The sequence below is a fragment of the Neovison vison genome, chromosome 5 (genome assembly GCF_020171115.1).
Source record: "Neovison vison isolate M4711 chromosome 5, ASM_NN_V1, whole genome shotgun sequence".
NCBI classification, from domain to species: domain Eukaryota; kingdom Metazoa; phylum Chordata; class Mammalia; order Carnivora; family Mustelidae; genus Neogale; species Neogale vison.
The window spans coordinates 6,501,742-6,642,356 of NC_058095.1; the positions used below are offsets into that span (position 1 = coordinate 6,501,742).

At 49.0% G+C, this 140,615-nt stretch overlaps 7 protein-coding genes and 1 pseudogene across 15 annotated transcripts in view; 5 read left to right on the forward strand and 3 right to left on the reverse strand.

Moving 5' to 3' along the window:
• The first annotated feature begins 10,844 nt into the window (after positions 1-10,844).
• On the forward strand, positions 10,845-70,539 carry LOC122906017 (CMRF-35-like molecule 4). 5 transcript variants are annotated; one of them, XM_044247493.1, is made up of 5 exons: positions 10,845-11,294; positions 11,794-12,129; positions 68,918-68,996; positions 69,565-69,618; positions 70,133-70,539. In XM_044247493.1, the coding sequence occupies exons 1-5, from the start codon at positions 10,985-10,987 to the stop codon at positions 70,215-70,217; spliced, it is 864 nt and encodes a 287-aa protein (XP_044103428.1). In that variant the 5' UTR covers positions 10,845-10,984; the 3' UTR covers positions 70,218-70,539. The 5 variants fall into 5 exon arrangements, with proteins under 5 accessions (XP_044103428.1, XP_044103426.1, XP_044103427.1 ...); XM_044247495.1 differs by lacking the exons at positions 10,845-11,294; positions 11,794-12,129 and adding exons at positions 66,133-66,529; positions 67,049-67,384; XM_044247491.1 differs by lacking the exons at positions 68,918-68,996; positions 69,565-69,618; positions 70,133-70,539 and adding exons at positions 16,616-16,973; positions 18,021-18,354.
• Positions 22,743-28,572, forward strand: LOC122906020 (CMRF35-like molecule 6). The gene is made up of 4 exons (XM_044247499.1): positions 22,743-23,193; positions 23,697-24,038; positions 26,161-26,236; positions 28,011-28,572. The coding sequence occupies exons 1-4, from the start codon at positions 23,133-23,135 to the stop codon at positions 28,093-28,095; spliced, it is 564 nt and encodes a 187-aa protein (XP_044103434.1). The 5' UTR covers positions 22,743-23,132; the 3' UTR covers positions 28,096-28,572.
• On the reverse strand, positions 27,478-27,599 carry LOC122907941 (annotated as a pseudogene).
• LOC122906018 (CMRF35-like molecule 6) lies at positions 41,551-47,723 on the forward strand. The gene is made up of 5 exons (XM_044247496.1): positions 41,551-41,722; positions 42,221-42,556; positions 44,205-44,328; positions 44,825-44,878; positions 47,154-47,723. The coding sequence occupies exons 1-5, from the start codon at positions 41,662-41,664 to the stop codon at positions 47,410-47,412; spliced, it is 834 nt and encodes a 277-aa protein (XP_044103431.1). The 5' UTR covers positions 41,551-41,661; the 3' UTR covers positions 47,413-47,723.
• On the forward strand, positions 55,056-59,535 carry LOC122906019 (protein CD300H-like). The gene is made up of 5 exons (XM_044247498.1): positions 55,056-55,253; positions 55,776-56,111; positions 57,763-57,886; positions 58,383-58,436; positions 58,964-59,535. The coding sequence occupies exons 1-5, from the start codon at positions 55,193-55,195 to the stop codon at positions 59,160-59,162; spliced, it is 774 nt and encodes a 257-aa protein (XP_044103433.1). The 5' UTR covers positions 55,056-55,192; the 3' UTR covers positions 59,163-59,535.
• A 3,460-nt stretch (positions 70,540-73,999) lies between the features above and the next one.
• LOC122907545 (CMRF35-like molecule 7) lies at positions 74,000-83,527 on the forward strand. The gene is made up of 4 exons (XM_044250350.1): positions 74,000-74,126; positions 80,303-80,632; positions 82,188-82,275; positions 83,158-83,527. Exons 1-4 carry the CDS (start codon positions 74,087-74,089, stop codon positions 83,300-83,302), a joined length of 603 nt encoding a protein of 200 aa, XP_044106285.1. The 5' UTR covers positions 74,000-74,086; the 3' UTR covers positions 83,303-83,527.
• A 26,248-nt stretch (positions 83,528-109,775) lies between these two features.
• On the reverse strand, positions 109,776-121,471 carry LOC122907546 (CMRF35-like molecule 8). 3 transcript variants are annotated; one of them, XM_044250354.1, is made up of 9 exons: positions 121,430-121,471; positions 121,126-121,332; positions 118,537-118,872; positions 117,633-117,741; positions 115,310-115,404; positions 112,083-112,120; positions 111,554-111,652; positions 110,630-110,793; positions 109,776-110,399 (listed from the first exon to the last, which is right to left on the reverse strand). In XM_044250354.1, exons 2-8 carry the CDS (start codon positions 121,184-121,186, stop codon positions 110,659-110,661), a joined length of 873 nt encoding a protein of 290 aa, XP_044106289.1. In that variant the 5' UTR covers positions 121,187-121,332; positions 121,430-121,471; the 3' UTR covers positions 109,776-110,399; positions 110,630-110,658. The 3 variants fall into 3 exon arrangements, with proteins under 3 accessions (XP_044106289.1, XP_044106288.1, XP_044106287.1); XM_044250353.1 differs by having other exon boundaries at positions 110,630-110,790; positions 117,633-117,798; XM_044250352.1 differs by having other exon boundaries at positions 117,633-117,798.
• A 16,435-nt stretch (positions 121,472-137,906) lies between these two features.
• Positions 137,907-140,615, reverse strand: part of GPRC5C (G protein-coupled receptor class C group 5 member C) — a 17,515-nt gene continuing 14,806 nt past the window's right edge. For all 3 annotated transcript variants that reach the window (XM_044247501.1, XM_044247500.1, XM_044247502.1), the window contains exon 5: positions 137,907-139,815. In XM_044247501.1, coding sequence (XP_044103436.1) covers positions 139,783-139,815 — 33 coding nt within the window. In that variant the 3' untranslated portion in view covers positions 137,907-139,782. The remainder of the gene's footprint in view (positions 139,816-140,615) is intronic.

The window sequence follows — 140,615 nt, forward strand, 5'->3', positions numbered from 1 at the left end:
GAGTATTTATCCATATATCGAAGTCTGGCCCAAATGTGGTTATTAGGTATCCAGAGTCTTGAATCAGAGACATCAGGGGGCAGAAAGGAGGGACCCGGGCCTTCCCCTTGAGGTGACAGCTCAGTGTCTGTCCCCGTGTCCTTCCCTCCCAGGTCCCTGCTTAGCAGGGTCCACTTCTTGCTCCTGGTCATCCTGAAGGTGTCCCTGCTCCTAACCATGCTCACTGATGGCCTTGGTATGTCCTCTCTCCTTGTGGGGACCCCGACCAAGAGAAGCTTCAGCCCTTCGTGCCTTTGGATATGCTGCCCAGACACACAGCCCTTCAGAGGAGAGAAGAGAAGATTCACCACATCTGATTTACCCATTTTTCTGTTGATGGCTTAGGGTTGCTGCCCGCTGGGGCTATTCCACAGCCAGTGCTGCCATGAACTTTCTTGTACAGGTCACCTAGTGTATATGTGACATGATTTCACTAGGGTACATACTTAGGGATGGAATTTATGGGGTTTAGGTTTGTGCACACTCAACCACACTAGATAATGCCAAGTGATTTTCCAAACCCAAAACTCATGGCCCCACTTAGCTCCCATCAGCTATGACTGAGGGCTCCTATTGCCCTGCCTCTCTGTGTGACTTCCTAGAATATCAGACATTTTAATTGTTAACTTTTGCCAGTTTGAAATAGTTCTTTTTTGCACCATCTACAGGGTGGCCAGGCAGTGCAGCCCATGGTCAAAAGTAGCTAAGTGTGAGCAGGAAAGAGGCCAGTGCAGGTTTTGAAGTCGATGAGAACAGACAACATGCACACAGGCTCAGGGTGTGCAGAGTTTCCTTATAGTCGAAGGAGAGAGAGAGGGATCAGGTGGTACATCCCTCCCCCATGGCGGGTGCATCCCCTCAGTGGCCAGTGTGGGCCGTGTGGCTGCATGCATTCCACTTGTCCTGTGGTAGAATCCTGGCGTTAACGAGGTACACCTAATGACGTACCCTGGCTCATGCATTTAAGCAGAACAGAGGAGCCCTCACGGAGCCTGGAAAGTATTCCCACAACAGACAATAAGCTCAGCACAGTCCTTGTGGGTTGTTTATCTCTCTGCGAGGAAGTGTTCTGGCCCCAGACATATTCCATGTGGCCAAGCGGGAATCAAGGAGGAGGCTGCCTTTCCCAATCTTCCAGTGTTTTAATTTGAGTTTCTCTGGCTGCCTCATGGTGAGTACCTTTTCACTTCTATTGCATTCCCTCTTCTGTTCAAGTCTTACCCATCTTTCCTGGGTTTCTCTTTTCCTTACTGAAGCATAGGAGTCCTACTCTGGTTGGTGAAATTTTATCAATGATGCCTTTCAAATATGTGCTTCCATAATTGGTGGCTTTTTCTTTTCTGCAAGGTAGAGGTGTGGAGAAATGAATCTGATGTGATATATTAGAATATAAACCACAGGGGGAAGGAGACTCCATCAGCCAGCCCCAGGAAGTGATAGAGTAGCAGAGCACAAAATTAGAGATTTTAGAAGTCTGCTCCAGTGAGGGAAATCCATGCTTTGTCGGTGCTCAAGTGGTGAAGAAGAATAGAATCCTAACTGGGACAATGTGGTCTCAGGATCCCCAGGATCACAGAAGACAAGAAGTGCCTCAGTGTCACCTAGTTCCCAGGCATCAGTGGGGAAGCTGGCTGCAATCAGCAAGCCTAGGCATTGGCTCTCAGTTTGTGGTTGTCATAAACCACAAACCGCAGCACGGTTAGGGGACTGCTCTCCAAGCAGGGGCCCAGCAAGTGGCAGAACCAGTGAGATCCCCCACCCTTTCCACCCCCACAGAGTCTGCAGGATTTGGAGTTTCAAAACTGGGCTGTGTGCCTGAGATACAAATGCTCAGTCACAGGCTGTTTGAGCACAGAAGGCAGAAACAGGCCAGGGAGACAGGAGTGACTGACTGTGTTTCCCTAGGAGGCACTGAGTAGTGGGGCCCCTAGTTCTCGGCTGGAGGACTGGAGATTGGGAGCAGGCATTTTCATTCTCAGTCTCTAATGCCCTCCAGAATGCCTTCAGGGAACAAAAGCCACACAGAGCAATCTGAAGCAGATTAATTATCATGCCCCCCTGGCAAGGATAGTGCAATTCCCCCCGGGGCAAAGACACCTGAAAATCAATGTAGCAGGCCCCCTCCCCGGAAGATCAGCAAACATTAGCGAAGACCGAGTTTACCAATCACAGAGAACTGCAAAACTCCAGAGCTTGGAAAATAATACACGTAATTCATGGGTTTTTCCCCCATGAGTCTTTAGTCTTTTAATTTTAATGTTTTTCCTCTTTCCTTTTTCAATGAATTTTCAATGAATTTCTTATAGTATCAATTCTTTTTTTAAAAAATATTTTAAAATTTTTATTTTTACAGTTATATTCTATCCTTTCATTGTATGTAATTTTATTTGTGTGTGTGTATATATATATAGATGTATATATATACACATATGTATATATATGTATGTATATGTATATATATACATGTACATATGTATATATACACACACACACACAAAAATAAAATTAAATACAATGAAAGGATAGAATGTAACTATAAAAATAAAAATTTAAAACATTAAAAATATATATACATGTATATATACATATATATACACACAAATAAAATGAAATACAAATTAAAAATTAAAAAATACAAAATATGAAAATACCAAAAAAACAAATTAAAAATTAAAAACTTCTATATATGTATACATATATGTGCATGTATATATGTATATACATACATGCACATATGTGTACACGTGAATAAATGTATATATACACACATGTATCTATGTATACATGTATGTATGTATATATACTTGTGTGTGTGTGTGTGTATATATATATATATATAGAGAGAGAGAGAGAGAGAGAGAAGTTTTTTCTTTCTTTACAACTTTGGGATATAGCTTCTTCTAACTAACAGACCAAAATACCCCCAGAATCTAGTGTATGGCTCTGTTCTCGTCACTTGTCTGAGGATATCATTTCTCTTTTCTGTTGTTAAAGTCTTTTTAAATTTTCATCTTTACAGTTACATTCTATCCTTTCAATATATTTAATTTTATTTTTGTATACATATATAAGCTTTTCTTTCTTTACAATTTTTGAGATGTAATTTCTTCTAACAAACCAAACAAAATACACTCAGGATATCATATATTGCTCTGTTCTGTTCACCTGTATATTTATATGCATTCTTTTTTCTTTTTTTTTTTTGTCTTTTAATTTTCTTTTTTTTTACATTAAAATGTTTTATTTTTAAATAAAATACATTTCAAAAACAAACACTGAAATGATCATCTAACCATGTTAAAACAGCTATTATTTTCTAAAATCCAAAAGCGTTCTCATTTGTATTTTTTTTCCAAAGAAAAATTTTTTCTTTTTTTTTTTTAATAAATTAATTTATTTATTTTCAGAAAAACAGTATTCATTATTTTTTCACCACACCCAGTGCTCCATGCAATCCATGCCCTCCATGATACCTACCACCCGGTACCCCAACCTCCCACCCCCTCGCCACTTCAAACTCCTCAGATTGTTTTTCAGAGTCCATAGTCTCTCATGGTTCACCTCCCCTTCCAATTCATTTTCACAGTGACATTTTATCGTTTCAGTGTATTTAATTTTATTTTTGTACATATATAAGTTATTCTTTCTTTGAAATCTAGGGATCAAGTTTTCTAACAAACAGACCAGCATACATACACACAGGACCCAGTGCATTTCTCTGTCCTGTTCACTTTTCTGATGAACATTTCTCTCTCTTTATTTTTAATTTTATTTTTATTTATTTATTTAGATTTTTGGTTTAGGTCTCTTCTGATTTTCTTAGTGTATATTTCTCTGGTGTCATTGTTGTCATTTTAGTGTTCTGTTCTCTTATTCTTCTTCTCTGGACAGAATGATAAGATGAAAAACTCATCTCAAAAGAGAGAATAAAGGGCAGTACTGACTGCTGGGGACATAATCAGTATGGATATAAGTAAAATGTCAGAACTAGAGTTCAGAATAATGATTATAAAAACAGTAGTTGGGCTTGAGAAAAGCATAGGAGACACTAGAGAATCCCTTTGTGGGGACATAAAAGAACTAAAATCTAATCAAGTTGAAATAAAAAAGCTATCAATGACATGCAATAAAAAATGGAGGCTCTAACTGCTAGGATAAATGAGACAAAAGAGAGAATCAGTGATATTGAAGACAAAATGGTGGAGAATAAAGAAACTGAGAAAAACAAACAAACACTGAATCACAAGGGGAGAACTCAAGAGATAAATGATACCATAATACAAAACAATATTAGAATAATTAAGATCCCAGAAGTAGAAGAAAGAGAGAGAGGACAGCGGAAGGAATATTGGAGCAAATTATAGCAGAAAACCTTCCTAATATGGGGAGGGAAACAGGGATTCAAGTCCAGGAGTTACAGAGAACACCCCTCAAAATCAATAAAATAGGTCACCCCAACATACAACAGTGAAACTTGCAAATCTCAGAGACAAAGGAAAACCCTGAAAGCGGCTCAGCACAAGAGGTCTGTAAACAACAAGGTAGAAACATTAGACTGACAGCAGAACTATCCACAAGACCTGGCAGGCTAGAGAGCACTGGCATGATATATTCAGGGTGCTAAATGAAAAAAATAGGCAGCCAAGAATATTTTATCCAGCGAGGATGTCATTCAAAATAGAAGGAGAGAACAAAAGCTTCCAAGACGAACAGAAACTAAAAGAATCTGTGATCACTAAACCAGGCCAGCAAGACATATTAAAAGGGGTCTGTTAAGCAAGGAGAGCTCCCAAAAGTAACATAGATCAAAAAGGAATAGAAACAATATACAGAAACAGGGACTTTACAGGTAATACAACGTCACTAAATTACTATCTTTTAATAGTTACTCTGAATATAAATGGGCTAAATGACCTGATCAAAAGACACAAGGTGTCTGAATGGATAGAAAAGCAAGACCCACTGATATGCTGTCTGCAAGAGACTCATTTGAGACCCAAATCCACCTCCAGATTTAAAGTGAGGGGGTGAAAAAAAAATTATCATGCTAATGGACATCAAAAGAAAGCTGGAGTGGCAATCCTAATATCAGACAAATTAGAGTTTAACCCAAAGACTGAAATAAGAGATGAGGAAGGACACAGTATCATAATTTAAAGGGCCTATCCAACAAGATCTAACAACTGTAAATATTTATGCCCCGAACATGGGAGCAGACAATTATACTAGCCTATTGATAACAAAATCAAAGAAACACATTGATAATATTATAATAATTATAGGGAACTTCAACACCCCTCATTGCAATGGACAGATCATGAAAGCAGAAAATCAACAAGGGAATACGGGCTTTGAATAATATACTGGACCAGAATGACTTCACAGATATATTCAGAGCATTCCACCCTAAAGCAAAAGAAAAACATTCTCCTTGAATGCACATGGAATGTTCTCCAGAATAGATCACATACTGGGCCACAAGTCAGGTCTGAACAGGTACCAAAAGATTGGGATCATTCTCTGCATATTTTCAGACCACAATGCTTTGAAACTGAAACTCAAACACAGCAGGAGATTTGGAAAAAACTAAAATGTATGGAGGCTAAAGAGCATCCTAGTAAGGAATGAATGTGTCAACCAGGAAATTAAAGAAGAATTTTGGGGTACCTGGGTGGCTCAGTGGGTTAAAGACTCTGCCTTTGGCTCAGGTCATGATCCCAGGGTCCTGGGATTGAGCCCCACATCAGGCTCTCCGCTTGGTGGGGAGCCTGCTTCCTCCTCTCTCTTTGCCTGCTTCTCTGCCTACTTGTGATCTCTGTCAAATAAATAAATAAATAAATAAATAAATAATCTTAAAGAAGAATTTTAAAAATTCATGGAAACAAAGGAAAATGAAAACACAAGTGTTCAAAACCTCTGGGATGTAGTAAAGGTGGTCCTAAGCTGGAATTATGTAGCAATACAAGCCTTTCTCAAGAAACAAGAAAGGTCTCAAATACACAACCTAACTTTACACCTAAAGAAGCTGGAGAAAGAACAGCAAATAAAGACTAAACCCAGCAGAAGAGAAATAATTAAGGTTAGAAAGAAATTAATAAATTGAATCCAAAAGAATAGTAGAACAGACCAATGAAACTAGGAGCTGGTTCTTGGAAAGAATAAGTTTGGTAACCCCTGGCCAGACTTATCAAAAAAGAAAACAGAAAGGACCCAAATAAATAAAATCATGAATGAAAGAGGAGAGATCACAACCAACTCTGAAGAAATACAATTTTAAGAACATATTATGAGCAACTCTATGCCAGCAAATTAGGCAATCTGGAAAAAATGGATGCATTCCTAGAGACACATAAACTACCAAAACTGAAACAGGAAGAAATAGAAAACCTGAACAGACCCATAACCAGCAAGGAAATGGAAGCAGTAATAAAAAGTCTCCCAACATGGGCACCTGGGTGGCTCAGTGGGTTACAGCCTCTGCCTTTGGCTCGGGTCGTGATCCCAGGGTCCTGGGATTGAGCCCCACATCAGGCTCTCTGCTCAGTGGGGAGCCTGCTTCCTCCTCTCTCTGTCTGCCTCTCTGCCTACTTGTGATCTCTTTCTGTCATATAAATAAATAAAACCTTAAAGAAAAATCTCCCAACAAGCAGAAGTCCAAGACTGGATGGTTTCCCAGGGGAATTCTACCCAACACTTAAAGAAGAATAAATACCTATTCTTCTGAAGCTGTTTCAAAAAAATAGAAATGGAAAGAAAACTTCCAAACTCTTCTTTGAGGCCAGCATTACTTTGATTCCAAAACCAGACAAAGACCCCATCACAGAGTAAAATTACAGACCTATATCCCTGGTGAACATGGATGACAAAATTCTCACCAAGATAGTAGCCAATAAGATCCAACAGTAAAGGATTCACCATGACCAAGATGGATTTACTCCTGGTTTGCAAGCGTGGTTCAACATCCACACATCAATCAATGTGATACACTACATAAATAAAAGACAAGAACCACATGATCATCTCAATAGATGCAGAAAAACATTTGACAAAATACAGCATCCTTCCTTGATTAAAACTCTTCACAGTGTAGGGATAGAGAAAACATATCTCAGTATAATAAAACCATACACAAAAAGCCCCAGCGAATATCATTATCAATGGGGAAAACCTGAGATCTTTCCCCTTAAGGTCAGGATGTCCACTATCATGGCTGCTATTCAACAGAGTACTAGAAGGCCTAGCCTCAGTCTTCAGACAACAAAAAGAAATAAAAAGCATCTGAATCAACAAGGAAGAAGTTAAACTCTCACTCTTCCCAAATGACATGATACTATGTGGAAAACCCAAAAGACTCCCCCTCCCAAATTTCTAGAACTCATACAGGAATTTAACAGTGTGGCAGGATATAAAATTAATGCACAGAAATCAGTTGCATTTCTATACACTAATAATGAGACAGAAGAAAGAGAAGTTAAAGAGTCTATCCCATTTACAATTGCACCAAAAACCATGATACTTAGGAACACACCTAACCAAAGAGGCGAAGGATCAGTACTCAGAGAACTATAGAACAATCATAAAAGAAATTGAGGAAGACACAAAGAAATGGAAAAAAGTTCCATGTTTGTGGCTTGGAAGAACAAATATTGTCAAAATGTCTATGTTACCTAGAGGAATCTATACATTCAATGCCATCCCTATCAAAATACCATCAAGTTTTTTTCACAGAGCTGGAACAAATAATCCCAAAATTCGTACTGAACCAGAAAAGATCCCAGATAGCCAAAGGAATGTTGAAAAAGAAAACCAAAGCTGGCAGCACCACAGTTCCAGACTTTAGGCTCTATTACAAAGCTGTCGTCATAAAGACAGCCTGGTATCTGCACAAAAAACAGACACACAAATCCATGGAACAGAATAGAGAACCCAGAAATGGACCCGCAGCTCCATGGTCAACTATCTTTGACAGGGCAGGAAAGAATAGCCAATGGAAAAAAGACAGTCTCTTCAACAAATAGGTGTTGGGAAAATTGGACAGCCTCATACAGAAGAATGAAACTGGACCATTTCCTTACACCACACACAAAAATAGACTCAAAATGGATGAAAGACCTCAATGTGAGACAGGGACCCATCAAAATCCTTGAGGAGAACACAGGCAGCAACCTCTTCAACCTTGGCCCTAGTGACTTCTTGCTATACACATCTCCAAAGGCAAAAAAATGAACTATTGGGACATCATCAAGATAAAAAGCTTTTGAACAGCAAAGGAAACAGTTGACAAGACCAAAAGATTTCTGACAGAATGGGAGAAGACATTTGCAAATGTCTTATGAGATAAAAGGCTAATAAACAAAATCTTTAAAGAACTTACCAAACTCAACACCCAAAGAGCAAATCAACCAGTCAAGAAATAGGCAGAAGACATGAACAGATATTTCTCCAAGAAGACATCTAAATGGCCAACAGACACAGGAAAAAATGCTCCACATCACGTGGCATCAGGGAAATACAATCAAAACCACGATGAGATCACCTTACACCAGTCAGAATGGCTAAAATTAGCAAGTCAGGAAATGACAGATGTTGATGAGGATGTGGAGGAAGGATAACACTTGTACACCATTGGTGAGAATCCAAGCTGGGAAGTAGTATGGTGGTTTCTAAAAAGTTGAAATAGAGCTACCCTATGACCCAGCAATTGCACTACTAGGTATCTACCCCAAAGATACAAATGTAGTGATCTGAAGGGACACCTGCAACGCAGTGTTTGTAGTACCAACGTCCACAATAGCCAAACTGTGGAAGAAGCCCAGATCAATCAACAGACAAATAGGTAAAGAAGATGTGGTACATTACCCAGCCATTAAAAAAAAAATCTTGTCATTTGCAACAATGGGGATGGAACTAGAGGGTATTATGCTACGTGAATTTAGTCAATCAGAGAGTGACAACTATCATATGATCTCACGACAGGTGGATTTAAGAAACAAAACAGAGGGGGTGCCTGGGTAGCTCAGTGGGTTCTGCTTTTGGCTCAGGTCATTATCTCAGGGTCCTGGGATTGAGCCATCAGGGCTCTCTGATCAGTGGGGAGCCTGCTTCCCCCTCTCTCTCTGCCTGCCTCGCTGACTACTTGTGATCTCTCTCTTTCTCTCTCTGTCAAATAAATAAGTAAAATCTTTAAAGAAAAACAGAGGATCATAGGGGAAGAGTGGGAAAAAAAAACCAAATCAAGATGAAAATGCCAGTTATGTCTCATAAACATAGACACAAAAATCCTCCACAAAATATTATCCAATATAATCCAGCAAGGAATTATACATCATGATGGAGTGAGGTTAATTCCAGGTGTGCAAGGTTGGCTCAACATGGAAAAATCAATCGTTGCAACCCCCAATACCAAACTGAAGAAGAAAAATCATAGGATCATATCAAATGACACTGAAAAAGCATAGGTCAAACTCCAACGCCCACTCATGATAAAAAAGAGAAACTCATAAAAAGCAGCATAGAAGGAATTTCAACTTGATGAAGATCATCTAAAAATGAAATACAGCTAACATACATAACAATGAAGAATTAAATGCTTTCCCTCTAAGGTCCTGAGCAAGGTAGAGATGCCCACTCTCACTACTGTTATTCACCTCAGCACTGAAAAGTATGGCCCTTACACTAGGCCAGAAAAAGAAATACAGGCGTGGATAAAGGAAAAGAAGAATAAAGCTATCCCTGTTTGCAGATGGCACAATTCTTTATGTAGAAAATCTCAAGCAATCTACAAAACCTCATAGAACTAAGAGGTGAGTTCATCATGGGATACAAGATGAACACACAAAAATCATCTTCCAGTCCAGTGCAGCCTTCCAATGAGTAGAGTCTGGTAAATATCTTGACCACAACTTTGTGAGAGAGACACTCTGAGTCACAACCACCTAGATAAGCCACTCTCAGATTTGTGACTCTCAGCAAGTGTGAGATAATATTAATTGTTTTCAGCCACGAAGTTCTGGGGGAATTTGTTATACCACCATAGATATTACATCTTGTTGGACCACAATTTTCTAGGGCCATGTCTGCAGCCAATGCAGTGTTTAGTCATTCACTCAGTTTGAGTTAGTCTGCAGCCAATGCAGTGTTTAGTCATTCACTCAGTTTGAGTTAGGACAGACCCACCTCCCCACCTCCTGTCAAGGACCATCCCTCATCTCTGCACCTTGAAGAGGCTCCTGGTGACCATGTGAGCCCAAAAGGGACACCAGCAGCCAGTGCTTTGGCAGACCACCCTCTTGTGACACAATGGCTCCTCTTGCCACTGGATAGAGAGGAGAAGCCCAGTCTCAACTTCACATGTCCCCAACGTCCCATCAGCTCCTTCAATCTCTGGACCTTCTTGTCTGTTGTCAGTCCTCTGCCCTTCGAGTCACAGTAGAATGGCCATTCCAAAGAAGAAAGAGTCAAAGTGAGGTACACATGGGGTTGATGATGGCTGTTCCATGTCCTTCTCTTGAGAACAGGGAAACACACTGGAGGGAAGCAAGCCTGGGGGATTAATATCCTGGTCATGAACCCAGAGCCACACGGAACTTGTGAAATATCTGAGGTCACAGTTCCAACTTGTGTGGCCAGAGGAGAGCAGGGGTCCCATGGAGGCTGTGGGTGCTTTGAACTGTAGGCCGGGGGTGGGGGCCCTAACAGCACTGTGGTCACCACTAATGCCTGAGAGAATGGGCTGCTGGGGGCTCCACCCCGGACATGGTCCATTCTGACCATGAGGAAGTGATATGTCACAGGGTTGAGGAAGTCCCACTGAGGAAGAAGTGCTCTAGTGTTGCTCCATTGTGTGGGGCAGTGTGGTCACTGAGAGGAGCAGATGTTGGCTGTGGAAGGGGACGGCAATCCCAATCTAGATCTGGACCAGTAGCCGTCCTGTCATCTGGATTTAATGGATTTGGGGACCAGGTCCAGGACTCTGCCTCAGCCCTTGCTGCTGCTCTTCCTGAACTTCCTGCACCCCAACCTCCTTGAGTCAACGTGGAAGAAGATTGTGAGACCAAACACAGGCAGGATGAGGAAGCAAAGAGGTCTCAGAAAGCAGAAGTGGGCCCTGGAGACTGGACCCTCCGTGAGAAGGCTTGAAATTATCTCCCCTCAGGAGCCCGGCATTGCTGTGGGTGACGTCTGTGTTGCAGACATGACCCCAGGGAATGGGAGGCTGTGGCTGCCTGCAGCACTGCTCCTTCTGCAGGTCCCAGGTGAGCGGGGCTGAGCTGGGCAGGGAAGTCTGCCCTGAGTGGGGGGGAGGGAGGCAGGGGGATGGGAGTACAGGGAGACCAAAGGGGAGGGAGAGAGGACATGAGAAGAAGGACTGAGAGCAGAGGATTCTCGGATCAGTCGGCACTGCCTCAGCAGTGACCAGGAGGATTCAGTGCCTAAAGCAGGTGAGTCGTGTCCATTACAGTGGACAGAGCATCCCCGAGTGGAGGGGCTCCTGTGACTTCCATTATTGTAGTGTCACAGAAACAAGGTCTTAGTGCATCACACACACACACACACACACACACACACCAGGAACATACTCTCCTTGTGCCACTTTGGGAGGAGGGAGCTACATCCCTTCCCTCTGGTTTCAGGAAAAGCCAGTCCTGCCAAGGTCTCCTCCAGACCCTTCATGGACACCAGGATCACCATGACCCCAGATCCCCTTGACCCAGGCCCATCTGGTGAGGGGTCACACGTGGCTGTGTTTTCCAGGTTGTTGGTCTCTGCATGGCCCCACCTCCGTGACGGGCACCGTCGGGGGATCCCTGAGCGTGCAGTGTCAGTACGAGGAGAAATTCAAAGAGAATGTCAAGTACTGGTGCAAGACCCCATGTATGGAGGATATTATGAAGACTGAAGAGGCAGACAAAGAAGTGAGGAGTGGCCGTGTGTCCATCAGGGACCATCCTGCAAACCTCACCTTCACAGTGACCTTGGAGAACCTCACAGAAGGTGATGGAGGAACATATCGGTGTGGGATTGATACGTCATGGCTCCCAGAATATTTGCTCGACCTCACCTTCCGAGTTGTGTTGTCTGTGACCCCAGGTGAGCTGTGCACACCCCTCCCCCGACACCAGCACTAGGGCTGCCTGAGACTGGGGCTGATCACCCCGACCCTGTCAGGAAAGTGGTGGGACTTGGGATAGAAGAGCGGGGTGAGGATGGGCTGGGTGACGCAGGGCACGGCAGATGTGTGTGTATGTGTCCGTGTCCGTGTCCGTGTGTTTGTGTGTGTGTGTGTGTGTGTATGTGTTGTGTCTGTTTACACGTCTGTATGTGTGTCTCTGTATATGTCCATGTGTGTGTAAGTGTGTGTGCGGGCATTGTGTTGTCTGTACACTCACACAAGCACACGCACACCTCTAGCTGACCTGACACACACTCACAACTAAAGCTCTCCCAGCATGGGCAGTGGGAATGGCCCACTGGTTGGCTGGCTGCCTTCCTGTCCTGACAAGGGTCCTGACCATGCTGAAGGTGTCCTGAGCCTCTTCCTGGACCTCTCTCTGCCCTCCCCTTAGGGCACTGGCTTCTCTCCCTTACTGGCTGCCCAGGACCCTGGGGCTCTAACAGGACATCACTGTGTCCTGGATGGTTCCTGAGCACCAGCCTCACAGCTATGATCCTGGGGGTCTGCAGCAGCCTTGACAGGGGCCCAATAATGAAAATCAGTAACACTAATTGCCCATTGACAACCTGCCCAGGAACACAGCCCATCTGACATGGGCACAGGGACAGAAGGAAAGTGGAGGGTCCTCCCTGAGGACGTGGCTCACTGCCTGTCACTGTCCCCCACAGGTCCCAGCTCAGCAGCATCTACTTCCAGATCCTGGTCTTCCTGGAGCTGCTCCTGGTCCTGAGCATGCTCAGTGCTGTCCTCTGAGGGAACAGGCCTCAGAGGGGATCTGAGGTGGGGAGGTGGCATCAGCCCAATAACTAAAACCATTAACACCAATTGCCCATTCACGATCCATCCAGGAACACAGCCCATCTGATGGACGGGAATGGCCTTCTGACCAACACATCCAGCCACCGTCCTTATCTCATTCCAAATACTCTGTAAACTTTTTTGTAAGTTTTCCTGCAAAATATCATGGACACAAAGAATGTTCTCAATAAATGCATACTCCTTAAAGCCCAAATACTTTTCAACCCTTGGGTGCCCACCTCACAGCTTAAGTAATAAACATCATTTAATATTGTTTCAGGCTGCCCTCCGAGGAAACCAACTGTGAATTTTACATTCATGTTCTCCTTGTTTTCTTCATATATATGGTTTGCCGTATATTTGCAATTTATTTACTCTAGATCAGTTCATAAAAGGTGCCAAGGATAAAAAAAACACTTTCATTTCCAACATCCTCCCTCTTTTTATAATACTTCTTTCCCAAGTTATCACTTTTTTTTTTTAATAATACAATGATCACTTAATGCGTAAGCCTCCTTGTGAATGGCGGTTATGTATTCCAGGTGCTGATAGTGTCCCTGGGCCTCTGAGAGACCTGGGCTGGCCTCAGGGGCCCTGAACTAGGAGCTGCTCGAAGGCCAAAGTGTTGGGCACTTGTATGCAGTCCTACTCTGAATTCCCATCAACAATGGTGTGTTCTGAGAGTTCCCATAAGCATAGTTTCTTTCTTGTGTTTAAACACTGGAAGGAAAATATTTTATTATAAATGGGAGAAAAAATTAAGACAACCTACCAGTGTGCTCTGATCCTGCAAGCCTAAGTGTAGGAATTAGAATACAAAGTAAATCCGAAGTCAGAGCCAAGGTTCAGAACCCAAGCAGGAAAGAATCTTTATTACCTTAATCCCATTTTCCCCACCTCTACCTGTATTAATCAAGGTGCACCAAAAACCCTTAAAAATATCACTCCCAAAACAGGACGCTAAAACTCAGAACGTAAAGAAACGTGGCATTGATAAAGTTGACTGGACAGACAAACGCATCATAGAATTTTAACCTTTGACTGACTTTTAAATAATAATGCTTTAGGGGGCCCCCTGGGTGGCTCAGTCAGTTGAATGTCTGCCTTCAGCTCAGGTCAGGATCCTGGGGTCCTGGCATAGACCCCCACATCAGGATCCCTGCTAAGTGGGGATTCTGCTTCTCTCTCTCATTCTACCTCTGTCCCTCCCTCTGCTCATGCTCTCTTCTCTCTCTGTCTCTCAAATTAACAACAACAACAACAACAACAATAATAATACTTTAGGGAGGTGATAAAATTAAAAAATAAATTAAAAAAATAAAGCACCTTTAAAACACCACGTTTTGGTGACTGGGATAGGCGATATAAATTTATTATAAATTTGAGTATCTAAGAAGGAATTTGTTACACTTACAAAGATAAATCTGAGTTGGCCTACAGCCAACAGGCGTGTCCTGCGGAGTGACACTGGGCTTCCTGGGCATGAAAAGACACAGCCCCACTGCCCTTTAGGAATAGGATCAGCAAGATGAAGAAAAAAAAATTAAACTCTCAACTAGGTCATACTGAATAGGACTATTTTGGGTTCTTTCTGTTTTGTTTTGTTTTTTAAAGAATTTATTTATTTATTTGACAGAGAGAGAGAGAGAGAGAGATCACAAGTAGGCAGAGAGGCAGGCAGATAGATAGGAGGAAGCAGGTTCCCTGCTGAGCAGAGAGCCCCATGCGGGCCTTGATCCCAGGACCCTGGGATCATGACCTGTGCCGAAGGCAGAGGCTTAATCCACTGAGCCACCCAGGCGCCCCATCAGTTGTTTTTTTAACATTTAATTTTATTCTTTCACTGTTCCAAGATTCATTGTTTATGCACCACACCCAGTGCTCCTTGCAATCCGTGCCCTCCATAATACCCACCACCAGGCCCACCCACCCATCTCCCTACCTCCCTTCCCTCCAAAACCCTCAGTTTGTTTCTCCGAGGCCACAGGATCTCATGGTTCGTCTCCTGCTCCAATTTCCACCAATTCACTTTCCTTCTCCTAATGTCCTCCATGTTATTCCTTATGGTCTCACGAGTAAGTGAAACTATGTGATAATTGACTGTCTCTGCTTGACTTACTTCATTCCGCATAATCTCCTCCAGTCCCGTCCATGTTGAATAGGATCCTTTTGGTTTATCGCCCTGGCATCGGGACTGTGAAGAGTTCAGGGAAGAAGTCTCATTCTTGAAGGCAGCCTCCAGCAACGCAAGCTTCTCTTGTCCTACTTTTTATCTCAATGATATCGAGGAGACTTTCTGTAACTAAGGAGAGTTATGATTCAATTGGTCTGGAAGCCTGAGTCTGAAAATGCACAGGAGCTGGCTGCCCTGTAGGAAGACTGACAGCAGACAGAGGGAAAACACACGAGCCCGGGTTCTAGACTGTGACCTTACAGGAACAGAGATGCTGTGGACAAGCTGCCACAGCCCAGCAGGGGGGTAAGTAGAGACCTCAAGCTAAGCCAGACTCCTGCTTCTCAAGGAGATGAACCTCTCTGTCTAGCCAATTATTTGCCCTTACACTTATAAGCACAGAACCCGAGGTCTCTAACTTTATAATTATTTTTTAAGATTATAAAGGCAGCACCTTTACAAGTTGTAGGAAACATCAGGGGCTTGATGGTTACAGAGCAAACTGGTCCCTTGGGATCTTAGAAAGAACCTGGGGCAAGAGAGGAGCAAACAGCCCCTGAGAGGCAGCTGAGACACAGGGCAGAGCGCACCATGACCCATGACCCTTCAGGACTGAGCTGGTGGGAGAGAGATGCCAGGAAAGAAGAGCTGCAAAATACAGCATGCTCGCCAGGACAGAGGACATGCCAAGGACAGGAGCCCACAGTCCATCCTCTTGCCTGGGAATTTCTACCCCAGGTTCTCTTGGATGAACCCTCTTCTTCTAAAGCGTTGGCTCTCAGCAGGGATGACTTACTCCCAGGGGACATGAGGCAATGCCAGTTGACAATTTTGGCTCTTGCCACTGGGGGAAGGGGGCTACTGGTATTTAGTGTGGAGGGGCCAAGGGTTTTGTTGAATGTCCTATAGTGCACTTGGGAGCTGGGAGTTTCTTTCCCAGGCCCTGGTGGGCAGGAAGCCTGCTGTGAGGGTAGAGGAGTGGAGTGTGGGTGAGGGGGACCCCGTGCTGGCTCAGGGTCATGTCTGGGTGTAACAGGGCGTCCCTGATAACGTTTTCTCATCCAGCCCTGAGGAAGCAGCCTCACATCTTCAAGGCTGGGACTTAAGCAACTGAAAGAGGAGGCAAAGTGGGAAGCTTGCTCTGAAGGGTCCACTCACCCCCACCAGGCACCCCTATAGCCTGAGCCCCCATTGGCAGCAATTGCACAGAGAACTTTGAGTGTTGCTGTCCCCAACCCCACCTAGCCACAAACCTGTGTCTGGAGGACCTCAGGCTAAGAGCCCATGCTCTTAGCATGGTTCTTAGAAAGGGTCCTAACCCTTCCCTCCTCCAGTCTCAGGGTGACGTCTGGGCTTCCAGGGGACCCGACCCCACAATGCACCTCCAGCCCAGGTCTCCAGGTGAAGAAAATACTGATGGTGTCTTTCAGGTTCTTTGTCTCTGAGTGGCCCCAGCACTGTGATGGGCACCGTGGGGGGATCCCTGAGCGTGCAGTGTCAGTACGAGGAGAAGTACAAGACATATACCAAATACTGGTGCCGACAACCATGCTTGCCACCTTGGAACCAGACTGTGGCCACCAGAAGGTCTGAGGAAAAGATGAGGAGTGGCCGCGTGTCCATTGTGGACCATGCTGAAGACCTCACCTTCACAGTGACCTTGGAGAACCTCACTGCAGATGATGCAGGAAAATACAGGTGTGGGATCGCAACGATACTGCAAGAAGAAGGACTCCATGGTTTCCTGCCTGACCTTTTCTTCCAGGTTCATGTGTTTGTTTCCCCCAGGTAAGACCCTGCTTTTCTCTGTTGCCACAGAGGAAGGGATCTAGCTACTCCCTGCAGAGCATCTGAGGAACTCAGGAGTGCAGAACCAGGCCTGGTGTTTGTGCCTCAGAGACTGGGGACCAAGTGGGTTGTGTGGGTGTGAGTGTGAGAGAAATGTGAGTGGTGGGAGTGTGCAGGAGTGTGAAAGAATGTGTGTGTGCTTGTGTGCATGAGAGAGTATGTGTGCAAGCCCCTGAGAATGAAGGATGGCGGGACTGTGACATCCAAGGTCCCTGCCATGAGCCCAGTCTCCTGACAAGAGCCTTGGGCCTCGGGGACTCTGAGGGTGGTGTCCACAAGGGGAGTTCTGGGCTATGCATCTCTATTAGAATCCAGGCAGCTTGTATACCCTCCTGTCCTCCAGGGTTGTGTGTCCCATTAACAAACTTCCTGAATTGACCTCTGCAGTCTTCTGGCAGGGTGGACAAGGCAGGGGGATGCACTGTCTGGGGCTGGGACCTGAGGTCTTGCTCCAGTGCCAACTTTCAAGCACTCTGGTTTCCAGTGAGATGAGGGACGCTGTAATGCTTATGGGGAAGGTGATGATTCTCTGGTCCTGGTTTATGATACATCCATTGCTGAGCAGATTGGGATGGTGTTGAATGGGGCTACACCACACTCTGGCCAGGCCTGGGTCTGCCTAGCAGGAGATGATGGCCCTAGATGCTCTGTGCCACTCCTTCCCTCAGTTCCCTCTGCTTTGTGAACTCTCAGAGAGTTTCTGGGAGCCAGAGCCTCCTGGGTCCCCTCTTCTCCCTCTCTCTCCATTCCTCACTACCACATCCTCATGTGTCTGCTCTGTCCTGATGCTCAAGGTCAGGTCTTGAGCTGAAGGACAGGAGTCTGGGGCCCTCAGCCCAGAGCTGTTTGGCACTTGTACCAACCAGATTTGATGCTGATATTGACTTTTAGGGCCACAGAATCTGAGTTCAAAGGCAGGGGTGAAAGGCAGAGCCTGGGCCTCCTGTTCAGGAGGAAACCCCTGCCAGTCACTGTGTCTTCCTATAGGTCCCAGGTTGTCAGCATCCACTTCCTGCTTCTCATACTCCTGAAGGTGCCCCTGTTTCTGATGATGCTCAGTGTCATCCTCTGGGTCAACAGATCTCAATGGGCAATTTGTGGGACACAGAGTCAGCCTGATGAAGACAACATGCAGCCCTACTTGTCCATCGACATCCTGTCCAGAGACACTGCCACTCACACTAGAAGTGGAAGGACTTCTGGCCCCAAGCCTTCTATCTCTTCTCACCTTGTTCCCCAAAACTGGTAAATTTAAGAAAAGCTTGAGAAAATGCAATAAAATATGCCACACGCACATACACACAATTGTGTGTATAACATAGATGTGCACAGTGCTTGGCTGGGAGAAGGGGGAAAGCATTCCATAGGACCCCTAAATGCCAGGGTGTCAAGCACAGCCTGGTTGGCCAGAGGAGCCCAAGGTGAGGGCCTGCTTTTCAATGATGCTGCCCCCCTGAGAACCCCCAGGGCAGCTTCCCAACTCAACATTCCTTCCTTCCTCCATCCATTCACCAAATATTCACCAAGAACCTATGTAGCACCAGCCTATATAGACATTGACCTATGAGAAATCACCAAAAACAGTCCCAGCCTGAGCTGGGTTCTTGGGAGCGTGGATGGCAGAAGGAGGGGCAGGGCTTAGGACAAAGCAGCTGTTTGTAGAGCCAGGTCCTGCCCAGGCAAACCTTCTTTCTCATCTCAATATTGGACCATCTAATGTCCAAAGTCAACAGTTGAGCTGAGGGGTTGGGAGTGAGTATTTATCCATATATCGAAGTCTGGCCCAAATGTGGTTATTAGGTATCCAGAGTCTTGAATCAGAGACATCAGGGGGCAGAAAGGAGGGACCCGGGCCTTCCCCTTGAGGTGACAGCTCAGCGTCTGTCCCCGTGTCCTTCCCTCCCAGGTCCCTGCTTAGCAGGGTCCACTTCTTGCTCCTGGTCATCCTGAAGGTGTCCCTGGTCCTAACCATGCTCACTGATGGCCTTGGTGTGTCCTCTCTCCTTGTGGGGACCCCGACCAAGAGAAGTTTCAGCCCTTCGTGCCTTTGGATATGCTGCCCACACACACAGCCCTTCAGTGGAGAGAAGAGAAGATTCACCACATCTGATTTACCTATTTTTCTGTTGATGGCTTAGGGTTGCTGCCCGCTGGGGCTATTCCACAGCCAGTGCTGCCATGAACTTTCTTGTACAGGTCACCTAGTGTATATGTGACATGAATTCATTAGGGTACATACTTAGGGATGAATTTCTGGGGTTTAGGGTTTGTGCACACTCAACCACACTAGATAATGCCAAGTGATTTTCCAAACCCGAAATTCATGGCCCCACTTAGCTCCCATCAGCTATGACTGAGGGCTCCTATTGCCCTGCCTCTCTGTGTGACTTCCTGGAATGTCAGAGGATTTAATTGTTAACTTTTGCCAGTTTGAAATAGTTCTTTTTTGCACCATCTACAGGGTGGCCAGGCAGTGCAGCCCACGGTCAAAAGTAGCTAAGTGTGAGCAGGAAAGAGGCCAGTGCAGGTTTTGAAGTCAGTGAGAACAGACAACATGCACACAGGCTCAGGGTGTGCAGAGTTTCCTTACAGCAGAAGGAGAGAGGGAGGGATCAGGTGGTACATCCTTCCCCCATGGCGGGTGCATCCCCTCAGCGGCCAGTGTGGGCGGTGTGGCTGAACGCATTCCACTTGTCATCCTGAGCACATTTTCACTTATGTTGCGTTCCCTCTTCTGTTCAGATTTGGCCCATCTTTCTTGGGTTTCTCTTTTTCCTTCCTGAATTATAGGACTCACACTCTCACTGGTCAGGTTTTATCATTGATGCCTTTTAAATATGGGCTCACAGAATTTGGGGTTTGTCTTTTCATTCTGGAGTCTTTTCACAAATACACCACAACTTTAGAGTATTTGAATTCATCAGAGTATTACAGTTTGTATATTTTGTACCATATTCAAGAAGCCTTTCTTATCCCAAAGTTATAAAAATATCTTCCTATTTTTTTCTAAATACTGTAAAATTTTGCAGTTCATAAGTAAGTCCTGGATCCATCTGGGATTGAATTTTTTTCCCCTTACATGTTGTGAGGTTGGAGCCACTTTCCTTTTTTCCCGCATGAATAATCATACACTCCAACATATTTATTGTTCTCCTTCTTTCCTCATTTACATGAGTTATTTCAAGTGTCCATGTAAAAACTGGGCTGTTTATGGGGGCTCTATCCTGTTTAATCAAGCTCCTTACCTATCTGTGTTTGTTACCATATTGTCCTAACCATGACAGCCATATAAAGTCCCTCCACATTATACCTTTTTTTAGAAAACACTAGAAGAAAGATAAAAAGAAAAATAAAGAGAGACTAATAGGACTGGGAAACTCATAATATAGTATCTAAAATGGCCAGGATCTAATAGAAAAATCAATTACTTTACCAAGAACCAGCCATCTATAGATTCAATGCAATCTCTATCAAGATTCCAATGGCATTTTTTATAGTGGCAAAACAAACAAACAAAAAACTCTTAAAATTTTTGTAGAGTTGTAAGAGACCCCAGATAGCCAAAAGGATTGTGAGAAAGAAGAACAAAGCAGGAGGCATCACACTTCCTGATTTTAAGCTATATTATATAGCAATTATATATCTAGTCATACATATATATATCTGACTCGATATATGGTTATCTATGAAGCCATATTATAAAGTGATAGTCATCAAGACAGTATGATACTGTCATAAAAACAGATAAATAGACCAATGGAATAGAACAAAAATAAACCCAAACCTATATGTTCAACTAGGGACAAGGGAACCAAGAATATGCAATGGAGAAAAGGCGGTCTCTTTAGCAAATTGTGCAGAGATAACTGGATATTCCTATGTAAAAGAATGAAACAGGACTCATTTTTTTTTTACACCACTCAAAGAATTAAAGACAAATATAAGACCCGAAACCATGAAACCCCTAGAAGAATTATCATATGGTTTCACTTACTTGTGGAAAACGAGGAATAGCATGGAGGACATTAGGAGAAGGAAAGGAAAAAGGAAGGGGGGGAAATCAGAGGGGGAGACAAACTGTGAAAGACTGTGGACTCCAAGAAACAAACTGAGGGTTTTAGAAGGGGAGGGGGGTGGGGGGATGGGTTGGCCCGGTGATGGGTATTAAGGAGGGCACATATTACATGGAGCACAGGGTGTTATATGTAAACAATGAATCTTGGAACACTACATCAAAAACTAATGACATAATGTATGGTGGCTAACATGACATAATAAAAAAAAGAAAAGAAAAAGAAAACATAGGAACAAAGCTCCTTGAAATGGGTCTTGGTAATGATGTTTTGGACAGACAGAACACAAGCAACAAAATAAAAAAAGAAACAGGTGGGACTACATGAAACCAAAAAGCTTCTGCACAGGGGCACCTGGATGGCTTGGGTGGTTGGGCATCTGCCTTCAGCTCGGGTCATAATCTCTAGGCCCTGGAGCTATTTTTATTTTGTTTAGGTATATTCCTAAAAGTGGAATTACAGGATCATATTGTATTTCTATTTTTAATTTTTTAAAACTTGTATTTTTTTTACTATTTTACTTTTTTTTTTTTTGGAAAGAGAAAGAGAGAGAGAGAGAGAGAGAGCATGGGCCAGTGTGGGACAAAGAGCAGAGGTAGAGGGAGAAGCACTCTTGGCTGAGCAAGAATCCCAATGTGGGGCTCAATTCAGGACCCTATGACCGTGACCAGAGTTGAAGGCAATTACTTAACCGACTCAGCCACCCGGGTGCTCCTATTTTTGATTTCTTGAGGATCATCTGCACTATTTTTTGTAGTGGCTGCACCAATTTACATTTCCACCAACCACCACTGTAGGGCTTCTTTTTCTCCACATCCATTTTCAGCATTGATTATCTCTTGTCTTTTTGAGTTTGGCCATTCTAACAGGTGCGAGGTGTTATCTCCTCATGGATTTAATTTGCATTTTCCTAATGACTAGTGACCTGGCTCCCTACCAATTCCAGCATAAACTCAACCCCAACCCATCATGTCATGAGAAAAAGCCACTGTGAGTTAGGACAGACCCATCTCCCCATCTCTTGGTAAGGACCATCCCATATCTCTGCACCTCGAAGAGGCCCCTGATCATCATGCAAACTCAAAAGGCACACCAGCAGCCAGTGCTTTGGCAGACCACCCTCTTGTTACACAACGACCCCTTGTACCACTGGATGGAGAGGAGAAGCCCATTGTCAGCTTCACATGGCACCAACGTCCCATCAGCTCCTTCAATCTCTGGACCTTCTTGTCTGTTGTCAATCCTCTGCCCTATGAGTCACAGTAGATTGAACTTTTCAAAGAAGAAAGAATCCAAACTGAGTTGCACATGGGATTGGTGATGGCTGTTCCATGTCCATGTCTTGAGAATAAGCAAACACACAGGAGGAAAGAAGCCTGGGGGATTTGTACCCTGGTTCGGAACCCAGGAACTAAATGGAACCTTTGAAAGCCTCTGAGGTCACAGAGCCAACTTGTGTGGCCAGAGGAGAGCAGGGGTCCCATGGGGACTGTGGGTGCTTGGAGCTGCAGGCTGGGGGGTCCTAACACCACTGTGGTCACCACTGATGCCTGAGAGGATGGGCTGCTGGGGGCTCCACGCTGGACATGATCCATCCTGACCACAAGGAAGTGACATGTCACAGGGGTGAGGAAGTCCCACTGAGGAGGAAATGCTCTAGTGTGGCTCCATTGTGTGGGGTGAGTGTGGACAGTGAGAGGAGCAGATGTTGATTGTTTAAGGGACGGCAATCCCAATCTAGACCTGGACCAGGAGCTGTCTTGTCATCGGGATTGAGCAGATCTGGTGCACTAGGCCCAGGACTCTGCCTTGGCTCGTGCTGCTTCTGTCCCCAAGCTTCCTGCACCCCAACCTCCTTGAGTCAGCGTGGAAGAAGATTGTGAGACCAAACAGAGGCAGGACGAGGAAGCAGAGAGATCCCAGAAAGCAGAAGTGGGCCCTGCAGAGGGGACCCTCTGTGAGGAGGCTTGAAATTATCCCCCCTCACTAGCCTGGCATTGCTGTGGTTGACGTCTGTGCTGCAGACATGACCCCAGGGGATGGGAGGTCATGGCTGCCTGCAGCACTGCTCCTTCTGCAGGTCCCAGGTGAGTGGGGCCTGGGCAGGGAAGTCTGTCCTGAGTGGGAGGGAGGGAGACAGGGGAATGAGGGTGCAGGGCAGCCCAAGGGGAGGGACGGAGGGAGGACATGGGAGGGAAGACAGAGAGCAGAGATTCTCCTCAGATTGGCCAGCACTGCCACAGCAGTGACCAGGAGGATTCAGTGTATAAAGCAAGTGAGTCATGCCCATTATAGTGGACAGAGCAGCCTTGAGTGGAGGGGTTCCTGTGGCCACCATTACTGTAGTGTCACAAGCAGAAACAAGATCTTGTTGCATCATACACACACACACACACACATATCAGGGACACACTCTCATTGTGCCACTCTGTGAGGAGGGAGTTACATCCCCTCTTTCTGATCTCAGGAAAGCCCTGACTTCTGCCAACGCCTCCTCCTGACCCTGAGGGCCCTTGAGGGACTTGGGGGTCACCTTGACCTCAGATCCAGGCCCCTCTGGTGAGGGGTCACCCTTGGCTGTGTTTTCCAGGCTTTGTTTCCCAGTTTCTGAGTAGTCCCATCTCCCTGGTGGGCACCGTGGGGCAATCCGTGAGTGTGATATGTCCATATGAGAAGATCTATGAAAACAATACCAAATACTGGTGTAAAAGCCCATGTTTGTGGAAGACTGTGGAGACCGCAGTCCCAGATGTAGAAGCGTGGAATGGCCGTGTGTCTATCAGGGACATTTCTGCGACCCTCTCCTTCAGAGTGACCATGAGGAACCTCAGAGAGGAGGATGCTGGGACATACCTGTGTGGGATTGATACATCAGATGTTCCAGGATTTGTGTTCGATCTCACCTACCCAGTTGTGGTGACTGTGACCCCAGGTGAGCTGTGCACACCCCTCCCTCAACACCAGCACCAGGGCTGCCTGAGACTGGGGCTGATCACCCTGACTCTGGCAGGAAAGTGGTGGGACATAGGACAGAGAGTGGGGTGAGGATGGGGTGGGTGACACAGGACACCAGGGGTGTGCCTCTGTGTGTGTGCACATGTGTTGTGTCTGTGTATTTGTCTGTGTGTGTCTAGGTGTGTGAGTGTGTGTGTGTGAGTTGTGTTGTCTTCACACTCGCACAACCACATGCACACCTCTGGCTGACCTAAGCGTCTCAGTGTGCACTTTCATGCCTAAAGCTCTCCCAGGATGGGCGGTGGGAATGGCCCTGAGTCTGGGGATGGCTGTCTACCTTTCTGTCCTGACAAGGTCCTGCCCACGTTGCAGGGGACCTGAGCCTCTTCCTGGATCTCTCTCTGTCCTCCCAATGGGGAACGACTGTAGGGTACAGGCTTCTCTCCCTTACTGGCTGCCCAGGACCCCGGGGCTCTAACAGGACATCACCGTGTCCTGGATGGTTCCTGAGCACCAGCCTCACAGCTGTGATCCTGGGTGTCGGCATCAGCCTTGACAGGGGCCCAAGAAGGAGCCCCAGACCCTGAGGTGGGGCTTTTGTGAGCATTTAGGGAACACACTTCCCCTCTGGCTTGACCCTCCCCATTTCTTCCGTCATCTTGTCCCCACCGGAGGGAACCCAGAGAAAACGCTGAAAGCTCCCTTCAGACAAAGGAAGGGAAAAAAATGAGAAAAATGAGTTCTCAGGTTCTATGGCCCCAAATATACTTCCATGTGCTGCAAAGAATTCTTTACTAGAAACCTGTTTTTGTTTCTTGAGAACCACATGGAGGTCATCCTTCTAAGTGTTTAGGTTTTTGTCTTGTGTTCTTACTCCGATGTTGGCCTTGGCTCCACCGATGTCCTTCGTGCAGGTCGTCTCTCTCACAGGGGGCATTGCCCTCCCAGGCCTCTTGTGGGCTCCTATTTAACAGTGAGGAGCTGAGCGTCCTCGGACACCACCGCCTGGAAGAGAAAGACCTTTGTCCAGCTGGCTTCAGGACAGGGAACTTTCTGTGTGGTGCCCTGGGTGTGTGTCTGTCTCACTAGATCTTTCTTTCTGTCTATCCTTCTGTCTGATGGCCACCCAGGTTCATAGTTCTGGCTTAGAGTTCGGGGACTGAGTGCACTGAGTGCAGGACCCATCATTCAGTGTGGACTCTGCTGAGCACCCTGTTTCATGGTCCTCACTGCAGACATCAGCCCTGCCTGAGGACCCGGCGCCCACCCCCAGCTCTGGATCAATCTCTGCAGAGGAAAGCTCAGGCCATCCTCTGCCAGGGGAAAGCAGGGACAGGGTGGCTGAGCCCAGAGCCCTGAGCTCCTTCCACACTGTCCGATGCCCTGCTGGGAGGATGCTCTGCCTCTGAAATCGCCCACCTGGCCAGGGTGCACCTGTAGGGGGAACTGGGGAGGCCACAGTTCCAGGCAGGCCTGGGTGTGGCTGTGACCGGTTGTGAAGCCCGGACACCTGTCCAGATGGCCTGAGTGACCAGGACTATATGAGTCGAAGCCACACAGCTGCCAGAGAGTGGGAGAGCCCGGGGGAGGACAGCAGGCCTGACATGTGCTTCTCCCTCACCCAGCACCGCAGCCCCCAACTTCAAGAGGGCCCCCAGTACCCTTGATGTGGTTTTGGAATATGGGTGAGTTTTGTGGGGTGGGGTCCAGAGCTTACAACCAAGAAAGAATCCTTGAGACATCTTTGGTGCAAAATGGTGGTTTCATTAAAGCTCAGGGACAGGACCCCAGGGCAGAAAGAGCTGCTGCCCAGGCTTGTGAGGGATGGCTGATTGTATACTTGGAAGTTTGGGGAGGTAAGGAAAAGGGGAGGTTTCAGAAGTCTTTTCATGTGTTAAAGAAGACTCCCAGGACACCGGAGGCCTTGCCATTGTCAGTGTTAGGGTTCTTTTTCCCTCTAGGAAGGCATTACCATGAAGACAGCTGGGAAGTTCCTGGAGGAGTGTCACCTGTCCCACCCAGGAGTATGGGGGGTGGGGTTGTGGGGTGTCAGCTTTGGCTTGTCCTCAGCCTGCCTTCTCCTCCCTCATCAATCCCAGGTCTTCACACCCTGGTAGACCCCACAGTGAATACCGAAGCCTCGGACGACTACTACGCCTCCAGCCTATATTCTGGGTAAGGGGCTAGCAGTGGGAGACCTTTGACACCTGGGTGATTTCTGGGGAACACGGGGGGCGGAGGTGTGTGGGTGTGACTGTCATGGCCTCGGTCCCACACTTACTTACCAATTCCACACCTCACTGTGGAAGTCCTACCATGCGCCAGGCCCTCTTCTAGGGATACAGTCCTGGGCCACCAAGACGCAGTCCGGCTCTGACAAAAGTTGGGAAATTCACACAGTGAAGAAGTCAACACGTTCATCAATAGATGAAATGCCAGTTCCCAATGAGTGCTTGGGGGAACTAGCACAGATGGGTGGGGGAGACCATGTGCAGGAGAGCCACGGGGCGGCGGGGGTGGGGGGGCGGGGGGTGGTGGGAATTGCTCTTCCATACATAATGATCAGGGAGTCCTGGCCGGTGAGAGGACATTTCCCTGGAGACCTGTAGGACTGGGGGAGCCGGCACTCAGGTATCTGCAGAAATTGGACTCTGGGGACAGGGAAGACAAGTGCCAGTGTTGTGCAAAGGGGGCCTTCAGGTCCCGGCCCAGGCCAGGTGCTCTGGGGGCCCCTGGGTTCTCTTCTCTGCTTCCCCCTCCTCACCACACCCTCGTTGTATTGGGTCCCCCCAAAATTGGGTACCCCAATAATGGGTCCGTGATTAAAGGAGTGAGGCTGATACAAAGCGAAGGTCAGGCAAAGCTTTATTTCACACCAAGCATCAGGAGTCAAACTGGACGGCCAGGGCCGCACCTCTTACAGAGAGGGTGACCCCTCCCTGCTTTTCAGACTAACTTTTTATAGAGCAAAGGCCATGTGGTTGGGCCTGGCCACACACAGTAGCCAATGAGATTGTAACACACACAGGAAACTCCACAGTGACCAACTGAATTACAATTTACTCTATTAGACATTTGAACCAGCCTATCACCTAGTTCAGAATTGGCGCCCAAAAGGTGCCCAAAGGGTGGGGCCCATACTCCTCGGTAGCTAGGAGACAGTATGCGCCCCCCACTGATTGAATACCTACACCTGGCCTGACCCACCCTTGTATTTGGACTTTGTTACCTGGGACTGGTTTCCCTGGACCTGCTTTTAAATAAGTTCCCCTGGGGGGGGGGCAAGGTCAATTTAAGTTTTACAACAAAATGGCCTTTCAACCGGGGTGAGGCCACCTGGCTGAATAGGCCCTTACAGTTGGAGAGTCATCCTGTTGAAGACCAGGTCTTTAAGAGAGATGAGAGGTCAGTGGGGTCATTGATTACCTCCAGCATTAACTACTGAGTTTAAGGCTAAGATTTAGAAGCTGCCAGATCCTCCCTGGAACTAAAGCAAATATTTCTACACTTGATCTTAGCCAAAAGGCCGAGAAGCGATTAAAGCAAATATTTCTGATATCAAATGGGAACTACTGTTTGTGGGAGAGCAGACATCAGACAAATAACCCAGTTATTTGCTAGTCCACGGATAGGTAACTCCCAATGGGGAGGGCTTAGATAGAACTCTTTTCCCGGTCCAGGTCCTGCCTGCTCCCTAGGGTCTCCCTCACATCACTCCAATAGCCAGGCTCTCTCCAAGTCCACATCCTGTCTCAAGGGCAATTGTTAGCCTGAGGGTCACAGAAGTGGTCTGTTGATGGGATGGTCCCAGCCATGGACCCACGTGGGCCTGATATCTGTGTGGATTGTTGTGGCCCCAGAACATTGACACAGGGACAGAAAGAAAGTGGAAGGTACCAGGGTATCTCCCTGAGGATGTGCTCACTGCCTGTCACCATGTCCCCCACAGGTCCCTGCTCAGCAGCATCTACTTCTGGCTCCTGGTCTTCCTGGAGGTGCCCCTGGTCCTGAGCATGCTCAGTGCTGTCCTCTGAGGGAACAGGCCTCAGAGGGGATCTGGCGGGAGGCAGTATCTGCCCGATAATGACTATTGGTAACACCAGTTGCCTATTGACGACCTGCCCAGGAACACAGCCCATCTGATGAATGGGAATGGCCTTCTGACCAACACATCCAGCCATCGTCCTTATTTTATTCCGAATACTCTGTAAACTTTTTTGTAAATTTTCCTGCAAAGTATCATAGACACAAAGAATGTTCCCAATAAATGCATACTCCTTGAAGCCCAAATACTCTTCAACCCTTGGATATATCGTGAATATTTCTGAAGTCCCTCTGAGGAAACCAACTATGAATTTTACAGTCATGTTCTCCTTGTTTTCTTTATGGGTTTGCTGCATATTTGCAAATTATTTACTCTAGGTCAGTTCATAAAAGGCACCAAAGTTAAAAAAAAACAAAAAAACTTTTATTTCCAAGGTCATTGGTCTTCTTATAATACTTCTTTCCCAAGTCATCACCCTTTTTATATAATAAAATGGTCACTTATTGCACAAGCCTCCCTGTAAATGGTGTTTATGTATTCCAGGTGCTGATGGGGTCTCTGTGCCTCTGACAGGCCTGGGCATGGGAGAATGGGAGAAAAAAATCAAGACAACTCACAGGTTTGTTGTGCTACACTTGTGTTTGGACAGGATCAGAGCAAACTGGTGAGTTGTCTTGATTCTTTAAAATTATTAATTTTTATAATTTAATTTTTTAAATTTATAATTAAATATTTTCTTTCCAGTGTTCAAAAAAAAGAGAGAGGGAAACTGTGTTTATGAAATGCAGCAATTAGAATACAAAGTAATCCGATGTCAGAGCCAACCTTCAGAACCCAAGTAGGAAAGAATCTTTATTACCTTAATCCCATTTTCCCCACCTCTAACTGTATTAATCAAGGTCCACCAAAACTCTTAAAAATATTACTCCCAAAACAGGACACTAAAACTCAGAACATAAAGAAACTCCGGAAGATAAAGCTGACTGAACAGAAAAACACATCTTAGAACTTTAAACCTTGACCGACTTTGAAATAATAATACTTTAGTGTGACTCCTGGATGGCTCATTCCATTGAACATTTGCCTTCAGCTCATGATCTCAGGGCCCTGCGACCAATCCCCACATCAGCCTCCCTGCTTAGTAGGAATTCTTCTCCCTCTCATTCTCTCTCTGACCCTCCCTCTGCTCACTCTCTCTCAAAATAATAATAAAGTAATGCTCTAAAGAGGTGATTAAGTTAAAAAAATGTAAAAATAAAGCTCCTTAAAACACCAAGTTTTGGTGATTGGGAAGGTAAAGTAATTTTCTTATAAATTTGAGGATCTAAAAAGTAATTTGTTACATTTACTAAGACAAATCTGAGATGGCACACATCAAGCACGTGTGTCCTATAGAGTGACATTGGAGTCTCAGGCGTGAAAAGACACAGCTCCACTGCCCTTTAGGGTTGGGATCATCTAGATGAAAGAAAAAATTGTACTGACTCTCAACTAGGTGATACTGAATAGGATCCTTTTGGTTTATTGCTCTGGCATGGGGACGGTGAAGAGTTCAGGGAAGAAGTCTCATTCTTGAAGGCAGCCTCCAGCAACGCAAGCTTCTCTTGTCCTACTTTTTATCTCAATGATATCGAGGAGACTTTCTGTAACTAAGGAGAGTTATGATTCAATTGGTCTGGAAGCCTGAGTCTGAAAATGCACAGGAGCTTGTTGTCCAGTAGGAAGACTGACAGCAGACAGAGGGAAAACACACGAGCCCGGGTTCAGGACTGTGACCTTACAGGAATAGAGATGCTGTGGACAAGCTGCCACAGCCCAGCAGGGGGGTAAGTAGAGACCTCAAGCTAAGCCAGTCTCCTGCTTCTAAAAGAGGTAAATCATTCCAGCCATTTACTTGCTCTTATGCTCATAGGCAGGAGACTGAGGTCCCTTATAATTATTACTTTTTAAGATTATTAAAGGCAGCATCTTCACAAATCAGAGCTATAGGAAGCATCAGTGGCTTGATGGTTACAGGGCAAGCACGGTCACTTGGGATCAACAGGCCTCAGTGGGCAATTTGTGGGACACAGAGTCGACCTGAGGAAGACAACCTGGAGCCGTCCTTGCCCATCGATGTCCTGTCCAGACACACTGCCGCTCAGACTAGAGGAGGAAGAACTTCTGGCCCCAGACCTGTCTCTTCTCACCTTATTGCCAAAAAATGGTAAATATACATACATATATACATACTTAAATGGATGCAATGAACCATCACACACACACACACACACACACACACACACGTAATATGTGTGGTGATTTGCTGGGGAGCATGGGGGAAGAACTCCATAGGACTCCTAACTTGCAGTTAGAGAGCGCCAAGGACAGCCTGATTGGCCAAGGGAGTCCACGCTGTGAGTGTGCTTTTTGGTGGCCTTGCCCTCATGAGAACCTCCAGTGTAGCCTTTCAATTCAACTATCTTTCCTTTCTCCGTTCATTCACCAAATATTCACCAAGGGCCTCTGGAGCACCAGGCTTCTTTCTAGGTGCTGGTAATACAGCTGTCAGCAAAACACTGGCCATCTATTCTAATGGGTACTTTCGAAAAATAAATTAAGAATATTAGTTTATGAGAAATGTCATGAAGAAGAATGGATGAGAGTTCAGAGGATGGGGTGACAGAGGACAGGGACAGCTTCTTGGGTAAGAGCGTCAGGCAGGTGAGGAAGGGAAGGTGGAAAGTCTGAACAAAGGCAAAGCTCAGGGCAGAGAGGGTCCTGAGAAGTCAGTGGGGCAGGATTCTGGGGGGTCAGGTAGATGTGAATAGGTAGGGCAGGCAAAAGAATCCAGTAAAGAATTATGCACCCTGATGGAGTGAGGTTTGTTTCAGGTAGGTAAGACTGGTTCAACGTTGAAAATGAATCACTGTAACCCACCACAGCAAACTAAGGAAGAAAAATCATAGGATCATATCAAATGACACCAAAAAAGCATATGCCAAACTGTAGTACCCACTCATGATAAAAAAGAAACTCATAAAAATAAGAGTAGAAGGAATTTCCTCAACTTGATAAAGATCATCTAAAAGAAAAATACAGCTAACATTATAGTTAGTGATCAAAAACTAAATGCTTGGGGTGCCTGGGTGGTTCAGTGGGTTAAAGCCTCTGCCTTTGGCTCAGGTCATGGTCTCAGGGTCCTGGGATCGAGCCCCGCATCAGGCTCTCTGCTCGGCGGGGAGCCTGCTTCCCCCTACCTCTCTCTCTCTCTCTGCCTGCCTCTCTGCCTATTGTGATCTCTGTCTGTCAAATAAATAAATAAAATCTTAAAAAAAAACTAAAAAACTAAATGCTTTCCCTGTATGATCCTGAGCAAGGCAGAGATGCCCACTGTCACTATATAGTCATCTTAGCCATGGCAATTCTGGCCATTGCGATAAGTCAGATAAAGAAATAAGGGCTTAGAGAATGGAGAAGAAGAATAAAGCTGACCCTGTTTGCAGATGACATAATTGTCTATGTAGAAAATCTCAAGCAATCTACAAAACCTCATAGAACTAAGAGGCGAACTAAGAGAACTAAGAGGTGGGTTAGAGTCAGAGGTGTCCTGTCTTTCTGCCTGGTTCTATACCCTCCCCTGGGCACAGGTGGTGAGGGTCCTGACTTATTCTCGTCTGAACTACCCTTTGGGCTCCAGACCGGAGTTCATCAGGTCATGGGATACAAGATGAACACAAAACAGTCAATCACATGTCCATATACTAACAAGTGAACATATGGAAACCAAAATTAAAACTGCATTCCATTGGGTGCCTAGGTTGCTCAGTGGGTTAAAGCCTCTGCCTTCAACTCAGGTCATGATCTCAGGCTCCTGGGATGGAGCTCTGCATTGGGCTCTCTGCTCAGCAGGGAGCCTGCTTTCTTCCCTCTCTCTCTTTGCCTGCCCCTCTGCCTACTTGTGATCTCTGTCTGTCAAATAAATAAATAAAATCTTTTTAAAAAATGCATTCCATTGCATTCCTAGACACGTATAAACTACCACAACTGAACCAGGAAGAAATAGAAAACCTGAACAGACCCATAACCAGTAAGGAGATTGAAACAGTCATCAAAAATCTCCAAACAAACAAAAGCCCAGGGCCAGACAGCTTCCCAGGGGAATTCTACCAAACATTTAAAGGAGAATTAATTCCTATTCTCCTGAAACTGTTCCAAAAACTAGAAATGGAAGGAAAACTTCTATACTCATTTTATGAGGCCAGCATCACCTTGCTCCCCAAAACAGACAAGGATCCCATCAAAAAAAAGAATTACAGACCAATATCCTTGATGAACACAGAAGCGAAAATTCTCACCAAAATACTAGCCAATAGGATTCAACAGTACATTAAAAGGATTATTCACGGGGCGCCTGGGTGGCTCAGTGAGTTAAACCACTGCCTTCGGCTCAGGTCATGATCTCAGAGTCCTGGGATCGAGTCCCACATGGGGCTCTCTGCTTGGCAGGGAGCCTGCTTCCCCCCCCCCGCTTCCCCTTCTCTTTCTGCCTGCCTTCTGTCTACTTGTGATCTCTCTCTGTCAAATAAATAAATAAAATCTTAAAAAAAAAAAAAGGATTATTCACCATGACCAAGTGGGATTTATTCCAGGGCTGCAAGATTGGTTCGACATCCGCAAATCAATCAATGTGATACAACACATTAATAAAATGAAGAACAAGAACAATATGATACTCTCAATAGATTCTGAAAAAGCATTTGACAAAGTACAGCATCCCTTCCTGATCAAAACTCTTCAAAGTGTAGGGATAGAGGGCACATACCTCAATATTATCAAAACCATCTATGAAAAACCCACCACAAATATCACGCTCAGTGGAGAAAAACTGAAAGCTTTTCCACTAAGGTCAGGAACATGGCAGGGATGTCCATTATCACCACTGCTATTCAACATAGTACTAGAAGTCCTAGCCTCAGCAATCAGACAACAAAAAGAAATTAAAGGCATCCAAATTGGCAAAGAAGAAGTCAAACTATCATTCTTTGCTGATGATATGATACTATATGTGGAAAACCCAAAAGACTCCACTCCAAATCTTCTAGAACTTATACAGGAATTCAGTAAAGTGTCAGGATATAAAATCAATGCACAGAAATCAGTTGCATTTCTTTAAACCAACAAGACAGAAGAAAGAGAAATTAAGGAGTCAATCCCATTTACAATTGCATCCAAAACCATAAGATACCTAGGAATAAACCTAACCAAAGAGACTAAGAATCTGTACTCAGAAAACTATAAAGTACTCATGAAAGAAATTGAGGAAGACACAAAGAAATGGAAAAATGTTCCATGCTCATGGATTGGAAGAACAAATATTGTGAAAATGTCTATGCTACCTAAAGCAATCTACACATTTAATGCAATCCCTATCAAAATCCCACCCATTTTTTTTCAAAGAAATGGAACAAATAATCCTAAAATTTATATGGAACCAGAAAAGACCTTGAATAGCCAAAGGAATATTGAAAAAGAAAGCCAAAGTTGGTGGCATCACAATTCCGGACTTCAAGCTCTATTACAAAGCTGTCATCATCAAGACAGCATGGTACTGGCACAAAAACAGACACATAGATCAATGGAACAGAATAGAAAGCCCAGAAATAGACCCTCAACTCTATGGTCAACTAATCTTTGACAAAGCAGGAAAGAATGTCCAATGGAAAAAAGACAGCCTCTTCAATAAATCGTGTTGGGAAAATTGGACAGCCGCATGAAGAAAAATGAATTTGGACCATTTCCTTACACCACACATGAAAATAGACTCAAAATGGATGAAGGACCTCAATGTGAGAAAGGAATCCATCAAAATCCTTGAGAACACAGGCAGCAACCTCTTCGACCTCAGCCGCAGCAACTTCTTCCTAGGAACATCGCCAAAGGCAAGGGAAGCGAGGGCAAAAATAAATTATTAGGATTTCATCAAGATCAAAAGCTTTTGCACAGCAAAGGAAACGGTTAACAAAACCAAAAGACAACTGACAGAATGGGAGAAGATATTTGCAAACGACATATCAGATAAAGGGCTAGTGTCCCTCAAGAAATTAAAAATAGAGCTTCCCTATGACCCTGCAATTGCACTCCTGGGTATTTACCCCAAAGACACAGATGTCGTGAAAAGAAGGGCCATCTGTACCCCAATGTTTATAGCAGCAATGGCCACAGTCGCCAAACTATGGAAAGACCAAGATGCCCTTCAATGGATGAATGGATAAAGAAGATGTGGTCCATATACACTATGGAGTATTATGCCTCCATCAGAAAGGATGAATACCCAACTTTTGTAGCAACATGGACGGGACTGGAAGAGATTATGCTGAGTGAAATAGGTCAAGCAGAGAGAGTCAATTATCATATGGTTTCACTTATTTGTGGAACATAACAAATAGCATGGAGGACAAGGGGCGTTAGAGAGGAGTAGGGAATTTGGGTAAATTGGAAGGGGAGGTGAACCATGAGAGACTATGGACACTGAAAAACAATCTGAGGGGTTTGAAGTGGCGGGGGGGTGGGAGGTTGGGGTACCAGGTGGTGGGTATTATAGAGGGCACGGCTTGCATGGAGCACTGGGTGTGGTGAAAAAATAATGAATAATGTTTTTCTGAAAATAAATAAATTGAAAAAAAAAAAGAAATTAAAAAAAGGGCTAGTGTCCAAAATCTATAAAGAACTTAGCAAACTCAACACCCAAAGAACAAATAATCCAATCAAGAAATGGGCATGAATAGACATTTCTGCAAAGAAGACATCGAGATGGCCAACAGACACATGAAAAAGTGCTCCACATTACTCAGCATCAGGGAAATACAAATCAAAACCACAATGAGATACCACCTCATCCCAGTCAGAATGGCTAAAATTAACAAGTCAGGCAATGACAGATGCTGGTGAGGATGCAGAGAAAGGGGAACCCTCCTCCACTGTTGGTGGGAATGCAAGCTGGTGCAACCACTCTGGAAAACAGCATGGAGGTGCCTCAAAATGTTGAAAATAGAACTACCCTATGACCCAGCAATTGCACTACTGGGTATTTACCCTAAAGATACAAAGGTCGTGATCCAAAGGGGCACGTGCACCCGAATGTTTATAGCAGCAATGTCCACAATAGCCAAACTATGGAAAGAACCTAGATGTCCATCAACAGATGAATGGATAAAGAAGGTGTGGTATATATACACAATGGAATACTATGCAGCCATCAAAAGAAATGAAATCTTGCCATTTGTGACTACATGGATGGAACTAGAGGGTATCACGCTTAGGGAAATAAGACAATTGGAGAAAGAACTATCACATGATCTCCCTAATATGAGGAAGTGGGGATGCAACATGGGGGGGTTGGGGGGTAGGAGAAGAATAAATGAAACAAGATGGGATTGGGAGGAAGACAAACCATAAGTGACTCTTAATCTCATAAAACAAACTGAGGGTTGCTGGGGGGAGGGGGGTCGGGAAAGGGAGGTGGGGTTATGGACATTGGGGAGGGTATGTGTTGTGGTGAGTGCTATGAAGTGTGTAAACCTGGCAATTCACAGACCTGTACCCCTGAGGATAAAAATACATTATATGTTTATAAAAATAATAATAATAAATTAAAAAATTAGAAAAAATACATTCCATTTACACACTTACTCCAAAGAAAATGAAATCCTTAGGTATAAGCGTAACAAAATATGTCCTGGATATGGATGCCCAAAATGACGAAATGCTGATGTTGAGAATCAAAGAAAATTTATATAAATGGAAGGCAATTGTTGTATTAGTAGTTTCAGAGGTAGGAGTTAGTGATTCGTCAGCCTTACATCACACCCAGGGCTCATTACATCACGTGCCCTCCGTAATGTCCATCACCCAGTTACCCCATCCCTTCTGCCTCACCTCCAGCAGCCCTGTTTGTTTCCTATGCTTAAGAGTCTCCTATGTTTTGCACACAAGGCTTTTCTAGTTCCCAACCTCCAGCATGAGGATGAAGTAACACTCAAAGCACACTTGTGGCAGTTCTTCAAGCCACCAAAAGATGGCGATAGTGGCCATTTGCATATCTGGGCAACCCCTCTTCAAGGGCGCGGATTGCATGGAGCACTGGGTGTGGTGAAAAAATAATGAATACTGTTATGCTGAAAATAAATAAATTTAATTTTAAAAAATAAATAAAAAATAAGGATGAGGGAGTTGGGAGAAATAGGAAGGGAAGACAAACCATGAGAGACTGTGGACTTTGAGGAACTGAGGGTTTTGGAGGGGAGGGAAGTGGGAGGGAGCCTGGTGGTAGGTATTATGGAGGGCACGTATTGCAGGAAGGACTGGGTGTGGTGCATAAACAATGAATTCTGGAAAATTCTGGAACACTGAAAAGAAATTGAAAAAAAAATCCTCTAAGAGGATTGTTTCTCAGCTGCTGAGTCCCCTGGGAGGATTCAAATACTCTGATCCTGGCCACCCCAGGGGTTAGAACTAGACTCACTGTATCCTGATGACCTTTCTCCTCAAGCTAAGTCCTACAGCCTGCTTCCCTCCCCATGTCCCATCCTGCACATCAGTCTGAGCTGTGTCTCCCTTGGGCTCAACTAGAGGTGGACGCAGACATTCACAGTCCAGAGCTCGAGATGCAAGCAGGGGTCTGGAGCCCAAAGGGTAGTTCAGACGAGAAGTCAGGACCCCCACCACCTGTGCCCAGGGAAGGGTACAGAACCAGGCAGAAAGACAGGACACCTCGGACTCTAGCCCAGGGCTTCAGCTTTATTGAGAAGCAGTATCCCCGTGGCTCTTCTGCAATTGGTAATCCCTGGAAGAGGTCGATAGACCCAGTGCCCCCTCCTGATCACGGTCAGCTAAAATGGAACTTGGTATGGTGACATCTGGCAATGCTTCCTCTTACTGTCCAGGAGTGAGGGAAGCAGCTCTTTCAAGGACTCCCTAGGGTCTGTGCCAGCGAGGTCTAAGGAAAGGTGGCTGAGGGGATGGGAAACAAGGAGACAGAGGTGCCAGGACCAAGAAGATGCACAGAAATGGGCAGGAGGTTGGGGTGGTAGGGTCTATCTTGCAGTGCAGGGAGAGAAGCCTGCCCTTTGGTTCTGGCTGGCCTCCCATTAGCAACGTCAGTTGTCGTCTTTAAGATTATGTCTAAATTGAATTATCAATACAATCACAGGGCTGCCCTGACTTAAATGTTCATCTTGCTATTTTGACATGTGTCTTATTCCAACCAACCACGAGTGAATTAACTTTGTAAATCAGGAATCATTTTTCTAGACCAATAAATTATAGACTTGCATGTCCAAAAGTTGATTCATGCACATGCCCACGAGCCATGGGCACATACCTCTCCTGGTGTCCTAGAGATAAGCTGGTGCCCATGGGAATACCGTCAGAGACTGGGGACACTGAGGTTCCAGGTGCAGGCTGGCTGGGGAGCTCTTTATCCTCCTGGCTATCATCAGGACCCAAGCCAAGCACTTTACTCCTCCCACTCTCAAATAGCCCAGAATATTTTTAACCCTACTTTGACATCCCTCTTTTCTTCAGATGCTGACAGCTTCACAAAACAAAAGTCTCCCAGACGTCTCTGAGCCTCACAGAGACCCTAAAGCCAAAGAGGAGTAAAGCAGATACTTCTGATTCCAGCCCAAGGAAAGGCAGTAACATTTGCCTCTAACTTGACCTTTGCTTCATCACTATTTCCTTCGCAAAACGCAGACCCAGTTCACATGGGGATGGTCCCCATGCGCTTCCATGCTCAGTGTGCTGACATCCTGGGTGTTTTCACTGTGTTTCTCTGTAGCAGCCCCTTGAAACACTTACATTCCATCAACTCTAGGAGATGTCCTGGGAGGCTACGCTGCAGGTGAGAGGAAGTGATGAGGTTTTGGATCTTCCTGTTGAGTCCTCACAGGGATCTTCCTGAATGAGGTCCTCGTGTGCTGGCTTGGGGTTGAAGAAGTCGGTTGCCACGGGGTCAGATACACACATGTGTCAGTGAGTCTTCCCTGGACAAATGGAACCAGTAGGAGAAGCATGCCTATGAAGAGCTCATTAAAGGAATAGGCTCCCGTGGTGATGGGAGCAGAGGAGTACCCAAGAGAGCTGGTGGTGAAATCCATTCTGAGTTCAAGGGCCTGAGAGCCCGGAGTACAGAGGGTGGGAAAAGACGGACGTCCCAGCTGAAGCCATCAGGCAGCAAAGGGTGAATTCCTCCTTCCTCTGCTGGTCATCCACTTCTACTCAGACCCTCAACAGATAGGATGGGATGAGGCCCACCCACCCCAGAGAGGGCACCTACCTCACTGAGTCCATGGATTCAAAAGTTCGTCTCCTCCAGAGACGTGCTCCCAGACACACTCAAGTTCATCTTCCATCTGAGCCGCCCGTGGACAGTTAACCCACCTGTGAACCATCACACCGTGGACTCAAAGCTGAAGTCAAATTTCTGTTGTAATTGCTCTGTGCACCTGGTGGGTCATCCAACTTCCCAGCTCAGCCACGAGCTGCAGAAACTGAAGTTTTTAGAAAAGGAAGATACACCGGGAAGTGAAAGTGAGAAGGAAGAGAAGGTGGCAGGTTGAGAAGACTGAAGAAAAAGCCACAAACTGCCTAACAAACCCTCTCATTCTGCTTCCTGCTTCTCCCTCTTGCTGGCTGTTGGCCACTGTGTTTCTCTGCAGAGTCATGGTCTGAGTGAAAGACACTTGAGGAGTTGTGTCAGAGGAATCTGGGTTCAAATCCTACCATCATTACTTACGATAAGCTTCTGGTCATTTTGTTGACTGAGCTATTGGCAAGGTAACTGGGGTGTGGGAGATTATGTAAACTCTTCGTTATGTGAAAAAAGACCAATAAACAGAAAATCTCCCTTCAGACATCAAGCAAAGTTCCAGAGGTCTACTTTCATGGTTTGGATTCTGTTTTTTAAATTTTTATGCAGTGTTACATGAGAACAGGAAATTGCACATATCCTATATACACAGTTTACTGACGTTTCAGGAAATGATATGCATTCAAAGCCTCCACTCAGACCAGATCTCCACATCCCTTGACAGGGGTCCTCTATATTGTGTCAGGGTGGGTGTGTGGTCTCCAGATATGGCAGAAGCAATGGGACACGATTTCCAAGGATAGATCATAAATATGCTGTGCCTTGTTCTTCTTAGGTCACTCTTCGCGGGAGAAGCTGGATGTCACCTCATGAAGACTCTCGAGCAGTGTATTGGGCAAGGAGGTAAGGACTCCTGCTAACCCCCAAGTGGACGTGTCATCTCTGAAGCACATCTTTCAGGCCAGTCCAGCCTTCTAATAAGTATAGCCTGGTCAACATCTTGACCACAATGTTGTGAAAGAGACACGCTGAGCCACAGTCACCCAGATAAGCCACTCTCAGATTTGTGGCTCTCAGCAAGTGTGAGATAATAAATACATTTTCAGCAACTAAGTTCTCAGGGAATTTGTTATACCACCATAGATATTGCATCTCATTGGACCACAGTTGTCTAGGGCGATGTCTGCAGCCAATTCTGTATTCATTAACTCAATCACTCTTTCACTCATTCTGTGAACAGTTATCAGAAGCCAACCATTGGTCACAAGGTGCAACTGGCCACTGAGTCATTGCGTGAAGAATGAAGCAGACCCTGAATGCTGCTATGATATGAGCTCTATCCCAGTGGTGGAGATGCATAGAGACCACCATCACAAGATTCAGTGAACTATGCAGAAAACAGACAGGGCTTGGTGGTTGAGACAACAGGGTGACCATAGGAAGAGTGTTCTGGGAGACCTTTCTAAAGGAGTACACCCAAGGTAAAATCTAAAGAGTAAAAAGGAAGAAGCAGTGAGAAGAGGTGGGCAGAGGATCCAAGGAGAGGGACAAAGAGATGCTAAGGGGAAGGATGGGCTCCATGGCTAGAGCATTGGGCACATTGGGGAAGGGGAGCAAGATAGAAATGCAGAACCCAGCAGTGGCTGGGCCATTCAGACCATGTAAGCCAAGCAAGGAGAGGGGGTTTCATCTGAAGGGGATGGGACCAAGGGTGTACTGGCTACTTCTGAGTTTTGTTGAAGTGCTCTCTTGCTTATGAGTGGAGCAGAGGGAGGACAAAGCATGAGGGGACTGGGAAGGACAGGGATGTCACCATTGTACTGAGAGGAGAGAGTATTGCTGTAATGCCAGGAGGAAGAGAGGATATGGGCAGATGGAGATGCTAGAGGAAATATTAATGGGGAGGAGCTGAGAGAGGAATCCTGGATGACAGGGTCTGGTTGCAATAACTCTGGGAATACTGTGGCCTTAGATCAGGAAGAGATAGTGTGGAGGAGGAGCAGATCTGGGCAGAGAGTGTTTAAGGGGAAATTGATGGACCTGGTTGTTCTGACAAGTTTGAGGAGTTGGCGTAACCCAGGCAAGTGTCAGACTCTGCACTGTGACCCACCTCCTTACCATTTCCAGCATAAACCCATCCCAAACCCATCATGTCATGAGAACAAGCCACTCTGAGTTAGGACAGACCCACCTCCCCACCTCCTGGTAAGGACCATCCCCCAACTCTGCACCTTGAAGAGGCCCCTGGTCACCATGTGAACCCAAAAGAGACACTGACCCCCAGTGCTTTGTCAGACCACCCTCTTGTTACACAACGGCCCTTTGTGCCATTGGATGGGGAGGAGAAGCCCAGTCTCAGCTTCACATGTCCCCAACATCCCATCAGCTCCTTCAGTCTTTGGACCCTCTTGTCCATTGACAGTCTTCTGCCTTGAAAGTCACAGTAGGGTGGACATTCCAAACACGAAGGAGTCCAAGTGAGGTGCACATGGGGTTGGTGATGGCTGTTCCCTTTCCATTCTTGAGGCCAGGCAAACACACAGGAGGAAACAAGCCTGTGGGATTAGTACCCTGGTTCAGAACCCAGAACCCAAATGGAACCTTTGAAAGCATCAGAGGTCACAGTTCCAACTTGTGTGGCCAGAGGAGAGCAGGGGTCCCATGGGGACTCTGGGTGCTTGGAGCTGTAGGCTGTGGGATCCCTAACACCACGGAGGTCACGACCGATGCCTGAGATGATGGGCTGCTGGGGGCTCCACGCTGGACATGATCCATCCTGACCACAAGAAGTGTCACGTCACAGGGTGGGGACATTCCCTTGAGGAGGAAATGCTCACAGTGTTGCTCCATTGTGTGGGGCAAGTGTGGACAGTGAGAGGCGCAGATGTTGGCTGTGGAAGGGGACAGCAATCCCAATCCAGTCCTGAACCAGGAGCTGTCTTGTCATCAGGATTGAGTGCATCCAGGGCACCAGGTCCAGGATTCTGACTCAACTTGTGCTGCTTCTGTCCCCCAGCTTCCTGCACCCCAACCAGCTTGAGTCAGCGTGGAAGAAGATTTTGAGAACAAACACAGGCAGAACGAGGAAGCAAAGAGGACCCAGAAAGCAGAAGTGGGCACTGCAGAGAGGACCCTCTGTGAGAGACTTGAAATTGTCCCCCTCAGGAGCCTGGCATTGCTGTGGGTGACGTCTGTGCTGCAGACATGACCCCAGGGGACGGGAGGCCGTGGCTGCCTGCAGCACTGCTCCTTCTGCAGGTCCCAGGTGATCGGGGCTGAGCCTGGGCAGGGAAGTCTGTCCTGAATGGGAGGGAGGGAGGGTGGGGGATGGGTCTGTGGGGCAGGGGAGGGGAGGAGGACGTGGGAAAGAGGAGGGAGAGCAGAGAAGATTCTCCAATCGACCAGCACTGTCTCAGCAACCACCAGGAGGATTCAGTGCATAAAGCAGGTGAGTCGTGTCCACTGTGCCAGAAAGAGCGGCCCTGACAAGAGTGGGGCCAGTGACCAGCTTTACTGTAGGGTCACAGTCAGAAATGACGTCTCTGTGCATCAAACACACACAGACACATCAGGGACACACTCAACTTGTGCCGCTCCAGAAAAGGACCTACCTTCTCTCTTTCTGATCTCAGGAAGACCTGTCTCCTGCCAAGGCCTCCTCCAGACGCTAAGGGCCCTTCAGGGACTCAACGGTCAACCTGACCTGAGATCCCGTTGACCCAGGCCCTTCTGGTGAAGGGTCACACTCGGCTGTGTTTTCCAGGTTGTTGGTCTCTGCGTGGCCCCCCCTCTGTGACAGGCACTGTGGGGGGATCCCAGAGTGTGCAGTGTCAGTACGAGGAAGAATTCAGAGAGACTCCCAAATACTGGTGCAAGAGCCCATGTGTGAGGAGGACGCTAAAGACCGAAGGGGCAGACAGAGAAGGGAGGAAGGACCGTGTTTCCATCAGGGACCATCCTGTAAACCTCACCTTCACAGTGACCTTGGAGAACCTTACAGAGGATGATGCCGGGACATACTGGTGTGGGATCGATACATCAGGAAAACCAGGATATTTATTTGACCGCACCTTCCAAGTTGTGTTGTCTGTGACCCCAGGTGAGCTGTGCACACCCTTCTGCCCACACCAGCACCAGGGTTGCCTGAGACTTGGGCTGATCACCCCAACCCTGGCAAGAAAGCAGTGGGATGTGGGAACAGAGTGGGGTTAGGATGGATGGGTGACACAAGGCACCTGGGATGAGCCTGTGTGTGTGCGTGTGTGTGCGTGCGTCCGTTTGTGTATATGTCCGTGTGTGGCTAGGTGGGTGTACATTTCTGTGTCCAGGGGTTGTGTTGTCTGCATACTCACAGAAGCACACGCACACCTCTGGCGGACCTGGGTGTCTCTGTGTGCCCTGACACACTCTCATGCCTCAAACTCTCCCAGGGATGGCAGCAGGAATGGCCCGCGTCTGGTGATATCTGGCTGCCTTCCTGCCCTGACAAAGCCCTGTCTGTGTTGGAGTGGACCCAAATCTCTTCCTGGACTTCTCTCTGTCCTCCCAAATGGGGAACAGGACCCTAGGCCATTCACTCCTCTCCCCTACTGGCTGCCCAGGACCCTGGGGCTCTAACAGGACAACACTGTGTCCTGGATGGTTCCTGAGTGCCAGCCTCACAGCTGTGATCCTGGGGGTCTGCACCAGCCTCGACAGGGGCCCAAGAAGGAGCCCAAGTACCCTGATTTGGAACTTCTGTGAGCATTTGGGGAACACCCCTCCCTCTGGCTTGACCCTCCTCATTCCTTCCGTCATTTCCACAGGAGGGAACCCAGAGAAACTGCTGAAAGCTCCCCTCAGACAAAGGAGGGGAAAAAATGAGAAAAAGGAGTTAGGTTAGGTCATATGGCCCCAAATATACTTCCATGTGCTGCAAAGAATTCTTTACTAGAACCCTATTTTTGTTTCCTGAGAACCACATGGAGTTCATCCTTCTGAGTGTTCAGGTTTTTGTCTTGTGTTCTTACTCCGATGTTGGCCTTGGCTCCTCCGACGTCCTTCCTGCAGGTCGTCTCTCTCACAGGGGTCATTGCCCTCCCAGGCCCCTTGTGGGCTCCTATTTAACAGTGAGGAACTGAGTGTTCTCGGACACCACCGCCAGGAAGAGAAAGACCATTGTCCAGTTGGCTCCAGGACAGGGGACTTTCTGTGTGGTGCCCCGGGTGTGTGTCTGTCTCACTAGATCTTTCTTTTTGTCTATCCTTCTGTCCGGTGGCCACCCAGGTTCATAGTTCTGGCTTAGAGTTTGGGGGCTGAGTGCACTGAGTGCCAGGACCCATCATTCAGTGTGGACTCTGTGAGCACCCAGATTCATGGTCCTCACTCCAGACATCAGCCCTGCCTGAGGACACGGCCCCCACTCCCAGCTCTGGATTAATCTCTGCAGAGGAAAGCTCAGGCCATCCTCTGCCAGGAGAAACCAGGGGCGGGGTGGCTGAGCCCAGAGCCCTGAGGTCCTGTCCCATGCCCTACTGGGAGATGCTCTGCCTCTGAAATCGCCCACCTGGCCAGGGTGCACCTGCAGAGGGGGCCGGGGAGGCTGGAGTTCCCGGCAGACTTGGGTGTGGCTGTGGGCGGATGTGGAGCCCGGACACCTGTCCAGATGTCCTGAGTGACCAGGACTATGTGAGTCGGAGCCACACAGCTGCCAGAGAGTGGGAGAGCCGGGGGAGGACAGCAAGCCTGACATGTGCTTCCCCCCACAGCCAGCACTGCAACCCACAGCTCTGTGAGACCCCCCAACACTCTACGTCTTCACAGTACACTGCCAGCCCCCACATGGGACACTGCGACCTGGAAAGAGTCCTCCACCTCCAGCCAACGTCCTGGGTAAGGGATTAGCAGCTGGAGACCTTTGACACCTGGGTGATTTCGGGGGAACACGGAGGACAGAGGTGTGTTGGTGTGACTGTCGTGGCCTCAGTCCCAGACTTATTTACCAATTCCACACCTAATGGTGAAAGTCCTCCTGTGTGCTGAGTGTCCTGCTACGGATACGGCCCGGGGCCACCGAGATGCAGTCCTGCTCCGACAAAAGTTGGAAATTCACACCGTGGACGACTCAACCTGAGAACAGATGGGTCAGAGAGAGCATGTGTGGGGAGCGATGGGGGTGGGATCGCTCACGATACACAATGATCAGGGAGTCCTGGCTGGTGAGAGGACATTTCCCTGGAGACCTGTAGGAATGGGGGAGCCGGCACTCAGGTATCTGCAGAAATCGGGGTCCGGGGATAGGGAAGACGAGTGCCAGTGTTGTGCAAAGGGGGCCTTCAGGAGCCAGGAGCTCTGGGGGCCCTGAGCTCTCTTTCCTGCTCCCTCCCAGGCCCTCACTGGAGAGTCATCCTATTGAAGACCAGACCACAGAGGGAGAGAAGAGGTGAGTGGGGTCATTTATTCCCTCCATCATTAACCTCTGAATCTCAAGGCCAAGGTTTGGAGGGACCACACAGGTGCCAGATGGACCCTGGGACTAAAGCAAACACTCCATTCCCTCGTGGGAAGTACCGGTGATGGGAGAGCAGACATTAGACAAGGAACCCAGCACTGATTTCTAGTCCATAGACAGGGTCACTGCCCATGGGGAGGGATTAGATAGAACACTTTTCCCGGGCCAAGTCCTGCCTGCTTCCTGGGGTCTCCTCATGTCACTCCAATAGCCAGGCCCTCTCCATGTCCACATCCTGTCTCAAGGGCAATTGTAAGCCTGAAGGTCACAGAAGTGGTCTGATGATGGGGCGATCCCAGTCATGGACATATCCTTGTGGACTGCTGTGGTCAGGACATGGGCCTGATTTCCTTGTGGACTGTTGTGGTCAGGACATGGACACAGGGACAGAGGGAAAGTGCAGGGCACCAGGGCATTTCCCTGATGATGGGGCTCACTGCCTGTCACCGTGTCCCCCACACGTCCCTACAGAGCAGCATCTACTTTCCTCTCCTTCCTGGTCTTGCTGGAGGTGCCTCTGGTCCTGAGCATGCTCAGTGCTGTCCTCCGAGGGAACAGGCCTCAGAGGGCGTCTGGGGGGAGGTGGCATCAGCCCAATAAAGCCAGTAATGCCAACTGCCCATTAAAGGATAGGAAGATGGAGCGCATGGGAAGACGGTGGGCATGATGAAAGGAATCCAGATTCACTGAAAACAAATGACAAAGACCCTGTTTGGGTTTGGATTTCCTCAAATCAGATGGGGAGACAAGGACTTAGGTGCAATTAGTCTATGGAATGATGTTTGTTTGTTTGTTTGTTTTAAAGACTTATTTATGTATTTATTTGACAGAGAGAAATCACAAGTAGACGGAGAGGCAGGCAGAGAGGGAGAGAGAGGAGGAAGCAGGCTCCCTGCTGAGCAGAGAGCCCGATGCGGGACTCGATCCCAGGACCCTGAGATCATGACCCGAGCCGAAGGCAGCGGCCCAACCCACTGAGCCACCCAGGCCCCCCAGTCAATGGAATGATGATCCCGGGAAGCACAGGGAGGGAAAGGGAAGATGGGGAAAACCAACAAAGTGTGCTTTGATGGAGGAGCTATAACAGGGCAACGGGGCTCTGTCACTGGGTATTCTCAGAGATGCTGTGTAGGATGCACCCCACAGCTGTCCCACCGGCCCTGAGGAAGCTGAGGCAGTGATCAACACCCATCTGTCCTCACAGTGGGGAAGATGGTGGGGCTTCCTGTTGCTCACAGAAAATGAGGGAAGTCCCCTTATCTAGAGAGAGTACTGCAGGCAGAGGGCCTTCTTATACTCTCACAGAGTGATGAGGGAAGGCCCCTCATCTGGAGAAAGAGTCTGGCAGGCAGAGGGTCCTTCCTGGGGATATGGATCTGTGCCATTTCTGGCCTGTTCTGCTCAGCAAGCCGAACTCTCTTATAGCTAAAGAGAGTCCTCAGGCAAAGAGGTGAGGGAGCTGGAGGGGAGAAACACCTAGCCATTTCAGAATGTCCAGAGCTGGCCCGGAGTTCAAGTGGGGAAAGAGGATATGAGCCAGGGTGCCAAGAGGGTGTGCAAGAGGGTCCCAGTGTGACCTTGGAGAGGACATCAGCCAAACCTCAGGCTGAGAGCCAGGTGAGGTGCTGGCAGGGTGGAAAACTTCTAGAAAGGTCCTGTGTGGGGAGGGACACAGAATTTGTGAGGAGCTTGTGTGGGAACAGTTACTAGGACGCACAGGTGAGGGGACTGGCCATGAGCTGAGCTTGGGGTGGTCACTTCTGGAGGCTGATGGAGGCTGTTGAGCAGTTTCAGCAGAAGAGCTTCTTCAACGATCATACTGAAGCTGAGTCCAGACTAGGTTGAGAGAGGAGAGCTTTTATAAGGGAGCATTTCACCCTCAAAATCTGTCCCTGCAGGAGCAAGGGAGTATTGAGGGTTGTGGGTTCAGAGAGCTGTTTCTGGGAGCCAGAGCCTCCTGGGTCTCCTCTTCTCCCTCTCTCTCCATTCCTCCCCACCACATCCTCATGTGTCTGCTGTGTCCTGATGCTCAAGGTCAAGTCTTGACTGGAGGACAGGACTCTGGGACCTCAGTGCTGGTCCATCCAGCTTTGAGGCTGATATTGATTTCTGAGGCCACAGGACCTGAGCACAAAGGCAGGTGGGGGCAGAGCCTGGGCCTCATGTCCAGGAGAAACTCCTGCCAGTCACTGTGTCCCTCCTACAGGTCCCTGCTCAGCAGCATCCACTTCCTGCTCCTCATTCTGCTGAAGGTGCCCCTGTTTCTGATGATGCTCAGTGCTGTGTTCTGGGTCAACCGGCCTCAGTGGGCAATTTGTGGGCACCAGAGTCAGCCTGATGAAGACAACCTTCAGCCCTCCTTGCCCATCCATATCCTGTCCAGAGACAACACCACACAGACTAGAAGAGGAAGAACTTCTGGCCCCAGACCTGTCTCCTCTCCCCTTATTGCCAAAAACTGGTAACAAACAAATCATTCAATACTCGAGTGAAGCAATGAGATCCATCACACACACAAGTCGATGTGTGTGGTGTTTTGCTGGGGAGAATGGGGGAGGGACGCCCTAGGACTCCTAGCTTGCTGGTGCACAGCCCAGGTGACCAGGGAGCCCAAGGTGAGGGAAGGCCTGCTTTGCCATGACCTTGTCCTCCTGAGAACCCCCAGTGCAGGCTCTCAACTCAACATTCCTTCCTTCCTACAACCACTCACCAAATATTGACCTAAAGCCTCTGTAGCACCAGGCTTGATTCTAGGTGCTGGGAAGAAAGCAGTCAACAAAACAAGGCCTTTCTGTTCGAATGGGTGGTTTTGAAAACTAAATAAAGAATATTGGTTTATAAGAAGAAGTGTCATGAAGAGGAATGGATGAGAGTTCAATGAATGGGGTGACAGAAGACAGGAGTAGACTCTTCATTATTATTATTACGATGATGATGTTCAGTTAACCACTGTAGAGCACATCATTAGTTCTCGATGTAGTGCTCAGTGATTCATTAGTTGCATGGAGCACCCAGTGCTCATCACAACACGTGTTCTCGTTAATTCCCATCACCGGGCTACTGCATTCCCCCACCCACATCCCCTCTGAAACCCTCCGTTTGTTTCCCAGAGTCCAAATCTCACGATTTGTCTCCTATTGGGTGAGAGCCTCAGGCTGTTGAGGGAGGGAAGGTAGAAGGTCTGAACAAAGGCAAAGCTCAGGGCAAGGGAGGGTCCTGAGAGGCCAGTGGGCAGGAATCTGGGGGTCAGGTAGATGGATAGGCAAGACAAGCAGATGGAATCCAGCAAAGAATTATGCGCCGTGAGGGAGTGAGGTTTGTTCCAGGTAGAGAAGGCTGGTTCAGCTTCGAAAAATGAATCACTGTAATCCACCATGCTAGACTATGGAGGAAAAAAAAATCATAGAATCATATCAAATGACACTGGAAAAGCATATGACAACCTCCAATACCCACTCATGATCAAAAAGAAACTCATAAAAATAAGAGTATTTTCAAGAAGGAATTTCTTAGTTTTAAGAAGGAAAAAGAAGGAATTTCCTCGATGTGATGAAGATTACCTAAAAGAAAAATACGGCTAACATTAGAGTTAGTGATCAAAACTGAGTTTTCCCTGCACGATCCTGAGCAAGCAGAGATGCCCCCTCTCGACATGTAGTCATCTCAGCCATGGAAATTCTGACCATTGCAGGTGGTCAGATAAAGAAATGAGGGGATAGAAAAAGGAAAAGAAGAATAAAGCTGTCCCTGTGTGCATATGACATAAATGTCTGTGTAGAAAATCTCAAGCAGTGGGGCCTGGGTGACTCAGTGGGTTAAGCCTCTGCGTTCAGCTCAGGTCATGATCTCAGGGTTCTAGGATTGAGCCCTGCATCAGGCTCTCTGCTCAGCAGGGAGTCTGCTTCCCCACTCACTCTGCCTGCCTCTCCGTCTGCTTGGGATGTCTTACTGTCAAATAAATAAATAAAGTCTTAAAGAAAAAAAGAAAATCTCAAGCAATCTACAAAACCTCATAGAACTAAGAGGTGGGTTCAGCAGGTCATGGGATTCAAGATGAACACACAGCAGTCAATCACATATCCATATCCTAACAAGTGAACGTATGGAAACCAAGATTAAAAATGCATTCCATGTGCACTTACTCCAAAGAAAATGAAATATTTAGGTATAAGCGTAACGAAATATGTCCTGGATATGGATGTCCAAAAGGACAAAATGCTGTTGTCTGAAATCAAAGAAAATTTATATAAATAGAAGGCCATTCTCCCTAAACCCGAGTTCTCATCCTTCTGACTGAAAACCAAATATCCTTCTTCCATGGGGCTCCAGAATTTCCGTGAGCTCTGGTCCTCTGCCTGGAGGGATCTGGAGGGATCATGACAGACCCTGATACTCGAGTACAAAAGACATTTCTTTTTCTTTAGTTTTTTAACTTAAATGCAGTTAATTAACATATATTTTACTCCTAGTTTCAGAGGTTAAGAGTTAGTAGGTGTTAGTCCTCCATCACACCCAGGGCTCATTACATCACGTGCCCTCCTTAATGTCCATCACTCAGTTACCCCATCCCCCCAACCCACCCCCTCCAGCAAACCTCAGTTTGTTTCCTATGCTCAAGAGTCTCTTATATTTTGCACAAAAGGCATTTCTAGTTCTCAACCTCCAGGATGAGGATGAAGGTAACACCCAGAGCACACTTGGGGCAGTTCTTCAAGCCACCAAAAGATGGCGATAGTGACCATTTGCAGAACTTCCGGTCTTCCCATCTGCAAAGACTTAGTAATAATTCTCCTCTAACGGGATTGCTTCTCAGCTGCTGAGTCCCCTGGGATGATTCAAATACTCTGATCCTGGCCACCCCAGGGGGCAGAACTAGACCCACTGTATCCTGATGACCTTTCCTCCTCCGTCTCAGCCGTACAGCCTGCTTCCCTCCCCAAGCCCCATCCTGCGCATCAGCCTGAGCTGTGTCTCCCTGGCCTCAACTAGAGGTGGACCCAGACATTCACAATCCAGAGCTCGAGATGCAAGCAGGGGTCTGAAGCCCAAAGGGGAGTTCAGACGAGAATAAGTCAGGACCCTCACCACCTGTGCCCAGGGGAGGGTACACAACCAGGCAGAGAGACAGGACACAGTGGTGCCTGGGTGACTCAGTGGGTTAAAGCCTCTGCCTTCGTCTCGGGTCATGATCTCAGGGTTTTAAAATCTGAAAGAAAGGAAGGAAGAAAGAATGAAAGAAAGAATGGAAGACGGACAAGACACCTCTGATTTTGGCCCAGCACTTCATATTTATTAAGAAGTAGTGCATCATGGTGCTTCTGGAATTTGTACTCCCTGGAAGAGGTTGACAGACCCAGTGCCCCCTCCTGACCACGGTCAGCTGACATGGACCTTGGTATGGTGATATCTGGATATGCTTCCTCTTATTGCCCAGGAGTGAGGGAAGCAGCTCTTTCAAGGACTCCCTGGGATCCGTGCCAGCAAGGTCTAAGGAAAGGTGGCTGAGGGGATGGGAAACAAGGACACAGAGGTGCCAGGGCAGAAGATGGGCAGAAATGGGCAGGAGGTTGGGGTGGGAGGGTCTATCTTGCAGTGCAGGGAGAGAAGTCTGCCCTTCGGCTCTGGCCTGGCCTCCTGTTAGCAACCTCAAAAGTCATCTTTAAGATTATGTCTAAATTGAATTATCAATACAATCACAGGGCTGCTCTGACTTAAATGTTCATCCTTCTATTTCGACATGTGTCTTATTCCAACCAACCATGAGTGAATTAACTTTGTGATTCAGGAATCATTTTTCTAGACCAATCAATTATGCCCTATGACCACCTGCATGTCCAAAAGTTGATCGATGAGCACGCCCATGAGCCGTGGGCACACAGCGCAGGCACCTCTCCTGGTGTCCTAGATATAAGCTAGTGCCCGTGGGGACACTGTCAGAGACTGGGGACACTGAGGCTCCAGGTGCAGGCTGCTCAGGGAGCTCTTCATCCTCCTGGCTAACATTGGGACCCAAGCCAAGCTCTTACCTCTCCCCACTCTCAAATAGCCCAGAATGTTTGTAACCTTACTTTGACATCCCTCTTTTTTTCAGATGCTGAGATCTTCACCAAAAAAAAAAAAAAAGTCTCCCAGACATCTCTGAACCTCACAGAGACCCTAAAGCCAAAGAGGAGTAAAGCAGATCCTTCTGATTCCAGCCCAAGGAAAGGCAGTAACATTTACCTCTAACTTGGCCTTTGCTTCATCACTATTTCCCTCGCAAAACACGGGCCCAGTTCATGGAGGGGTGGTCTCCATGCTCTTCCATGCTCAGCATGCTGACATCCTGAGTATTTTCTCTGTGTTTCTCTGTAGCAGCCCTTGAAACAACTACATTCCATCAACTCTAGGAGATGTCCTGGCAGGTCACACTGCAGGTGAGAGGAAGTGATGAGGTTTTGGATCTTCCTGTTGAGTTCCTCACAGGGATCTTCCTGAGTGAGGTCCTCGTGTGCAGGCTTGGGGTTGAAGAAGTCAATTGCCACAGGGTCAAATACACACGTGTATCAGTGAGGTTTCTCTGGACAAACGGAACCAGTAGGCACAGGGTCAAATACACACGTGTATCAGTGAGGTTTCTCTGGACAAACGGAACCAGTAGGAGAAGCATGCCTATGACGAGTTCCTTAAAGGAATAGGCTCCCGTGGTGATGGAAGCTAAGGAGTACCCAAGAGATGTGGTAGTGAAATCCATTCTAAGTTCAAGGGCCTGAGAGCCCAGAGTACAGAGGGTGGGAAAGACGGACATCCCAGCTGAAGCCATCAGGCAGCAAAGGGCAAATTCCTCCTTCCTCTGCTGGTCATCCACTTCTACTCAGACCCTCAACAGATTGGATGGGATGAGGCCCACCCACTCCAGAGAGGGCACCTACCTTATTGAGTCCATGGATTCAAATGCTCATCTTCTCCAGAGGCGTGCTCCCAGACACACCCAAGATCATCTTCCATCTCAGCAGCCCATGGACAGTTAACCTGTACCGTGAACCATCACACCTCGGACTCAAACCTGAAGTCAAATTTCTGTTGTAATTGCTCTGTGCACCTGGTGGGTCTTCCAACTTCTCAGCTCTGCCAGAAGCTGCAGAAACTCAAGTTTGTAGAATAGGAAGATGCACCGGGAAATGAAGGAGAGATGGAAGAGAAGGTGGTGGGCTGAGAAGACTGAAGAAACCCTGAGTCCTTGTCAAGTTTCCCAGTATGTGTTACAATGGCCACCAGCTGCCCGACAAACCCTCTCATTCTGCAGACCCTCTCCTGGGTCTGAAGATGGTGCTTCTCCCTCTTGCTGGTTGCTGGCCACTCTCTGCCTGCCAGCATCATGGTCTGAGGGAAAGGCACTTGACAGTCAAACCAGAGGAATCTGCATTCCATGCTGATATCATCACTCAAAATACGCTTCTGGATAGATTATTGATGTCTGAGCTTTAGGCAGGGTAACTAGTAGCGGGGAAGATTATGGAAACTCTTTGCTATGTGACAGAAAACCAATGAGCATCTACACCCCCCCACCCAAATCAAGCAAAGTTTCAGAGGTATACTTTCGTGTTTTCATGTTTGGTTTTTAAAATCTTTTTTTGGAGTGTTACAGAGGAACAGGAAATTGCACAAAGATAAACACACAGATATCTGATATTTTAGGAATCATATCCTTTCACAGCCTCCACTCAGACGAGATCTCCACATCCCTTGACAGGGGTCCTCTATATTGTGTCAGTGTGGGTGTGTGGTCCCCAGATATGGCAGAAACAATGGACATGACCTCCAAGGATAAATCATAAATATAATCTTAAATATATTCTGCCTTGCTCTTTCTTGGATCACTCTCTGCAGGAGAAGCTGGATGATCATGCAGACACTCGAGCAGTTGTATTGGGGGAGGAGCTAAGGACTCCTGCTAACCCCCAAGTGGACGTGTCATCTCTGAAGCAGATCCTTCAGGCCCGTCCAGCCTTCCAATGAGTATAGCCTGGTCAGTATCTTGACCACAATGTTGTGAAAGAGACACACTGAACCACAACCACCGATAAGCCACTCTTAGATTTGTGACTTTCAGGAAGTGCGAGATAATGAATATTTATTGTTTCAGCCACTGAGTTCTGGGGGAATTTGTTGTACCACCATAGATATTGCATCTTGTTGGAGCACAGTTGTCTAGGGCCATGTCTGTAACCAATTTTGTGTTTATTCATTCACTCAATCATTCACTCATTCTTTGAACAGTTATCAGAAGCCGACCATTGGTCACAAAGTGCAGTTGGCCACTGGCTCGTTGTGTGATGAATGAAACAGACCCAGAATGCTGCTATGATATGTTCTCTATCCCAGTGGGGGAGATGCACAGAGTACACCCAAGGAAACTTACGGACAAGGTTGGATGAACTATGGAGGAAACAAACAGGGGATGGTGACTGAGACTAAAGAGTGATCTTAGGAAGTGTGATCGGGGAGGCCTTTCTAGGGGAGTACATCCAAGGTGAAATATATAAAGAAAGATGGAAGATGCAGTGAGAAAAGGTGGGCAGAGGATCCAAGGAGAGGGACAAAGAGATGCTAAGGCAGGCCCTGGGGAAGGATGGGCTCCGAGGCTAGAGCATTGGGCACATTGGGGAAGGGGAGCAAGATAGAAATGCAGAACCCAGCAGTGGCTGGGCCACTCAGGCCATGTAAGCCAAACAAGGAGAGGGGGTTTCATCTGAAGGGGATGGGACCAAGGGTGTACTGGCTACTTCTGAGTTTTTTTGAAGTGTTCTCTTGCTGATGAGTGGAACAGAGGGAGGACAAGGCACCAGGTGACCGGGAGGAATAGGTATGTCACCATTGTCCTGAGAGAAGAGAGGATTGCTGTAATGCCAGGAGGAAGAGAGGATATGGGCAGGTGGAGATGCTAGAGGAAATATTAATGGGGAGGGGCATAGAGACGAATCCTTGGTAAAGGATCTGAGTGCAATAGCTCTGGGAATATTGTGGTCTTAGATTGGGATAAGATACTGTAGTGGAAGAGCAGATCTCTGCAGAGCATGTTTAGGGGGAAAGTTGATTGACCTGGTTGTTCATGACAAGTTTGTTCATGACAAGTTCATAACCCAGGCAAGATGTTGGGTCCTGCACCATGACCCATCTCCCTACCATTTCCAGCGTAAATTCCCCAAGACCCATCATGTCCTGAGAATTAGCCACCCTGAGTTAGGACAGACCCACCTCCCCACCTCCTGGCAAGGACTGTGCCCCAACTCTGCACCTTGTAGAGGCCCCTGGTCACCATGTGAACCCAAAAGGGACACTGGCAGCCAGTGCTTTGTCAGACCACCCTCTCGTTATACCATGGCCCTTTGTGCCACTGGATGGAGAGGAGAAGCCCAGGCTCAGCTTCACATAGACCCAACGTCCCATCAGCTTCTTCTATCACTGGACCCCCTTTTCCATTGGCAGTCCTCTACCCTGAGAGTCACAGTAGAGTGGACTTTGCAAAGAAGAAAGTCAAAGTGAGGTGCACACGGGGTTGGTGATGGCGGTTCCAGGTCTATTTTTCAGAACAGGGAAACACACAGGAGGGAAGAAAGTCTGGGGATTTGTACCCGGTTAGAAACCCAGCACCCACATGGAACTTTTGAAGGCATCAGAGGTCACAGTTCCAACTTGTGTGGCCAAGGAGAGCAGGGGTCCCATGGGGACTGTGGGTGCTTGGAGCTGCAAACCCGGGGATCCTAATACCACTGTGGTCACCACCGATGCCTGAGCGGATGGGCTGCTGGGGTCTCCACCCCGGACATGATCTCTCCTGACCACAAGGAAGTGACATGTCAGAGGGGTGGGGACATTCCCCTGAGGAAATGCTCATAGTGTTGCTCCATTGTATGGGGCAAGTGTGGACAGTGAGAGGCACAGATGTTGGCTGCAGAAGGGGGTGGCAATCCCAGTCCAGTCCTGAACCAGGAGCTGTCTTGGCATCAGGATTGAGTGGATCTGGGACACCAGGTCCAGGACTCTGCCTCAATCCTCGTTGCTTCTGTCCCCCAGCTTCCTGCGCCCCAACCAGCTGAGTCAGCGTGGAAGAAGAGTGTGGGAACAAACACAGGCAGGACGGGGAAGCAAGGAGGCCTCAGAAAGCAGAAGTGGGCCCTGCAGAGAGGACCCTCTGTGAGGAGCCTTGACATTTCCCCCCTTCAGAGGCCTGGCATTGCTGTGGGTGACGTCTGTGCTGCAGACATGACCTCAGGGGACGGGAGGCCGTGGCTGCCTGCAGCACTGCTCCTTCTGCAGGTCCCAGGTGAGCGGAGCTGAGCTGGGCAGGGAAGTCTGCCCTGGGTGGGAGGGAGGGAGACAGTGTGAGAGGGGTGTGAGGCAGCCCATGGGGAGGGGAGGAGGATGTGGGAGGGAGGACGGAGAGCAGAGAAGATTCTCCAATCGACCAGCACTGCCTCAGCGGTGACCAGGAGGATTCAGTGCATAAGCGGGTGAGTCATGTCCACTGTGCCAGAAAGAGCGGCCCTGACAAGAGGGGAGGCCAGTGACCAACATTACTGTAGTGTCACAGTCAGAAATGATGTCTTCGTGCATCATACAGACACACACACACACACACACAAACACATCAAGGACACACTCTCCTTGTGCCACGCTGTGAGGAGGGAGCTGCCGATGTTCCCTCTGGTCTAAGGAAAGACCTCATTCCTGCCAAGGCCTTCTCCCGATGCCGAGGGCCCTTGAGGGACTCAATAGTCAACTTGACCTCAGATCCCGTTGTCCCAGGCCCCTTTGGTGAAGGGTCACCCTCGGCTGTGTTTTCCAGGTTGTTGGTCTCTGCGTGGCCCCACCTCCGTGACGGGCACTGTGGGGGGATCCGTGAGCGTGCAGTGTCAGTACGAGGAGAAATTCAGAGGGACTCCCAAATACTGGTGCAAGCGCCCATGTGTGTGGAATATGGTAAAGACCGAAGGGGCAGACAGAGAAGTGAGGAGTGGCCATGTGTCCATCAGGGACCATCCTGCAAACCTCATCTTCACAGTGACCATGGAGAACCTCACAGAGGATGATGCCGGGACATACCGGTGCGGGATCGATTCATTAGGGTTCCCAGGATATTTGCTTGACCACACCTTCCGAGTTGTGTTGTCTGTGACCCCAGGTGAGCTGTGCACACCCCTCCTCCAACACCAGGACCAGGGCTGCCTGAGGCATGGGCTGATTACCCCGGCCCCAGCGGGAAAGCAGGGAGACGTGGGATTGAAGAGCGGGGTGAGGATGCACTGGGTGAGCAGGACACAAGGGGTGTGCCTGTGTGTGTCCATGTGTGTGCATATGCATGTTGTGTCTGTGTATATATTCATGTGTGTCTCGGTCTGTGTGCAGGCGTTGTGTTGTCTGTACACTCACACAAGCACATGCACACTCTGGCTGACCTCAGTGTGCCCTGCCCTGACACACTCTCACACCTAAAGCTCTCCCAGGGTGGGCAGTGCGAATGGCCCTAGTCTGGGGACGACGGTCTGCCTTCCTGTCCTGCCAAGGGTCCTGACCATGCTGAAAGTGTCCTGAGCCTCTTCCCGGATGTGTCTCTGTCCTCCCAATGGGGAATGACCTTAGGACATGGACTCCTCTCCCTTACTGGCTGCCCAGGACCCTGGGGCTCTAACAGGACATCACTGTGTCCTGGATGGTTCCTGAGCACCAGCCTCACAGCTGTGATCCTGGGGGTCTTCACCAGCCTTGACAGGGGCCCAAGAAGGAGCCCCAGACCCTAATGGGGGGCTTCTGTGAGCATTTGGGGAACACCCTGCCCCTCCAGCTTGACCCTCCCCATTCCTTCCATCATCTTGTCCCAACAGGAGGGAACACAGAGAAACAGATGAAAGCTCCCTTCAGACAAAGGAGGGGAAAAAAATGCGAAAAAATGAGTTCTCAGGTACTATGGCCCGAAATATACTATCATGTGCTGCAAAGAATTCTTTACTAGAAACCTGTTTTTGTTTCTTGAGAACCACATGGAGGTCATCCTTCTAAGTGTTCAGGTTTTTGTCTTGTGTTCTTACTCCGATGTTGGCCTTGGCTCCTCCGACGTCCTTCCAGCAGGTCGATCTCTCACACGGGGGGAATTGCTTACCAGGCCCCTTGTGGGCTCCTATTCAACAGTGAGGAACTGAGTGTTCTCGGACACCACTGCCTGGAAGAGAAAGACCATTGTCCAGTTGGCTCCAGGACAGGGAACTTTCTGTGTGGTGCCCTGGGTGTGTGTCTGTCTCACTAGATCTTTCTTTCTGCCTATCCTTCCGTCCCGTGGCCACCCAGGTTCACAGTTCTGGCTGAGAGTTCGGGGGCTGAGTGCACTGAGTGCAGGACCCATCATTCAGTGTGGACTCTGCTGAGCACCCTGTTTCATGGTCCTCACTGCAGACATCAGCCCTGCCTGAAGACCCGGCCCCCATCCCCAGCTCTGGATCAATCTCTGCAGAGGAAAGCTCAGCCCATCGTCTGCCAGGAGAAACCAGGGGCGGGGTGGCTGAGCCCATAACCCTGAGCTCCTTCCACACTGTCCCATGCCCTGCTGGGAGGATGCTCTGCCTCTGAAATCACCCACCTGGCCAGGGTGCACCTGCAGAGGGGGCCGGGGAGGCTGGAGTTCCAGGCAGGCCTGGGTGTGGCTGTGGGCGGATGTGGAGCCCGGACACCTGTCCAGACGGCCTGAGTGACCAGGACTATGTGAGTCGGAGCCACACAGCTGCCAGAGAGTGGGAGAGCCCGGGGGAGGACAGCAGCCTGACATGTGCTTCCCCCCACAGCCAGCACTGCAACCCCCAGCTCTGTGAGGCCCCCCAGCACTCTACGTCTTCACAGTACACTGCCAGCCCCCACATGGGACACTGCGACCCGGCAGGAGTCCTCCACCTCCAGCCAAGGCCCTGGGTAAGGGGCTAGCAGCTGGAGACCTTTGACAGCTGGGTGATTTCTGGGGAGCACAGAGGACAGAGCTGTGTGGATGAGACTGTCATGGCCTCGGTCCCACACTTACTTACCAATTCCACACCTAACGGTGGAAGTCCTACATGTGCCGGGCGCCCTTCTAGGGATACAGCCCCGGGGCCACCGAGACATAGTCCTGCTCTGACAAAAGTTGGAAATTCACACCGTGGACAACTCACCCTGAGAACAGATGGGTCAGAGAGAGCATGTGTGGGGAGCAATGGGGGTGGGATTGCTCACGATACACAATGATCAGGGAGTCCTGGCCAGTGAGAGGACATTTCCCTGGAGTCCTGTAGGAATGGGGGAGCCGGCACTCAGGTATCTGCAGAAATCGAGCTCCGGGGACAGGGAAGACAAGTGCCAGTGTTGTGCAAAGGGGGCCTTCAGGAGCCAGGAGCTCTGGGGGCCCTGAGCTCTCTTTCCTGCTCCCTCCCAGGCCCTCACTGGAGAGTCATCCTATTGAAGACCAGACCACAGAGGGAGAGAAGAGGTGAGTGGGGTCATTCATTCCCTCCATCATTAAACACTGAATCTCAAGGCTAAGGTTTGGAGGGACCACACAGGTGCCAGATGGACCCTGGGACTAAAGCAAACACTCCATTCCCTCGTGGGAAGTACCGGTGATGGGAGAGCAGATATTAGACAAGTAACCTAGTGCTGATTTCTAGTCCATACACAGGGTCACTGCCCATGGGGAGGGATTAGATAGAACACTTTTCCCGGGCCAGGTCCTGCCTGCTTCGTTGGGTCTCCTCATGTCACTCCAATAGCCAGGCTCTCTCCATGTCCACATCCTGTCTCGAGGGCAATTGTAAGCCTGAGGGTCACAGAACTGGTCTGATGATGGGGCTGTCCCAGTCATGGACCCACCTGGGCCTGATTTCCTTGTGGACTGCTGTGGCCTCAGGACATGGACACAGGAACAGAGGAGACCTGTGCACCAGGGCACCTGAGACCAGGGCACCAGGGCATTTCCCTGATGATGGGGCTCACTGCCTGTCACCGTGTTCCCCACAGGTCCCTGCTCGGCAGCGTCCACTTCCTGCTCCTCATTCTGCTGAAGGTGCCCCTGTTTCTGATGATGCTCAGTGCCGTGTTCTGGGTCAACCGGCCTCAGTGGGCAATTTGTGGGCACCAGAGTCAGCCTGATGAAGACAACCTTCAGCCCTCCTTGCCCATCCATATCCTGTCCAGAGACAACACCATGCAGACTTGAAGAGGAAGAACTTCTGGCCCCAGACCTGTCTCCTCTCCCCTTGTTGCCAAAAACTGGTAACAAACAAATCATTCAATACTTGAGTGAAGCAATGAGATCCATCACACACACAAGCCGATGTGTGTGGTGTTTTGCTGGGGAGAATGGGGGAGGGACGCCCTAGGACTCCTAGCTTGCTAGCAGAGAGCACCACGCACAGCCCAGGTGACCAGAGAGCCTGAGGTGAGGGAAGGCCTGCTTTGCCATGACCTTGTCCTCCTGAGAACCCCCAGTGCAGGCTCTAAACTCAACATTCCTTCCTTCCTACAATCACTCACCAAATATTCACCAAAAGCCTATGTAGCACCAGGCTTGTTTCTAGGTGCTGGGAAGAAAGCAGTCAACCAAAGCAAGGCTTTTCTATTCTAATGGATGTTTTTGAAAACTAAATAAAGAATATTGGTTTATAAGAAGTGTCATGAAGAGGAATGGATGAGAGTTCAATGAATGGGGTGACAGAAGACAGGAGTAGACTCTTCATTATTATTATTACGATGATGATGTTCACTTAACCACTGTAGAGCACATCACTAGTTCTCGATGTAGTGCTCAGTGATTCATTAGCTGCATGGAGCACCCAGTGCTCATCACAACACGTGTCCTCGTTAATTCCCATCACCGGGCTACTGCATTCCCCCACCCACATCCCCTCTGAAACCCTCCCTTTGTTTCCCAGAGTCCCTATTCTCTCAGGATTTGTCTCCTGTTGGGTGAGAGCCTCAGGCTGTTGAGGGAAGGAAGGTAGAAGGTCTGAATAAAGGCAAAGCTCAGGGCAAGGGAGGGTCCTGAGAGGCCAGTGGGCAGGAATCTGGGGGTCAGGTAGATGGATAGGCAAGGCAAGCAGATGGAATCCAGCAAAGAATTATGCACCGTGAGGGAGTGAGGCTTGTTCCAGGTAGAGATGGCTGGTTCAACATTGAAAAGTGAATCACTGTATTCCACCATACCAAAGTAAGGAGGGAAAAATCATAGAATCATATCAAATGACCCTGGAAAAGCATATGACAACCTTCAATACCCACTCATGATCAAAAAGAAACTCATAAAAATAAGAGTATTTTTAAGAAGGAATTTCTTAGTTTTAAGAAGGGAAAAGAAGGAATTTCCTCGACGTGATGAAGATCACCTAAAAGAAAAATACGGCTAACATTAGAGTTAGTTATCAAAAACTGTGTTTTCCCTGTACGGCCCTGAGCAAGCAGAGATGCCCCCTCTTGCCATGTAGTCATCTCAGCCATGGAAATTCTGGCCATTGCAGTAGGTCAGATAAAGAAATGAGGAGATAGAAGATGGAAAAGAAGAATAAAGCTGAAAAACAATCTGAGGGGTTTGAAGTGGCGGGGGTGTGGGAGGTCGGGGTACCAGGGCACGGATTGCATGGAGCACTGGGTGTGGTGAAAAAATAATGATACTGTTATGCTAGAAAAAAAAAAAAAAGAATAAAGCTGTCCCTGGGTTCAGATGACATAAATGTCTATGTAGAAAATCTCAAGCAGGGGTGCCTGGGTGGCTCAGTGGGTTAAGCCTCTGCGTTCACCTCAGGTCATGATCTGGGGGTTCTAGGATCGAGCCCTACATCGGGCTCTCTGCTCAGCAGGGAGTCTGCTTCCCCACTCACTCTGCCTGCCTCTCCGTCTACTTGGGCTGTCTTAGTGTCAAATAAATAAATAAAGTCTTAAAGAAAAAAAGAAAATCTCAAGCAATCTACAAAACCTCATAGAACTAAGAGGTGGGTTCAGCAGGTCATGGGATTCAAGATGAACACACAGCAATCACATGTCCATATCCTAACATGTGAACATATGGAAACATATGGAAACAAGTGAACATATGGAAAATGCATTCCATGTGCACTTACTCCAAAGAAAATTAAATCCTTAGGTATAAGCAGAACCAAATATGTCCTGGGTATGGATGCCCAAAATGACAAAATGCTGTTGTCTGAAATCAAAGAAAATGTATATAAATAGAAGGCCATTCTCCCTAAACCCGAGTTCTCATCCTTTGGACTGAAAACCAAATATCCTTCTTCCATGGGGCTCCAGAATTTCCGCGAGCTCTGGTCCTCTGTCTGGAGGGATCTGGAGGGATCATGACAGGCCTTGATATTCGACTACAAAAGACATTTCTTTTTAAAAACACTTTTTTTTATTTTTTAAAAAGATTTTATTTATTTATTTGATAGAGATCACAAACAGGCAGAGAGGCAGGCAGAGAGAGTGAGGAGGAAACAGGTTCCCTACTGAGCAGAGAGCTGGATGCTGGGCTCCATCCCAGGACCCTGAGATCATGACCTGAGCCGAAAGCAGAGGCTTTAATCCACTGAGCCACCCAGGCTCCCCCAAAAGACATTTCTTAATTTTAGCTTTTTAACTTAAATTCAGTTAATTAACATATATTGTATTCCTAGTTTCAGAGGTAAGAGTTAGTAGGCGTTAGTCCTCCATCACACCCGGGGCTCATTACATCACGTGCCCTCCTTAATGTCCATCACTCAGTTACCCCATCCCCCCAACCCACCCCCTCCAGCAAACCTGTTTGTTTCCTATGCTCAAGAATCTCTTATGTTTTGCACAAAAGGCATTTCTAGTTCCCAACCTCCAGGATGAGGATGAAGGGAACACCCAGAGCACACTTGGGGCAGTTCTTCAAGTCACCAAAAGATGACGATAGTGACCATTTGCAGAACTTCTGGGCAGCCCCTTCAAGAACTTAAAAATAATTCTCCTCTAACAGGATTGCTTCTTAGCTACTGAGTCCCCCTGGATGATTCAAATACTCTGGTCCTGGCCACCCCAGGGGTTAGAACTAAACCCACTGTATCCTGATGACCTTTCCTCCTCTGGCTCAGTCCTATAGCTTGCTTCCCTTTCCAAGCCCCATCCTGCGCATCAGCCTGAGCTGTTGGCTTTCGAATCACTGTGTCTGCTTGGGCTCAACTAGAGGTGGGCTGAGACATTCACAGTCCAGAGCTCAAGATGCAAGCAGGGGTCCGGAGCGCAAAGGGTAGTTCAGACGAGAATAAGTCAGGACCCTCACCACCTGTGTCCAGGGGAGGGTACACAACCAGGCAGAGAGACAGGACACCTCGGACTCTAGCCCAGTGCTTCAGCTTTATTGAGAAGCAGTGCCCCATGGCTCTTCTGGAATTCGTACTCCCTGAAAGAGGTTGACAGACCCAGTGCCCCCTCCTGATCATGGTCAGCTGACATAAAACTTGGTATGGTGACATCTGGCGATGCTTCCTCTTATTGCCCGGGAGTGAGGGAAGCAGCTCTTTCAAGGACTCCCTGGGTTCCGTGCCAACAAGGTCTAAGAAAAGGTGGCTGAGGGAATGGGAAACAAGGACACAGAGGTGCCAGGACCAAGAAGGTGGGCAGAAATGGGCAGGAAGTTGGGGTGGGAGGTTCTACCTTGCAGTGCAGCGAGAGAAGTCTGCCCTTTGGCTCTGGCCTGGCCTCCCATTAACAGCTTCAAAAGTCATCTTTAACATTATGTCTAAATTGAATTATCAATACAATCACAGGGTTGCACTGACTTAGACGTTCATCCTGCTATTTCTTCATGTGTCTTATTCCAACCAACCACAAGTGAACTAACTTTGTGATTCAGGAATCATTTTTCTAGACCAATCAATTATGCCCTATGACCACTTGCATGTCCAAAAGTTGATTCATGAGCACACCCAAAGGCCGTGGGCACACAGCGCAGGCACCTCTCCCGGTGACCTAGACATAAGCTGGTGTCCATGGGGACACTGTCAGAGACTGGGGACACTGAGGCTCCATGTGCAGGCTGGCCGGGGAGCTCTTCATCCTCCTGGCTAACATTGGGACCCAAGCCAAGCACTTTCCTCTTCCCACTCTCAGATAGCCCAGAATGTTTGTATCCCTACTTTGACATCCTTCTTTTCTTCAGACGCTGAGGGCTTCACAAAGCAAAAGTCTGCTGAGAGGGCACCCACCTCACTGAGTCCACGGATTCAAAGGCTCATCTCCTCCAGAAACATGCTTCTAGACACACCCAAGATCATCTTCCATCTGAGCCGCCCGTGGACAGTTAACCCGTACCGTGAACCATCACACCTCGGACTCAAACCTGAAGTCAAATTTCTGTTGTAATTGCTCTGTGCACCTGGTGGGTCTTCCAACTTCTCAGCTCAGCTAGGAGCTGCAGAAACTCAAGTTTGTAGCAAAGGAAGATGCACCGGGAAATGAAGGAGAGAAGGAAGAGAAGGCGGTGGGCTGAGAAGACTGAAGAAACCCTGAGTCCTTGTCAAGTTTCCCAGTATGTGTTACAATGGCCACCAGCTGCCCGACAAACCCTCTCATTCTGAAGACCCTCTCCTGGGTCTGAAGATGGTGCTTCTCCCTCTTGCTGGTTGCTGGCCACTCTCTGCCTGCCAGCATCATGGTCTGAGGGAAAGGCACTTGAGCAGTCAAACCAGAGGAATCTGCATTCCATCCTGATATCATCACTCAAAATACGCTTCTGGTTAGATTATTGATGTCTGAGCTTTAGGCAGGGTGACTAGTAGTGGGGAAGATTACGGAAGCTCTTTGCTATGTGACAGAAAACCAATGAACATCTACACTCCCCCCCACCCAAATCAAGCAAAGTTTCAGAGCTTTACTTTTGTGTTTTGATGTTTAGTTTTTAAAATCTTTTATTGGAGTGTCACAGGGGAACAGGAAATTGCACAAATATAAATACAAAGATATCTGATATTTTAGGAATCATATCCTTTCATAGCTTCCACTCAGATCAGATCTCCACATCCCCTGGCAGGGGCCCTCTATATTGTGTCAGGGTGGGTGTGTAGTCCCCAGATATGGCAGAAACAATGGTACACGATTTTCAAGGATAAATCATAAATATGTTGTGTCTTGGATCTCTCTCCATGGGAGAAGCTGGATGTCACCTCATGAAGACACTTGAGCAGTTGTATTGGGCGAGGAGCTAAGGACTCCTGCTAACCCCCAAGTGGACTGTCATCCCTGAAGCAGATCCTTCAGGCCAGTGCAGCCTTCCAGTGAGTATAGCCTGGTCAACATCTTGACCACAGTGCTGTGAAAGAGATACACTGAGCCACAACCACCCAGATAAGCCACTCTCAGATTTGTGACTCTCAGCAAGTGTGAGATAATAAATACGTTTTCAGCCACCAAGTTCTGGGGGAATTCATTATACCACCATAGATATTGCATCTCGTTGGACCACAGTTGTCTAGGGCCATGTCTGCAGCCAATGCAGTGTTTATTCATTGTCTCAATCACTCATTCATTCATTCTATGAACAGTTATCAGAAGTCAACCATTGGTCACAAAGTGCAGTTGGCCACTGAGTCATTGTGTGAAGAATGAAGCAGACCCAGAATGCTGCTATGATATAAGCTCTATCCCAGTGGTGGAGATGCACAGAGACCACCAAAAGTCAACATATGACAAGATTCGGTGAACTATGCAGGAAACAAACAAGGGTTGGTGATTGAGACAACAGGATGATCGGGAAGAGTGATTGGGGGGACCTTTCTAAGGGAGTACATCCAAGGTGCAATCTAAAGAGTAAGAAGGAAGAAGCACTGTGAAGAGGTGGGCAGAGGATCCAAGGAGTGGGACAAGCAGGTGCTAAGGCCCTGGGGAAGGGTGGGCACAGTGGATAGAAAATGGTGCACATTGTGGTGAGGGAGCAAGATAGAAATGCAGAACCCAGCAGTGGCTGGGCCACTCAGACCATGTAAGCCAAGCATGGAGAAGGGGTTTTGTCTGAAGGGCATGGGACCAAGGGTGTACTGGCTACTTCTGAGTTTTGTTGAAAAGCTCTCTTGCTGATGAGTGGAACAGAGGGAGGACAAAGCACAGGGGGACTGGGAGGAACAGGGATGGCACTACTACACTGAGAGAAGAGAGGATTGCTATGTCAGGAGGAAGAGAGGATATGGGCAGATGGAGATGCTAGAAGAAATAATATGGGGAGGGGCATAGAGAGGAATCCCAAATGACAGGGTCTGGTTGCAATAACTCTGGGAATACTGTGGCCTTAGATCGGGATAAGATAGTGTGGAGGAGGAGCAGATCTGGGCAGAGAGGGTTTAGGGGGAAATTGATTGACCTGGTTGTTCTGATAAGTTTGAGTTGGCATAACCCAGGCAAGACTCTGCACTGTGACTCACCTCCTTACCATTTCCAGAGTAAACCCACCCCAAACCCATCATGTCATGAGAACAAGCCACTCTGAGTTAGGACAGACACACCTCCCCACCTCCTGGCACGGACCATCCCCCAATTCTGCTCTTGGAAGAAGCCCCCGGTCACCATGTGAACCCAAAATGGACACCGGCAGCCAGTGCTTTGTCAGACCATCCTCTTCTTACACAATAGTTCCTCTTGCCACTGGATGGAGAGAAGAAGCCCAGTCTCAGCTTCACATGTCCCCAACGTCCCATCAGCTCCTTCAGTTTCTGGACCCTCTTGTCCATTGGCAGTCTTCTGCCCTGAGAGTCACAGTAGGGTGGACATTCCAAACAAGAAGGATTCAAAAATGAGGGGCACATGGGACTGGTGATGGCTGTTCCATGTCTGTGTCTTGAGAACAGGGAAACACACAGGAGGGAAGCACACCTGGGGAATTAGTACCCTGGTTCGGAACCCAGAACCCAAATGGAACCTTTGAAAGCATCAGAGTTCACAGTGTCAACTTGTGTGGCCAGAGAAGAGCAAGGGTCTCACGGGGACTGTGGGTACTTGGAGCTGCAGGCTGGGGGGTCCTAATACCACTGTGATCACCACTGATGCCTGAGAAGATGGGCTGCTGGGGGTTCCACCCCGGACATGGTCCATCCTGACCAGAAGGAAGTGATACGTCACAGGGTGGCGGACATTCCACTGAGCAGGAAATGCTCCCCTGTTGCTCCATTTCTGGGCGAGTGTGGACAGTGAAAGGAGCAGATGTTGGCTGTGGAAGGGGACGGCAATCCCAGTCCAGTCCAGGACTAGGAGCTGTGTTGTCATTGGGATTGAGCAGATCCTGTGCACCAGGTCCAGGACTCTGCCTTAGCTCGTGCTGCTTCTGTCCCACAACTTCCTGCACCCCAACCAGCTTTGTCAGCGTGGAAGAAGATTGTGAGACCAAACACAGGCAGGACGGGGAAGCAAAGAGACCCCAGAAAACAGAAGTGGGCCCTGCAGAGAGGACCCTCTGTGAGAGACTTGAAATTGTCCCCCATCACGAGCCTGGCATTTCTGTGAGTGACGTCTGTGCTGCAGACATGACCCCAGGGGACGGGAGGCTGTGGCTACCAGCAGCGCTGCTCCTTCTGCAGGTCCCAGGTGAGCAGGGCTGAACTGGGCAGGAAAGTCTGCCCTGGGTGGGAGGGAGGGAGACAGGGTCATGGGGGTGGGGGGCAGGGGAGGGGAGGAGGACATGGGAGGGAGGAGGGAGAGCAGAGAAGGTTCTCAGATCAGCCAGCAGTGCCTTAGCAACTACCAGGAGGATTCAGTGCATAAAGCAGGTGAGTCATGTCCAATATAGTGGACAGAACAGCCCTGAGTGGAGGGGCTCCTGTGACCACTGTAGTGTCATAGTCAGAAACAAGGTCTAAGTGCATCACATACACACACACACACACACACACACACACACACACACATACCAAGACACACCAAGGAAACCTTGATCCACTCTGAGGAGGAAGGTACATCTGCTTTCTAATCTCAGGAAGGCCTGTCTCCTGCCAAGGCCTCCTCCAGACCCCTAGGTCCCTTCAGGGATTCAATGGTCACCTTGACCGCAGATCCCCTTGACCCAGGCCCATCTGGTGAGGGGTCACACATGGCTGTGTTTTCCAGGCTGTTCGTGTTTGAGTGGCCCCACCTCTGTGACGGGCCCCGTGGGGGGATCCCTGAGTGTGCAGTGTCAGTACGAAGAGGAATTCAGAGAGAATGCCAAGTACTGGTGCAAAAGCCCATGTTTGGGGGATATTGTGGTGACCAAAGAAGCAGACATAGAAGTGAGAAGTGGCCGTGTGTCCATCAGGGACCGTCCCGCAAACCTCACCTTCACAGTGACCTTGGAGAACCTCACGGAAAGTGATACAGGAACATACCGGTGTGGGATCGATACATCATTGCTCCCAGAATATTTGCTCGACCTCAACTTCCGAGTTGTGTTGTCTGTGACCCCAGGTGAGCTGTGCACACCCCTCCCCCGACACCAGCCCTAGGGCTGCCTGAGACTGGGGCTGATCACCCCGACCCTGTCAGGAAAGTGGTGGGACTTGGGATAGAAGAGCGGGGTGAGGATGGGCTGGGTGACGCAGGACACTGGGGGTGTGCCTGTGTGTGTGTGTGTGTGTGTGTGTATGTTGTGCATTCTGTCTGTGTATATGTCGGCATGTGTAAGTGTGTGTGCAGGTATTGTGTTGTCTGCACACTCACACAAGCACATGCACACCTCTAGCTGACCTAAGCGTCTCAGTGTGCCCCTCCCTGTCACACTCTCATGCTTAAAGCTCTCCCAGGGTGGGCAGTGGGAATGGCCCTGAGTCTGGGGACAGCTGTCTGCCTTCCTGTCCTGACAAGGGTCCTGTCCATGCTGAAAGTGTCCTGAGCCTCTTTTTGGACGTCTCTCTGTCCTCCCAATGGGGAACGGGACCCTAGGGCTTTGGCTCCTTTCCCTTACTGGCTGCCCAGGACCCCGGGGCTCTAATAGGACATCACTGTGTCTTGGATGGCTCCTGAGCACCAGCCTCACAGCTGTGATCCTGGGGGTCTGCAGCAGTCTCGACAGGGGCCCAAGAAGGAGCCCCAGACCCTAATGTGGGGGTTCTGTTTCATGGTCCTCACTCCAGACATCAGCCCTGCCTGAGGACACGGCCCCCACTCCCAGCTCTGGATCAATCTCTGCAGAGGAAAGCTCAGGCCATCCTCTGCCAGGAGAAACCAGGGGCGGGGTGGCTGAGCCCAGAGCCCTGAGCTCCTTCCACACACTGTCCCATGCCCTGCTGGGAGGATGCTCTGCCTCTGAAATCGCCCATCTGAGCAGGGTGCACCTGCAGAGGGGGCCGGAGAGGCCGGAGTTCCAGGGAGGCCTGGGTGTGGCTGTGGGCGGATGTGGAGCCCAGACACCTGTCCAGATGTCCTGAGTGACCAGGACTATGTGAGTCAGAGCCACACAGCTGCCAGAGATGGGGGAGAGCCCGGGGGAGGATAGCAGGCCTGACATGTGCTTCTCCCTCACCCAGCACCGCAGCCCCCAACTTCAAGAAGGCCCCCAGTACCCTTGATGTGGTTTTGGAATATGGGTGAGGTTTGGTGGGGTGGGGTCCAGAGCTTACAGCCAAGAAAGAATCCTTGAGACATCTTTGGTGCAAAATGGTGGTTTCATTAAAGCTCAGGGACAGGACCCCAGGGCAGAAAGAGCTGCTGCCCAGGCTTGTGAGGGATGGCTGATTGTATACTTGGAAGTTTGGGGAGGTAAGGAAAAGGGGAGGTTTCAGAAGGCTTTTCGTGTGTTAAAGAAGACTCCCAGGACACCGGAGGCCTTGCCATTGTCAGTGTTAGGGTTCTTTTTCCCTCTAGGAAGGCATTACCATGAAGACAGCTGGGAAGTTCCTGGAGGAGTGTCACCTGTCCCACCCAGGAGTATGGGGGGTGGGGTTGTGGGGTGTCAGCTTTGGCTTGTCCTCAGCCTGCCTTCTCCTCCCTCATCAACAACAGGTCTTCACTCGACCCTGCCAGACCCCACACAGAAGACCACGACCTCGCAGGAGTCCCCCAGTTCCAGACAACATACTGGGTAAGGGGCTAGCTGCGGGAGACCTTTGACAGCTGGGTGATTTCTGGGGAACATGGAGGGCTGAGGTGTGTGGGTGTGACTGTCATGGCCTCGGTCCCACACTTACGTACCAATTCCACACCTCACTGTGGAAGTCCTACCATGCGCCAGGCCCTCTTCTAGGGATACAGCCCTGGCCACCGAGACACAGTCCGGCTCTGACAAAAGTTGGGAAATTCACACAGTGAAGAAGTCAACACGTTCATCAATAGAGGACATGCCAGCTCATGATGAGTGCTTGGGGAAACTAGGACAGATGGGTGGGGGAGAGCATGTGTGGGGAGTGATGGAAGGCGGGACTGTTCTTCAACACACAATGATCAGGAAGTCCTGGCCAGTGAGTCCTGGCCAGACATTTCCCTGGAGACCTGTAGGATTGGGGGAGCCCGCACTCAGGTATCTGTAGAAATTGGGCTCCGGGGACAAGGAAGACAAGTGCCAGTGTTGTGCAAAGGGGTCCTTCAGGTCGCGGCCCAGGCCAGGTGTTCTGGGGGCTCCTGCAGTCTCTCCCCTGCTCTCCACCCCACAGGCCCTCACTGGAGAGTCATCCTATTGAAGACCAGGCTTCTAACGGAGAGGAGAGGTGAGTGGGGTCATTCGTTCCCTCCATCATTAACCACTGAATCTCAAGGGTAAGGTTTGGAGGCACCACACAGGTGCTAGACGGACCCTAGGACTAAAGCAAACACTTCCAGTCCCTCATGGGAGCTACTGTTTATGGGAGAGCAGACATTAGACAAGTAACTAGTGCTGATTTCTAGTCCACAGATAGGATAAGCCCCAATGGGGAGGACTTAGTTAGACCCCTTTTCCTAGGTTTTATCTAAGGTCCCTCCTGCTCCCTGCAATCTCCCTTATGTCACTCCAATAGCCAGGCCCTCTCCATGTTCAAAGTCCTGTCTCAAGGGCAATTGTTAGCCTGGGGGTCACGGGAGTATCTGTTATGTAGGGCTGTCTTGCCCATGGACCCACCTGGGCCTGATCTCTGTGTGGACTATTGTAGCCTCAGGACATGGGCACAGGGCCAGAAGGAAAGTGGAAGGTACCAGGGTATCTCCCTGAGGACGTGGCTCACTGCCTGTCACTGTCCCCCACAGGTCCCTGCTCAGCAGCATCTACTTCCAGCTCCTGGTCTTCCTGGAGGTACCCCTGGTCCTGAGCATGCTCAGTGCTGTCCTCTGAGGGAACAGGCCTCAGAAGGGATCTGGGGTGGGGAGGCGGCATCAGCCCAATAATTAAAGTCAGTAACACCAATTGCCCCTTGATGACCCGCCCAGGAACACAGCCCATCTGATGGATGGGAATGGCCTTCTGACCAACACATCCAGCCACCGTCCTTATTTCATTCTGAATACTCTGTAAACTCTTTTGTAACTTCCTTGCAATCTTTCATAGACAAAAAGAATGTTCTCAATAAATGCATACTCCTTACAGCCCAAATACTCTTCAACCCTTGGGTGCCCACCTCACAGCTTAAGTAATAAACATCATTAATATTTCTGAAGTCCCAAGCTGCCCTCTGAAAAAACCAAATATGAATCTTACATTCATGTTCTTGCTTTCTTCATGGGTTTGCGATATATATGCATATATATTTTCAATCTATATACTTGTATTTTTTAGCAGTCCCCAAGTTTACTTTAAAAAAAAAGATTTTATTTATTTGGCAGACAGACACAGCGAAAGAGGGAACATAAGCAGGGGGAGTGGGAGAGAGAGTAGCAGGCTTCTTGCTGAGCAGGGAGCCCGATGTGGGGCTCGAACCCAGGACCCTGGGATCATGACCTGAGCTGAAGGTAGACGCTTAAAACTGAGCCACCCAGGTGCCCCTCCCAAGTTTACTTTTATTTTTATTTTTTCCAGCTTTGTTTAGATATAACTGACACATAACATTATATGAGCTGAAGGTGTAGGTCACTTTGATTTGATGCATATATATTGCGAACTGATTACTACTGGGGGGTTAGCTAACATCGCCATCACGCCACATCACTCCCATTTCTTTTTCCTGGTGAGAACATCTAATATGTATTCTCTTAGCAGCTTTCAAGTATGTAACAGAATATTATTAGCTGTTGTCTTCATGCTATATGTTAGGTCTCTAGGATGTGTTTGTCTTGTAATTGGAAGTTTGTATCCTTTGACCGATCCAGTTAAAACATGAGCAGAGAAGGGTGCCTGGGTGGCTTAGCTGGTTAAGCCTCCAATTCTTGATTTCGGCTCATGAGCTCAAGCCTCATGTCAGGCTCTTCGTCAAGTTCCACACTGAGCTCGTGGAATCTGCTTAAGGTTCTCTCCCTCTCTCTCTTCCCCTCCGCTCAGGCGCGCTCTCTCTCTCTTTCTTTATCTCTTAAAAAAATCAGCAGAGGAACTAAATAGTTTCCAAAGAATACATATAAATGGCCAACAGATACTTTAAAAAAGTGCTCAACATCCCTCATCATCACAGAAAGGCAAATAAAACCATGATGAGACATCACCTCACACCTGTCAGAATGGCTATCACCAAAATGACAAGAGAGAGCAAGCATTGGCAGGGATGTGGAGGAATGGAAACCCAAGTGCACTATTAGGGGAACTCTAACCCTCTAACCTGGTTAAAGGAGTTGGTGAGTAGGTGCTCAGTACGCATTTGCAAGTAGAAGAACAGGGCACAAACCTGTACCCCAATAATAACTCTTGAGCCGGCATGGCTGCATGGGGACACCAGCAGGGATGCCCTGCCCCATCTGTGCAAGACAAAGTGGACTCCAACCCCTTTGCATATCCCACACTGCATGAGCCCTTCTGCACTGAGCTTGCCCCTTGACTACCTTTGGCCACACAAGGATGGTGCAATTGGGGCAAACTTTCCCAAAGGATGGACATGAAGGAGAAAGTTTACATCTCAGGGTCAGGGAAAGGAAAAACTGAGATTCAAACAGCCTTATGCTTTTAAAACCCATCGGCCCTATTCCTGAGGTCTGCTCCCAGCTCACCTTCTACCCTCTCCACCTTCCTTCAGACCAACTCTCCACAAAACACATGGACCCGATTAATAGTGCTACCCATCACAGTCTGTGTTTATGAAAACTTCCCACATATTTTTTATTTTTTTTAAGATTTACTTATTTATGACAGAGAGAGCAGAAGGAGAGGGAGAGAGAGAATCCTCAAGCAAACTTCCCACCGAGTGCTGAACCCAACATGGGGCCCGATCTCAGGAAGCTGAGATTGTGACATGAGTCAAAAGAAAGAGTCAGCCATCTCACTGACTGAGCCACTCAGGGACCCCTGACGTATATGTGTGTGTGTGTATATATATATATATTTTTAATGAGACCAATCACATTATAGGAATTGTTATTTTGTTGTTGTTGTTGATTTTGAGTTGTATGAGCTCTTTATATATTTGGGATATTAACGCCTTATCTGATACATGATTTGCAAATATTTCCTCCCGTTCTGTAGGTTTTTTATTTTATTAATTGTTTTTTATTGTTGTACACAAGTTTTTAATTTGATGCCATCGTACTAATTAAATTTTGCTTTCATTGCTTATAATTTTGGTGTCACACCTAAAAATTATTGCCAAGACCAATGTCAAGGAGCTTTTCCACTATTTTCTCCTATAAGGGTCACAGTTTGGGGTCTTACATTTAAGTCTTAATCCACTTTAAGTTAATATTTGTGAGGTGTGCGGTTTCATTCTTCTGCAAATGGTTCTCCACTTTCCTGGCCACCATTTCTTGAAGGAACTATACTTTCCCTCATGGGCTATTCTCGGCTTCCTTGTCAAGTATTAATTGGCTTTATGTGTGGGAGCTTATTTGTAGGCTTTCAATTCTGGTCTATAGGTTTATGGTTTTTAAAAAATTGTATTTATTTAAGTCATCTCCACACCCAACATGGGGCTTGAACTCACAACCCCAAGATCAAGAGTCACATACTCTCGCAACTGAGCCAGCCAGGCACCCCCAATTCTGATCTATATGTGTTTTAATGCCAATACCATACTGTTTTGACTCCTACTTGTAATATGATTTGCGTCACTACAGGACTGAGCCCTCCTCCTCCTCTCAGCCTTTTGAATGTTCCCCCAAAAAAGACCTCCAGGAAGACCTCCTTCCTCTGCAACCCGGCCGGGACACCAGGCCAGACACTCATCTGCTTCCCAAAACTGTTCTTCAAGAATTTTAGCTACTGGGTTATAAATCAGGATGCTAATTAAATTATGTCAGGTTAGGGCTAGAATTTGCCTTATTACTAATGAGGAAACCCAGTCCATCACCTTCTCTCTCTCCCGGCCTCCGGTCCTGGGCTTGCTTTATGTGACTCTTCATCCAGCATGTGAAGTTATGCCCCGGGCACTGATACCGATGTAGAGTGCTAGCCCTATCCCAGGATTGTGATCTCAGAGCTTCACATACATTTTCTCACTTCATTCCCATAACAACTCTTCTGTTATTCCATCACAGCCCAGTTTGCAGATACACAAACTGAGGCTCAGAAAAGTTCAGTAATTGTCCATAGTCACACAGCTTGTGAGTGGTGCTCAGAATGAGGGCCCAGGTGTGTCTGACCCTCCAGCCGACACTTTTATGCCCTTGGTTATAATGCCTGAACAAATGCATCTCCAGGTAAGCCAAGCTTGCTCACGTGTTCCCTGCTGCTGGGACCCACTGTTGTGTTAGAGAAACATTTCTGGAGTTGACACCCAAACGATTGTACCCCTTGGACCCAAAGCCTGGTAGACCACATGCCCCCCGTTCTAGCCCTGCTGCAGACCCATATCCTGCCCCTCCCCACTTCACACAGCCCAGTTTCCTCTTTCTTAGGTAGTGGTGACTTCTGTGCCCTGTGCCCCATCCCTTTCAAGAAATGACATTCAATTTGCTGAATAATTAAAAGCAGGAAATAATCTACAAAAGGAAGTGAGTGGGTCAGAAACTCAAAGGGCCAGAAACTCAGAGTGCAAGCTTGGGCCCAGGCAGAGCTGCAAGAGTCCAGCTGGGATCCAAGTGTGCTCTCCCACTGTCCACAGAAGGGCGAGGAGTCTGGGGGGTGAAGCCATGAGGCTGTGGCTTGTTCTTCTCTTGCTCAACTTCGCAGGTGAGTGTGGAGGGGTTCTGGGGACTTGGTACCCCTGTGGCAGGGCAGAGGACCAAGAGCTAGTCCAGGCAGCAGGGGATATGATTTCTGGGGAAATGAGATGTGGTTTTTAAAATTTTTTGTTTATTATAAATTAGTATAATTTATTTTTATAATATAATTTATATATATTTTATAATATAATTTATTATTTATAATTTATTAAGCAAAAAAAAATGGGTTCTTACTCTGGGTCAGGCATTCACCAGGCCCTGAGGACTTGAAGGGAGAAAAGAAACAGGATTAGCCATTAGAAAGGGGACCTCAGACAGCTCAGAGGGTAAGACTTGCAGATAAAGAACAAACAATGGCATGAATTGATGGAGGGGTGCTCAGAGGCCCGAGCAGGTCTGGCTGAAGGAGCTGCAGAAACCCATACAGGCACCATCCATCTGATGAACCTTGAAGAAAAGGGTCAACCCTTCAAACAGAGAAGGCAGAACATTCCATGGAGAGAGGACTGCTTGACGAAGACACGGAGCCTTGAGAAACGATGGTACATTCATGCACAAAGGGTCTCAGTGTGCAGGAGGCCTTGGGGTGACTGGTTGGCCATGAGGTTGAAAAAGCACAAGACAAGATTAAGAAGGCTCTTGGACACCATGGCCAGGAACCGAGACTTTCAAAGAGAAAATTGTTCAGGAACCCAGATGGGAGATGGGAGGGGGTCATGTATCTTCTCTATGGAAAGCCACTGCATACACTGAGAGAGCATTAAGATCAGTCCAAAAGTTTGCACAATGTATGTTGTACATGTGGGTCACACACAGTCTTGTCTATGAGCCAGGAGACAGACCTTCTAGCAAAACAAACTGGTCCACAGGGATTCCCCACAAAGGACATAGCCAGGGAGTTGAGAGGCTGGAGTTCCAGTTGTGACAGCAGCACATGGCACAGGCAAGCCCCCTCCTTGTTCTAAGACCTGGATTTCTGGTATGAACGGAAGGTCTCTGATGCTCTTTCTAGCTGTAATGTCGGGAGACTCTGCTATTCAGATCAGATATAAATAGACAAGGACTGTGGTCATTCTCAAATTATCAAGGCCATTTCTGATTTTATCGTGACAGAGGCCCTGTGATGTTACCTGTAGACAGGTGGGGAGGGCAGTGGCTTCTCTGTGACCACTATGGTCCTTAGGCAGGGCTCCAAACAGCCCAGAATTCCCAAGGGACAGCAGTTCAGAATGTCTGCCTCTCCCCCTGGACTCTAGCTTAGCGTCTGAGCTCAAAGAGCCCCATCTGCTCCCTCTCTTAATCCCAACACCCAGCTCACCCAGAGGCCAAGGGGGAGGGTGAACTGCCTGAGCTCCCACATACAAGGCACTCACACAATGGACTCAGATGCACGGACCCACAGGCAGTCATGTCCCCCATTCACATCTGTGTGCTCACACACTCCTACAGAGTTTGACACAAACTCACGTGCGCACACACACACTCACACACAGTGTCCCTTACATGCACAGACCCACACAAAGAGTCTTCTCCCCCAGATGAAGGCTGAGACTCACAGTGGCTACTCTGTGGCTTTGGCTGCAGAAACAAGACAGGGTGTCCCTCCTCCTCCAACTCTGCCATTTCACGATGGAAGGGGGTGAAGTCGTCAGTGATGCAAGGAAAGCTACCCCACTAACTGACGGCCTTCAGATTTCTTCTGTGAAATGAAAAGGAGAGAAAGTGGATGGAGCGAAATTGGAAAGACCCGACTTCCCATAAGACGTTCTTGTTGGCTCTGGTACACAGTCCCACAGCAGCCCTGAGGGGAAGGCAGGCCACTGGCATTGATGGGTGCTCAGGGAATGTTTGCAAGTGGGGGAACAGGAGCACAGACCTGTACCCCAGAAATTACTCTTTGGCGCTTGAGATGGCATGGCTGCTTGGGGATACCAGCAGGGATGCCCTGCTCCATCAGTGCAAAACAAGGTAAATTCAAACCCCTTTGTACATCCCACACCTCATGAGCCCCTATGCTCTGAGCCCTTCCCTTGGCTGCCTTGCTATCAACCCAGACAGGGACCTATCAACCCAGACAGGAAATTGTCAAACCAGACAGGGATTTATCAACCCAGACAGGAAGCTATCAACCCAGACCAGGAGCTCAACTGTTCTCTTGACTTTGACACAAGACTATTCACACAAGGATGTGCACGGGGGCAGACTTTCCCGAAGGACTGACATGAAGGAGAGAGGTTACATCTCAGAGTCAGGGAAAGGAAAAACTGAGATTCAAACAGCCTTATGCTTTTAAAACCCATCAGCCCAAGTTCTGCTCCCAGCTCACTGCTGTCCTAACATCTCCAACCTCCTTCAGACCAACTCTCCACAAAACACACGGACCTGATTAATAGTTCCACCCATCACAGTATGCATTTATGGAAACTTTGCATGTATTTCTTTCTAAAACAAGCGTAATCACATTATGAATGCTAAATTGCAAGATTAAATTAGCAAAGTTGGGATTGATGAAACTTCTGTTTCAGAGCAGCAACATTTCTAATTCTGTTTATGATTGTTGAAAATACCATGTACACTGACCCTCAGCTTTGGATGGTAGCTGTGTCGTTGCTATTGTTGTCTTAAGAAAGAAAACCACCTTTTCTGCCAACTCTTGTATTTCATTTTAATTGACACTGATTACTGTTTCTTAGCAATCTTTTTCCTAATGGGGTCCTTTTGATTATTAAAATTTTTTCTTCATCTTTTTTTTTATCAGTTGATGATATTGTGAACATTTACACATAATAGAAACATATGATTTAGAAAGGGAAATTTCCTCCCAAGTGCTAGGTTCAGCACTGACCACTGTCAATAGTTTCGAACACTCATTGACCTATTTTTTTCTATGCATTCCACAGAAGAACCACAGAAATGGAATCTAAACACTCTGTTAGGCAACTTTTTAAAAACTTAATTCTGATGTATCTGGGATGGCTTCTCTGTTATTATTTGTGATCTGTCTTCTTTTAACCATGATATACGAGGACGGTAATTTATTAGCCTGCCCTCCCTGTAATAGTGTTTCGGTTTTTTTTTTTTTTAAGATTTTATTTATTTATTTGACACAGAGAAAGAGATCACAAGTAGGCAGAGAAGCAAGCAGAGAGAGAAAGGGGGAAGCAGGCTCCCCGCTGAGCAGAGAGCCCGATGCGGGGCTCGATCCCAGGACCCTGAGACCACGACCAGAGCCGAAGGCAGAGGCGCTCCCCCAGTAATGGTGCTTGAATTTGTTTCCAGACTCTACTGTGTTTTATGTTAGCACTGCAATTATCAGCCTTATATTTCAGTGCCCCCCGGTGTGGAAATTATAGTTCATGCCAGAATCAGAATGTCAAATCAAATTGCCCAAAATCAAATCAAAATGTCCAAGAGCATGACAACAAGCTTCTTTGTAAAGATGATCATAAACTTGATTGGTACCTTCCAGGATCCAGATACTATGCAAGACACGGGGACTGGTGACGGGGAAGAGGGAGAATGTACACCCAAAGTCTCTTCCCTTTAGGACAGAGCATCCTAGTAAAGGAGACAGAGAGAGACTGGTAGTGGTAATAAAATACCAGTGTGGCACTCAGGTTCCTGTGAGGTCATGGAGCAATGGAAGGAAGCAGTTCTAACTGTGAAAGGAATTAAGGTGATCAGTAGGCAGGCTGGGTTCAGAGAAGTGTTTCCAGGTGGAAGGAAAGGTGGGAGCAGTGACATAGCTCTTGGAAGGGCCACCAGAGTCAGAGGAAAAGAAAAGTGGGGGGTGGGGGTTATAGGGTCCAGTGGAAGGGAAAGGGGAGCAGGAAATGGTGCTGGACAGAGAACTTGGATTTAGAAGAAAAAAAAGTTGGAAGTCCAACAAAAACCTTTTAAATCATTCTGAGGCAGTGGGGAGCAGCTGCAGAAGAGATCCTGAAACCCTGCTCATGGCAAGTGCTGCTGAGGACAAGGTGGGGACTATTTTAGCATGAAACTCCAACAGTGATATGCAGAGAATAGTGGAGAAGGGAGTGTAACAGGAACTGGAGAAGCTTCTCTGGGTGCTACGGCCATGATCCAGGCACCAGATGGGCTCTTGACCTGGTGAAAGGCTCTCACTGAGGGAGCAACCCCCAACAGAAGATCTGCGTTTTGACCAAGACCCAAGTCTTACAAAAACCTGCAAAGTTTGAAAGTAGCGAAACGATTTTGCAAATTGAGAAGCAAGACCCAGGGAGGTGAAGTAGCTTACCCAAGATTTCCTGAGTAGTGTGTGGTAGACATGACTTTCTCTGTCCAAATTCACTCTTTCTGCTATGTCATGCTGGCATCGTGAACCGTGACGGGGATGGGGCGGGGAGAAAGAAATCATGTTAAGAAGCATTTTGGAGGTAAAGTTGACTAAAGGGCTCACCAATCAGTTGTAGAGGGAGAAGAGGAGGACAGGATCAACGGAGATGTCAAGTTCTCTGTCAGGTGCACTAGGAACGCTGTTGGTTTGAAGAGAGTAGAGTTAGTTCTGCTCATGGAATACTGAGTTTATTTCCAATGGCTGCTGGAACAAATGACCACAAACCACAAACTGGCTTGAAATGATGAAATTTATTATCTTACAGTTCTGAAAGTCTGAAGTCCAAAATGGACTTCCTGGATAAAATCCTACTGTGGGCAAGGTTGTATTCCCTCTGGAGGTTCTGGGGAAGAAACCGTGTTCTCACCTCATTCAGATTCCGGAGGTTGCCCACATTCCTTGGCTCACGATACCTTTATCTATCTTCAAAGCCAGAAGCATAGCATCTTCCAGTCTCCCTCTGACTCTGATGCTAACTCATTTTCATCTTATACAAACCCTTCTGATGACTTTAGACCCAACTATATAATCCAGGATAATTACCCCTCCTCACATGTTCTTGGGATTATGACATCAACATCTTTAGGAGACATAATTCTACTGAGCACAAATGCAAACCTCAAGTGACCTGAAAGGAAGAAGGTACAGGGTATGAGAGGTGCACCTTCCTGGTGCAACAGACCTGACTCCTGTGGCCCCCAGAAGACAACTCCTCACCCCTCTGGGATGATCCTGAGGCTCTCGGGCTAAGACAGTCAGGAGAGGCTTCTATTGTGTTTCTCTGCTTCTCCCTGCTTTTTCACTTCCATGCAATCAAAGCACAAGAGGTCATTGCCAAGGACAAAGAGTGTCTGTGCAGTCACATATACTCAGCTTGACTGGAGTCAATCCCCAGAGCAGCACGAAACCCTTCCAACTCTTGCTTGCCCCTAACCCATCCCACTCCCCACAGACCTTTGCTAGTGCACCACATGAGCTCTCCAAGGGAGAGAGGAAATACTGAAACAGACCAAGTTCAAGGAGGATTTAGTCCTGGGACTACTGACTTTGGGGTAAAGATGTACAGTGTGTATTTGGAAACAGTAGGCTGGAGCTAAGGAAAGAATGTGGGCCATCAATGTGAATTTGGGGAATTATCAGCATGTTGGCAATAACCAAAATCATAGGAAGGGAGAATTCCTCTATGGGGGTGTAATAAGATGGGACAAAATGAGGACTGGAGAGAGACACACCCCCCCCCCCCCGCCCAGCTCCTCCTGCAGTGCTCTGGGACTGGTTCACACTGGCTGGCAAGAACCGACTTTTCTCAGCTGAGTGTCCAGTGACACGGCACTGAGTGCCTGAGATCGACCCAGGGTGGAACTATTTACACTACAGAAATTGGAAAATGTTACAAATGGAGATTTTCTTCCCCGAAGGGTTAGTTGTTAAGTATTTACCAATACGCCACTTTTGCACCAAGATTTAAAGAGGGAGGAAGAGAAATCAGTAGAAGCCTCAGAGATGAGCAGTCGGAGAAGGAGAGTGTGGAAGAGGACCAAGTTTTGAAGCCAAGAAAGACAGTGTCAGAAAGTCAGGAGGGTCACCACTGCAGGAAGAACCAGGAATGTGAGGACCGAACAGGCTGGACATTGTCACCGCAGGAGCTGATGGGGAAGCTGGACAGAGGAGGTGGACCTGGGGGGTCAGCTAGTGGGTAGCTGCAAAGGCCAGGACCTCTGGCTCAGTCCCTGGATACCAATCTGGGGTCACTTGAGCCCTTGGGGCTCCCAGGCCCAACCTGGCTCCAGGAGGCAGGGGTTTTATCTTGGGATTCTGTTTTCCAGGCTGTTTCTCCATCAAAGGCCCAGAGTCCGTGAGGGGCCTGGAGGGGTGCTCGGTGAGCGTGCAGTGTCAATATACACCAGGATGGGAGAATTACAAGAAGTGGTGGTGTCGCGGAGCAGAGTGGGAGTCATGCCACAACCTCGCTGAAACCGATGGATCAGAGCAAGAAAAGAAGGTAGACCGTGTGTCCATCAGGGACAACCAGAGTCACCTCTTGTTCACAGTGACCATGGAGGAGGTCAGGCAAAGTGACACAGACACTTACTGGTGTGGGATTAGCAGATCTGGACCCGACCTTGGGACATCTATCAAAGTGACCATTGACCCAGGTAAGAACTTTCTCATCTACACAGTGAGACCCTCTTGCTTAGAACAGAAAGAATGAGGGTTTCCGCTTCCCCCTCCCCAAGGGCAGAAGGGAAATGGCTGAGTAGCTGAGAACAGTGTCCCCATCACAGTCCCTGAGGTCACCTGATGTATCTAGATGATGCACGCAGGGCTGGCAGGTCTTGGGGGAGAGGTGGGAACATGGACCCCAGCATCACTGCCCGCAGTCCAGCCCAGCTATCCTGGGGACCCACAACCCTGGCAGCCCCCTAGTCTCTCATCAGATGTGTGGGTGGACCTTGGATGCCTTGGGTCCCAGGGCATGGCTCCAGGAACTGGTCACTGGTACTCACACTCCTGACCCATCACTACACAGAGAGAGAGGCAGAGGGGATACTTGGGGAAGCCCAGAGGATCCCAGTACTGAACCCCAGGAACTTGCCCAACCCAGAGTAGCTCTGGGCATGCGACAGTGCCTCTCCTCTCTGAGCCCCCAGCCACCCTGCCCTCTACTTTCCCTGGCTGCATAAGAGTGAGCAAGGAGTTAGAGGGACCCAAGAAGGGGCTCAGGTAACAGAGGATGCTGTAAGCAGAAAGGAAGGATTTGACCATTATGCTAACATCAGGGACCCCTCTGGCTGTCCTGGGGTCTTCGCAGGCCTAGGACTCAACTAAAAAATGGCTCATGGACAGTCAGCGCCAAGCTGGTCTCGGGAATCCATGACCAAGTAGTCGACCATAAACTGCCTTCATAGTTTCTCATACAGATGTTTAATTCATCATAGCCATTGCTCTCGATAGAACCAGAATGTGCCCTCTTACTCACCAGCCCTCCAGAGTCCTCCTCCTCCTCCTCACCACCCCAGTAACTGGCTGCCCCATTTCCAGAACCACGTGTCCTTGAGCCCAGCTCAGGCACTGCTCTAGGACCAATGATGTTCCCCACCCAGCTCCCCCCCGGCCCCCGTCTGGCTAAAGTCCCACCTAGAGGGGGAAGTGGAGAGAAGTGGAAAGATGGATCTCTTGCCCCAGAAACACATACAGCACAGGCTCCTGTTTCCTTTTTATTTCTACCTGAGTCGATGGAAAATGACTGAGTGGTGGTTCAGAAAACTCGGGCAGAGGGCGCCTGGCTGGCTCAGTCTGTTAAGTGTCTGCCTCTTGGTTTGGGCTCAGGCTAAGATCTCAGGGAGGTGAGATTGAGCCCCCTGTTGGGCTTTGTGCTCAGCGTGGAATCTGCTTGAGATTCTCTCCCTCTCTCTCTGCCTCTCTACTCCCCTCTAAAATATATAAACAAAATCTTAAAAAAGAAAGAAAGGAAGAAAGAAGGGAGGGAAGGAAGGAGGGAAGGAAGGAAGGAACAAGGAAAGAAAGAAAGAAAGAAAGAAAGAAAGAAAGAAAGAAAGAAAGAAAACTCAGTAGGAAGGGAGAAGCCTGGGGGCTGTATCTGGCTTCCTAGTCGAGGGGCAGGGTGGCTCCCAGGGAGCCCAGCAGGGAGCCACCCATGAGCCCCAGTCATTGTCCCCATAACCTATGGCCAACTCTGCCTGTGTCTAGTGAACATGGTTCTGAGCACCTCGGCGAGCCCAAGATCCAGGACAACTACCAGCAGAAGTACAGAGGTGACATCCGACTCCTACATCAGGTGAGTGGCTGCCATCCTGCCCCTGCCCCTACATGGGGCCTCTCCTACTCTGCTTCTGCACCCTCACGGGCCACCAGAGCGGTCACAGCCAGAGTGAAGGCCCAAAGCCGCTACCCCTCCCAACAACTCGTTCCCGCCCATGTTGCCCCTACCCCCCATCTCCCCATTCCAACCTCCCAAGAAAGCCACTCTGCAGAATCTTTCTTTTTCTTTTTTTAAAGATTTTATTTATTTATTTGACAGAGAGAGAGAGAGATCACCAGTAGGCAGAGCGGCAGGCAGAGTGGGTGGGGAGAAGCAGGCTCCCTGCTGAGCAAAGACACCCCCCCCGATGTGGGGCTCGATCCCAGGACCCTGAGATCACGACCTGAGCCAAAGACAGAGGCTTTAACCCACTGAGCCACCCAGGGGCCCCCAGAACCTTTCTTTATTTTCAGTTGTCAACAACAACAAAGTCCTGATGACCTAGAGCATGCCAAGGGGAGATAAGAAAAAATCCCCACCATGTGAGGCTCCGGGTGCCACGGAGTGGGAGTGTGGCTCAGCCACCTGGAGCTGGCATTTTCAGGAGCAGCAAAGGCACAGAGCCTGTCATGGGCCACCCCAGGGTGCTGAGACTCACTTCAGGAAAGGGGAGACGCAGGAGGCGTGATTAGAAAGAAAGGTGGGCCCAGAGCCAAGCAAAACCGACAATGTGAGGTTCCTTCTGAGGAGCCTCATGGTTGAGCCACTGAGCCAAAGCCATGGCGGTCTTTGACCTGGGGCTTCTGGGTCCAGAGTCTCAGGCTTTGCAGGGCTGACCAATTCTCCCTCCGGTCAGGGTGCGGGGAGTGACAAGGGCCTGGGCACCTAGGGCTCTGACAGCTCTGTCCTCTCTTGCAGGAACCACTACATTCTCCTGGCTTTCCTGAAGGTGCCGGTCTTGCTCATGTTGGTCGGTGCTGTCCTTTGGTTGAAGGCGTCTCAGCAGAGACTGCCCGTCTATAGGAACTTGTCCTCTGATCTCGTCAGAGACACAGCCCCTTAGACAGACAGATAAGCAGAACCTTCCACTCCTGGACCCCATTTCCAAAGGAGACCCAGGCTGTGGCAGAAATGTCTCTGGGTCCTCAGGAAGCAGTGACTGATGCTGGGGGTGCTGAGGGGCTGGCCAGTCACCCTCCTGGCTCTGCAGAGCTCAGGGACACAACTCAGGACCCTCTTTAAAAAAAAAAGACTTTATTTATTTATTTGATAGACAGAGATAACAAGTAGGCAGAGAGGCAGGCAGAGAGAGGGGGAGGGAAGCAGGCTCCCCGCTAAGCAGAGAGCCTGATGCGGGGCTTGATCCCAGAACCCTGAGACTATGACCTGAGCTAAGTCAGAGGCTTAACCCACTGAGCCATCCAGGTGCCCCAACTCAGGACCCTCTTGAGGTTCCATGGCTTCTTGGACTTGTTCCCCCTCCTTCAGGTCGCAAGTGTATCATGCTACCCAACATGGGGCCAGGGCTCATGGTCAGAGCTATTGGGGTGGAACCCAAGCCACATCCTCTTTTCTAAGAAGTTGGGAGCACAAAGCCAATGACCGAAGCACAGAGAGAAGCAGTAGGGGTGCAGACAGACAGAGAGATGGAGCCCTGCCCACGCCCTGGTCTCCTTCATTCCTGAGACCAGCTCAGCACTCTCTATGTCTGAGCTTCTGATCCATAAGGGTTTTTTCCATAAGCCAGTCAAGTTGGGCCTCAGAAACTCCTTCAAGGTTGGGGAGGGAAGTCAGGAAAACTGTCTGAGGGAAACGATATGGTCTCTCCAGCATGATGATATTTTAATAATCTTAATAATTAATTTGTTTAAATAACCTTAAAAAGTGTCATGATAAATGACTTCTTTTTGGTTTGTCCATTTGGATGGACTCGGTCACTTTACCTTATGGGCCGTGGATCCTCCCACGAAAGGGACTGTCACATCATGTAAGAAGGAACACCCCCCATTTGAGATGTGTCCACCCACAAGCAAACACACACAAACACATCCATTTGGAATGTTTCCCTTTGTTTTACCCTGCAGCTTTACTGAGCTATAAGTGACAAATAAAATTGTATATACTTAAGGTGTAAATGTGCTTTTTTAAAAGGGGCACAAAGTGATGATTTAACATATATAAACCCCTTGAAATAAACACTACAACCTAGTTCATTAACACACCCATCATTTTACATATTTCTCTCTCTCTCTCTCTCTCTCTCTCTTTTTTTTTTTTTTTTGATGTGAGATGAACACTTCAGATCTACCTTCTTAGCAAATTTCAGGTATACAACACAGTATTACTAACCATAGTCATCAGGCTATAGGCACTATGCTAAACCTAGACCTAGCTTATAACTGAAAGTTTGTGCCCTCTGAGCAGCAGTGCCCCATTTTCTCCTGTGCCCCAACCCTTGGTTCTATGTGGAATGTTTCCCTCGGAACACCTGGGAGGATGTGTCCACCCTGTCCTTTGTCCCCATAGGTAGGTCTTGGTTCTGAGCCTCAGGCAGCCATGGGAAGGTGGCTCACCAGGGGATAAAGGAGACAGGAATCCCTGTCCTTAGCATGGTAGCCGGAACATCCCCTCCCCACCGGGAAGCGAGAGTCCCCTCTCTTTGCCCTTCAGCCAACGAGAAACCTTCTCCCACTTTCACTGCCCCCAGAGAGGATAAACTTTGAGCCAGACTAATAGCCTTTGAATCACCCTGCTTGGGGACCAAGGTCCATAGTCCACCAGTTCCAAAGGTCCCTCTCTGCAGATACATCCTTGGATCCAGCCTTTCCAAGATGCAAACAGACTCGGGTGACAAGCAGTCCTTGGGGGGGCAAAGCCAGAGCCCAGCAGCTTCACTAGCTGGCCCAAACGGGTGCAAGGACCCTGGTAATTGCTGCCTTGGTCCCTGCTCTACCCACAGTGTTTTCCTGTTGATATTGAACAACCCCTATGTCTTTGGAGAATCTGCGGTTGGGCTTTTACTCTCAGGACATCATCAAAGAGAATGCACTGGAGTAGGCTTTGGGGGTCTGTCCTGAACACCACCCCCATCATACATGTGTGCGCACGCACACACACACACACACACACACTCTTCTGGAAACTGCCCCTTGGGTTCCCATGAAAATGGTGAAGCAAAACTTGCCTTGTACACTCGCTGTCCAAGGTAGGGAGAAAGACAGAAATTGTAAGTTAGCCACTGGGGCAGGATAGAATTTTCCAGCAAATGAGTTTCCACTAGGAGCCTGGTGTTCAAGCCCCTGTGCTTGCAAACAGCTCTGCATGGGGACAGCTCCTCACTTTCTCACATGGGCACACACGATAACCAGGAGTTAGTAGAGGCAGAGAAGGGGAGAGAGCAAGAGTCGACTGCTCTTTTGAGAAGAAAGCATAACTTCTCCTTCCCCACGGGTTCCTCCCTGTGAGCCCTTACTTCCTTTTTTTTTTTTAATGGAGCTTTCCGCATCACCCCACTTCTGAGAAGCTTTGCAACCACAGAGGAAGTTTATCAAGAGCAGGGAGAAGCTGGTCAGTGTCAGGAGAATCAACGGCAGCCCCATCTGGAAAGGACGCCCCAGTGGAAAGGGCCCCTACCACTACCTGGAACACGGGGTTAGTTCTTCTTGATGCTAGCTATGTCCTGAATGGTGTTTTCTTAATAAATGAGGTTAAAGGAAGTTTCTAGCACCTTCCACCTACCCTCTGAAGCATTTCCCCCTACAGCTCACTGGTCTGCCTTGTTCCACATGCTCAGGCTTTCTAGAACCCCATGGCTGGTCTGCTTATGTCCCCCCCTGCTCTGTACCTGGGCTGTCGGGGAGTCAAGTCTCCACCAGAATGAGGGTCTAGGTACAGCCCTGGCAGCCCTCCTGGCCTCCCTTCAAACCCATGCTGTGAAGACTACCAGGGAAGAGGTCTGGTCTGGGCTCTCTCTGGGTGCCACTATCTCATTCTCCCGCCAGAAGGGCACCGTCTGCTGCCCTGCATCATCTCCAACCCAGCTCCTAATTTTCTGATCACCTTACTTCAAACTTAGCCCTCTTGTCTACCTTCTGCCAATCCCAAAATGTTTCCTGAATTGCCCTTAAGTCTCTGCAGTCCCATGATTGGAGCCAACTCAGCATGGCCAGGACAGGAGGCGTGCTGAAGGTAAAGGCCAGCCTCAATCCCCAAGAGATGGGACCACTGTCCATGGGGAGCTGAGAGGATGATTTGGGGGGGAATTAGGGCCAAGGCTGTTGTGCCCATTGAAAGCATGGGTTTGGGGCCAGGTCAAATCCTTACCGCTCCCTTATTCATCCACCCATGAATTCCTTCAACAAATGTAACTGAAGTGCCTGTGAAGTCTAGGCACTGGTTCCAGAGCACATGGACTATTGTACGAATGAGGGGAGCCCCTTGCTGTCTCCTTCTACACATTTAGATAGAAATGCAAGGGCCTGTTCTCCCATTAGCGGCTCTCCTTTTAACACTGAAGAGAAAGGTTGCAGCTGAGCAGGAAAATCATGGTTTCTCCTGTGGCAGTCAGCATGGAACATGATTTAGAAAACACATCTTGGGATTAAAACAATAATGAGATCCCGCTACACACCTACTGGAGTGGCCAAAATCCAAGGGTGGGGGTTGGAATAACTGGGTGATGGACAATTAAGGAAGGCACATGATGTAGTGAGCCCTGGGTAGCATAGAAAACTGATGAATCACTGACCTCTACCTCTGAAACCAATAATGCTTATATGTCAATTAGTTGATTTTAAACTTTTAAAAAGTTAAAAAAAAAAAAAAAAAAAAAGGACGGCCAAAATCCCAAACACCGAAAACACTAAATGCTGATAAGGATGTGGAGCATCAGGAACTCTCGTTCACGGCTGATGGGAATGCAAAATGGGTACAGGCACTTTTAAGTTAGTTTGGAAGTTTCTCACAAAAGTCAATATACTCTAACCTTGTGACCCAGCAATCCTTGATATGGGCTCAAATCAACTGAAAAGTTATGTCCATACGAAAGCCTGCACACAAATGTTTATAGCAGCCGCTTTATTCACAATTGCCAAAAGTTGGAAACCACCAAGACGTCTTTCAGTAGGTGAATGAACACATAAACTGTGGTCCATCCAGACAGTGGAATATTATTCAGCCCTACAAATAAATGAGCTATCAGGTCACAAAAAGACAGGGAGAAAACACAAAGTTCTACTATTAAATGAAAGAAGCCGATCTGAAAGGGCTATATACTGTACGATCCCAACTATATGACATTCTGGACAAGGCAAAACTATGGAAACAGTAAAGATATCAGTGGTTGCCAGGGGTTGGAAGGAGAGAAGGATGAAGAGAGGAAGCACCAGGATTTTTAGGGCAGTGTAACTGCTCTGAAGGATACCGTAATCATGGACACACCTTTGTCTAAACTCACAGAATGTAGAAAACCAAGAGTAAATTCTAATGTAAACTGTGTTCTTGGGGCGCCTGGGTGGTTCAGTTGGTTAAGTAAACTGCCTTCTGCTCGGGTCATGATCCCAGGGTCCTGGAATGGAGCCCCGCATCGGGCTCTCTGCTCAGGGGGAAGCCTGCTTCTCCTTCTCCTTCTGCCACTCCCCCTGCTTATGCGCTCCTGCTCTCTCTCTCTGTCAAATATAAAAATAAAATCTTAAAACGAAACAAAACTATGTTCTAGTGTGGTAATAACATGCCATGCCCATGCTGGCTCGTCAGTCGTGTGTAAGAAACGTCCCATTCTGGAGCAAGGGGTTGATTGGTTGGGAGGCTGGGCTAGGGCAGGGCACATGGGAACTCTGTATTTCTGCTCAACTTTGCTGTGAATGTAAGGCTGGTCTGAAAAATAAAGCCCACTAGAGAAAACAAAAATGAAAAGACTAGTGAGAAGATGAAGACCTTGCATGGGATACTGAAAACTTTGGGAGAAATGTAAGTCCCCAATTCTAAAGCAACTATAGAGGCAGCCCCACCCTCTTCGGGCTGACCCTGAGCCTCCTCTGGGGTAGAACGTAGCCTCACTTGCTCCCGGGCTCTTGGGTCTCCCTTCTCCCATGGGGATCTTTGAGGGGTGACACAGATCACACCTGATTCCCAAAGCTTCTGCCACTGGAGCCTTCAGCACATCATCTGGGATGCCAGAAAAATTATCTCCTGGGGTACCTGGGCGGTTCACTCAGCTGAGCATCCAGCTCTTTATATCAGCCCAGATCCTGATCTCGGGGTTGTGAGATGAAGCCCCACCTCGGGCTCCGTGCTGAGCATGGAGCCTGCTTGGGATTCTCTCTCTCCCTCTCCCTCAGCCCCTCCCCCACTTGCTTGCACACCCATGCTCTCTCTCTCTCCCTCTCTAAAAAAGAAAAAAGAAAAATCACCCCCTTCGTCAGCCAGTCATCCTCTACGCCCACACACAGTGTCTGCGATCCACAGAAATTCTCATAACAAGGAAATGAGAAGCTGGGAGAGGCTGCATTTATAGTGAACCAGAAGCTTACTAGTAGGCTTTAAAGAGTTACCAAGAAATGTCAACAGAGAGAAGAGAGAGGAAGGTATCTTTAGCTCAGGCACAGCAAAGAACAGACATCTGAAGACAAAGAAGTTGTGAGGGAAACTTTATACGGTGTTGGTTCACATTATGGCCTCTGAAATTGGACAGACCTGAGCTCACGTCCCAGCTCTGCAGCTTCCTTGCCTGCATCTGGGACCATTTGCTCTCACTAACCATCTATTTCCTTACCTGTAAAATGGGGATGACTGCAGGATTCAAGAAGACTCTGCTAGTCGAATGTTCACTCAGAGCCCTCGGTCCATTCTCAGAAGTGCTTGGTGAAGGGACACCTGGGTGGCTCAGTTGGTTAAGCATCTGACTTTGGCTCAGGTCGTGATCTCAGGGTCCTGGGATCAAGACCCACATCAGGCTCCCTGTTCAGCCAGGACTCTGCTTCTCCCTCTGCCTTTGCCTGCTGCTCCCCCTGCTTGTGAACTCTCTTTCCGTCAAATAAATAAATAAAATCTTGAAGAAGGAGGAGGAGGGGGAGAGGGAGGAAAAAGAAGAGGTGCTTAGTGAAGTCGGGGAGAACACAGGACCACACAGCCTTTTTAAAAGCTCTTCCCTGGCATAGGAGAGAGGAGATCCAAATGTTCTGGTCAACGGGACAGCTCCCTTAGAATACTGGCTTCTCATAGATGACACAATTTAACACTAAACTACCTGAAGCCAGACCAGAAAAGACCTGGAAAGGGGCTCAGAAAGGAGTTCATCTAGACTGGCAGGTAAAACAGAAAGTACATTGAAAAAAAAAATCCTTCTGTGCTGTTAGTCCCCAAGACAAAGTTGAATTCATGGGAATGAGCTATGCCTTTCACACCTTGGTTTCATGAAAAGCCACTTCCTTTTTAAGAGGGAATTAATGGTTTGGAAGATTCAGGAGAAAGCTGGGTGGGGACAAAGCCAAGGTCAAACACAAGTTTCTAGATCCCACAGCTGGAAGTGCTCTGTGGTGGCAGCCCAAGGTGAGCCCTTGAGTTCACACGCGGAACTGGGAACTGAGAGTTTCATGTCATCTGTCTGTGCGTGTAGTGACAAGACTGGAAGAATAAAGCTGGCCTCTGGGAAGGATTCAGGCTGCCCCACCATCAACCCGAGAAGTGGTTCCTGCTGACGGTAAAGCCCACCAAGCCACTGCTCGCCCTCCTGCTAGGGAGATGAACCTGGGTCCCTCACCCAGCCCCAGGTTCATTCCCTGGTCCTAGCCCCCATCCCAGCCAGAGTGTGGTGGGGTGGCCCAGGAGCCCCATGAAGTCACCAGTCCTCCCGGGTCCCATCTCCCGTCTGGTGCACTCGGACTCTCTCTTCATTAGTTATCTCATTCCTCTGTTCTGCACATTTGTATGGCACCGCCAAGCAGGCACAAAGCACTGCAGGGGACACTGCAGGGGACCCCCGATGACGCAGACACCAAAGAAATCACCCCCACACCCATCACCTGGCGAGCCCATAAACAAGTCCTGTCCACACTAAGGGAAACGGCTCAGCACTAATAAGGAGGAACCTATGAGATGCTCTAAAACGGAAGAATTATAAAACAACTGTGCTAAGCGAGAGAAGCCAGGCACAAAAGACAAAGTCTGCATGATTCCCTTCAAGTAAAATCCTAGAAGCGGCAAAACGACAGCAGTGATAGAGACAGAAAGCAAACTGGTGGTTGCCTGAGGCCAGGGCAAAGGGGAACAGGGAGTGACCATTGCATGGCGTTTCCTTTGCGGCGATGAAACTATTTTGGAGCGGGATGCCTGGCTGGCTTACTCAGGTCAGCCTCTGACTCTTGGTTTTGACTTAGGTCAGATTTCAGGGTTGTGGGATCGAGCCCAGCGTCCGGCTCCACGCTCAGTGAGGAGTCTGCTCGAGATCCTTTCTGTCTGCTCAAGATCCTTTTCGTCTCCCTCTGCCCTTCTTCCGGCTCATGTGTGATCGTTCTCTCTCTCTCTCTCTCTAAAATAAATAAATAAAATCTTTTTTTTTTTTTTTTTTTTAAAAAAGGAGATTGTTTTGGAGCAAAATCGATGTGGTGGTTGTACAACATTGTGAAAATACTGAACGCCACTATAAAGTGGTTCATTGTATGTTGTGTGAATTTCACCTAAAATTCATATTTTAGGTGAATTTCACATAAAATACCAAGGAGGAAAAATCTATCATCTTTTAAAGCAGTTCAGTAGTTGCCAGAGACTGGAGGAGGAGGTGTGGACTGACTGCAGAAGGGCGCAAGCGAAATTCCCAGAATAATGGAGGATTTCCATATTATGAGTATGGTGGCTGTTCCCCAGTTAGACCATTTACTAAAACTCATCCAACTGTGTACTTACAAATGGTGATTTTCACTGTATTATAAATTATACCTCAGTGAATTTTTTTTTTAAGTTCTCAAGTCTATAGCCTGGTAGGGAAGAAAAGTTATTGGAACATCTCACTCAGAGCCAGGAACACCCCTACCAAGGGTGACAACCAAAAAATTGTCTCCCAACATTGTCAAATGTTCCCTTGGGGCAAAATCCTCCTGGAAGAGAACCACTGGAGTAGGCACATAGTCGGTCTTCCATTCTGGCTTCTGTGCCTCGTAGACTCCCTTGCATGGGTGTCCTCTGCTTGTCTCTATGCCTACATTCGGGGGGACCTGTCCAGATCAAAATGTCCCCTCTGGTCACAAATATGCTATATAGCACAACCATTGTGTTTTTTTTTTTTCCATTTGCTTTGTTTCTTTTTTTTTTTTCCCAATTTATTTATTTTCAGAAAAACAGTATTCATTATTTTTTCACCACACCCAGTGCTCCATGCAAGCTGTGCCCTCTATAATACCCACCACCTGGTACCCCAACCTCCCACCCCCCCGCCACTTGTGTTTTTAATTTCAATTATTATATGTCTCTCCTTCCAGACATCCTATGCAAGAAGGGGAGACATATAATAATTTCAAACCTGCCTGGTCAATGTTGAGTAGTTTCTGCTCCCCTTGGTCATAGTTGCAATGTCCTCTTAAGTTTCTTTAAGCCCATTCAACAGACTTTATGTTCTTCATCAGACCATTTCAGCAGCAGAAGTCTTCAGAGATTCAAATCTATAGTTTGTTTCTACTGATGCTTATTGTGACTAGTTTTCTTCTATGCCGGGTAATACAGGTGGAGCTTGTACTTGGCTAAATTTTTTGTAGCCAAATGGGAATGGAAGATGTTTCCTTCTGGGAAGTATCTATGTTTGCTTCTGCGGGGCATCATTGTAATTTAAGTTTTCCTGCTTTGGGTGTTCCTACGTGTGTGGGAAGGGTAAATTTGAATCCCAACCCCATGCTTACTATTCTCAAGGGGCTCTGTTCCTACTAGCATGATTGCTAATAACTTTTGCTCCCTGAAACTGAGATATAGAGAGGCTACCGTTGTTATTCATTATTATTCCTATTACTATTTTATGCATTTCACTTTGTTCATAAGCAGGTAATTCCCAAACTACCATTTTTCTGAGGACATGGACCCTTTAAGGATTCGGGTCCTAAGTGGTCTCACAGGTACAGCTCTTGTTCATTGAGCTGAGCCTGTTAGCCCCCAAACTCCAAGTTCATTCCGAAACTCTGGCCCCTTTAGAAGACCCTTTAGCTGGAAGCAGCCACAGTTTCCTCTCTGGTTTCTCTGGTAACTATTCATTTTGTGGGTTTAGTTGCTTTGTTTGGCCTTTGGGGATGCCCTTGGAGTTGGTTGGTGCAAGTTGCTTCCTTCTCTTTGCATCATGGTCTCAGCATTGCCTTCATCCTGTGGTCGGTTCTCCCCCAGAGAGTATGAAGTAAACAGAGATCACACCCAGACTCAAGACTTCTGGGAAAGAAAACCAAGAGACTGCTTTGAGAAACTTTCCAGGAGATCTGACCACCAGATCTCCCTGACACCTCACTGGCTGGTTCAGACAAAGGTGACCACCTTCAACCAATCACTCATTCACATGGGGAAGAGGGATTGCCAGACAAGATGGCAGCTCCATCTTGGGGGACCCAGAAATTGGGTAGGAGGCCACCCAGATGTCTGCTGCAGAAACCTTCCAAGAACCCACTTTACTTCTGGCTCATCTCTTTTATTTCTGGATCCCTGCACCTCAGTTTATGTGAACATGACACACTCCCTGCTCCCACACCCACCTCTCAAGGCCTGGGACTTTCTGTGGGCTGCAGCTTTGGGAGTGTGACCCTTTCTTCCTCTCCTGCGTTGGCCAGATCAGTCTCCTCTGGGCCAAGGAAAACTCCCTCTTTGAAAACAGGTTCCTGGAGGGTCCAAGCTCCTCAAAGCTCCAGTCTTGCATTAGCTAGCCTCCCTTTCCAGGTTCTAGGGTTAAACTCAGGCGATGGTGGCCCTGGTAACAACAACAAAAAGTACTAATGCTTTATTCAGCTGCCAATTTCTCTCCTAAAATTTTCCAGATTTCTCAGGGGAGAACTGCCCTTCAAGTACAAATGACCTTTGGCTCAGCTTTCTTCCCAGCTCCCAGGGAAGGATGTGCTCAGGACATCCGCAGCTGACATCAGCCAAGGAAAGATGGGGCATTGTTGGTGTGGACGTGGGAGCAGGAAAAATGAGAAATCCTACAAGACACAGACCAGAGTTCCCAGTTAGGAGGTCCCCTGTACGTGGTGGCAGAGTCTAGTCTGATCCCTTGTTAGAGACCCCTAATTGAGCCTCAGAGACATCCCTGCTCATTTACTGTCCACCCTCTATTTAAACAGAGCAGCCAGAGACCCACAAGGTGTTATCAACATATGACTCTTAAGTTCCTGCAAGAAGTGGAGAACTTTTGGATATGTCTTCAGTGTCTCATGGGGGCGATGTGTGCTTACAATTTGCTACTCACACCACCCAGCCCTGGGGAAAACAGAACAAAATGTAGATTATATCAATAATAGATTAATAATAGAGAACTGACAGCCGTTCCCGATGTTGGTGTCACAGACACTGACCCAGAATCATACGTGTCTCCACCACCCAGGGTACGGCACCGATGTCCCCCAAACAGAATGAACACTGATGAAACTGATCCTGATAAAGCCAACATGGAAAGACAAAAAATCCAACATGAATCGTAACTTCACTGTCAACCAGGAAAGATGGCAGAACTGTCACCCTCAGAAAAATTATTTTTAGGGCACAAAGAAAGGAAATGGCAGCCTTGGAGAGGAAGGCGGCTGGCCAGAGGCAGGACGGAGCTGGGACAGGGAGTCGGGAGAGGTACTGCAAGAAGTAGAAGGTGGCCACACCTGGAACTTTGCATGCATTCTGCTTAGTAAGTTTCCCAAACTCAACCAGCTCTGAAATTTCTGTCACCATTACCTTTTCTAATATGTGAAACTGAGACACAGCTGGAGGTGTGGGAGGAGAAGGTAGAGGAAAGGGATTTGGTCTGGGAGCTGGGTAAGGAGCATTGAGACCACTCCGATAGCCACAAGCCACACGTGGCTACTGAGCATGTGACAGTGGGGGTGGTCGGCACTGAGCTGTACCGTAAGTGTACATCCAGGTGTTGAAGATACACTCGGTGTTGAAGATGTTCTATGAAAAAAAAAATGTTTAATATCTCCATTATCATCAAATGATAATATTTTGAGGGTACTGGGTTAGATTAAATGTACTACTAAAATTACTCTCACCTTTTTAAAAAGCCTTCTTAATGTAGCTACTGGAAATTTTAAATTACACATGTGATTCCCGTTCTATCTACTGGACAGTGCTGGGGTAACATCCACATGATGTTGGGATTTGCTGCCTGTTTCTGCCAGGAGAAGCGGGAGCCAGAGAAGGAGGATTCTGAGCCTGCTCCCAGCGCTGCTTGAGGAAGTACCTTGGGAAGGGGGGGCTTCTCGAGATGGCAGGAGAAGAGGACATGAGGCTAGAGGAACAGGTTTGGGTCAGAGAGTTAAGGTCATCCAGCTAAGATCAAGAACTGAGAATAAAATCAGGATGGGTACCATAAAATTTTCTAGTCTTTCCTCTCCTGGGTAACTCTCTGGAATCCTTTTAGACTCAAAAAGAAACTTTTTAAGACTAAAAATAGTTTTAAAAAGAAGAAACAAAAAACTCAGCCTTGGATTGCTCACCAATTGACGAGGCTGGGTTCATGAAGCACCCTGAGAAGGCCTAGGGGGTTGATCATAGCAGGACAGATACACCCAATTCTGAGTAATGGGAGCAAAAGAGCACTATTGTGGGGTCAGGACCTGTGGGTCCTGGTCCTTGTGCTGGTGTGTCCTTCTCCTCTGATCTCCCTGCTTCTGTCCTTTCAATGTGAGTGGTGAGGGCACAGACAGAATGTCTTCCAACAGTCTTTTCATCTTAAATTTCAAGAACGCTTGATCCCTCTTTCTGCATGTTGGGCACCAAAAAACGTTTGTTATTGGTGGTGATGAGCAGAAGGAGGAAGAGGAAAGCTATAAAGCAGTACCTTTGTGTAATTTGTTTGCTTCTCCACCTCCTGGGTGCAGGCAACCCCTGGGACCCAACCCAGGTAGCAAGTAGATGCTGAACAAGGGAAGGAGGAAATGACAGAAAAGGGGGGACCTCTCTCTATGGGGGACTCTGACTCTGAGAAGGACAAGGTAATTTGTTTTTTTGAAGATTTTACTTATTTTTTTGAAGAGAGAGAGAGAGAGCGAATGAGCACACACAAACAGGAGGGAAGGGCAGAGGGAGATGGAGAAGACAAGTCAGCAACAAGTCAGAGTCTTCTCTGAATTCTTCTCCATGTCTTCAACAAGTCAGATGATGCTTAACCAACTGAGCCACCCAGGCACCCAAGGTAATTTATTTTTTGAAGTTTTTATTTAAATTCCAAATAAATAAATAAATTCCAGTAAGTTAGCACACAGTGTGCTGTTAGTTTCACGTGCACCATACAGTGATTCGACACTTGCACGTATCGCCCGGGGCTCACACAGGGGCGCTGCTTCATCCCCATGACCTGTTTCACCCATCCCCCACCCCCTCCCCTCTGGTAATCAGCCACGTTGTGTTCTTTGTTCTTAGGAATCTGTTTCATGGTGGGAAGGACAAGGTAATTTAAATTAAAACTCAACAATGGGGGTGCTGTGAGGGGAAGTTTTGAAGGACACAGAGAATATTTTCCAAGTCCAAAGGATGAGCGTCATGACTTGACTTTCCCTTAAAAAGCCAAAGGAGCCTCTAAACCAGAGGTTCTCAGCCAGGGATGATTTTGCCGCCCAAGGGACATCTGGTGAATGTCTGAGGCTATTTTGGCTGTCACCGTTGGTGTGTGTTTAGGGAGGGTGCTACTTACGTCTGCTTGGTCAAGACCAGAGAGTCTGCTAAACGTCCTGTAATGCGCAGGACAGTCCTCCACGGTAAGGGATGACCTCATCCAAAATGTCAAAAGTTAAACAAAACCAAGCATTGAGTTAACATAGGAGCAATCAACTCTCCTCCTAGGTATATACCCAAGAGCAGTGAAAATACATGTCCGTGCGGAAATGTGTACGTGAATGTTCATAGTAGCAAGAGTCACAATAGTCAAAAAGCATCCAAATGTCCATCAATTGATAAAAGGATAAACAAAACATGGTCTACTCTTTTTTTAAAAAAAAGATTTTATTTATTTATTTGATAGACGAAGATCACAAGTAGGCAGAGAAGCAGGCAGAGAGAGAGGAGGAAGCAGGCTCCCAGCTGAGCTGAGAGCCCGATACGGGGCTTGATCCCAGGGCCCTGAGAACATGACCTGAGCCGAAGGCAGAGGCTTTAACCCACTGAGCCACCCAGGTGCCCAGAATGGTCTACTCTTTACCATGGGTATGACTCAGCCATAAAAAGGAACGAAGTATTGACCCCCAATACAACATGAATGAACCTTGAAAACGTTAAACCTTAAAAACACCACAGGCACCTGTTGTAGGATTCCATGTATATGAAGTGTCCAGTAGAGGGCGATTTGTAGAGACAGACGGTAAATCAGTGACTGCTCATGGGCACGGGGTGGGGCTTTTGGAGTAACAAAGATGTTCTGAAATTGAACCGTGGTGGTGGTCATGCCCTTTGTGAATATGCTGAGAACCACAGAGTGAACTTTATTGAATGGAATTAGATCTTTAAAAACAAACACTCAAAAATAAACGGAATAGTGCCAAGTTTGAGAGGCTGTTCTCGATGAAAATTATTTGGTGATGGAACCCAGAGGAAGATGGAGACCGGGCGCCTGGGTGGCTCTTGGTTGACCATCTGCCTTTGGCTCAGGTCTTGATCCTGGGACCATGGGATCGGGCCTTGCATTAGGCCCGATTGTTGATCCCTGCTCAACAAGGAGTTTACCTGAGATTCTTTTTCTCCTTCTGCCCCTCCTCCCAATGCTTGTGCACACTCTCTCTCAAAAATAAATAGATAAAATCTTTACAGGAAAGAAAGGAAGGAAGGAAGGGAGGGAGGGAGGGAGGAAGAAAGAAAAGAAAGAAGAAAGAAAGAAAGAAAGAAAGAAAGAAAGAAGAAAAGAAAGAAAGAAGGAAAGGAAGGAAGGAAGGAGAAGAAAGGAAGGAAGGAAAGAAAAAAGAAAGAAAAAAAGAAAGAAAGAAAGAAAGGAAAAGAAAGGAAGGAAGGACGGACAGACGGAAGGAAGGAAGGAAGGAAGGAAGGGAGGGCCATTCAAGTGGGCCATTCAAGGCCAGTCTCGCCATGGAAGGGGAGACCTTCAGGGACACCTGTCAATGTGTTCATATCCCTGGGAAAGAATGTTCCCCAAATAAATCCCCAGATCTCATAAAACTAAACATCTCCACTTGCCTGGAGCCTGGGTTCTAGATTTGTAAGGATGAGGACCAGACTTGGGTAAATCCACTGAAGTGATGTTTCATGGAAAGTACTCTTAATAATCTCTCATTTCTTAAATCATTTCCTGACTCCATTAACCTCAAAAGTGCTTGGGGGATTGGTCCAGCCAAATGAAACCAGGGGCCCTCTGGCCCACACAATCACCTAAGAGAATGATCTGCAAGGGGCCCGGCACCTCCGTCTGCCGGACGCCACGCCCTCACGCTGCTCACACATTTTCTCCTTTCCTCCCACCCCAGCACCACCCCCACGCGTTAAATCACTGTGTTGAGCCAAAAATTCACAAGAAAATAGAAATGCCCGCAAGAGGGAAATCAGAAAGAATCAGTGAGCAGATGATCGGGGGAGGAAAGGGAAGTGACAGCACGGGTCACCATTAACATCGAGTAACATGAGCACACACCACGTGGAGAGCCGGCATGCCCCTTTCAACACCCTTCTTCCCGCTCTGGCAGGTGGGCAGGCTAGTCTCAAGCCCACTTCTCTGATGAAGGAATCTTCAAAGAAGGTGACTCAGACCCCTTTAAAGCCTGGTCCTGAATCCAGGTTCTGTACCAACTGTGCGGACAAGGGCACATCCCTTCACTTCTCCAGACCTCAGTCTTCACATCTGTGAAATGGGTGATGCAGGACCTCTTCCATCTCTTCCAGCTTAACTGCTCCGACTCTGAACCATGACAGGATACTTGTTTCCAGACACCTTGCCCAGGCTTCTCCAGTAACTGACTGGGCTGATGATGTTTATAACCTGTCCACCCCGCACTGGGGAACGAGGTAGAAGAGGAAATGACCTTGTGTATCTCCTTCACTGCTTTCTCTCTGGTGAGAAACACAGATTGGCCCCTTTCTCTTTCCTTTCCTTCTTTGTTTTTGGCTTCAGAGATATTATCTGGGGATAGAATTATAAAGACTTTTCTAAATTAATCATGTTTGAATGAAAAGCCATGAGATATCATTTCTGTCGATTTGGCAAAGGTTTAACTGTTTTTTGGCACACACCCCCAATGTTGGCAATGGGATACGTTAAAGCATATTTTCATGTGTTGCTAATGGGAAAATAAATAATATTATTATGTATTATGTTAGCGTGGCTATTTCTAGAAGGATATATTTTGCATATATAAAATTCCCTATAGAAATAATTATGTGCAAAATGTGTATGTTCAGGAGGAACAGTAGCAGGAAATTGCCAACAACCAAACTGTACAGCGGCAGGCAAGTGACTACATCAATTAAATTACCTTCCCAGAAGAGAGTATTACACAAACCTTAGAAGAGATGATTTAAACCCGTATTTAGTAAGGAAAAATGTAAATATGCAGGCATTTTATTACTTTCTTCTTTATGTTTGTCTATCATTCCCAAATTTTCTATGATGAATATATATTTCTTGCATAGTAAAAATAATTTTTAAAAAATTGTTAACTTCCAATAACTCCTGACTTACTTACAAAATAAAATCTAGGCCCTCTTGGTGTCCCGTAGCAGACATTTGAGGACCTGGTCTCCCGTCCAGTCTGGCTCTTATCACCCTTGCCTCTCGCTTTGTCCTCCAGTAGTAGGCCCAGCAGCTCTGGCCCACGCACGGCCCGTCCTCTTCGCTCGCTGTCCGCTTCCTTCCATGTCACCCGGTTCACCTAAATGTGACACTTTTAGGACTCCATTCCTCATTCAAGAGTCATCTTTGGGGAACCTGAGTGGCTCAGTTGGTGGTGTCCAACTCTTCATTCTGGCTCAGGTCATGATCTCAGGGTCATGAGATCGAGCCCCCACATCGGGCTCTGTGCTAAGCAGGGAGTCCCTTTGAGATTCCCTCTCTCCCTCTGCCCCTCCTCCTGCTCACGCTCCCTCTCTCAAATAAGTAAACAAATCTTTTTTGTTATTATTATGTACTTGACAGGGAGAGAGAAAGAGCATAAGCAGGGGGAGTGGCTGGGGAGGGAGAGGGAGAAGCAGGCTTCTGGTGAGCAAGGGGTCTGATGCTGGACTTGATCCCAGGATCCTGGGGAACATGACCTGAGCCAAAGGCAGATGCTTAACTGACTGAGTCACCCAGGCATCCCAAATAAACAAATCTTAAATAAATAAATAAATAAATAAATAAATAAAAGTCATTTCCAGGAAGCTCCCGGAAAAAATCCTTGCTCTCTACCAAAGAAGGATACACGCCCAACCTCTCTGCTCCCTAAGACACTGTGTATATCTTTCTCATTGCAACTTACAGTGTTTTTTAATAAGATTTTCACATTTAAGTGTCAGTCTCTCTACCTAGTCTCTGAGTTCCTTCTGGATTGTGTCCCCACATAGTGGATGTGTTAGTGGATGAATAAATGAACGAATGAATGGAAGCATGAATGAATGATGTCCTCCTCTAACTCCTCCTCCTCGTACCAGATTCATGACCGTTAGCACCTGATTGGTCGGGTCGGTCCAGTTTGGGTACATCGGATTCATATGCCTGAAGAGCTTGTTAACTCGTAACTTTAGAAAAATCAGAATGGGAATCCGTCGAGAGGATCCCGAAAGACACTTGGTACGAATTGTAATAAGTTTGCTGAATAAAAAGACAGTGTCTCACAAATGAAATGTTGAACGAGGAGGCTCAGGTGAAAGGACCACCTGACGGATGATTTTTTTTTAAGATTTTATTTATTTATCTGACAGACAGAGATCACAAGTGGGCAGAGAGGCAGGCAGAGGCAGTGGGGGCGGGGGGGGGTGGGAAGCAGGCTCCCCGCTGAGCAGGGCCCGATGTGGGGCTCGACCCTAGGACCCTGAGATCATGACCTGAGCCAAAGGCAGAGGCTTTAACCCACTGAGCCACCCAGGCGCCCCTGACAGATGATTTATTACACGGCTGTCATCGCTCTCATCAGGAAGCCACCCCCCCGCGCTGTGCCCCCAATACACCAACACCCCTCCGTTGCTCTTGGTCTCTCTTCTCACAGTTTTTCCTGAGTGGTCAACTCTGGTCTGAGTAATGACGAAGCAGTTTCCCCTTCATTTGGGATGTGAGTAGAAATGGCCTTTATTGTCCTAGAATTCTTTCTCTGACACTCATGGAAAATTCTATGCAGACCTGCTCCTGACCTAATCCTTGGGATTAGCCAGCAGCTCATGAGGCTGATAATCTGACAAGTGAAGGGCATGTTCAACCCTCTTGCTCAGACCAGTCCTATACCGTGAGAGCATCTCTGCTTCTGTGCACAGGAAGACAACTGGGCCAATGGACCTTCTGCAGGTGCCCTTGATCTTGAATTCAGCTCATTGAGCGTCAGGTGTCACAGACTCTTGTCAACCCAAGCTCCCTGCTTCTTCTTCTAACCCATCACCTCTCTGTTCACCTGCTTGCACACATTCACCCACAGATGCCAACTTCATTCTTTCCTTAGTAAACAGTTACTGGGGGGTGCCTGGGTAGTTCACTGAGTTAAAGCCTCTGCCTTTGGCTCAGGTCATGATCCCAGGGTCCTGGGATAGCCCCACATCAGGTTCTCTGCTCAGCGGGGAGCCTGCTTCCCTTCCTCTCTCTCTGCCTACCTGTGATCTATGTCAGTCAAATAAATAAATAAAGTATTTTTTAAAAATAAACAGTTAAGGTGTCTGATTGGTACGTGGCCACCATCCTTACAATTTGTTCTTTTTTAGGATTTTATTTATTTATTTGAGGGGGGGGTATGAGCAGGGGTGGGACAGAGGGAGAGAGTGAGAGAGTCGCACACAGTTTCTGCAGAGTCTTCTTTCCTCTCCTGAGCATGGAGACCAACATGGGGATCCATCTCACAACCATGAGAGCATGACCTGAACTGAGACCAAGAGTTGGACGCTCAACTGACTGAGCCACCCAGGTACCCCCACTACGATTTGTTCTAATACGTTGCTACAAGACCCTGGCTGTTGCAGCTTGCGTAAGGCAGCTGAGGCTGACCCAGTTACCCCATCACTCTGCAATCAACCAATGTGCCTGCCGGACTCTCCCGGCAGAGAGGGACTAGCTATGCTCCTTCTTACAATTTATTAAAATGAAGTTCACAGAGTCTTATAGACTTGTTTAACAGTTACTATAAAAAGGAGGGAAGGAAGGGAAGAAAAGGATAGAGGGAGGAAGGGAGAAATTCATACATCTGGAGAACAGGTTTTGGTTCAAGACCTCTATCCAGCGCACCAGAGAACTCTCTCAGCAATCCTGAAAGTAGACCCTGCCATTCCCATTTCCACTTTCCCTCCCAGACACATGGAACCAAGGATCTGCCTTTGGCTTGGGTGTTAGGATGTGCTATGGGTTCATTTGCCCCAGGTGGCCCACATTTGCACGGGAGGCAAAGGGGAGTCAGAGGGACAAATTCAAAGTTGCTAGAAATTAGCCAGTGAAAAACTGAAGAATTGCTAACAAAGAGCTCTCCACAACGAGAATCCAGGTCAGGGGTGTCTGGAAAGCGTCTCAGAGACCACAAAAGTACTGAGGAGGGGTGGGGGTAAGGGAGTGGTGAGGGCCTTTATAAAGAACTTGCTCCTGAGCCTAGTAAGGGAGCGAGCGCTGGAGGAGCACTAGGACATCCTTGATTACGGATGGCCTTGAGGGCCAGCCCCAGCCCCCGCCCCTAGAGCTGGTAAGCGCAGATCTGAGACTTAACACCTGTTCTGTCGGACCCAATGCGCCACGCTAACTACAGGTGGGCCAACCGCCCTTCCCTCTGACATGCTGAAGTCAGGCTGGGAAAACCCAGGACCTGGGAAGAGGCAATTGGATTCAAAATAAGGGAACTCAATGTTGGGGAGGAATTGAGTTTTCTGCACAATGACACCCAAAGGGTGGCTGGGTAGGGGAACTGCCAAGCCAAGTAGGGGTCTTCCTCTCCCTTCCCAATTTCAGGCCCTTGCCCTTCGCAGCTGCATTGACCTGGAAAATACAGAATTCCTTCTGCACAGGCCTGCCTGCCCCAGCAAAGGCGAGGTGACCTTGGAATCCAGGATGTGTGATTCCAGATGTGGCCACAGGGTGGAGACACACAGTAGCCCGTTCCCTCTGTGTCTCTCTGGGCTGAGTTGCATCAAGGGGTTTATCCAAAGCAGACTTGCTGGGTGGCAAGGTTTAAAAACAAACCAACATAGTCTTGAAATCATTTTCTAAACCCTGATAAGAAGCCCTGGGTCATCCTTCAAAAGGACTCGGGCTAATTTAGAAATACCTTCCACCTCCTTGGGCCAGCTGTAAATATACTGATGTTTAACCCAACGTGGGTTTTTGGTTGGTTTTTTGTTGTTGTTGTTTTAAAAGATTTTATTTATTTATCAGAGAGAGAGCGCGCGCACGCACGCACAAGCAGGCAGAGGTGGAGAGAGAAGCAGGCTCCCTGCCAAGCAAGGAGCCGGATGCGGGACTCGATCCCAGGACCCTAGAATCATGACCTGAGCTGAAGGCAGTGGCTTAACCAACTGAGCCACCCAGGAATCCCTAACCCAATGTTATTTAATCCTGAAAATATTTATCATGTTGGCAGTCTGTGAAGGCTAATCTGAACTACAAAGCAAGGCGAGGCACAAGTGGGGAAGGACGTCATCTGACACCAGGGGACACACAGAAGGACAGCCCCCGAGTATTCCAGTCTTACTCCATTGGAAGTCATGTAAGTAACCTATTCACAGAAGCTTCTGGGGGAAAAATTGTATTTATACAGATAAACATAAAAATGTGTTTATACAGATTAAGAAAACAAATGTGGCAAAATGTTTTTAAAAATATGTGAATCTGAGGGGCACCTGGGTGGCTCAGTGGGTTAAACCTCTGCCTTCAGCTCAGGTCATGATCTCAGGGTCCTGGGATCCAGCCCTATGTCGGACTCTCTGCTCAGCAGGGAGCCTGTTTTCCTCTCTCTCTCTGCCTCCCTCTCTGCCTACTTGTGATCTCTGTCAAATAAATAAATAAAATTAAAAAAAATAAATGAATCTGAAATAAAATCTTTAAAAGGCAGGGGGCAGCGTGGGATGGGGAGCCTGGGTGATTCAGTCAGTTAAGCATCTGCCTTTGGCTCAGGTCGTGATCTCATGTAATCATGGTGTTAAATTATCAGTGAGAGATTTTACTTTCTCTCTTATTTCTTTATTTATTTTTTTTAACTTTCTCTTACTTGTAATAAGCCTTAGACTTACAGCCCCCTTCACGGAGGCTAGCACATTTCATGAGCTAGGACCCACCTGTGGCCAGTGGCTGTCTCGAGTTGCACAGTGCAGGTCTTTGTGCCGGTGATCTGGGCAACTTGGAGTCAGGGCTCAGCCCCACACCTGGCCACCATCCTCCTTCTCCCCAATTCCCTGTCCAGGCCACCCTTGTCCGGTTTGAGGCTGGAAAGTTCTCTCATGCTCCTTACCTTTCACTCGACATCTCTGGTCTGGGCACATTTCTTCTTCCAGCAAATCCTTGAAGGTTTTGGAACTACAGAGGCAAGCAGCCTTTATCCTCTGCTTTCCAGCTGTGCGGTGCCAGCCCCAAGGCTACGAAAGCAGCAGGCTTAGTGGAATGAATGGAGCAGAAGAAAAAGCAAGAGCAAAAGAAATGCATCGGGTACCGTTTCATAACTACTTTCCCTCCACATAGTATTTTTTCTTTAATTCTGTTTTGTACGTGTGTGTGTGTGTGTGTGTGTGTGTGTGTTGTGGTGGGGAGGGGAAAGCAGTGGATAGCTCCCTAGTAAAAGAAAGGTTTCCACCCCCCCAACCCCTCCATGCCAGCAGGAAGTGACAGTTCTGAGTTCGAGGATTCTTCTTTTCAGGTTAAGCCTCTGACCCTTCAGTATCTTCAGCATCACTGGATTAGCAGAGGTCAGTGGAGGGCATGAAGGTTTGACTCAGAGGACTGGGGAGTGAAGGCCAACAGGGGGCAGACTGTAGACTCTCAGTGGGTAGGGGCATTATTTTGTATCAGCTGCCTTCATTACTACTGTATTATGTGATCTAAGCAGGCATGCTTCTATGTCATTGTAACTTCACCACAAATATATGGAGAATTATCAGGTTATTTCCCCATCTACAAACAAGAAAACTGAAGGTCGGGGACAGATAGATAGATAGATCTCATATGTATATGAGATATACATGTATCATATATTCATATATATGATTGATAAATAGATAACAGATAGCTGTATAGATAGGAAGGTACATAGAATACAGATACATGCCATACAGATGTACACTATTATTAAATATCTCAGGGAAGAAACATAAGAAATATTAACATTATCTCTGGATGACTGGAGATAGGAATAATAAAGACGCTGAATTTCACTGTCCCTTCTCCTATAAATTTTGAGTTCTAAGTCATGTAATACATTGCCTAATTTCTAATAAATAAAATTAAACATATGAAATCAAATAAAATGTTGGTTGTGGCATTTCCTGATCAATCACCCCAGAACAAATCTTTGTTCAGGGAAGAGTCACCATGTTGCCACTCTTCATGATGTGATTATAAGATGCACATCCCCCAGAGGCCCTGGAAGAAGGCTATAAAAGAACTTTTAAGAAGTCTGACTTGACAGAGATTGTCTTTCCCAATGCCTTGGGTATTCAGAGCTTCCTGAAAGGGAGCTGGACAAATTCGTGTAGATTAAAGCAACAAGACTTCTGGTGGGGGGAAGCTGGAGAGCCAGCACACTCCCTTGTGCTGTCCGAACTTCTCTGGAAAATTGGGATGGTCCTAACTGAGACCATTAATATCACTGAGAAAGTGACATTAAGGACTCCCCAGGGGTAGCCACCATGACAGGTGATCTACACTGGGAAATTGATCCCCCACCATGCCTTAGAGGTTCATGGGGCAGGAGTGTGGAGGCAGTGTGCGGTTATAACAGAAATACCCTCTTGATCTAGCCCCCACTGCCACTCCAGCTGGTTTTATTGACATGGTTGTTGTTCTTACCAAAGCTAGCGTTAATTACACTTACTCATACTTTAGAACTTGGCATCTTACAGAGGATTTCTTCCTAATTGGTGGAAATTCAGAATAAATAAAGATTTTAAATCCTCTGCATTTGAAGAGAAAGAGTCCTTCAAATAACCCCCTAGGTCTTAGATCCTATCTTCTACCACGTCCCTTTGTTTTAAACCATGTTCAGATTTATTTCTCAGACAGCATAAAGTTGGATCAGTAGTGACAGAAAGAATATTTAACAATCACACACATCAATGCAACTAACAACAGACCATTAAAATATATGAAGCTAAACTGACAGAACTGAAGGGAGAAACAGAGAGTTCTATGATAATAGTTGAAGACGTCAATGACCCACTCTCAGTAATGAATGTAAAACAAGACAGGAGATAAACGAAATGAAGACTTGAACAACAAAGTAAGTCAACGAGATCTAACAGATGAACGCAGAACACTCTACCCAACAACAGCACATGCTCTAGTACATGGGGGAATTTTCTAGAGTCAACCATATGTGAGGTCACAACTACATCTCAGTAGATTTTTAAAAATAGAGAGCATACAAAATACTTTCTTTGACCATAACAGGATGACGTTAGAAATAATTAACAGAGGTAAAATCAGAAAATTCACAAATTGATAGAAACTCAACAACATACTCTTACACAACCACGAATCAAAGAAGGAATTAGAAAATACTCAAAGATGAATGACAACAAGAATGCTACATACCTAACATGGGATGAACAAAAGCAGTGCTAAGGGAGAGATTTGTAGCTGTAAAGGCTCACGTTAAAAATTGAGAAAGACCTCAAATAAACAGCCTAACTTTACAATTTAGGGAATTAAAAAAAAAAGAACACAATAAACCAAAAGCTACCAGAAAAAAGGAAATAATGAGGATTAGAGCACAGATAAACAAGATAGAGAATAGGGGGAAAAAAAATAGAGAAAACCAATGAAACCAAAACTTGTTTCTTCAAAAGATCAACAAAACTAACAAAACTTGGGGCACCTGGGTGGCTCAGTGGGTTAAAGCCTCTGCCTTCGGCTCAGGTCATGATCTCAGGGTCCTGGGATCGAGCCCCACATTGGGCTCTCTGCTCAGCAGAGAGCCTGCTTCTCCACCCCCCCACTCTCACTGCCTCTCTGCCTACTTGTGATCTCTGTCTGTCAAATAAATTAATTAAATTAAAAAAAAAAACTGACAAAACTTGACCTAGATGGGGGCTAAACAAACAAAAAGAAAGAAAGAAAACTGAAATTACCAAAATCAGGAATGAAAGTGAGAGCATTACTATGACTCCGTAGGATCAGATTGATTTATGAGAAACTGCTGTAAACAGCTGTACACCAACAAAGTGGGTAAGGGTGAAATGGGCAAATTCCTAGACACTAGCAAGACTGAATCAAGAAAAAGAAAGTTTTGGGGGCTCTTGGGTGGCTCATTGAAGTATTTGACTCTTAATTTCGGCTCAGGTCCTGAACTCGGGTTTGTGAGACCAAGTCCCACATTGGCCTCTGCACTCAGCAGAGAGTCTGCTTGCAATTCTCTCTCTCCCTTCCCCTCTGCCCCTACCCCCACTCACATGTTCTCTCTCTTTCTCAGAAGAACAAGAAGAAGAAGAAGAAGAAGAGAAAGGGGAAGGGAGAGAGGGGAGGGGAGGGGGGGAGGGGAGAAGTCTGAACAGACTGATAACAAATAAGGAGACTGAATCAGTAACCAAAAATACCCTGATGAGAAAAGCTTATAAGCAGATGGCTTCCCAGATTAATTATATCAAACATTTAAAGAAAAATGAATACCAATCCTTCCTATACTCTTCCAAACCTCACAGAAAGAAGCAACATTTCCAGATTCCTTGTATGAGGCCAGTAGCATCATCCTGATACAAAAACCAAACCTATCACTGCAAGAAAAGAAAACTAATCCCCTATTCCTTATGAACATTGATGCAAAAAAATCCTCAACAAAATACTAATCAACTGAATTCAGCGAAATAGCAAAAGGATCACACACTATGATCAAGTGGGATTTATTCCTGGGATGCAAACATGTTCCGGTGGAAAAAATTGATCAATGAAACACACTACATTAATAGAATGAAGAAGGAAAAAAATGGTCATTTCAGTTGATGCAGGAAAAGTATTTGGCAAAATCCCAACACTCTTTCATGGTCAAAAACACCCAACAAACTAGAAAAAGAAGCAAACTACCTCAACATAATAAAAGCCATGTATGAAAAATCCACATCGTGCTCAAATGTGAAAGACTAAGGCCTTTTCCTCTAAGGTCAGGAATGAGGCAAGGATACTCACTTGTGCTTTTTCTATTGAACATAGCTTTCGAAGTTCTGACAGAGTAATTAGGCAAGAAAAATAAATAAAATTCATCCAGATTGTAAAGGAAGAAGTAAAATTATCTCTGTTTGAAAATGATATGGTCTTACATGTAGAAAAACCTAAATATTCCACCAAAAAAAAAGCTAGAACGAATAAATGAATTCAGCAAAGTAGCAAGATACAAAGCCAACACACAAAAATCAGTTGCATTTCCATACATTAACAATGAACAATCTGGAAAGGAATTTATGAAAACAATTCCACTGACAATAAAATTTTTTAAATAAGGTAAAATACTTAGGAATTAATTTAATCAAGGAGATATAAGATTTGTGTCATGAAAAGTACAAAACATTGCCAAGAGAAATTAGACACAAATAAATGAAAAGATAGCCCATATACATGGATTGGAAGGCTTAATATTGTTAAGATGTCAATCCTACTCAAAGTGATCTACTGATTCAATATAATGCCTATCAAAATCCCAGAGATATTTTTTTGCAGAAATAGAAAAACCCATCCTAAAATTTATACAGAATCTTGTGGGATCTCATGGGAATAGTAAAAACAATATTGAAAAAGAAGAACTGGAGGACCCACATTTCTGGTTTCAAAACTTACTACAAAGCCACAGTAATTAAAAGACAGTGGTGCTGGGGCAACTGGGTGGCTCAGTCATTTAAGCATCAGACCTTTGGTTTCCACTCAGGTCATGATCTCAGAGTCCTAGGATTGAGTCCTGTGTTGGACTCCCTACTCAGCAAGGAGTCTGCTTGAGATTTTCTCTCTCTCTCTCCTTCCCTCTGTCCCTACCCTCTGCACACACACACACTCTCTCTCTCTCTTTTTAAAATAAACAAATAAATCTTAAAAAAAAAAAACACACAGTGATGCTGACATGAAGTCAGGCATAGAAATGAATGGAGTAAAATAGAGTCTGGAAATAAACCCTCATATGTGTGGCCAAATGATTGTCAACAAAGGGGTCAAGGCCATTCAATGGGGAAAGGACAGTCTTTTCAATAAACGATGCTGGAAAAACAGGATGTCCGCATGCAAAAGAATTAAGTTGGTCCCTTACCTAACAGCATATACAAAAACAAACTCAAAATAGATCAAAGACCTAAATATAGGATGTGAACCTATAAAACTCATAGAAGGAAACAGGACAAAAGCTTCACAACATTGTATTCAGCAATGATTTTTTGGATCTGACCCAAAAGGAACAAGCAACAAAAGAAAAAATGGATGGGGCATCAAGAAAATTAAAGTTTTGTGCATCAAGAGTGACTGGGTGGCTCAGTCTGTTGAGCATCTGTCTTCAGCTCAGGTCATAATCCCAGTGTCCTGGGATTCAGTCCCGTGTTGGGCTCCCTGATCAGTGGGGAGCCTAATTCTCCCTCTCCCCCTCTTGCTCTCACTCCCCCTCTCTCTCTCAGATAAATAAATGAAATCTTTTTTTTTAAATTAAGTTTTGTGCATCAAAGATGCTATCAACAGAGTTAAAAGGCTGCCTACAGAATGAGATAAAATATTTTTAAATTATATATCTGACAAGGGATTAATATCCATATTATATAGACAACTAAAATTCAACAACAACAAGAAAACTCAGTTCAAAACTGGACAGAGGACTTGAACAGACATGTTTTCAAAGAAGACACACAGCTGGACACTAAGCACATGAAAAGATGCTTGCCAAAATTACAATGATATACCACATCTGTTAGGAGGGCTACTGTCAAAAAAAAACAAACAAAAAACATAAAACAAGTGTTGGGGAGCACATGGGGAGATTGGAAGCCTTGTGCCCTGCTGGTGGGAATGGAAAATGGTACAGCTGTTGTTGAAAACAGGATGGTAATTCCTCAAAAGCTTAAAAATAGATTTATCTAATGATTCAGCAACTCCACTTCTGGGTATATATTTAGAAGTCAGGCTTTTGAAATCAGGGTTTGAAAGAGACATTTACACACCATGTTCATGGCAACATATTCACAGTAGCTAAAACACAAACACCAACCAAGTGTCCATCGGTGGATGAAAGGATGAGCATAGTGGGATAGATCCTCAAAATGGAATACTATTCAGCCTTCAAAAGGGAAGAGCGTTCTTTAACATAGGATCGCAGGCACATAGCAGGCATGGCTTAAATAATTTTTTTCTTCTCTCTGAAGTTATTTTAAACTGTATTGATATCTCTTAATATTAAAAATAAAGTTTATCTAAGAGTCCAGAGCAACGTGCCACTGGTTCTGGAACCACGGGCAAGTCTCTGCTCTCTGGGCCACAGGGTCCTTGTCCATGACACAAGGGAGACTCCATCTTCAGGGCCTTTGTATTCTGATCCCTCTTCCAGTTCTCCCCATGCCGCAGTGATTCCAGACATTTCCATGGAGCTGTAATTTATAAACTTTGTAGGTACCCTCCTATGAGGGTCAAGTCTTTTCCTGGAGCCACATGGGATTGAGCTCCTGTCCTCCACACACTGCGGGAAGGAAGCAGAAAAGAGAGGAAGGATGTGACAAGAGCCTGTGGGATGGAGGGTTCCCTACAGGTCCCCACTGGACTCCCACTCCCACTCATCCTCAACAAAGCCAACCAAGCTGATGGCACCCAGCTGCCTGCCTTATTGGTGACTGTCGAGGGGAGCAGCCTGAGGCAGACATCAGTGAGGGCTGAGGGCCCTGGCCCTGGTATTCTGTGGCCCACAGAGACCTCCACATGATGGGGCTGGTGACACAGGATTATGTCTTCTTAATCACACTGTACTGTGTCTCCTCGTCCAAGGTCCTCTGGGAGCGAATGCTGTTGGCCTCAGAACCCCCACTCTGGAAGTCAAACACCACGGTCGAGTAGTGAGGCTCTTCCTTGGGAGCCTTCTGCAGAGAGAGAGACGGGTAGCTCAGAGAGAGAAGCATGGACCCCCAGCTCAGGATGGAGACAGGGGATACTCAAGGGGGAGGGGACTTATGGCAGGGGGCCTTCATTGGGGAGAGGGGTTCAGACTTCTTCACTGTCCTTTCCACACCCCTGCTTCACCCCACCTGTGAAAACACAGCACACAGTTGCAGGCATCAGACCCAGACATGGACATGGGGCTTGGCGGGGCGGGGGTGGGGGGCTGCCTGGGATCTACCTTGAGATCATTAATCCCCAATTAGAAAAACAAGGAACTCTTGTTCTCCCCAAACTCTTTCACTAGCAGGTGGGTCTTGACCCTGGGGTTGTGGGGTGGGGGGGACCTCTTCCATGTTTCACTTTGCAGTCTCTGTGCCTAAGGGTTGACCGACGGGGGGGGGGGTCATTGATTCAAAACCTGAAAAGCAGAGTTGATACCAAAGAGATGATGGTACCCCAAACAGCAGGAAATCTCAGGCTTGCACATCGGTGTGTGGTACACAGTAGGTGCTTAATAAATGCTATGCTTTGCTGACTATTGACTATCATTGACCTCTCCCAGCTACAATGACACCAAGCTCTGGCCGAATCGACACTTGCCCTGCATTGTGTGTGGCCCTGTGCTGGAGAGATCACCAAGCCAGCCCCTCTCATTCCCCTCTCCGCCTGCTGCCACCCCCCAGAACGGTACCCCTAGCGGAGCCCAGGAACCCCGTGCGGGAACCAGGCCCTGACACTCACCACTGTGCTGTATTCCACCTCTGGCTGCTTCGGGTGCATGGGCTCTTCCCGAAGGGGCCACATCTGCAGCTCCAGATTCGCATAGTGGGGTTCTCCTTGCTGAGATGGGGGGAGGTTTAGTGGGTTTCCACAGAGCCCCTCCATGGTCCAGCCCAGAGGGGTCTCCGTTCCTGCCTGTGTGCAGATATCTCCCCCTTCCCCCGATGGCCCTGGATGCCCCAGCCTCCCTACTCCAGCCCCTACTCTGGTCATCTCCGGGCAGTATTGGAATGCCCCCCAGGTCAGCATCAAAGGACCCTCCCCCATTCCACTTTGTATGGGGGCTAGGGGTGGGGACAGATTGGCCAGGGCTCAAGACAAGACCCAGTGACCAGATCTCCCAGGGATCACTCTCCCTGCTCTGGGCGAGCACCCCACTCCATCCCCTGATGATGCATTCAGACCTCCAGGGGCCAGTGGGATAGCTCACGCCCCCAACATCCTCTGTTCTCCCCGCCAGCCACTGCCGTACACCCCCAGCCTGTCTTACCTGACTGGGGGACCGCAGTTGCTTTGGATTCTCGCCAGCTAAAGAGACAGGAGAAGAGTTAGAAGTTTGAATCCCAGAATGAAGCAGGAAAGGGACTCCCTATGATCCCGTTCCCTAGAGAATCTGGCCCTAGGGACTTGTTGCTTCCGATCTGCCACAGGGTAGGAGTTCAAGGCTTTGCTGAGAGGGCGAATTTGTGAAGAAGAAAAAGGAGAATGGAAGGCGTGAAGAACGGAGCCAGCAGGAAGGCGCTCTGGCTTGGGAAGAGTGGCCAAACCAAAGCTAGTTCTCGAAACAGCCCCTCAAAGATGGTTCCCCGGCGGAAGAAGACAGGAAAGGGACACCCCTTTAGGAGGACCCATTGGCAGGATGAAATGGTCCTGGAGATCTCTTTCACCAAAACGTGAATATACTTAACATCACCGAACTGTGAACTTGAGAATGAAGGTGGCTCAGGGGCACACGACCTCGGGCTCCTGGGACCCACAACGTTGCTCTGCAGGAATCCTGTCTTGGAGTCAGGCTCTGTGTGCCCCTGGCCTTGCCCCCTGGAGCCCCAAGGAGCAGGTTGGGTCCTCCCAGGGGATGCACACGTGACCGGGAATGCCTTTGGTGTAGCTGCAGGGACATTGCTGGGGAAGGAATGTGGCCGGGAGCCCCCTGGAACACTGAAGGCGGAGTCCTGTCTAACCCGGTCGCAACGGTGTCACCCAGAGCCCGGCACAGGGCCTGGTGTCACAGCGGGTGCTCGGGACAGTGGTGCTGGGTGTGTGAGGGAGGGAGGGAGGGCATAAGCGAGGGCACGGCAAGCAGGCTGGGGGGAAGAACCGTCAGCGGGTGTGATGGAGCAGGCATCAGGCTCTGGGACAGGGGAGGGGACGGTGAAGGGACAAAGGGATGGGGAGGGAACAGAGAGGGGACGGGGAGGGGATAGGGAGGGGACGGGAGCTGAGACTGGCAGGGATGGGGAGGGAGAGTCAGGATATTCGAACAGAAGGCTTTTCTCCTGTTACAGAGGATCAGTGAAGCAAGGTGTAATCCCCCCCACCCACAAACACACTGTCCAACTCTGCAGTAAGAGACTTCTAGAACATTCCAGGGCAGGGAAAATGAACAATAGGTTAAGTGCAAAAAAAAAAAAGTTTAAAAGAGGGATTATGGTATGAAGCAAACCGTAAGTGAGAAATCATATCTACATAAATAAGCACTGAAAACAGCAGCTGGGAGTTGAGGGGGCCTGTGTGGCTCAGTCACTTGCGTGTCTGACTCTAGATTTTGGCTCAGGTCATGGTCTCAGGGTCGTGGGTTCGAGTCCCACCAAGGGCTCAACAGGGAGTCGCTTGAGGACTCTCTCCCTCTCCCTCTGCCCCTCCCCGGACACATGCCTGAGCACATGCTCTCTCTCGCTCTCGTTAATTAATTAATTTAATTTACTTTTAAAAAGAGAGAAAAGCAGCGAGAAGGACACACCTCAAACGCCAGTGGTTGGCTCTCTCTGAGCGGTGGGAGTTTTCTTTCTTATTTATTATGGGGAATTTATTTCCTTCTTTGTGCTTTTACTTATCTTTTGAATGTTCTAGAACCATCTCGTATCCCTTTTTTTTTAGAAGAGAGGCTCTCTAGGTGAAAGGGCAGAGAGGTCTGTAGCAATTGGGGCTGGGAAAATCCCCCGCACCCTGGGGAGGCCCACATCACATGGGCCCAAATGAGGGGAAGGGCCCTCAAAAGTGATATGAGAGAAGCAGATGGGGAAGAGGAAGTGGTTTTCCTTCCCTACGTCAGGCACACACATGCTGGGCTGACTTCTCTTCTGAAGGCCTGACCCCCACCGTGGGGAGGGGCAGTGGGAGTCCGGGAGATAAGAGCTCAGGGTGGCCATGCACCAGCTTCCAGAACACTGCCTCCTCCCCTAAGGCTGGACATAGATCCCCCTGAGAACCAGCTGCTAGAGTCAGAAAGTTCTAGAACAAGAAGGAAATGTAAGGCTCCACACTCCAATGCAGGCAGAAATCTGAGCTCCTTTGGGTGACAGCTGGGTCTCCAGCCAGCAACAAGAAGGTCCCATCTATTTTATTTATTTATTTGACAGAGATACACAGCGAGAGAGAGAGAGAGCACAAGCAGGGGGAGCAGCAGGCAGAGGGAGAAGCAGGCTCCCTGCCGGGCAGGGAGCCCGATGTGGGGCTCGATCCCAAGACCCCAGGATCATGACCTGAGCCAAAGGCAGATGGTTAACAACTGAGCCACCCAGACGCCCCTCTGTTCTCTCTTTTAATTTGAGCCCAGAGGAGAGCAAGTAGGCCCCAGGATGTCCACAGCATCTGGGGTGCCCTTGTGGTGGGAGATATTTAACAATACGTTAATTTAACAAATATGACCGTGTGCCTTCTTGGGTTCCTCCCTGGTCTTGAGGAGTAGCCCAGGCTGACAGGGAGACAGGCAAGGAAGCAGGTGGGGACAATCAGCAAGGAAAAGGGCCGAATGGTGTATGCAGAGGGGTGCAGCCAGGAAGGGCCCCCCAGTTGCTTTGGGGGGACAGGAGAAGGAGCCAGAGGGAAAGAAGTCCAAGGGCCCTGAAGCCCTCCAGGAGAGGGCCAGTGAGAGAAGGCAGAGCAGACACCCCAGGGGCCCAGAGCAAACGCAGAAGGGGAGAATGAAGGTATAGCTCCCCCAGATCCTAGGAGGTTGGGAGCAGCAGCTGTCCTGAGTATGACAATGGGCGGGGGTGAGTGGGACTGTCAGTGGAGAGACCTGAACTTTTGAGGGTGTGGGCGGTCATGAAAGGGCTTTATTTTTGCTTTTTTTAAGATTTTATTTTATTTGACAGAGAGAGAGATCACAGGTAGATCAGCAGGTAGGCAGAGAGGCAGACAGAGAGAGAGGAGGAAGCAGGTTCCCCGCTGAGCAGAGAGCCCGATGTGGGGCTCGATCCCAGGACCCTGAGACCACGACCCAAGCCAAAGGCAGAGGCTTAACCCACTGAGCCACCCAGGAGCCCCCATGGAAGGGTTTTAAACAGAAGAAGGTGATGGCTTCACAGACTCCCTTCTAGGGACCCCCCTCCCACATAGCAGTGATGCCCCCTCTGGGGTCTGGCCTTGAGGGCCAGCCAGGATGTGTGGATTGAGGGTACGCATGTGATGCCCATTCTGGAGAACTAGGACACAGAGCCTCGAAAACGAGAGGGTGTGCCGGCCCACCCCCCAGTTGGCTGGGGACTGACTCACATTTGAGCCTTCTGCGAACCATGCTCCAGGCCAGCAGCGAGCTGCCCCCCAGCAGAAGCAGCAGAAGTGCCAACAAGGAGAGGAGAACTTGGAGCCTAGAGGGGGACACAGGGCAGTGTTGAGCAGGTGGGAGCTTGCCGTGCCCCCCTCATTTGCAATAGATGATAAGATCACATTTCAAAAAAAGAGTTAGTGTGTATAGTCTCCTTTCTGCACACATGCAGTATACTTAAGAACCTTCCAGAGGCTCTTTCCCAGATACAAGAAAATAGAAATGTACATTATTTTCCTTCTTCATACACACAAAGGAGGCATAAGTCAGCACTGTATTTGTACTTGGCAGTACATGGGGGACATACATCTCTCCATATCCGTGCATAAAGACAACCCCCACTCTTTTTCACAGCTGCATACTATTCCACGGCATGCATACTACTCCAGACCATCATTTATTTAATTCTTCCCTCTTACTTGGCATTTCCCCCAGTCTCCTGCAACTGCAAACATGATTCCAAAAATCCATCTTGCACTTCTGCCATTTCTTTCTTTCTTTTTCTTTTTTCAGGAGTTATTTATTTATTTAGAGAGAGCAAGAGACTCTCCGGCAGACTCTTTGCTGAGCGTGGGGCCGGACACAGAGCTCGATCCCACAACTCCGAGATCATGACCTGAGCCTGAATCAAGAGTCGGACGCTTCTCTGACTGAGCCACCCAGGTGCCCGGTAGCTCTGCCGTTTCTGCCCGTGAACAAGCCGCAGCAGATGGGAAGCTGACGTTGGGTCCTTCACGTTACCAGACCCCTCTTTTATGTCTAGTTTGCATTCACGATGTTCTAGTCTTTCCCTCAAAGATGCACCTCGGCCACCACACTCCAGATTGCACAAAATCCAAGCTGCACAAAGCCTAGCTCAGCCCTGTGTGTGTATCTGCAGTCAGTTCTGGAAGTGGTGTGTTCAGGGCTTGCATTTCACCTTGCCTGATGTCAAGACTGTCCCTCGGGTTGACAGGAGGCCCGTGGGAGGTATTCAGGGGGTCATATAATAAGGAATCTGAATGAGGGTGCCTGGGGGGGCTGTCGGTAGAGCACGAGATTCTTGACAGCAGGGTCATGAGTTTGAGCCCCCACGTTGGTGTAGAAATGATTAAAAAAAAAAAAATCTGGATGGACTTTGCCCCTGGCTCCTGGAAGGAAGGCTCTAAATCCTTGGGATTTCCCTAATAGTGTGCATGCCTTTGCTATTGGGCCCCTTGGATCAGACTTGAGTTCATGCTAAGAGATGAGGTCAGGGTTGGGGCTGGTCATCAGAAGGCCTAACCCCATGATTATACAGACTTGGGGGCTCTGAGTCAGCCTGAAATCCAGGGAGCAGAGCGGGGCTGGAATTGAGATCAACCATGTGGCCAATGACTCAACCAATCACGCCTATGTAAAGGAACCCCAGGAAGAGTTGTGGGCAGCAAAGCTTGGAGGAGCTGCCTGGTTGGGGAGCAAATCGATGTCCCAGGAGGGCGACGTGCCCCAACTCCCCTGGGAGTCATCAGGGAAGCTCTGGGCTCAGGACCGACCTCGCCCTGTGTGCCTCTTCTTTGGCAGGTCCCGGCCTTTATCCTTTATGATAAAACCATATTTGTAAGTCTAGCGCTTTCTTGGATTCTCTGAGCTATCTAGTCAATCATCAAACCAAGGGGGGTCATGGGAACCCCCAAATTTATAACCAGTTAACCAGAAACCTGATGGCCCGGGGATCCCCAAAGCGCTCTGGCCTCCAAAGTCAGGCAGTCTTATGGGGCTAAGCCCCCCCGCCTGCGGGGTCTGTGCAAACTCCAGGGGTCAGTGCCAGAGCTGAATCCCAGGACAGTAGGTGGTGGCGGGATAAGGAGTCCGAAAACCTCAGAAATGGTTTACATCTGCGCGTGTTTTCCCGGAGAGAGTCTATAAATGTGGGATTCTCATGACCCCAAAAGGTCAAGAATCGCAGGTTTGGAAGGAAAAACTCAAGACTCTGGGTCACAGGGGCTGAAGCCCAGCCTGCCTCTCATAGCTACGTGATCCGTGATCCGGGGAATCGCTTAACCTCTCTAAGCACCGCCCCCCACCCCACCCCCCGCACTGTCTGCTCCTGGGGACCACGGAGCTGCGCTGGCCCAGGGCTCCAGTGGGATGAGAACCGGCACACAGGCAAGTAGCAGGTGCCTGGTTGGATCGTCAGCCCTCGCTGGATTCCTCTCTTTTCAGCCCCGCGGTGGCCTCTCCCTGGCCTGGAGCAATTCCTGAGAGGAGAGCCCACCTCCGGGACAGGGGACAGGGGATGGGGCACCTTACCCCGGGCCCTGGCTCGGCGGGAACTCCTCCTGGCTGCTTGCACTGCGGGTGGCTCCCACGGCGGTCGGGGCCGCGGAGGAGGGCGGGGACGGCGTGGTCGTAATTTTAGCTGTGGTTGTTGACATTTGGGTTACAGTGATGCTGGCACGTGGGGCAGGCGTTGTTGCTGGCGTGGAAACACAAATCAAACCCAGGATAGCTCTCTCGGACTCTCCCTCTGCTTGCCAAGGCCTTTTTGGTTTGATTTCACACAAAATGCTCACTCGGGCTGGAAGCAGGACGGAGGACCCCAGGAGCCAAAGTCTCCCCAGGGCTCTCCTGAGCCAAGTGAGCATTTCCAAACGGGACACGGGCACTGCTGGCCCCCAGTCATCCTGATTCCATCCTGAGAAGGAGGGTCATGACTTCGGGAGAGCCCCAGGTCATTCCTGCACTCGAGCCTTGTCCCCGTCCTGTCATAGACACAGGCCGTCTGCCTAGGACCTCTGGGTAACCTGCAAATCTGACCCTCCCGGCTGGAGCTCCTGCTGCTTCCAGCACCTTCCCCGCCGGGTGGGCGTCTGCTTCTCCCCTCGGCTCCCACCTCCCCGAAGCGGGCTCTCTGCGTCCGCAGGGCTGGCACCAGCGCCCTCCCTCTCTCCCTTGCACACCTTGCCTTCTCGAGACTGAGCAGAGGGGCCAGCTCCTCCAGGAAGCCTCCCTGACTCTCTTTCTCTCTCCTACTACTACCTGTCCTACACACGCGTGTGCACGTGTGGTGCATGTACACACACACACACACACACACACACATGCTCATAGTTTGCTCCAAGCCTCTGACCTGATTCCTGCCTCAGCCATTCCAACCTGAGACCCTTCAGGCAGCCCTGGTGCTGCTGTTGGGGGAGGGGTGTGCACAGCTCACCTGGGGTCACAGAGAGCACAACTCGGAAGGTGTGGTCAAGCAAATATCCTGGGAGCCCTAATGAATCGATCCCGCACCGGTATGTCCCGGCATCATCCTCTGTGAGGCTCTCCAAGGTCACTGTGAAGGTGAGGTTTGCAGGATGGTCCCTGATGGACACATGGCCCTTCCTCACTTCTCTGTCTGCCCCTTCGGTCTTTACCATACTCCACACACATGGGCGCTTGCACCAGTATTTGGGAGTCCCTCTGAATTTCTCCTCGTACTGACACTCCACGCTCACGGATCCTCCCACGGTGCCCGTCACGGAGGTGGGGCCATGCAGAGACCAACAACCTGGAAAACACAGCCGAGGATGACCCTTCACCAGAGGAGCCTGGGTTGGGGCACCCCTGGAGTCACCCCCCAAAGTTGCCCCATCTCACATTGGTCACCCCTCCTCTTCTTTTCTGTCATGCTCAAAGTGTGTGTGTGTATGTGTGTGTGTGTGTGTGTTGATCACAGCAGCCCCTTCCTCCACACTCCAGCCTCCTTTCTGGCTGCTCAGGGTCATGAAATCTTATCCCAGCAAACCCCAGCTGAACAAGTGAATCCTCCAAATGAGGAAGTCAGGAGAGGAACACAGACATATACTCCCTACCCAGGAGGAAAGAAAGAGTAAGGTCAGCGTAGAAATTAGTGAATTAAGAAACAGAAGAATGGTCAAATGAGCATATACATTGGAAAACTGATTTTTCATATGGGAGAGACAAACATTCTGGGAGTGGCCAAATCAAGAAAACACAGGAGACACACACACACAACTCATAAGAAAAATAGCCAGGGTTATTTGTAAGCCTCTACCACTAAGTCTGTAAACTTATATGAAACTGATGTTTTTCTATATTTAGAAAAATATACATTACTGATATTGGCCCAGAATATTTATCTTTTTAATGCAGACCTGTGAATATGGGTGTTAGCAAGGAGACTTTTCCTGGTGATAAGTCTGTAAGGTGCCATGTATATCAAAATATCACACTGGGGCACCTGGGTGACTCAATGGGTTAAAGCCTCTGCCTTTGGATCAGGTCATGGTCTCAGGGTCCTGGGATCGAGCCCTACATCGGGCTCTCTGCTCAGCAGGGAGCCTGCTTCCTCCTCTCTCTGTCTGCCTACCTCTCTGCCTACTTGTGATCTCTCTGTCAAATAAACAAAATAAAATCTTTTTAAAAAAAAACAAAAAAATCACATTATACATGATAAATATACACAATTTTTATTTGGTACTTAAAACTCAATAAAGCTGGGAGGAAATGGAAAAAAAAAAGTTCTTTGTCTTCCCCCAAACCAAAAAAGAGTAAAACCCAGACAGTTTTGTAAATTAGTTCTCTCAAACCTTCAAGGAACAAACAATTCCAATTGCATTTACACATTTGTAGAGAATATAGAAGCAGGAAAACCTCCCTAATTCCCTTCATGAAGGTAGCATGATACACTGAGACTAAAAATCTGGCTCAAATTTCTTAATATAATTCACTGTCTTAATAGTCCAAAGACGAAAAAAATAATCATCTTCACAGATAATGAAAAAGCTTCCTACACCCATTGCTACAGTTTGTTAAGAGACACAAGTGGACGCCTTCTTCAGGCTTCATGGGAACCACTGGGCAGCTGCCCTCAGCAGGGACAAGGCGGAGATGGTCGCTGCCACCTCCGTCCTGGGTATCATTCGGCCGCACGAGTCTGTGGCCAATGAGAGAAACAAACGAGACAAATAGATATCCAGAAGGAACCACAGACTCCCCCTGCAGACAGATCCCATGAAACACAAGGACACCCCAGAGGGTAAGGGACAGACTAGCCATGCTGGGGTGACCGCTTCCAAATTACTATACAAAAGGAAGAGCGTTCCCATGGACAACTAGTTAGCAGATAGAGTCAGAGAAAACATACCATTTATCATCAAAACAACCAAAATGATTTGAGTATCCCGGGGATAGACCCGACGAGGTTGTGCCCGCCTGTGTGCGGCGAGCTCCTGACGGACACAGAAGCCAGACCCCCAGAAGCAGGGAGCCCTCTGCTCCCTGGAGAAGCTCCCCTCCGTCCCCTCCCCACAGCTTCTCTGCCCCCCCACTTCGTCCCCACCGCCTTCCCCTCTGCTCTGTCCGCATCTCCCTGCCATGGGAGAGCCAGATCCCTCGAGCTACCCTGGCTACACGCCTCCGTGTCCCTGACACCGTGGCCAGCCCCTGCCAGTCCCCAGCCCTCCCACACCCTGCACCAGACACACCCCCTCCCCATGGCGGGCTCAGTGGCCACTCTCCTACCCACGCCGCTGTCACCTGCTCTCGCCTCCTTCTCCTGTAATAATTCATCCAAAACTTCCCACAAAGCCCCTCTGGGCACCCCGCTGTGGCTCAGGGAAGGTGAGGCGAATGGCCTGAGCCGCGTCTGGCTCCTCCAGGGTGCAGTCCTTCCATCTGTCCACGTCCGTGCTGGACAGACTGCACCCTGCTCCGAGGTCGGAACTGCCGCTGCCTCCCCAGCAGCCCTGCTCCCCAAGCCCCCCTCCCCGGGGCAGGCTCAGTCTGGGCAGCCCCTTACCTGGGACCCAGAGAAGCAGCAGAGCCCAGGACAGCCACGGGACCCGGCCCCGCCGGCTCATCTCTCTGGCACAGACGTCACCTGCAACACTGCTAGGCGTCTTCAGGCCCCTTCGAGGAGGAGGGTCTAGTCGTCAAGCCTCCCACTTCTGCTTTTCCTTGTCCCTGCAGCTTCCTGGTTTAGTACCTTTAGGCTCTGCTCCTAGAGCTGTCAGAAAATGAAGGACACCGCGGGAACAAAGGCTCCATGGACGATGGTAAGCTGAGACCCCCCCAAAACCCACGCACCCTCCTACCCATCCCACCTGTGTCCCAGATGCCACACGCACTTCCAGTGCCAGGACCCCCGCTCCCCTACAGGGCCGCGGGCCGGTGCCCCGCCCCCCCCATCACACCCCAAGACCACAAGGCCTGGTTTCCTTCCTCTGGGCCCAGTAATTCCTCTGGTTTCCTTGTGGTCAGGGTGAGCACCCAGTGGGGCGGGGCCAGGGCCAGCATCCTCCTCCAGCCCTGGGGGCACCCACAGTGAGGCCGCCCCAGGGAGCTCCCCTTCTAGTAGCTCCCAGCTCAAGAACCAGACCTCCTAAGCTGGCATCGTGACTTCAGAGTCCCTGAATGTTTCTTACTCTTGGAAACGTGTCCTCAGGCTGTGACCTTCCTTCCTCTGCAGCCCCTAGTGGTCCCAGCTCAGGGTTGGGCACAGAGTGGGGACTTAGCAAGCTTACAAGGACCCCCGTGCCCTGATCCACCGAAAGTTCAGATTCTAAATATGCCATACACACACACACACACACATACACACACACACATGCATGCACATCTCCCATGACAAGTGCTCAGCTTGCACAGAACAGCCACATGAGCAGAGGAAACCAACCCTAACGTGTGACATGTCATCTGGGTGCTTGTGGTTACCCCAAGTGTTGCCTGGAGGGAGCCCTGCACTAGCTCTGAAGTCCCAAGAATGTCCTTTCTCCGCTTCTTAAAGGATTTTCACTTTCCTCCTCCCTTCTGGCCACAGGAGCACCTTCCCTGGGAAGGCGCAAGGGAACCCAGAAGACTTGCCCATTCTCCTCTGGAAGATTCCAAGCACAGAGTTAGGTAGGCATCGGAAGAATTTCTAAGACAGTACAGTCATCGTTTAATCAAAGCTCACAGAGATCCAAGATCAAGATCTTGAGTGGAACAGGAGACTGTGGGAGAGGGGTCATACTTGGTAGTTTGCTTGGTCTAGTAATTATAAAGTTTCCCCAGAAGTGCATATTTTCCAGTTCAACCACCCAAAGGCACTGCTGTGGTCTTGAATGTCAAGGTTTAAAGGGGGGCGCACCAGACTGAGAAGCAGGAGGCTAGGATCTCCTGTGGCTTGTCCACTTGGCACTGGTACAACCGTGGGTAAATTCTGTGGCTCCTTCAAGGTGTCAACAATCACAGCCAATCTGGGGAAATAAACAGTATAATAATCATAAAAATACTCAAAGGTGAGGTAACAATGACACCTGGAAATACATCTTTACTCTAAAAAAGGCAATAGGGGGGCACCTGGTTGGCTCAGTGAGTTAAGAGTCTGACTCTTGATCTGGGCTCAGATCTCAGGGTTGTGAGTTTAAGCCCCACACTGGGCTCCATGCTGGGTGAGAAGCCTAATTAATAAATATAAAAAATAAGTAACAAACAAAATAATTTTTTTTAAAGATTTTATGTATTTATTTGACAGACAGAGATCACAAGTAGGCAGAGAAGCAGGCAGAAAGAGAGGAAGGGAAGCAGGCTCCCGGCCAAGCAGAGAGCCCGACGTGGGGCTTGATCCCAGGACCCTGGGATCATGACCTGAGCCAAAGGCAGAGGCTTTAACCCACTGGGCCACCCAGGCGCCCCCAAAATTTTTTAAAATTAAAAAAAGAAAGAAAGAAAAACAATAGGAAAATAAGATTCGATAGGGAGTGTGGGCTTCACAAGTAATCTGTAGGGGGAGGTTTCTCTTCGGAACCCAAGGAAACACCTGGACTCCTGGAGGGGGAAGGGCAGGGGACTTGATCCTGCTGGCCCCATCCTGTCCACAAACACCGAGGAAGAAACGAAATGAGACAAATTGCCCCGTGATGGGGCATCTGAGTGGCACAGTCGGTTAAGCATCCGACCTCAGGTCATGACCTCAGGATCGAGATCGAGCCCGGCGTCGGGTTCCGTGCTCTGCGTGGGGTCGCCTTGAGACTCTCTCTCCCTCTCCCTCTGCCCTACCACCTGCTCTCTCTCTCTCTCTCTCTCTCTCTCTCAAATAAACAAGTAAATTTTTTTTTAATTGCCCCATGCTGCCAGAAGGTTAGGGAAGTGACACTTTCTCCCTACTTCGTAACAACTACTAGTGGGCATGATTTAGGGGAAGAAGAAGCCTGAGAACCATAGGCCTAGGGATCATCGGCTTTGGAGCTCCTTCCCAGGGTGGACACACGTGCTCGGAGGCCAGCTGGGACAGGGGTGGACAGTGCTGCATGGGGGCTCCTTGGGTAGACCCAGTCGCAACAGCAGGTGCTGCCTGGAGTCCTGAGAACAGTAGGTGCCTCAGAAAAGATCGGGGAGGGGGGTAGCTGTGGGGCCATTCAGCAGAACTTCCCTTTCCAAGGTGGCACAATCTCAGAGCTGCCCTCTCTCCTGGGCAGTCGATGGCTCCCCATCACTCTGCCTTTTCCTTTCTAGAGATCTAGGCCCCTCCCCCACTGTGGGTGTCCCTCAGGTGTGGCCAAAAGCCAAGAGGTTGGGCACTGAGGGCTGACCAGCAGGAAGTGGCCGCATGACCGGCTGGCCGGGGAAGGTTGCTGACCGTTGGGTGAGTCCGTAATGAAGCAGGAGGGGGGAACCAGCACCTGCGCCAGATGCTTTGTTTCCAGGCGGCTGATATCTTCGGGATCCCTGGAGGTAAAAAGAATAATCGTGAATGAGAAGCAGTGGGGGAAGGGCAGCTGGGAAGGAGGACAGAGCCCCGGAAGTGTCTGGTTTCCCAGTCTGGCCCAGCCTGCCTCTCTGTGGGACTGCCCGCATCCCACCCACCTGCCCATGTCAAGGGAACCTACTCCAATACGGTCAGACCTTCTAGGGGCCCAGGCAAGCGTAACCAACCCACATTCCAGTGCATTGCATAGTCCCAGGGACACAGTCTACAACCAGCGGGGTCATGGTCTATAACACACTCTCCGGCTTGGCCCCGGGCATGCTGTGTTCTAGACTGAGACGACACTGTGGGTGAGCAGATGGGGGCAGGACCGGCCAGAGGCCTGAGAGCACTCTCTGTCCCCCAGAGGGCTCCCGAGGCTTCCTGTGCACAGAGCCGCAGCTCCATGGGCCCTGCCCCCCTCACAGGTGTCCGCATCCCAGGGGCAGCTTCTGGCCAGTGCTGACCTCCCGCGTCTCCTGAATCACAGCTGAGAACCTGGGAGGTGGGTGAGGGGAGCCAGTCCTGGAGGCCCCGTGACTGGGACGTGGGGTCAGCGCAGCAGGGAGGTCCGGCCTTTGTGGCCTGGCCCTGAGCGGCCTTCCAGCAGCAGGTGCGGCCCCAATGAGTCATCAGTGCTTCCTTCTGTGAAATGGGAGCAGCGCTGCCGGTCCTGCCCCTCCCCCCGAGGGAGGCTCCCCAGGACCGCAGAGACGCGAATGCACCTGCCGGTGCCCGGGCTGCTGTTTATTGAACTCACGCCCTGACATGTGCTCTCCTCTGCCCCCACACTCAGAGAGATGAGATGACTTACTTGCAAGGACCCCACTTTCGTCCACCCTACCACACCTCTCCAGTGAGTGACTGCTCAGGGCAGGGAGAGAGTGGGTTCTAGAAGACAGTGGAGGGCACCAAACTGCTGTCCCAGAAGTGCGATGGGGAAGGGGATGTTGGGCAATTGCGACCGACAAATGGATGGACTTGCCCGGGAGCCTTCGTTCCCCTGCCTCCCCATCACCACCTTCTGCTTCCTTCTCCTCCCTCACCCAAGGGCCCCCCCCACGGGCCTCTTTCTCTGTAGAATGATACCAGACAAACAGAACACAGTCCTTGGGCTTTCGCCCCTGTCCTGACAGGCGGTGAGGTCGAACCAGCAAATGGTCAGTTCAAACACTTCTAATATTGGCTTCAGGAAACACAGTTGAGCTTGACTTTGTGAGTTTGTGACACTCTGGGAATGACCCCACCTCAGGAAGGTCAGCAGCTTCCTCAAACACACACACACACACCCCATAACCTCCTTGACCCCACTGCTTATCTGTCCCACGACCTATAGCAGTCTTCCCACAGACATTTCCAGAAGCTGGCAGAATGCATTTGTTTCTTTCTCTCTTTTCTTTTCTTTTTTTTTTTTCTGGTAGGCAGCAAAACCAAGTTTACTGAAAGTAGGAAGCTCCAGAAGAGGGAGGGGACCCAAGAGGGTTGTCCAAAGTATGTGTTTCAAAGCCAAGAACTCAGGCAAGCCAAGAGTTCATAGGACTTCACGGTAGGTGAGTGCTCGCTTATAGATGTGTCCATGTCTCCCTCCCTGTTCCAAGACAGCGGGTCAGAAGTATACATGCTTCCCGGGAGAAAAGGTGAAGCTAACTGTGTTGCCTCACCTTGCCTGAGTCTGGTGCGTTCTTTCTATTTCTTTTGGACTTTCTGTGCTTTACCTGAGATCCAGACAGTTCTGATCCACTTACATTTCCTGAATCTTTTAGTATATTAGTAAATGAAGAGTCCAAAAGAGGATTAATGAAAATTAGAGCATTTAACAAATCAAGGCTTTTGACATGCAAAACACACACACACATATGCAATTACAAGGTTTATAAAAGTATTAACTCATGGTGTGCACTGGCAAGGGGACCCCGCTGCAGAGTTATGGGAAGGAACCCTTCTCTCCTTCCCAGCAGGAGAAGTCCTATAAATGCTGGGACTTTAAGAACAAACTCACTTAGGAATAATGTCATTACTAAGTTTGAAGAAAAGTTCTAAAATTGGGTTCTGGTAATGGTTGCACAACTGTGAATTTACTTATAATTAAAGAAGTACACATATAAAATGAGTAAATTTTAGGGCATGATACCTAAATTTAAAAAAAAAACAAATTTGGGGGCACTTCTGGGGCACAGTGGGTTAAGTGTTTCATGCTCGGTTTCGGCTCAGGTCATGATGTCAGAATGGTGAGATCAAGCCCTACATTGGGCTCTGCATTCAGCACAGAATCTTTTTGGGATTCTCTCTTCCTCTCCCCCTGTTCTCCCCTCCACCCCCTTCTCAAATACATAAATAAATCTTTAAGAAGCAACTTTGTGAATGTGAGCCCAAAGACCTTCTCTCCGCCACCTCCCCTCATCTATCCATCTTGATTTCTGAATGTCCTTTTTAAAAAATCTTTTTAAAAAAATTTTATTCAGGGGCATCAGTGGGTTGGAGCCTCTGTCTTTGGCTCAGGTCATGATCCCGGGGTCCTGGGATAGGGCCCCTCATCGGGCTCTCTGATCAGCGAGGAGCCTGCTTCCACCTCTCTCTCTGCCTGCTTGTGATCTCTGTCTATCAAATAAATAAAAATCTTTTTTAAAAATTTTTATTCATTTATTTGTCAGAGAGAGAGAGAGAGCACAAGCAGGGGGAGCGGCAGGCAGAAGGAGAAACAAGCTTCCCACTGAGCAGGGAACCCGACGCAGGAGTTGATCCCAGGACCCTGAGATCATGACCTGAGCTGAAGGAAGATACTTAACTGACTGAGCCACCCAGGCATCCCACGTCCCTCTCCTTGTGTTTGATTCCCTCCTCTGCCCCAGTCTCCCTCAGAACCTTCCTGGCACTGACCAAATATTTAATATTTCAAAGAGTTGATTCCTTCCTTCCTGCAATGTGAGAGGAACAGGGAAGGCTGTCGACAAACCAAGTACCAAAGTCGTTAAAAACTTCCAACAGAGGGAATGGATGTCTACCTCTCCCAGGGAGGTGAGGCATGGAGTGCAGAAGCGCAGGGACTGCTTGTCAGTAGCGCTGAAGGCAAGATCCACTGGCCTGGCCCCTCATGTGCCCAGCTCACTCGTATCTAAATCCACTGCACCCTGAATTCCAGCACTTTCCAAGCTTCAACTCCTGACTGCCCCCCCCCACCGGCTCCGCCTTGGTTTCCACCCCAGCCCATTCCTGCCTGTCCTGTTTCAGCCCTGGTTGGTCCCAGGGGGCACATGAGGGCCCCAGCGAATGGGGTGGTGGGGTGGGGAGTGAGCACAGAGTAAACAGAGTAGAGCTGAGATGAACCCAATGGCCTAACCTAGCCTTGGAGTAGGCGGGCTGTGGGGCAGTCCCAGACCTAATTCCCAAGGTGGCGGGAACTAAGGAACACAAATCAGGTGCGGGGCCCCGCGGGCAAGGGGCAGTGCCATCTGCAGCCAGTAGAGAAGCTGCTCTTCCTAGAACCCGGGTAAATCGGGAATCGGGCAGCTACGGGCGGTCCATGGCGCCATCTGTCGGTAGTTTCCAGAACTGCCGGCTGTGTCAGGTAACTTTGTTTCCATCTCTCAAGCCTGGAAGCAGAGAGGTTTCTGTACACATATCCAGGTGGGTGGCATCGATCCTACGAGATCCTCCAGCCAGTAGACCAGGAAGAAGGGGAAGGCTCCAGCCCCTGGGAGAGAGAATGTGGGGGCTTCAGAGAAGCAGGGGGGCCTCTATGGTGGACAAGGACCTGGGGAAGGGGGTGGGGGGAATTATGGAGAAGGGAACAGGGATGAGCCCATCTCTCGGACCAGGCTGCCCAGGAGTGGTGAGGGGCACTGGAACTCAGACTCTGGGGTCTCTAGGGCTCCTGGTTCCCAGCCAATGAGACCAGGGGACGCTCAGAAGCCTCTCCAGACGGCCAGCTCCGAGGCCCACCTGGGACTGCTCAGCTGCCTGTTAGATCGAGCAGACACTTGCTCCACTTCTTGCTTCCGCTGGACCGTTCTAGAAGAGGGGCGGGGCTGACGCTGCAGGTGGGGGCGGCAGAGCAGCAGCCTCACCTCTGGGATTGAGAAGGCAGAGGAGGGGAAACACATCAACCTCCCTGCCATCTCTCCCAGCTAAACTCTCTACTGTAAGGCTCTGGGTTCAAGGGCCAAGGACCCACCAGTGGGACCCCCTTTCTGAATGTGTGTTTTGGCCACATGGGAAGGATGAGAGCTGCATATTCCTGAGTTTCCAGCTCTAGAACACAGGAGGCGCGGCTTTCATGGCGGAGAGCTTCAGGGGTGCATGTGTGTGTGCAGGGAGTGAGTGAAGGGGATGGAGAAGAAACAGAGTAGCACTGGGGGGTCCCCACGGATGAAGCAGAAAGGGGAGTGATCCTGATCCAGCTTTCCATTCCCACTGACTGACTTTGTTTACATGGAAGCCTACAGGGTTCTCAATCATGGAAGCTTATTAGACTCACTTGGAGAGCTCTTTAAAAAAAATATCCGGTGCCTGAGCCACCTTTGCAACCTCCTTCCCCTTTCCTCACCCACGTGCAGCTTGAGGTTCTGACTCAGTTGATCCGGGCGGACCCCTGGCCCACGCCCTGAGGAAGAGAGGATGCAGGAGAAAAAAGAGGTTTCAGACCCACCCTGGACGTGCCCGGGAACAGGTGCAGGAAGCCCAGAAGTTAGCCACACACTTGACCTCAGGGAATTGCTCTTACCCCTGAATCACCAAAACTCTCTCCAGAGAGGGAGGGTGGGCATTCGTATAGGGGAACTCGACATAACAGCAAAGCCCGTGGCTGTGGGATCTGGTGTCCCAGCCCCAAGCCTTCCATACTGGCAATGATTAAGAGCAGGGACTCGGACTCACGGACTGGCTTTGAATCCCAGTCCTGCCCCTGACAAGCTGTGTGATCTTGACGGACTTACGAACGTCTCTGAGCCTCAGCTTGTCCCCCTGGAGAATGAGGCTAATGATCGCCCCACTCCCCAGTGTCCACACCCCACAAAGGTTTGGGGTTGCTGCCGCTACTGGCCTTACCACATCACCCTCATGCCCGAGGGGAAAGTGAAACGGGCCACAGTGTGTGCGACTTCCTTCATATCCAAGGCCAACAGAGGGGCTGTCCCCGTCCTCGCTTTTCTGCAGGACAGCTCAGACTCCTTTCAATCCTTTTCCCTGTTCCTCTGTCCCTCACTATCCTAGGATAACTATGCCTTTCCAGGGAACCCTGTGCTGAATCCAGCCCCACCTGGCCTCACACTTGGATGGGCCGCCCAGAACCAGAGAGGGTTAGGTTGACCGCTCTGGCCAAGACCTGAGACACTGCCAGACTTCTGACGCCACCAGGGGGCACTCTATGCCCAGGCACGGCATATTGGTTTATTTGACAAATAATGACCGTGGGCATTGTGCCAAGTGCTGGGGACAGGAAGATAAAATTATGACAATTCTCCTTTCTGGGAGTTCACCGTTTAGTAGGAAGCACATAAACAGACAGGAAAACAAAGGATTATCTTAAAAGGTAGAAGTGGTCCAAAGGTCAAGGCAAAAATCCCAGTGGCCGGGGTGGGAAAGGGCTTCTCCCTTTTATGGGACACAGGAAATGGTGCAGACAAGTGGCCCCAGGGTCAGGGATCCCAGCCCTGTGACCCTGCCCCTGTTAGTCCCATCTGATTTCTGTTCTCCAGAATTCTGGGAGGAGGATGAACAGAGCCCCTGAAAATTCCAGAAGGATATCGAGCCCACCCTAAATGGAGCCTCAATTCTTCGGAAGTGTGAGGGGACTACGGGCCTTAAATCATTTCACTCTTCCCCTTCCTCCCACACATGCCCAGCAACCCCCGCCCCCAGCAGTCCCCCAAGTGTGACAAAGTGGTTGAAACTGTCCCTGTGGGCCAGTCACCCAGCTGCTTCAACGCTCTCAAGTAGCCTACATAGGACTGTTAGGGAAGTCAGGGGTGGGGACCGCAGACATCGGGGTCCCCAGCACAGGACCCCAGGGCCTCAGACCTCCCCCATCAGACCTCCCCCTACTCCAGGGCTGGGAGTAGGAATCTGTCCTTTCAACAGGCTCCCCAAGACGATGCCTACAATCACACTTAGGAAACTCCACCGTGCAGAATGTGGAAGGCTTGGGACTCTCCTCGTGCTCGGAGGTGGTAGATTGGTCAGGATAGATTAGGAGAGGCTAGGACAGGGGAGCCTGGGCGGCCCTGTCTTTTGGGTATCCAACTCCTGATTTCAGCTCAGGTCATGATCTCAGGGTCATGGGCTTGGGCTCTGTGCTCAGCACAGAGTCTCCTTGAAATTCTCTCTCTCCTCTCCCTTCCCACCCCACTTTCTTTCTCTCTCCCTCACTCTCTAAATAAATAAATATTTTTGTTTAAAAAAAATAGGATAGGACAGGATAGGGCTGTGCCTTGCACTTGACAGTCAACTCAATAGATATTTATTGACTGACATGAGCCAGTGAGAAGAGCTCTCTGGTACCCGTGCAGGGGGATGGAGAAAGGCAGCTCTGCAGCTTCCTCCAGGCAGTCTCTCTGGATTTCCCTTGGGCTCCCAGAGTCCGGGGGCATTAGGGTGAGAGTCCCATCCAGAAAGAGGGTCTTAGAGTCCTAGCAAGGAGTTTGATGCTGCACTCACTGTGCCTGGGTGTCCTCAAGCATCAGAAATATTTGGTAAAGCGTGCGAGCATGGAGGGCTAACTAATGGTGTGGTCGTGGCAGTCCAGAACCTTTCAAATGGGAACAGGGGGCACCCAGGTGGCTCAGTCAGTCAAGCCTCCAGCTCTTGATTTCAGCTCAGGTCATGATCTCAGGGTCCTGAGATAGAGCCCCACATCCTGCTGGAGTTTCTCTCTCTCTCTTTCTCCTTCTGCCCCTCCCCCTGCTTGTGCGCTCTCGCTCTCTCAAATATTTTTTAAAAAGTAGGGAACAGCGTAGGATGGCTCAGACTATCTTTGGGTCACAGGTGAGATCATGGCAGCAACATCCTTGTTTACAGACAATAAGCCTGACATGCGGCTTGCTCTGGGGATGCTCGGAGAACTGTGTCCTGGCAGACTGTGGACCGGGAGCGAGGAGGAGCTAGGAGACCCCAGTGACGGGGGAGGAAGCCCCAGGAGGGCAGCTGGAGGTAAAGACGTCATGGCCTCTTTAAGGATTTCAAGATTTGAAATTTGCACAAGGAGGGAGTTCCTAAAAACAAAACAAAACAAAACAAAAACACAACAACAACAAAAAAAAACTAATAATCCTCAGAAAGATAAAACCCAGAACTCCCCAGTTCTTATCAAGATTCATCCAAGAAGTCCGGCCTCTTCCCCAGGTCCCTCCTCCTGGCTGGCCAGAGGGGGGCCAGAAAACTTTCCCTGGCCATAGGACAGCTGAGGCAGGATGGCCATTTTTTTTTTAAGATTATTTATTTAGAGAGAGAGAGTAAGAGCGAGCAGGAGGAAGGGCAGAGGGAGAGAGAGAATCGTCAAGCAGACTCCGCACTGAGCACGGAGCCTGACACGGGGCTCGATCTCACGACCCCGAGATCATGACCGGAGCCAGAAGCAAGAGTTGGATGCTTAACCGACTGAGCCACCCGGGCGCCCCAGGATGGCCATTTTAAAAGGCATTTCATCAGCGCCTTGTCCCTGGGAATGCCAGGCTGGGGGAGCTCCCTCCCGCCCTGCAAGGCGGAACCTCTTTTAGGATCACAAGGAGCCAGAAACCGGTCAGGAGGACCCGCTATCCCTTGTGCCCTCTGGTGGGAACACGACACTGTATCCGGGTGTTACCTCAGCCTCCTGTCTCCTTGGAAGACGGGATTCTCCAGCCTCTGCCGGTGGTCTCGGGCACAGAGCTGGCCGGCGCGGCTCACTCCTGGGGGTGGGTGACACAGGGCGCCTCTCTGGCCCGCGGTGGGCAGAGGCCCCTGCTTTTATGGTTGTCCTGGTTGAGAGGAGGGGTGGCGACTGTGGGCCCATCGTGACGTCCAATCACAGGTCTCCGGCCTCGTCTGGGATGCTGAGGGGGCAGAGTCTTCTCTGTTCTTTTATTGAAACACGGAAGATGAGGAGGCACGCTTTCCCACGGAGAGACTGCCCTCCTCACGTTTGCTCGCCACCAGCCCTCCCTTGACCCAGATCCGTAGCCCGTATCTGGGAAGGGGTACACAGATCTCAGTGTTCTTGGCCTGTGGACAATAGATAATTCTCTCCTTCTATGAATGCCGTCTGCTTCCCGGGAGGAGAGAAAGAATCTCAGCGTGGTGCCGGGGAGATCCAGCTCCCATGTGGGGGTATCCCAAGGCCCACCCAAGAGGATCAAGATGCCGCATTTTTAAGACCACACTTGTGAAGGACACGGTGGGAGCGTGCAGCCTCCCCCTAGGGCCTGGGGCATCCTCAAGCTGCCTTGTTAGAGCCTGCCCCGACCCGCCCACGCCCCTTCCACCTGCCCAGGACCAGCCCAGGGGTTAGGCGCTGAATTCCTTCTCCACCCCACTCACATGGTGAAGTCCTAGTACCTCAGAATGGGACATGACTTGGAGCTGGGGGTCTTTACCGGAATGATCCACTTACCCTGAGGTCATTAGGGGGTGTGTTCATCTAGTACGTCTGGTGTCCTTATAAAAAGAGGACATTTGGACACGGGGACACACACAGAGGAGAGACGACGTGAAGAGCAGCAGGGAGAAGACGGCGGTCTGCAAGTCCAGGAGCGAGGCCTGGACGGATCCTTCCCTCGGGGGATCCCCCCCAGAAAGAGCCGACCCCGCCGACCCCTTGATTTCGGACTCCCAGCCTCCAGAAGGGAGATGACAAGTTTCTGTTGTTGAAGCCACTCGGTCTGTGCTGCGTGGTCAGATGGTCCTCACGAACCAATACCATAGGTTGCTGCTTACTGGACCCCAAGAGGAAGGGACCTCCTGAGGACCCAGAGACCCTCCTCTTGACTTCCGTGATTATGATCCAGGGAGATACTCTCTTCCAGCTCATACTGGCCCCCTGGCTCCACTTTGCAACGTGAGACACAACCTCTCCCTATTAAGCCCTCATTCCTCAACACAAGGACACTGTGCGCGAGTGTGCACACACACACATACACACACACACACACGGGGTGGTTTTGTCCCCAGGGGACAGGCCAGGACCTTACTGATACAGTAAAGCAGCTGCAGAACCCCCAAAGAGAATAGACACCGAGCAAGCAGGAGGCTGACACAGGGAAGGTGCGTCCTCCGATGACGGGGGACGGAGAACTGTGTGCCAGAGTTCAGGGCGGGGACTGATGTTAATGACATGGTGGGAACAGCTTTTAATGAATGCTGGTGAAGAACCGATGAGAGAATGAATGAATGGGTCAACGTCATTCCCCGCTGTACTCTCTGCCCTGAGGGACACCCCGTGCTTTCTAACGCCGAGCCGCTCCCACAGAAACCTCTGGCACAGAGCGGCGTCAGCGCGCCGGCATGTTCCGTAGGCACACATCTAAGTCAGTCTTCTCAAAACTGCAGTTTTTAGTTAGGTTGGGGTGGGCAGTGGGCGTTGGGGGTCCCACGCCCCTACATGCAACAAACCAACAAACACACTCTGTCTCCCCCAGGCCCTCCATCTTCAGCCTCCTCGGATGTCCTCCCAAGGGCAGAATGCACTGGAAGAAACTTGGCAGGGTGAAAGCTGCCTGTCTTTCTCGGAGGGTGCGGAGTGAGAGGTGTGGCCTGGCCCTGCTTGGAGTCTGGCCTTCCTGAAGGGCTGGCGGTTATAACGCTGGTGGGCTGGGGGCGGGGGCAGAGGCTACTACAGGGTGCGCTCACCTTGGGATTCCTTTTCTTTTTTCAGATCAATTTTTTAAAAAATAGGTACTTGATTTTCATGGAAAAGGAAAGAGGAAGAGGAAGGAGGGAGGGAGAAAGAAAGCAGTTGAAATGTCTTCATGACCCCCATCGGCCTGGCCCCAGGGACCCACCCCCTCCTCTTCGACCTCTTGTGGTGTCTTATGACTCTGTGCGAATGCAGGTAAATATGAATGTCCAGGGGGAGGGGGCACTGTTAAAACCTTCCCCTTTAAGCAGGGAATTGGATCCTTTGGAAAATCCTATTTGGCCTGTGCGGTGAGGGTGGGGGATGGCGGTGATGTCAACAGCATCTACCCACCCCCTTCCACCTGCCTGTGATCCTCACCCCAAACAGTCCTGGTTAAGGATGAGATGGAATCTTCTCCAGCTGGGACTGGTTCACTTTTTTTTGTCCTTCTCCAAAACCCTGCTCCCCTACCCCTTAGCTCTGTGTGTAGGTCTGTACCTGGTTTTTACCTCCCCTAAGGAAAGAGAGAACAGGGACGGAGCCCTGCTATGTCTGGTTGGCCCCAAGGGGCCCATATCTGACCCCCAGTTGGCCAGGATGCTCTCCTAACCCTCCCACCTGACAGCCCCTGGGCTCCGTTGGTGGCCTCAGCTCACTGCACCTCCTTCCCCACCTCTGATCCCCGAACCCTGGAGCCTGCCCCATGGACACACATGTCTCTTTCCGGTGCCCAACTGTTATAGGATTTTTGTTCCCTTACTGTCGTGGTTTTTGATCACACCTCTTCGAAGGATGAAGAGGTAGACCCAGGGGAGAGTGATGGGCAGTGAGGCAGAGTTTATTGAGTGATCGTACAAAGCTCGATCCTGGAGATCCTGGAGAGGGAGGGGACCCTAAAAGGTTGCCGGTTTGGTGAGGAACTACCTTGAGCATCCTGGGTGGCTTGGCTGCTAAGGTGTGCCAATCAGGGCTTCTATCATGCACCTGTCTCCCTAATGGGTTGTTGTTCACGTGTTGCTGGTCTTTGGGGCTGACATCTAAAGACTATCAGCTTGTGATACTGACCCACATTTTATGGTTCATTGTTTTGTTTCAGGATGTTTTGCAAAAGGGACTCCTGCAGACTCTGGGACAGGATGCTCTCAGGTCCTAAGCTGTGAAACAGGATGCCGGTGCGGTTTGGTCTTAGCTGTCCCCGCTTTTTTGCTTTCTTGTTGGGGACCCTGGCCCTGACTACTAAGTGTCCCATTGACGCAATGACACTGACTGCCGGGGACAGAAAAACTCCCAAGTTTCTCTGTCCCAGGGCTCCGCTCAGCACCCACAACAGGGCAGGAGACCAGAAGCTGTTTGCACAGTGAGCTGGCCAGTCTCATGCTGCCCAAATGTTGTCAGGCTAAAGGTCACAGTCCCCAGGCTGGCCCCAGGCAGCTGTAAACCGGCTGTGAAGGGGAACAGCATCACAACATCATCAATGTCTGGGGCCATTATTCCTTGTCTCCACTAAGGGGAGGGCGTTGCTACTGAGTATCTAGTAAATGGGAGGCCAGGAAGGCTGCTCAGCTCTGACAGCGCACAGGATGACCCCAGCACAAAGAATGATCCAGGCCCAATGTCAGTGGTTCCAGACTGAGGGGCCCTGTCCTAGAGGCAGACTCAAGGTAGCGCAGGGGCTCCCTGCACGCCCGCCCCATTGCACCCACCCACGCAAGCATAGTGAACCCCTTGGGCACAAAGGCACTTGCCTGGGCCCCCTCCTGGGTGTTGGGCCCAGAGACATGGGAATGAACGCTATCGGTATTGGCCTGGGTCTGGGGCTCACAGCCCGGGAGGGAACAGGAAAGAGGTCACTGGGGATGGTGATCCGCCCCACCCCCCGGGGTGTGGGTAGGTAGAGCGGAAGCAGAGGGTCTCTACTTGGCCTCAGGCTGGGCAGGCAGCTACCACCAACACCCAGCGGGCCCGGAAGCGGAGCCAGCCGGTTGGGGCCGGCTCCTCGGGGTGGCGGGGATCAGGTTGCAGGGATGGCAGGGCGGGGCGCAGGAGGCGGCCTCGGGTTGGCCAGCAGCTAGGGGCGGGGCCCCTCGGAGAGACGCCGGATCCCGGAGTCGGTCCCCACCCCCACGTCCCAGCCCCCCAGGTGCGTGGGGGAAGGTGGATTGGGTGCGGAGGCGGCGGGAGGGAGTCGGGGATGCGCGCGCTCCGCGGGGAGAGGGCTGGGTGACGGCTGGAACGCTGGGTTAGGGACTCCGTAAAACCTTCGCTGGCCCCCGGCCCTGCTTGCGCCGTCGGATGCTGAAGCCGACCTCTTCGTGCTCCCGGGGCGCCCCGGGGCCTTGGCTTGGTGAGGCCCGGGATGCGAGGGTTGAGCCGCTAGGATCTGGGCCCCCAGCGCCTCTGCACCCACCCAGCTCTGCGCCAGACCTTGAATCCAGGCTGTGAGGGCTCATTCTCAGCACAGCCTGTGCTTCGGGGTCCCAATTCCAGGGCTTGTGCACAGCTGGGCCTCAGGGTGCAACTTACAGATGAGGAAAGCTTGTCAGAGGAGTTAGTAAGAACTAGGTCCCACCTGAGAAGCCGGGGGCGGGGGAGCGGGGGTGTTGGTGGAAGTGGGATGCTAACCGTGTGGATCCAAGAGGGAGCCCAGTATCACCCTGTCCACCTTAGCCCTTGGGTCTGACCTGCGGGAAGGAAGAGTTAGGCTCTGAACCCCCAGACGGCAGGAACCAGATACTGCTTCTCTCTGTCCCCAGAGTAGGAACTCCGTATTTCCTCTCCACTGAAGGCAGTTCAAGACCCCCTCTTCAGCCTGGTTTCTTGACTTCCTGTGCCCCAGGTGACCCTCTTAGCATCTTGATGGTCAACCCCTGCGTCAATGTCTGTCCCTCTCCTTAGCTCCCCCCCCCAATCCTGGCAATCTGTCATCCCACCACCCTGGGGACCTCGTGCGTGAGGGACAGCAGAGAAAAGGAAAGGAGTCATCTCCTGAGGGCAGAACCCAGTGAAATCTGGCCCTGAAAGCAGTCTGGGCAGAAAACACCGGACAGCTAGCTTCATGAAACTGTGACTTTCATGGAGTGACCTTGAGGAACCAGACACTAAATATGAACTCAGAGTGTTAGTGATTAGTGATTGTATTTTACAGGGGAGGAAACTGAGCGGCCCAAGGTCACAAAGCTAGTAAGCACGAGTTGGGACCCAAACCTGTCGTTGGATTCCTAGGTCATGTTCTCCCTGCAGAACTGCCTCCTGCTAAAAGGGCAGCTGGTTTCTGGTCCTCACTTCGTTCCTGGTACCTTTCAGTCACCCACAGCCCACAGAGGGTCCCACCGCCCGCCAGCCTTCATCTGTCAATATCCCTTCTAAAAGGAGAGGAAGGTCAGAGCCTCGCCCTCAGCCCAAGGAGGAGGATGAGGTCAGACCATTACCCAGCTGGAAGAGATCTAAATAATTCATGGGGCTGTGTGAAGCGGGGGCTGCAGCTTCCGGGAGGGCCCAGAAGGCACACAGCAGACAGGAAACAAAATCGGGTCACTTGCACCTGAGCCTGATCTCTGCAAACCCTGTGGTGCTGGAGAAAGTGCCTCGTTTGGTGACAAAGGGTTGGAGGGCATGGCCCCAGGCAAGTCACTTCACGGGATTCTTGCTGCTCTCATTTCTAGCTCTTACGGGAGGTGTGACCACCAGTGTAAAGAGGAATACTGGGTGTGGCCCTTGGCAGGTCCTCAGGGGAGGTAGTGATCATCCCCCTGGCCCCATCTGCCTTTCCAGGAGCCCAGTATGGCACTCAGCACACAGGCAATGACAGAACTATAATAGGGGCTGTCCCCCGTCTTACCCCATCCTCCATTCCCAGACCTTGGGGGAGGGGTGTAGGGGGAGGAGTACAGGCACAAATCTTGCCTATTTTTGGAGGCTTGGTTTCCTCCCTTAGAATAAATCCCCAACCCAGAAAAAGTTGGAATCCGTCTTTGTTGGTCTAGAAGGGAGAGACTAGGTTAAAAATATGTATCAAATCCCAGAAACATTCTCCGTGAACACATGGGGATTCTGTGATAGGAATTCCTCAGAAACAAGAGGATAACATCCTTTAATTCTGAGCAGTTACCGTCCAAATTACTCTACTTTGAACTGAACGGCTTGACTGTGAAATTTACTAAGGTGCTGTTCCAACCTCTTTTTGTTTTCTTCCGTCCCAGGCCCATTTGTGATACGGCTGGACCACCTGGGGAAAGGCAGCTCTCTCCTAAAAACACACCTGTCTTCTCCACTTGGCCAAGGTCTGGAGGGAGCAGGGCCACTGGGTGTCCCCTGAGCCAAGGTGGCCTGCAGCTTTCAGGAGCCCGTCCTCCCCAAGCCAACACCCAGATCCCCGGTGTACTCGGACAATGAACAAACCCACATTCACTGCAGGCTGCTCTTCGAGGCCGTCTGGTGGGGCCCAGACTCCCGTGAGACTGTCACTTCAAAAAAGCAAGACAGTGCCTTTATTCACTGGAAGAGATCTTGGGGCCACTACCCTAGATCAAGAAAAGTCTGAAGTGCCCAAGAACTCCCTCTTCCTCTCCAATAGAGGGAAGTAATACTCTGTTCCAGGAGCTGAGCAACCCAGAGCATGATCGGTCAATGGTAGTGATGGAGGGGGCGTGGGTTGGGGTGGTGGGGCTAGTTGTCACAGGCAGCTGTACAGCCCTACTCTCTCTGCAGGGCCTGTTAGCCCAATTTTTACTCTGGAAAAATATTCCAGTAACAAAGGCACAGGCTGCTGGGGGCCCGACGGTGGCAGTGGAGAGCTGCAGGCTGACCAGAGCGAGGCTGGGCCCTGCTGTTGTTCTCTCCCCCGACCCTGGGCACCCCAAGAAGTCTCTGCACTGAGCACAGAGCTCCAGGGGCATGCCTGAGGAGGCCCCCTTGGACCAGCCAGCTCTGCCTGGCACCCAAGCGCAGGACAAAACCAGGAGACGATGCTACAGAGACCTCGTTCCCGTGAGTCTGGAGCTGCGCACATCTCCGTCCTTGCTGCCACCATCACCAGGTCCTGAAAGATGCCCCCCACTTCCCTGGGTGGCCGTTAGGACCCTCTGGAGCATGTCGTGGGAGAGTCAGAGTGCCAGCACATTTGAGGTGCCCAAGGGGAGGCGGAAATCTGTGCATCTGCCCAGCTGGACCTGGCACGAGTCCCAGTTCTGTGAGCAGCTGAGACCCCGGCCCGTATGATCCAGACTCCCAGCTGGCCCCTGAGGATGCAGCCCAGCACCACCCCATGTCTCGGTGGGCCCCAGCTCACTGCAGGTGGGGAAGGCACCGGGCCATGGCGCAGGAGGGTGCGTAAGAGAAGCAGCACCAAAGGGGCTCGGATCCACCACCCACAGGCCACGAAGAGGAGCGGTCTCTGCCCAGGCCTCAGGCTGAGCTCCGGCCCTACTCCGCGGCCTTCCTCGGTCCAGGTGGTGGCAGGAAGCCCTGATGAGAGAAAGCCCACTTCCGCCAGGGCTTGGCTCCAAACACCCAGGCGCAGGCGGGGCAAGCTGACGCTGGACACCAAGACAGCCAGGAAGGCCTGTGGTGTGAAGACAGGGCATCTGAGGATGGCCATCTGGAGAACCACAGCGTGGGGACACATGGGCTGTGACTGGGGGAAGGGCGTCGAGAGGGGACGGAGACGGGCTGGGCAGTTCTGTAGATCCTTGTGGCCTCAGTCACGTGGGGGGTCAGGAGAGGCGGGCTGGGCAGCAAAGGGACTGGCCCTGGGGCCCCAGCCACACACCTCGGGGCTTCACAGGCCCCCACTCAGTCCTCTGCTTCCTGTTGGTGGCCTCCGGTCCCTCCCAGTTCCAGTGACAAGGGAAAGGTGCTGGGCCCTGCCCAACCCGGACAGAGGTACGAGGACATCAGGACGACGTGTGGTTCAGGGAAGAGGGCTTCTACCATCTTGTTTTATTTTGCGGGGACTGAGCCTAAAGTAACCAGAAAGAACAAGAGTCAAAGGGGACCCTACCGCCTGGGGGGGGCCCAAGCTCCGACTTCTACTAAAAACAGTGTCTGAGTCCCAGCGGGGCGGGTGCGATCTGACATAGAAGGGAAACTCTGGGAGAAATTTGTTTTTCTTCCGGCAACCTTTCTCTCCCTTCCAACAGAGCCATTTTTTTTTCCCTACGACCGGTGTCAGAAAATAGCTTCTGACTCGTTGGGGAGAAACATTCCCAAGCTCGGGAGGGGCGGGCTTGGCAGCCCCTTTCGCAAAGCCTGGAGCCGGTGTCCAAGGGTCAGAGCGCGGCTGCTGATCCAAGCCCAGGCCACTGGCTTGGTCCCAGAGTGGATCTTGGAAGACAGAGCTCCAGAAAACCTGGCCAGTGTTGGCCACCTCTAGAGGCTATGTGGCCTTAGTGGGTCCTGTTTGGTTACCTGTGACAGGGGCCAGGAGAGGGACACCCCTGCCTTGCCTATAAGGCCACGTCCGACCCTAAAATGGCACAATTCTGGGATTCTGACTCTGTAGAAAGGATAGAGGGCTGTCCTGTGCACCCTTCTTGGCAGCCAGGAGGTTTAAAATGAGCTGATGTGGAAAGGCCTTGTTTATCATAAAGGACTCGGCCAGAGGACATGTTAATAACTGCCCAGGAATGAAACCAACCGGAACCGGCCGACCCTTTCCACCTTTGGAAACCCACTTTGTAAACAGGCGCCGGGGCTTTCTGAGCCATCCGCTCCCACCGTGCTCAGCACAGCACGATCTAAAGGCACAGGCTGGCCACTC

Bases quoted from the DNA above. Each gene is read 5' to 3' on its own strand.
- LOC122906017 (XM_044247491.1), top strand. From the start codon at position 10,985: ATGGATTTGGGGACCAGGTCCAGGACTCTGCCTCAGCCCTTGCTGCTG. The intron at 12,130-16,615 runs GTGAGCTGTGCA...GGTGTCTTTCAG, and splicing joins TGTGTTGTCTGTGACCCCAG to GTTCTTTGTCTCTGAGTGGC. The intron at 16,974-18,020 runs GTAAGACCCTGC...GTCTTCCTATAG, and splicing joins CATGTGTTTGTTTCCCCCAG to GTCCCAGGTTGTCAGCATCC.
- LOC122906020 (XM_044247499.1), top strand. From the start codon at position 23,133: ATGACCCCAGGGGATGGGAGGTCATGGCTGCCTGCAGCACTGCTCCTT. The intron at 23,194-23,696 runs GTGAGTGGGGCC...TGTGTTTTCCAG, and splicing joins GCTCCTTCTGCAGGTCCCAG to GCTTTGTTTCCCAGTTTCTG. The intron at 26,237-28,010 runs GTAAGGGGCTAG...TGTCCCCCACAG, and splicing joins GCCTCCAGCCTATATTCTGG to GTCCCTGCTCAGCAGCATCT.
- LOC122906018 (XM_044247496.1), top strand. From the start codon at position 41,662: ATGACCCCAGGGGACGGGAGGCCGTGGCTGCCTGCAGCACTGCTCCTT. The intron at 41,723-42,220 runs GTGATCGGGGCT...TGTGTTTTCCAG, and splicing joins GCTCCTTCTGCAGGTCCCAG to GTTGTTGGTCTCTGCGTGGC. The intron at 44,329-44,824 runs GTAAGGGATTAG...GCTCCCTCCCAG, and splicing joins ACCTCCAGCCAACGTCCTGG to GCCCTCACTGGAGAGTCATC.
- LOC122906019 (XM_044247498.1), top strand. From the start codon at position 55,193: ATGACCTCAGGGGACGGGAGGCCGTGGCTGCCTGCAGCACTGCTCCTT. The intron at 56,112-57,762 runs GTGAGCTGTGCA...TTCCCCCCACAG, and splicing joins TGTGTTGTCTGTGACCCCAG to CCAGCACTGCAACCCCCAGC. The intron at 58,437-58,963 runs GTGAGTGGGGTC...TGTTCCCCACAG, and splicing joins ACCACAGAGGGAGAGAAGAG to GTCCCTGCTCGGCAGCGTCC.
- LOC122907545 (XM_044250350.1), top strand. From the start codon at position 74,087: ATGAGGCTGTGGCTTGTTCTTCTCTTGCTCAACTTCGCAG. The intron at 80,633-82,187 runs GTAAGAACTTTC...GCCTGTGTCTAG, and splicing joins CAAAGTGACCATTGACCCAG to TGAACATGGTTCTGAGCACC. The intron at 82,276-83,157 runs GTGAGTGGCTGC...CCTCTCTTGCAG, and splicing joins ACATCCGACTCCTACATCAG to GAACCACTACATTCTCCTGG.
- LOC122907546 (XM_044250352.1), bottom strand. From the start codon at position 121,186: ATGAGCCGGCGGGGCCGGGTCCCGTGGCTGTCCTGGGCTCTGCTGCTT. The intron at 112,121-115,309 runs GTGAGTCAGTCC...CTGTCTCTTTAG, and splicing joins GGTTCGCAGAAGGCTCAAAT to CTGGCGAGAATCCAAAGCAA. The intron at 110,794-111,553 runs GTGAGTGTCAGG...CTCTCTCTGCAG, and splicing joins AGGTGGAATACAGCACAGTG to AAGGCTCCCAAGGAAGAGCC.